This window comes from Chelon labrosus, assembly GCF_963514085.1.
Source record: "Chelon labrosus genome assembly, chromosome: 21".
NCBI lineage: Eukaryota > Metazoa > Chordata > Actinopteri > Mugiliformes > Mugilidae > Chelon > Chelon labrosus.
Genome location: NC_140354.1, coordinates 14,258,868 through 14,396,850, shown reverse-complemented (window position 1 = coordinate 14,396,850; position 137,983 = coordinate 14,258,868). Strand labels below are relative to the sequence as shown.

Here is a 137,983-nt window from a genome sequence, read left to right as displayed (position 1 = left end):
TGTCCAACCACACCTAAAAGTATCTGTTGGTGTTCCAAGTGGCTACAGTCAATGGTGGAGCAAGTGGTTTACTAGGAGGATGAAGGAAAATGTTTAATTTGTTAGACAGTGTCTTATAAAAGAAATGAAGGGTCTAATATACACATGGCCAGCTAGCAATGTTAGATTATCAGTTCTAAAAAGAACTTGGCCTCCTCCGAGTGTCATTCTCTCAAAGGTCCTTGGTTGCGCCATATACAAAGGTATGGCCGTACAGCATGGCCTCATTACTATCTACCTTGGTACATGTACAGGGTACAGGGTTACCCTACTTCCTGCACTGGCTCTTAACGTTGGCATTGAACATTAGTGGCGCTCTGAGATGCCGTCCACATAGAATATAATTCCTAGAGCCACTGGCCTGACGTAACCCAAGTTCCAATGGGAGGACTGCCATAAACATATTCATGGTCCTAAGGGGATAAATCTGTTTGATTTTAATGACCCTAGGACCTTTCACTGCTCTCTGGACGGACACTTTTAGTTCTAAGAATAGCTAAATAATCACTTGGTTGTGTATCATTTTGTGAGGAGTAGTGAACATTACAACACTTAGGGGCTTTAACTGAGGCCGTCAGAGATTCATTACCCTGAGCTCCTGGGGCATTTCCAAATCCTGTTTTTCCAAATTATGCCTTAAACCTCCGGTATCCCCATCATGCTGATGCGGCCGGCCGAGTGTGCACTATGAGGCGTAAAGGCCAAACCAAGACACTGATCTCTAGTTCATCTACTTGTCTGTCGCGCTCCCTACATGCTGCCCCCAAAATAGATGGATTTGTGCAGGGAGGAGTTGACAACCACTCTATTTAAAACCACACACTGTCAGAGTCAGTGTAATGTGAGCCTCCTTGGCTCTGTCTGTGGGACCAACACAGTATCCCACACCCTCCTCTAGGTCTCACCTCCACATGCATGAAGAGAGCGGTCGGAGGCAGGAACCTCAGATACATCTCCTAAACCAAACTGACTAAAATCAATAAATGCATGTGGTGTACTGTTATTTTTTTTTTACTAACCAGTGATACACTTTCATGGGTATGGGTTTACATTTTGGTCTGTCTTAGAGTTTGATAGTTGAGACCTAAGAAAGACCTTTACTGTGAATAAGCAGAAGGGACTTGCTTCCTGTAATTAAAGCTTTAAAAAGATCTTGGGGTACCAAGGGGGACAACATACCAATGTTGAAGTGTCATAGCAAAATGTAACGAGTAAACCTTTGTGAGGTATTAATGCAGGGCACCAAGAACAGCTGGGTACAATCATAAACGGTGTAATTAAATTTCATATTGAGTAGACCAGTCAGCTTCATAATTAGTCCTGGGATTTTGAGTCAGCTAAGACACAATGGCTGGGAGAAAGTGAAAGCTTGTGAGGTGTCCTGGACCTGCTCTAGACGTTTAGTCACTTATTCAAATAAAAGAGGTGCCGTTAAAGATTGCACAGCCAACGAATCCCAACCTGACACATTTGAAAAAGAGCAAACTTGTCTTGTCCAATTAGAGTTTACACCTTCACTAGTATCCGTCGCCATTCGTCGCTTTATATAGCACATCGCCTTCGACGCAGCAGTGCAGATTTTTTTTGATTAGCTTCATAACGAAGTTTGTAATGGGTTATAGACCAGAGGCAGCAAGAAACAGCTGAGTTGGAAAGAGCAAAGGACAGAATGAGAGAGGAGATCAGATCGAGATGAAGACTGCAAAGTGGCTGAAAGTGGAGATGAGTTCAGACATGCCTAAGACATTTCTTCTCTCTTAGTTTACCATGAGTCTGCCTGCACTGACCCACTTGACCCATTTAGTTGACTGTCACTACTTTTTTTACATTTTTTTTCTACCTCCCATACAGTAAAGAAAGACAATCTGTGACTTATCATCCTTTCGGTGTAATATTTGTTGCATATCTGTCTGGTTTGTCTTTAGGCAGATGCAGGCGTCCAATCCAAGAGAAGACCTGAACACGTGACCTCATTTAACTCTGATATATCTGGGTAAAATGAGAAAAAAAACAAAGAAAGGTTGCTATTTGAGGTGTTGGCCAGGGTGTTGTGAGGTAAAGAGATGACAGCGAGTGCTCTTCGTTGGCCCATTCATCAACAAGATCGGACATTCCCCAAGAGGATTCATTTTCCTCCCTGAATCTAAATCCAGTGCCAAATTCATCCCAAGCTCTTTCCATGTAAGGACTGTCTAAAGTGGGAAATCACTTTCCACTATACAGTTACCCAAGGGGAGTGGTGTGTGTTTGTGTGCACTCTCAAGCATGTGTGTGTGTGTGTGTGTGCACGAGAGGGAGGTAGAAGCTTAATTTAAAGCTCTAATGTAGTTCTGACCAAAAATAAAAGAACAACTCATAATGTTTTTTCTGAGTTTAATTAGTATCATGTCGACACTCCAGATATCGCCTGCAGGAAATAACCAAGTGCAAACACTCTCAAGTGTTTCGTGGTGATAGTTCTTGGCGTTAGCTCTCATCACCATTAATTTTCACAATCAGAAACCAATTTGAATGTAGTGTGACGAAGCTCCAAGCAGTGCAAGCGGTGACTTTTCTCCTCAGAGTATTACTACGCGTACACTGCCGAGAGCCTTCGGTAATGCCCGTGATGTCCCAGGGCAGTACGACATTAGCGGTTGCTCTGGCCTGCTTCTGCTACCCCCTTCAGGTCCTCAAGTAAATCCTTCTTGGCAACTCTTTGATGAGCTGTCCTCACCTTTTTTATATAAGCTGGTTTTCTCCCAAGATGTCTCCGTAGCTGACTTCGTTTAATTTTGGTTTGGTTTCATAGTGTTTGTTAAAGCCACTTGAAGTTCTAGGTTAGTACATTCCCGCATTCTCTTGGCAATCGTTGGCTCAAATAACCTCATAAATAAACTCATATGGACAATCTGAACTTCAACGTACCAAAGAATGCTGAGTAGGTATGGTCCGATTTGTTCATGGACCTCAGTCAGATGGTGAACACTGTGGAAGTTAGCTTATCTATAATTCTTTTAAATTTATTTTGCATTAATCCAAATACTTTTTACATTTTTTTCAGCAACTGTTCAATTTTGTTCCAGTTTTCCATTTTTATTTGCCAATCTTACTGCAGTGCTGTACAATAGTTATAGGAGTATGTAGATTTTTCTTAAAAAAATACACAACTTGTAGAATGTAAACCCCTCCTTTATTTCACAAGTTGTCATATTTACAGTTAGTACTATATTTACAATAATGTCGCTTTTTGTGTCACATTACAAGAGGATGTATCATGTTATATCATGTTGCTTGCACTCCATGACCCAAAAGTCATGGTCACTTGATGCAGACGTATAGTTTGTCACATGGAGCCATTTGGGAAGTCGCTCTTGGAAACGTCGGAAAAACAAATGATGCCACAGGAGACTGACATAGAGTTTGCCACTTGGATAACTTGTCTATCACTGATGAGTCGTTTCGTCTTTGTAATCCGACGATCCAACGATGGATTGCTGCGTTGGTGCATTAAAACGCAACACTACTACTAAAATAAAATTCCAGTTTCGGAAGAGCAAACTTTGCATGAAAGCAAATTTTGAGCTGTGAATTCTTTGTATTAATATTTCATCAGACCTGTTTGCATGATCTTTTCAGTTTTTTAAATGTCTCCAAAGCAACCGCCACAGGCTAACATTTGATTAGTGTGCAACTGACAGAGTTGATATTTTCAATCATGCTTCTCATTTTAGCAAAAGGTAAAGCAACAAAGACATCAGGATTTATTTTTTAAGTGAAAACTTTAGGCAAGGAAGAGGTGGAGACATTGCAGAAACTTTCTGGAAACGGTGGACAAGTGAATCTCTTCCAATCATGCAACCAGAATAAGGTATTACAGAGGAACTTGTGACTTTCCTAGAATGAATGTGTGCCATTGAATTCTCGTATGCCTGATCAAATATTAGACACTACATTTCGATATTGTGACACTTGGACATTTGGACAGGAGGAGCTGTGGATATCCAGCTCAGTCGCAGCCTCACAGAGCCACTGGCTTTGGTCTGAGTTACAACTACTTCTCTAGTCTTCTTCCTAAGCTGAATAGCAGTTAAATCTACACTGGCAAAACACTTACAATTGGGAAGACCTGTGCAATTTAATGGGATCTGTACTCAGTATCCATGAATACCATGAAAATTCAGTATGTAGTGGAGAGCCCTCAAACGTTGTAGCAGCGTCTGTACAGCAGCATTACGCACATGCGTCTTTGGTGTGAAATGGGTTTTTCAAACATTTACAGGGAGGAAATATCTCTGTTAAAACTTTAAAAAATATCTCAGCACAGAGTCTTTATTTTAAACATACAGCATCTGTATAGGCATAAAAAAGTTTTGACATTCAAAAAATAAAAACCGCATATAAAAATAGTTCTCCACCAGACCCACACCACTAACAATACAAACGCTACCATTACCTATGACAGCTTTTGACTTTTATTCCAATATATATATATTTATATGTAATATACAATATATATACAGTAGCCTATAGCTGCTAAATGCTCCACTTTTTTTTTTTTCTGGTAGTGTAGAGCAGATTTATCTTTTCTGCTGGGAGATGATAAAAAGCAGGTTATGGACCAGAGAACTGGAGCAAAACAGAAAACTGAAAGATGCTAAAATGGTCTTTGTGGATTTGTCACTACAAATGATGTCATGTTGACAGATAAACAGCATTTTATCTTGTATTGTGATGATGATGATTGTCTTTCATTGTCAGTTAAGTTGCATCTGGAGCTTAGACCTCAGAGTTTTAAAGACCCCACATAAATTGCAAATTTCAGACGTCAGCGCCTCCTAGTGGTGGGATCAAAAACTACACACAAAAAAAAACAGCTATGCACATGGACAACAAGCTACTTCTAAAGCAAAACAAAAATAACATGCACCACAAGTAAACAAACAAAATAAACAAACAATTGGAAATGATGAGCAGAATAGCTAGTAAGGTGCAAAAATGACAAAATGACCCTGAGGAAACTCTGTGTGTGTGATCCTGGAGTTAGAGTCAACTTGGAGACAACGGAGAAAGATCTACAACAGAAGAAAAAGTAATAGTTAAAGGTAAAAGATCATATCTTGGATTCTGGCACCCAAAACCACAATTACCAAAACCGTGATCGTCTGACTGCTCAAGTTCAATACGCCAATAAACTGCCAAAACACATTTCTATGGCTAGATGTTGAGTTACTTTACCTCTGAGGAACGGAGGGGGTCGGGTGGCTTTGATCAGGTTACTCTGAGACAGAGCTTCGGTCATCCAGGAGAGGGCACTGCAGCAGTACTCCATCTGGTGGAGAGAGAGAGAGATGACAGAGATGGATTTGTGCTGAGAGGGCTGACAGCTGACAGCTGCAGAGAAACCGGACACACCATGCACGGCCACAAACACATACAGAATATACCCATATCCCATGTATCCATGTACATGCAGCCACTGCATCGGCCGCTGAGTGTATTAATTTAAAAATAGGTGGGCTTTTCTAATTTTATTTGGATTTAACTTGCAACGTTTTATTAATAGAAGCAGTGACTTTGAGCTGCAACCTGGTAAATATTCACTGAGATGAGGAATCACCAGAAGCTTGTAATTAACATCCAAGTGTCCTATAAGATAATAGAAATACTGAATTAAGATGGAAAATGAATAAGAAGCTTCTCAACCACGCTCAGTCCTCTCATCAAAGATCTGATAGCAACATATTTCTGGCCTTATCAACAGTAGCAAGCGTTTCCGGCTTGTGATAGGTTTATGAATTTCTTTGTTCACAAGATCAGCGGCCTCGGATCACATTTCAGTCTTGGAGTTTAATACTCTGATCGAGTTTAACCCCATGGATGTGTTCTGGGATATGATATTTCATATGATGATGGATGCATATGAAATACTATATCCCAGATAGATTTGCAACCAAATTTCTGATATGTTTGCTACCGCATTTCTCAAAAAGGGTCCTGCCAATCCTCAGTCTTCTTTCTATTATCAATCAGTCTCTCTCACCTCTTGACATTCCTAAAAAAAAAAAAAACCTGCATACACTCAAAGCACCAACATTTCCCAAAGTGACTTCATCTATAAAATTCTTGTTTGTGAAGGTTCTCAGTCATTCAGCAGACTATATATATATCCATAAAACAAGCTTGAACAAGGGCAACTGGATTTGTGGAGCTCCTCGAGGAAGATCAGTCTTGTCTTTGGTGTTTTAATGGTTTCCTTCATAACTGTCTGACCAGCGCGTCAATGTTTTTATTACATCTCTTTTTTTTTTATTGGGGGAGACCCTCAGGAGGTGATCCTTGGACCTATTTTGATTTCATTATATACGTTACCTCTAGGACATCTGCTTAAGTCCTCCAGAGGTATCTCTTACCATTGCTATTCCAATGACACGCAGATTTGCTCCTCGGTTAAACCCAATAACCTCGCTGCTCATCCTAACGATCTGGCTTCTGGTACAAATTGGCCGTACACCAAAAATGTAATCCAATTAATTTTTTGACCCAATGGATGTTTTTGTTAAAAGGATTTGATTGTTTCACTACGGAAGTCGGACGCTGTATTGGCCCCGTTGGGAGTCCACCTCCAGGAATACTGGGATTATTTTTGACCTACGTTCAAATTTTGTATTCTATATCACTTCATATACTATCTCAGTCTTGTTTGTTTCAGTTAAGACATATCGCAAATGTCCAACCAGTTCAGTCAGACAAAATATGACACTTCCAGGTACATACTTTATCTCAGCCTTTTCTTTTCTCAGCTACTCTAACTTCTTCTTACTTGCATTACTCGGTCTTCTCTAGCACATCTCCAATTTGCCAAAAAGTCAAGCTGTTGGTTCCTCATCAACCAGATTCCTTCACCACTTCCAGTATAAGGATCAAAATCAACATATAAGGCCCCTGCATATAATGCCAAGTTGATGCAGTCGCCCTTTCTCATGATCTAATTGAAGCCTACAAAACTTTGGAACAACCTTCCCCATTATATTGTACACAGGTGTCTTTATGCATGTACACACTGTGTGTAACGTGTCCTTATACCTTGGTGAAGCACTTTGAAACCGTGTTATAAAATAAATCTGACTGGTACAACGACTCCAGGCTTTCTGGTTTCGAAATCATCGGCCTTGCATGCATGTGCATTAATGTACTGCTGACCTCTGTCTCTAGCCGCTGCAACCGGCGGTCGTGGTCACGGATCTCTGCCATCTGCTTTAGCACGCTGTCCACCCTGCAGAATATAACACGCACACATTTATACCATCAGCTCAGGCTGAGTTCAGCTCAGTTTAACGAGAGTTGGGGGCGGTCACAAAAGGTTTTTGTGTACCCTCCAGCCATTAATAAAATAAAATAAAATAATGGAAAAACATGCAAAACATATGCTTGTTACCTGGTATTATTATTTATTCATTTATTTCAGAGACTGGAGTCCGCCATTAATGTGCAAATACATCATGTTTGACAACCAAATAGACAATTTTATCTGTATCGAGAATGTGTGGTGTAAGTACCCTATGAAGTTTCTACAGTGTATAATCAAGAATGCATCTATTAAGTCACAAAGAAAGTCATGAATGCACGTGTCCTAACGTTGCATTATGGGTACTGTAGACTTTACAGCGTTACGAGGATATCGCACTTACAATGAATCGTGGTCGTAGGACATAAAGATGCAACCTTAGTGATTTAGAGGAGTGATTTCAGTTGTGGTCAGCAATTTTTTTTTTTTTGCCGAATCCAGTCGGGCACTGTGTACGGTGGTTCCATGGTGTAACGGTTAGCACTCTGGACTCTGAATCCAGCGATCCGAGTTCAAATCTCGGTGGAACCTACATGCTTTATGTTTAAGACTTTGTGTATGTGTTCCAATGTTCCCATGTGTAGTAAATTAATGCTGATTTATTGCCTGGTGTCAACGGTGATGGAACCCTATTTGCTTTTGTTAGTGTACCTTAATTCTACATCAAATGAATGCTTCAGAAAGAAATGTCTCTCTCTCTCTCTCTCTACATATATATATATATATTCTTTAGCGATATCAAAGGCAACCCACTTGACAGATGTGCGCTTCAGCCGTGCCGAGTCACTCTCCCTCTGCCGCTTATTCTGCGCTAAGAGCAGGTTCTCTTTTTGAATAGCCTCCCACGTGTTGAGTCGGCTGGCCTTCCTACCGCGCAGCTCCAGAGCTGTGGGCGAAAGAAGATCAGTCAATGGACAATGGCGAGGGCAAGAGGAAAGAGCGAACATGGACACGCGTGTTTTGTGGATATCCCTGGAGATCTTGTGGTGGCTGGACACTGGAGACTCTGAACTGGACCGGTCAGCGTGTAGCAAATTTCTGAGCGTCTTGCTCTTTCCCTAAACTTCAGAATACGACAGGATTGTTTCCTGTTTCCCTTATGGGTGTCCTTTTTGTGTGCTACCCTTTCTTCAGTGTGCACTTTATTGACAGGAATATGTGAAGGTAAGAAATGTGAGGTCTGAAGACACCTTGTGAAGGAAGCTAAGTTTAGCGGCAGTCAACAGTTTTATTTGGGCTCAAATTGAAGTGAGTATGGTTGAACATCACATTCAGCCTCTAACCCTAATCCTCTCCCAGGACGACCAATAGAGAGTGCCACCCCGAGCACCGAGGGAGGAAACGTGCCTAGGTTTTAGCCACGATGGTGTTGGTATTGTTACTTGAGTAGTTCACTGCATGGTTACACACAATCTAAGTGGTATACTTTACTATCTTTATCTGCTACTTTCTTCACTTGGGAGATTTAATTTGACAAACAGGACCCAAAAAAGTATTTGTATACCGTGACGGACTTACGTACATACGTTTTTTTTTGAATAAGGCCTCTCGTGGTCAGCTGGAAAAGGTTGGACTTGGCCTTAGCATCCACTTTCCCCTTGTGCATCAACAACTGAGCTTAAACCTACAAGCAGACCTTTACTTTGAAAGAGACAACAGCTCTCTCTTAGCAATAAATGCACCACACGACTTTGTATCAGCTGGCGCCTCAAGAACATTAACCAACCCCATCTCAGTCGAAGGGGAAAGCTTTCTTATCCAGTACAAGCGTTAAGAGCTAATTCCTTGTCTGACATCTCCTTTCACGCATATCTCAGAACGTTCTCTTTTGCTCCTCACCAAAGTGTTGGCTCTTGACAGAGGCGATGTGGCGGATGTATCTCTTGATAAAAAGGTTCAGGTGGGAGATGATGATGAAAGGTGGCGCCAGGCATGGCCTTGAGTGGTACTCCACGGTCAGGTTGTAGCGCTGAAACTTCCAGTAGGTGTCGCTGCGCTCTTGCACTTTGGAGAAAGTGTAGCTGTAGAGAGCAAATTGAAATCTCACTGTATTACGTATACGCAGCTTTCCTGCTCTTTCCGTGCGGTACACATGCAGATGTGTTGTATTTCTCCTGATTGAAAACTACCAAATAATACCTGAACATAGCAATGAGGAGGTTGACCAGTACTATGTTGGTGAAGAGCAGGTAGATGACGAGGAGGATGACGACCAGCCAGTTGGCGTAGGTGCTCATGCAGGGCTCTGCTCCGGCTTCAATTAGTTCAACGTTGTTTGTGCAGTTAATTTCCCCAACTTTATCAGCTACAAGGAAGACCAGAGAAGAAGTTCAACACAACATGTGTATAACCTTGAAGACTCCATCCAGGCTTCAGTCTTGTGATCATTTTGTGCGTTTGAGACTAATTAATTTCACAAGTTTGAATTTGGTAAAATAGAAACTGTGCCACTCACCATCCATTTCATTAATAGGTATTTGTCCAAAAATGTGCAGATACGGCCTGTAGAACACTCGACGGAAGATCCAGTTAGGACGGGGGTCGTACGAGTAGAGAAGAGCCTGGTTGGCCACGCCGTAGGCCATGAGCCACACAGCCAGGAAAAACAGGAAGAAGAAGACATCTTTCACCTGGGAGAAGCAAAGAAAGACCAGAGATGGATTATGTGACAGCGTGGTGTGAGGTCTGTTGTTTCTAAGCTAAAAACGCACTTGGACAGAGGTTCCATGGTGTAACGGTTAGCACTCTGGACTCTGAATCCAGCGATCTGAGTTCAAATCTTGGTGGGACCTGTGTGGTTGTCAATGCTTTATCTCCAGTTTGCAATCACGATGCTCCTGTAAAAACATTTAGCTTCATCTGGCCCTGAGTGTGATCCCTACTTTGTGTGGATGAAAGAAATCCCCTGTAGCAAGGAGCAAGGTTTTCTATGCATCTTTTCCAGCCTCGTAGTCTGAACGTGTTGATTCAGGCCAGTGCTAAAAAAACAGCAGGCTGAGGCAGACAAACCACCGTACAGTAAAGAAACACAACAGAGTACCGTAAAGAAAGGCTTGAAAGGATCTGAACTGATGTGATCCACAACAATACGCCTCCATCAAAGTCAAAGTTCCTTACCCTGTGCTTAAACTCTTTAAGAAACAGCTATTTGGTGTGTTTTTGATTTGCAGTTACCATTTTGCCGACAATGATGATCTTGGGCCCAAGCTGTTTGTGGATGGCGAAGATATGGATTAGACGTAGTGTGAAGACCATGAAGTCTATGGCCATCATGGCTCGGCCCAAATTATACGACCAGGGAAACATTCTGGAAAACACAAATACTCACATATTAACAAACATTTTAACATTACACCTCCTAGATGTGTTGCCATGGCACATTTTGAAGAAGAATCACCTGCAGCAAAGAGCCAGAATGAAGAGAGAAATGGCTGTTAGGTCACACTTGTTCCACACGTCTTGAATGTAGTTCCTCATCCTCTGCATCAAAAACGAACTGCCCACGAAGAAGGTCTGTCAACCAGAGAGAGAAGGACGAAAACACACTATTGAATTTGTTTAGTAAATATTCCTAGGGTCTGACGCTTGTGAGACCTTCAGCCTTCGGTTCCTCAAATGCCATACCTTTGTAAGGTGCAGCTTTTAAAGGAGGTAGCCCTAACTATTGTTCAAGACATTAGGTTTGTCTTACACAGAGACCTTCATATAGCTTGGATTTGAAGTCTGAGTGTTTGAGCATCTAACCCTGAACCCAAATTTGTTCCTAATGGGAGGTGAACACCTAATTTGGCAGCTTGGTTTGGGTGCAAGTGAGCAACATTGACTAAGATAGAGAGGTGCAAACCATCCAACCAACCAACCTGTCGAATCTCTTCGCAGACCAAGGTGAAGACCCAAAAGTAAAGCACAAGCTCCAGGGTGGCGGGGCCGTCGGGGGGCGGCGGCTTGAAGTCCACCAACAGGACGTAGGCAAACAGGCAAAGGAAGAGGAAGTACATCAGCACGTTGCCGAGGAATGAGGTGACGGGGGCAAACCAGAACTGTCTCCACCGGGAAAAAAAGAACGGCCTCTTGAAGGTGGATGGAATATGACCTGGAGAGGAGAGGAGTCGATTCAAGTCACGCAAAATGTCAAATGTTTTTTGAAAATTTCATCATGTTAAAACTTTCTGTTAACAGCACAGTGCAAACTTATGGTACACATGCGCCAGCAATCATATAGCGAACTATGACACATTTACTGTGTCATTGTTGGCGACAGAGGCCGTCCACCCATCAATCCATCCACCATTACTTTTTCTGCCCTTTATCCGAGACTTATTAGCAGTTATTCTAAAGGGTTCACCCCAGCAATGCAATCTTATGCTGTTATGAACTGGGAATTTTCCAGCAGAGACCAAAACTGCTCTTTGCACCAGGCTGTTTATCGCTGCAACAAGTTGAACATTTTAACAGGGAGGTCTACGAGGATGGATCGATTTTGGAGCCAGCCTCAAGTCGCCATTTGAGGAACTGTACCTGCAGCGGAACAATAATTCAAACCTACCGTCTATGTTTTCTTTTAGAGCCCTGAGCTCTTCTGCGTCTTCCTCACTGCAATCCCAAGGAAACAATTAGATTTATTAAAACAGATAAGAAAAACCAGCATGCAACAGTATCTGTTATATGTATCAGCATTTTTTTTTTACTTTTGTATTATATCAGCGAGGGAGAAAACAGTGGCGTCGTTCCCTTCCAAACTGTCAGTGTCTCTGTTGTGAAGGACCGCTACGGAATTCACCTCCTCCTCTTGTTCCCTGTAACGTGAACACACACAGATTTTAATTGACATTTTTGCAAAATGACCCCTGCCTCTCGCCCGATGACATCTGGGATAGGCTCCAGCAGACCCCCGCGACCCTTAACAGGAATAACCGGGTATAGAAAATGAATGAATGAATGAATTTTTGCAAAATGCAAACTGAAAGGGATTATGTTTTATTACTATCCAGCAGATTTTTGTGTCACAATGGGTGCTCATTAGGTGCAGCTAAGGCTCAAGTCACGGTACAGTTTCTTGTTGCGAATATTTTTATTAACACAAATGAAGTCCTTATGTTGCAACTAACTATTACAACTTTTCTTCTACGTACATTTTGAGGCTCTGTGCTTAATTAGTTCAAAATAAAATGGTTTGTGTACCCAGTGTGGCCCTGTTCCCAAGCTAAAATACACAATGATCGCAGCACTGACCTGAAGCTGATAAGGTCTGTGTAGATGAGTGGGGGCAGGAAGAAGGCGAGGACCAGTTTCCAAACCTCGGTGCTCCTCTCCATGTCGCCCCACCAGATCTGAGACAGCAGAGACTACAGCAGAGAGGAAAGGAACGTCACCGCAGCAGCTCAATACCAACATCACTGAGAACGTTTCTGCATCACAATCAGAGACTGCACCCTGTTGGTAGGATCTCTACCTGAACACCGTCATGGCTGAAGAACAGGCGGGCATCGGCCACGGTGGCCATCTGCAGACACGTGGCCCCGCCCCACACCACAGACTTCCTGATGAGGAGGGTGAAGGAGCGACTCTCGCTGTTCTGGTAACACTCACCGAATACATCTTAAAGCGCAGACAAAACAGAGCACAGAAAGTTAAAGGTGACAACAGAGAGACAGAAGGTGACAAGGGTCTCACCAGACACAAACTAGAGACCTTGAAGCTTGGGCTTTTATTTAACACAGCAACACAGCGTTGTTGTCTCCCTCTTCTGGCGGTATGATGTATGCCTACAGTCTACAGTGCCCTCTCTTCTGTCAGTACTCCACAACGAGAAACAATCACACCGATGTCCTCGTCCTTAGTTGCGTTCTTAGCTGTGGTCTGACTCACCTTGTGCCAGGTTCTCAAACGTCTGTGCCAGTTCCTTCATGGCCAGCTTGTTCTCCGTCTCACTCTCGAGCTTAGAAAGCTCCCTCAGCAACTTGCAGCCACCCAGAGCGCTCAGCACGGACTCTCCTGCCTGATAAGACAAACACAAGAGTCCAGTCAACTAACAGATTAGTTGCACGGGTGAAAAAGTACTTAAGTCGTCATTTAAACAAAGTAAATCAGCAAAGACATGGCCATTTATAAACAAGTCTTACCATCTCCCAGAAGTAAATAGCCATCTCACTGCGGTTCTGCAAGACAGCCCAGATGAAGAGGGAAGCCCAGGGTGAGAGGCAGCGCTGGCCTCGGTACATGCACTCGCCTAGCAGCATCCTGTTAACATGCTATGGGTAAAATAGGAGACAGAAGAGTCACAGATCATCTATATTGGTGCTAACGACAATCTATCAGTACATCGTCTAGTATCTGTTGATCTTATTGCTTTTGCATGGTACGCCTGAAGTTAAACTGTCCATCTGGGACCTTTAATTCTTCCTTGTCAAAACCTGGTGCTGTCTTACTCACATTTGTGTCAAGGACTTGTGTGTGTTATGCCCGTAACAGCTAATCTCACTGTAACCTTGAATCTCAAACCCAACGACCAACGTCTGGGGCTGAAGAATGAAAATCCAAAATCTGCAATTCCTCAAGTAAGCAGTTGAGGCTGGCCCCTAAAGCGAATCAATCTGTGTTGTGTGACAAACTTACAGCCTGGGACAAAAAATATCTTGTTCTCTATAACTGGAGTAAGATGGCCACTGGCAAGATGGCGACACTTGGTGCCACCACACTGAGCTTCAAAGCTATACACAATACAGGTAGTGGGCAACAAACATTTGGTGCTGCGCAAGCCACTGACGTTATTTATATGACTTTATTTCATATGTGAGTGACGGTGCACCTCATAGGCCGTTCAGTTCCCTGCTCACTCACCTTGATGGCTCTCCTGGTGCTGACGCTGTGGTCAAGGCCCAGAGGTCCATAGTAGAAAGGGTGACAGACATCGTGCAAAAGGTCCCATAACAGACGGGACACCTACGGCATTACAAGACACGTCATTAAAATAGCATACAGGGCAATAGTATATGTTTAAAGAAAAAGCATCATTATAGGAATAATTAAATGGTGTTAGTTCTATTATTTATTTCTAATCATATTGTGTGCTTTCATTATAGCAAAATACAGAGCCGCTTAAAGGTGTTTTCCACATTTCCGCATAAAAATGACTCAAAACATGAACAGATTTTCACACAAGTTCTGACAGTACACGAACAGAACCCAAACAAACAAATAAAACATCAATATCATTATTATTATTGTTTGTTTATTCAAGAAAATAATCATTTGTACATTTGTAAGGTGCAAAAGTAAGTGAACCCTTGCTTTCAGTATCTGGATTGAACCCCTTGTGCTGCAATGACAGCAACTAAGCGTATTCGGTAACTGCTGATCCGTCGGCTGCAGCGGTGTGGAGGAATTTTAGCCCATTCCTTGATACAGAACCGCTTCAGTTCTGGGATGTTGGTGGGTTTCCTCACATTAGCTGTTTCCTCAGGTCCTTCCTCAACATTTCTGTTGAATTAAAGGAGAACTCCGGCGCAAAATGAACCTGGGGTTAATAACACATGTGTACCGAGTTCGACCGTTCTCTGGTATTTGACCAGTTTTCTTGCAAACTGCTATTTAGCGTATAACGCTCGCCTTCGGGGCACACTTACACATAAAAAGAAATCGCTATTTCTATACCACTAACAAGGCTCACAATATCACCACACTTACACGGTAGCATAACTAGGGTCTCTACATGTAAACCGAAGCATTGAGAACTTTGCAAGTATACAGGCAGTTTATTAAAAAAGGAACTCAGTACCGTTGGCGTCTGGCTCGCATATCCAGGCAGGCGCCATCTTGGGGAAACTGAACTCTCTTTGTTCAGTGCTTCTATGCTCTCAGTGCTTTCTTCCGGCAACAGACAGTTCAGTTTCCCCAAGATGGCGCCCGCCTGGATATGTGAGCCAGACATGAACGGTACTGTGTTCCTTTTTTAATAAACTGCCTGTATACTTGCAAAGTTCTCAATGCTTCGGTTTACATGTAGAGACCCTAGTTACGCTACCGTGTAAGTGTGGTGATATTGTGAGCCTTGTTAGTGGTATAGAAATAGCGATTTCTTTTTATGTGTAAGTGTGCCCCGAAGGCTAGCGTTATACGTTAATTAGCGGTTTGCAAGAAAACTGGTCACATTTGACTAACAAAACAAATGCATGAAAACAAATACCAGAGAACGGTCGAACTCGGTACACATGTGTTATTAACCCCAGGTTCATTTTGCGCCGGACTTCTCCTTTAAGGTCAGGACTTGGACTTGGTCATAAAACAAAACAGGGCACTGAGCAATACCGCAGTCTCATTACACTGATTTGAAACACTTCCGAACAGATGGACTCCACCTCACAGATATATCGGAATATTTTCCCAAATAAACAAATACCAAAGCATTATATTTCCCGTTTCATTTGTTTGATTGGGTTCTCTTTGTCTACTTCCAGGACTTTTGTGGAAACCCGCTGATGTTTTGAGTTATTTTTATGCAGAAATGTAGAAGATTCAAAACGGCACTTTAACCAGCACTCTATGTTATAGTACATACAAAGTAGACAATAATACAAATACAGAAGGTACATCAAAAACTAAACTTTAGACTGATTCAGTTTCTGCAGATAGTTTCAAGTTCCGTCAATTTCCCTGCAGGCGCTTTTGGAAGTGGTTCACAGTGGATCTAGAAGAGGATCATTGTCCTGTCGTAGAAGTCTGTCTCTTTTGTGACTGACTGTGTGACATCTGCATTCACAGTTCATTCATATTTCCTAAAGCATGACCTTTTAACCTCGAAAATGTCCTTTTACCCTCAAACGCTTTTCTATATTTTCTCTCCTATGCTAGGATGTTACTTTAGTGGTTCATTGACACCATCAGCAGCACAACAAAACAACTTCCTGCCATTACTTTCCCCTACCTCCTCTTCCTCACCTCATACAGACTGAGTTCCATCGCTGACGCAGGTCCGGTCAGAGCACTCTGCGGACTCTTCAGAGGCACTGACACGGATCCGTCCATATTGGCCCGGGATCCGGCCAGGCCCTGCCTCTCACTGAGACGCCTCTGGAGAAGAACGTAGGCCAGTGAACTGTCTGACAGCGAGCGATACAAGCTTTCCAACCGTTGGTATGTCAGGTAGTCCAGAATATTCAGACCGTTCTCGCAGAAGAGGCGCACAAACTGGGGCTTGTCATTGATCAGCGCATCCGTCATGGAGTCCTCGAGGTCCTCGTACTGGAAACCAAGTTATTAGGTTTATGTTACGGAAGCGTGCACAAATTTTGTCATAGCGTCTTTTCAAGTCCAACTGACAAATCAAAAGGAACTGTTTTGTCTTGCTGTGTAAAGGATGTACAGACAGCTGATGAATCTCAAAATGTAGGAGCAGGATTCAGGAACAGAAGTGTACACGTAGATTTTGTTTGGATCCTAACCTTCCACTGTATGTCTCCGTTGAAGAGCTCAGTTTTGGCGATGTCCACCCGGTTCCAGGCCACGGCCAGTTTCAGCTCCTCCGTGTATTCGCTTGCGTCGCTGGACACACGTTTACTGGCTTAACACAGACACAGGGATGTTTAAATGTAAAGTTTGACAATGGGCAAAACAATCTATAAGTAAATGTCTTTGGGTTAACGGGACAAAACTGTTGTCATGAAGGCTGTGTTACAAGCTTTTAAGACCCTTAATCTGTCGACCCCAAGGGGCAACTGGGAGCCCAAGCCCTTAGCCCACATTATTTCCAACCTCTACCTGTCTCAGCCAAAGAACTCTTCCCCCTGACTGTATTTTCACCTACCAACTCCTCCTAGATAGGTTTTTCATCTTTCTGATGATCCTACTTGGGAAAAGTTGCTACGATAAAGTTGCTGCTTCACCTGCTCCTCTCAGGTTTTCACCTCTCAGGTCTGTTGTGTCTCCAGCTGTGATTTAGATATATTTACTGTAACTGTCTGCAAAACATTGCTGGAGCACTTGCAGTTCACAATTTTGTCATCAGTTGACCTTAGCTCTCTGATCAGAGTTTGTGGATCACTCTGGGTTTAAATCTAAAGCATCTGAAGTTGCGGCTCCTAAACTTTGGAACTACGTATTTTTGTGTTTTTTGTCTCTTTTTGCTTCTAAACCTTCAATTTACAGTACGTCTGCTGCCTTATTTTCTATAATAATGAATCATTTTGCTTACCTCTAACAAGGGCTTTGAGGAGAACTGTATCAAAGTCATCTGAACCCTCCTGTTCCCCGTGAAAGACGGTGATGAGCTCTCTGTTCTGATAAATACTCAAAGCCTGGATACACAGACGTGGTGAAGGGAAACAAAAAAAAAACACAGATTAGATAAGTGGACGGGATAGATTTCATCTTATATGTCTCCAATGCACAATAATAGGGTTATTAGAGCAACAAGTCTGCTTATGAGTCAAAATTGACATTTCCATGACACACCAAGCTTCGGACTGACTTGTAACTAATGTTTCTCATGTACTATATAATACACTTGTGTCTCAGTCCCAACTTTGGCGTCACCCATGCGAAGAGACACTCACGCTGTCCACCAGGCTCTCCAGATCAGCCGTGGCTTGAAAGTGCTTCTGGACCTTGTCGCGGATCTTGTCTCGGAGATCCGCGCTGAGACCCTCAGCCGTCTCCCCATCGGGTGCAGGAGACGTGGGACTGAGGGAAAAGTGGACGTCCGCCAGCTCACTGATAAAATCTGCAGCTGGACCTGAACCAGCGAGGACGAGCCAGGGCGTAGATTTCCTCAGAGAAGCATCTAATCTCTATGTACACAAAATAAATGACAGGACATGTATCGGATGTCTTGTATTTACTCACAGAGATCTTTTAAAGGAGCTTTGAATCGGAAAGTATACACATGGCAGACTTGAAATAGAGCAAAAAACCTTAGCAATCAAAAATACGGTATAAAATCCGGAATAAAGTGACCTCCAATGTGAAGGAAATCCTAATTTTGAGAGCCATTGACTATTTTATTAACATCATGATGAACCGTGAATACTAAGCCTCGTTGCTCAAGTATTTTAGTTTCTGTTCACGCCTTAAATGAACTGAAACCAATTGTGTCTTCCACGCTTGGTTGCAGATACGAGAAGGCGTGTGCATGCAGGACGAGACTTTATAGGACGAATTCCTCACCTCCAGCATACCGGCGTCCCCTGAGATAAGCATGCAAAGCACTGGGATTTCAATGCTGCCACTACCTGTTGTTGGACGAGATTAGAAGTTAGAAAACAGCTCTTTTATGGGAACGTCGTGTCAAAACAAACAACTTTGCAAAGAATAGCATTGAGCAGCTGATATTGTTTTGATATGCCCTGATTAGAAGCATTAGTCAGGGTAAGTTAAAAAAAAAACAGGATCACACAGCTTCACCTACAGCTTCACGGTCACAATCCAATTCTCTATAATACTACTGCATTATATGTCTCTGCATTTCTGCATAGTTGCTTCAACTAGTCAAGTTGCAGTTTACACCTACAGTATGTCGGTCCAGACTCATATAATATATGCAGTAAAGGCCTTGAAGGGTTTTTATAAAACACTATTGTACAATTTGTGTGAAGCTTTTGGATATTAACTAAGAAATCACTTTATTATCTGATCACATGAGACTGTGGGGTTATAGTGACCTTTGACCCCCGCTTTCTAATGATTTCATCCTTGAGTCAAACATCTGTGCCACATTTTAAAAAATTCTCTCCTTGACATATGAGATTTGCAAGAATGGGTTGGACAAATGGACGGAAAAAAGCGGACTACGGGCCACTGCTGGCACGGAGGCATATTATTAGTGCTAACACATCTAGCAGGAGAGTAGCTCCAATGCACCACACACTGCAGACACTTGGAAAATGGAGAACGCCTCCTCCTTTACTAATGTCCAATGCATTATGGTTTTGCATAACATCAAGTCATTTTAAAATAATGTTCCACCTCTGTGCTGGCATAGATAGTGCCTTCTGCTTTGCTGCAGAAGTGGGATTGCGACACAAATCAGGTATTTGATGTTAAGCCTGAACGGAACTTTGTTTGGTACCAACTGGATCTTCAGCTTTGGTTGGTTTTAGGGATTATGTAAGTTTTGTTTTCCATCAATTGCACTAAAAAATCGTCTCCTAATCGTTCCTAATAACAGGAGGAAGGCTTAAAGGGGAACTGGTCCTTATTTCTGGCATAAAATGCGATCGTTTACTCACCCATATAACTTTTGTGTAATTTGTATTCCTTTGGGAGATATTTAGATCTGCATATATCCATATAGTGGGAGTGAATGGGGCACCGAAACACAGCCTCTAAATAAGGCATTATCTGCCGTGAAACTTGTTCATTTCACCAATATTTTGTTATAATACGCTGGGGCTATTCCCCGTTGAGTCCAGAGACCTGTTATCATCATCCGGGGTCATGTAGGTCAGTCTACAGACCCAGGATGATGTCTTCTGACCTGGATGATGTCATCTCTGAGCACTGCACGAGACAAGCCCGCGGCGGTCGGCTTGTTTAACTGTTTTTTGCTACTGCTATGGTTCGTCCACAACCTTAGAATTGGAAAAGCATTCAGCCATGTTGTAAAAAATTAATATTGGTGAAATGAATGAGTTTCGCGGCAGATAATGTGTTATTTAGAGGCTGCGTTTCGGTGCCCCAGTCACTCCCACTACAGATTTACGCTGATCTAAATATCTCCCGAAGGACTACAAATTCCACAAAAGTTATATGGGTGAGTAAACGATTGTATTGTATGCCAGAAATAAGGTCCAGATTGTAAAAACAGTAGTTCCCCTTTAAAGAGATAATCTCACCCCAAATGCCAGTGCGCTGATGGGAAATGTAGTCCTCTAGACTAGCGCGGAAGGCCGTCTCTCCCCCCCGACGGCCAACACTCCCATCGTCCACCAGCAAGAAAGCCTGGCAGTTGTTGTCCAGGCAGCACGAGTCCCGTGACGTGTTCTGGACGTAGTAACGAGCCGGGAAACTCCCCTTCAAGCACACAACACACAAGGCTTGTAGAAACTCATGCAACACACCTCCTGCTATGGAACAGAGTACTACACGACGGGTACCTGGGCGTTGACCAGCTGCTGCTTGTTGTGCACGAGGCCCCAGGGAGCCAGTCCAATCGCAATCACTTTCTTCTGAGAGAGAGCTGGAGCTGCGGCCCCGTGGTCCCTCACAGCCTCGCCTACACAGCGGGCTACGCCTTCCCTCAGACCTCCTGTCAAGATCCAGGCCCCTGGGAAAGAGGACAGAGAAAAGTAGTGTCAGAATAGTATCTACATGCAAGGGAAAGTAAACACAGACTAAACATTCATTAGCTTCCTGCGACGGACATTATGCTAAGTGCATTTTCGATCTGGGGAGACCTGCTGACCAACATAACTGTCAGCAAATTTTGCAGTACTCTCTGCTCTGTAAGAGGCTGACTATCCTGGACAGCAAAATGCAAAAATGGAAGATGGTAGTAAGTGATTTCAGACTGACAGCATGTTTTTGTTGAAACTTGAGACGCAGACTTTATTACTTTGCTTGCTTTCCTTCAGAGTTTGTGGAAACGTATGGTCTGTTAACTTAAATATTGGAGGGGATGCCTCTGAGGAGTCAGCTGAAGCAGCTGACAAGACATTCTACAAACGTGACAGAGAACAGAAACTGCAGAGTCTCACCTGTGCTCTGTGCCGCTCTCACTAGCCCTTTTCTCAGGACGTCTCTGACCCACGTCTTGATCTTCTCGTGGCCTTCGCCCCCCACCACCGACACCACCAGATTGGGCGAGGGCAGGCCCCAGTGAGCGGTCATGAGGGTGTAGACGATCTGAGGAGGCGTGTCGCACGACAGCCGCAGAAACTGGACAGGACAGAGTGAAGTCTGTGAACTCCCACCTCAACAGGCTCAGTGAGGATGGACCTATTCACCAATCTAGTTCTTATCAGGCACAACATTATGACCACCTTCCTAATATTGTGTACATCTCCCTTGTGCCTCTAAAACAGTTGTGACTCATCAGAAAATGGACTTCTGAGGGGGTCCTGTGGTTATTGGGGGGGGCCTTTGGGTCCTATGGGTTGAGGGCAGGGGCCTCTGTGGATCATCCCACAGATACTTGATCAGTTTGGGATCTACTGAATTTGGAGGCCAGGTCAACACATTGTGCTGTTCTTCATGTTTTTTGACTTCTTCCTAAATAGTTTTTTTGTGTTTTCCTGTGTCAGGCTGCATCCTGGGGATGGCTGCTGCCATTAAGGAGAGTCGTTGCTAATGGGTGGGGGTGCCTTGTCTGGTCTAGGTGGGTGGTACATGTCTAAGTAACATCCACATGAATGCCAAGTCCAAAAGTTTCCCAACAGAACATTGTATTGTCACAAGATGGTCAATGTTATTAATTTCTCCTGTCAGTGGTCATAATGTCGTGGCTGATTGGTGTATATATGACAGTATGTGTTTGTATGTGCGTTCCGCAATCCCACTCACATGGCTGTGTCTGCGTCCGGCACCGGCAAACTCCAGCTCTCCAAAGGCGTCAGTGGGATACTCTGACGAGTGCTGCCTGCTGTCCCACTGGGTGACAATAGCTGATCCGAAGAAGTCCCCCGTCGCCACAGAGTCGTGCACGTCCCGCACACCACCACACTGACACAGCGCTCCATTACTGACAACACAAAGCAAGTAAACCCACACGTAGGACGTTTGCATCAATAATCCAATACGTTTCCGTACAGAGATGACAGAGGAGGAGAGATTACCTGAAAGAGTCTTCGACAAAAGTAGTACACACTCGCTTCTTAATTATTTTGGGTATCCAACTCTGTGGACGAGAAAAAACGTTGATGAGAACAGGGAAATAGGAAGAGTGCAGGTCACACTGACTGAAACTATTACCACATTTGCACCTGTTGCAAACGTGCAACCTGTATTTGGACAACCTGTTCAGATAATATCAGTTAATGCCAAGTGCAAATGCGCGCAGGTCAGGAATGTATCAACCAGAGCTCATTCAGACAAGATCAGGTTCTCATTCTGAGTGAACGTCAGCAAGTGGTAATGCAATTCATGCAGTTCTTGATCAAAGAGGTTTGTCTCTATAATATTGCAATGTCTTAATCTCACTATGTGAAGTGCTCTGAGAGAGCACACACAGCTTATTTGCATATTGAGACTCCCGGGCCAGGGATTGTGGGAGCAGAGTGGCGCAGCGGAAGCGTGCTGGGCCCATAACCCAGAGGTCGATGGATCGAAACCGTCCTCTGCTAATTGTAACATTTTGGGGAGGTGGCAGCCCACTGCTCCAAGTGCAAACACTACCGTATGAACAAATAGATGGGTCAAATGCAGAGAAAGAAATTTCCCCACGTGGGATCAAGTATTATTTTTTTTAACAGTGAAACGTGTGGAGTCTGCATGTTCTCCCTGTGTCTGCGTGGGTTCTCTCCAGGTACTCCGGCTTCCTCCCACCGCCCAAAGACATGCTGGTTAGGTTAATTGGTGATTCTAAATTGGCTGTAGGTGTGAGTGTGAATGGTTGTCTGTCTCTCTGTGTTAACCCTGCGATAGACTAGAGACCTGCGTAAGGTGTACCCCATTTCTTGCCCAGCGACAGCTGGGATAGGCTCCAGCACCCCCCGCGACCCTTCACCGCGGTTACAGAAAATTAATATATGAATGAATGAATGTTTTGAAGGCGATACCGACAACCTGAAAACTTGATGCCTTTGGCTACAGCTGTTGATAAGATAGAGAAAGACATACACCCCAAACATACACTAAATCAGGCGTGGCTTGCTGCAATCATTCCTTATGGTAATTAAAAGATTCCTTTGTAATGAGCTTCATATGGAAGTAATGGAGAACAGACCCTCTTCTTTGCAAAATTATGCTTTAAAATGATGAGAAGTTGACGTGAGGCTTCGGCAATGTGCAATTTCATCCGCTCATTATCTATTATCGCTTCTAGAGGGAGCCCATCCCTGCTGTCATTGAGCAAAAGGCGACAAAGACAGTCTGTCACAGGGGTAACGCAGAAAGACAGACAACCATTCACACTCACAACCACGGCAAATCAACCTAACAAGCATGTCTTTGGACTGTAGTCTCACATAATTATGTCCTTGTGTTGCCGCCGCTACACCACAGATCGGCAGATTGCAACAACAAAGGTTGTCAAACGTACAGCGAGTTTCATAGCTGGCTGTACAAAACTGTACAAATTTAACTTATACTGAAATACCAGGCAGCTGGTCTAGACATGATTTGCCTGTTTCTAGCCCCAAATTACATCCAGCTGAAATGGTGATGTCATTTTTTATTTTTTTTTCACAAAGGAATCCAGTGGTTTTCCATTGCCTCCAGTCTTATTTGGAAGGAATCTCAGCTAGTATGGAGACGGAAGAAAAGACACAGTCTTCTAATGTACATACATGCATGTGAATGGTTTTAGCATCACTGATTTAAAGCAGATGATCTGAATCTATCCTTGAGTGTCAAGTCTTATTTTCAGCAGTCCAGTTTCTGAAGCTGTGTGAGTTTCACGTGCAAATATCAAGGGAGGAATGTACTCGAATGTCACGAGATCGCACACACACAAGGATTAGTGAGATCAGCTGTTTGAAGGAAAAAAGGCCGAAATGAACCAAACTGTCGGAGCAGCAGAGGCAAGATGAAGGAAGAGAATGAGAAAAATGTGAGGTACGAGCAGGGAGTGTTTCAAGTTGCAGCATGATCGCTAGTTTGCAGTGTCACGCTCCCCAGAAGCCGTTGGTAAATAATGTGTTTACTCGTGCAGGTGTGTTGATGTGTTATGCAACCACCTCCACTGAGCTGGTTTACTGCTTTAAACCTTACATTTGTTGCTACAAGATGAAGCCGATTCATTGCAAAGATTATCTGAGTGGGGACTGGTTTAACCTGATGCATCTCCTTCCTTCATCTGGCCGAGGTTTGATTGGACTGACAAGCTCAACAACCACTCAACAACCACAATGACAAATACTCCAGCACTTCCCTACTACTACTACACAAGGTTCTTACCCAGTGATCATCAGTTTAATCTGTCATCTGCCACCAACCATATCCCATCTTCTGTGCAAAAACCAGAACGTAGTGTCTGCAAACCCAGATGACCGATCAGCCTTAAAGGTGAACTACTGTTTTTTACAACCTGGACCTTATTTCTGGCATAAAATACGGTCGTTTACTCACCCATATAACTTTTGTGTAATTCGTATTTCTTCAGGAGATATTTAGATCAGTGTATATCCATGTAGTGGGAGTGACTGGGGCACCGAAACGCAGCATCTAAATAACACATTATCTACCACAAAACTCGTTCATTTCACCAATATTTTGTTATTGTTCGCAAGTGCTATTCCCCGTTGAGTCCGGAGATAGCTGTTATCATCATCCGGGGTCTGTAGATTGACCTACAGACCCCAGATGATGCCTTCTGACCTGTCGTCGCACCCGCGATGGTCAGCTTGTTTACCTGTAATTTGCTACTGCTACAACCTGTAGATTGAAGTACAGACCCCGGATGATGATAACAGCTAACTCCGGACTCAACGGGGAATAGCACTAGCGTATCATAACAAAATATTGGTGAAATGAACGAGTTTTAGTATTTTGCTGCGTTATTTAGAGGCTGCGTTTCGGTGCCCCAGTCACTCCCACTACATGGATATATGTGGATCTAAATATCTCCCAAAGGAATACGAATTACACAAAAGTTATATGGGTGAGTAAAGGACCGTATTTTATGCCAGAAATAAGGTCCAGGTTGTAAAAAACAGTAGTTCCCCTTTAAAGTAGGAATGTTTCTGAATACAACAACTGTCATGGCTGAGAGCTACAGCACTAAATTTTCAACTAAATTGCCAACTCTCGCTGAGGGAGGTCTACCGAAACCTTTCCAACCCAACCCAAGAGACCATGGGCGCAAATAAAAGTTCTTCTTCTCACCTAATGAAATCCTCAAATCTCTGCATCCAAGTTTATAAGGGATTCATGCAAACTGTGCCCATGCATTTATGGAGCTGTTAGCGCTCTAGGGTTAGGGTTAGGTTCCTTGAATGTTGCCCAGACACTTACGTGGACGATGTTGGATCACCACCAAGACAGCCCGCTTTTTGGGCCATGTCCCAAAAGGTTAGCTTTGATATCAAGAGAGCAAATCAAGTTACGGCCTAGAACAGTCTTGGCACAGACTAAATCAATTATTATCTACTTTATAATTCAGCCAAAATTTTCTCAATCGCTTTTTGTGCAAAAACAAGTTGGGTAACTGTCAACTCTTGCCCCTTAATATCCGCAGTCTAACAGAATATACCCCTTTAATTAAGAGTAATGCTTTAGATTTCCTCTGCTCTGTTTTGTCTCCCCTCCTTGAAACCCATGCAGATATGATTTTGCTGTGCAGTTAATTCCCCAGCACTCCCTTTATACTCACCCCTTATACAACCATCTACCACAATAAAAGTCTCTATTTATCTACCCCTTTTTCCAAGTGTATGCTTGTGTTTTTGTTCTGAGAGACCAGCCACCCTTTTGTTTCCGTGCAGAATAAAATCAGCCTAGCTTTACTGTTTTGACATCAAGCCAGGTATTGTGTGTCTTCCATTGTGTCGTGCTCGATGCCTTCACCTAAGCCTGCCGGGGCATTTGCTTCCCAGGTAGGGTGTGTCCTGCTGTCAGACATCCAAGCAGACAACTTAAGCACCGGGACGACCTTTATTAGATGTCTGTTCACTGTCGTCGGTACGTTCTGTACTGGCTGCAGTTTTGCTTTTTGGTGACAAATTGTACTCGTGTTAGCTTACGCATTCAGCTGCATTGTTGAAGCTTGGAACTAGTCCTGAGTGACAACATCCCAAGACTCCCTTTAAATTACACCCTATAGCTACGTATGGAGAAAATGCATTGCAACTTGAAACTTGTTAACGGTTAGACCCCTCTTGCAGTGGCAGTGGGTTTGGCTGGTGCATGGGTTTAACTAGAGTATAACCAGATGTGGCAGATTAGGAGACACCACTCTATGGCTGCAGAGGCTCGCTGTGTCTTCGCTGTCATCTTTTTGCCCTTCTTAAATGAAATATCCCGTTGTTTTTTATAACTCTATCATCTTTCTCACATTCATGTTGCGGCCCCTGGAGTACATGGGAAGAAAACTGATGGTACATGGACGCGCATAGAACAAAGACGCACTGTCAAAGGATGACTTTCTCTCAGGCTACAGTAGGTCAGCTGCTTTTATATTCGGGGAGTCTAAGAAAGACTAACAGACAGAAATGACCAATAACATTGGCCATCTTGTGACAATTCAATGTTCTGCTGGGAAACTTCTGGACCTGGCATTCGTGTGGATGTTACTTAGACATGTAGCACCCACCTAGACCAGACCAGGCACCCCCACCAAATAGCAATGACACTCCTTGATGACAGCTGCCCTCCAAATTCACTACATCCCAAACTGATCAAGTATTTGTGGGATGATCCACAGAGGCCCCTCTCCTCAACCCATAGGACCCAAAACCCCCCCAACAACAACATGCTGTTGCCAGACACCACAGGACACCCTCATGTCCATTCTCTGATGAGTCAGAACTGTTTTGGAGGCGCAAGGGAGTCCTACACAATTTTAGGACGGTGGTCATAATGTTATGCCTGATTGGTGTATATACTATATATGTATCTGTCTTTTGTGTGTAAATACACATTATTTGTTTGCCTTTGTGTGTTATTGTATTACCCATGTTAGGAGGACTTAAATCTGTTGACCCAGTCACATTGTGGGGACTCAGAGTCTTTTTGGGGACATTAAAGGGGCCCATTACATAATTCATTAGATTTCATTCTAACAACTTGGTTTAAGGTAGGGTAAGCTCAGGTTTAGTTTAAGATTATCATGTCATAATGTTATGCCTGATCAGTGTATAATATATATTATGATGCTGACTTCCATCCAGTTCCATCCAGTGAAACATTGAACTGAGAACCAGCATGCACAAAATCAGGACGTCCCCTAAGTGGAATGCAACGTTAACACAACTGTGCTTCCTGTACTATGACAGGTGAAAAAGGTCTATTGTCTAAAGTGGCCTAACATGTCATAAAATCGTTACATAGACAGGAAGAAGCATTTTCTAGTCTGGATGTACGTTTCCTACATACCTTTTATGTCATTTTCAACTACGTACACAGCATTCATGTTTTGTCAGTTGCCTAGGAACACAACGTGATCTTGGTCGAGCTTGTTCCCGGGTGTAATATTCTGCTGATCGGCGTGAGAGAAGGCGTAACGAATGCCTATTCTTATAAAGCAGGTGGAGCTGATGAATGAGTGTACTGTTGCGCAGCGACAGAATTCGCAGAAGACTTAAATCCAAACAGGTGCATCGGTTCCAGGAAGCGATGGTGTTACACTACGCTTTGTTTCTACTGTATTTTTCAATTCCAGGAGTAATGACATGAGCTCAAAGCAATCCACTGAAACATCCACGCCTTTTGTTTTCTCTGAAATGCCACTGACAAAATCTAGTTAGTCCTCCAGAAGAGCAGGATTTAACTGGATTAATACAAAGAACACATAGCGAAGTTATCACCTCCAGCAAACTCCAAGAGACCTTCCTACTTGCCTGTATGTTTAATTTAACTTTAATCACAGTTTTTGACCGACTACCATTGAGTTGCTTCTAATATAACACTTAAAACTGTGGTTGGAGCTGTATACACAATGCCCCCCTACCTGAATGATAACTTGCTTTTCCATCCCTATCGTCAGATATAACTATTATGATCGTTTCCTGATTCAGTACCCCAGTCGGGACAGGGCAGGAAATAAACAGATGATCCTGTTGTCTGTTTATCTGGATGATTTGTTCTTGGCTCTTAGCTCAACCAGTTCCTGAGTTTTGCCTCCTTTGTTTTACATCATTTTAGAAATTAGTTTTTGTATAAAGATCGCCTTTACCGACACCTGTAGGGAAGTTGCTTTGTAATCAGTTTATGGAAGTTTTAATGTCCAGTGCTTTTCCCACCCACCCATCCATCTGCCCAGACCTCCTCCCTATGCTGAAATGCTAAATAACAGCGACATCTGTCTTCTTCTTCTGCTCCTGCTGTAATTACTACAACCACTGGGACAATTAAGTGGAATTATGGCTTGTAATAACAACCTAGAGGGTTGTTTTTTTATGTGAGGACTATGTGATTAGAGCGCAATGATCTCGGTTTTGTGTCCAATGTCACATCTGAGCAAGAAAACAAGGTTAGCAGCCGTGACTATGTCCAGTTACTTCTAACATCTTTTGCTCAAGTCTCTTCAAACTTGCCAGTGCTAGACAGATCAAAGACCGGGTTCAGACATCGTTTACAGCCCCCCTGCAGCGATGCACTCACAAGTGGCCAGCCTAAAGCACAGGTGTGAACAAACCCAGGGCGCACTGAGGTCGCATTTGAGAGATCCGATCTCTGACCACCCGACGTCTCCAGGCTGTCTGGGACACATTTGACCTCGTTCCTTTGTTAGTTTGAACACACAATAACCTCTTACCGGAAATGTTTCTGTCACTGCTTCCAAACAGCGCAGAGTTGAACTTGTGGTTTTCAGGGTTTGGGTTTAAACTGAGCTTTGTGCAAGAGTCTAAAATAACCAACAATGAGGCAGAGATAAATAAATACATAACAACTTCTTCTTTTAAGTTCTTAAAGCTGGGCAATTGCAATCCGACCACCCAGGGTGGATGTCAGTGCAAGGTCTGAATGGGGCCTTACTCTTTTCCGTAACTCTATTCTGTCACTGTATAAAACTTTTTTCACACCACATATTTTAACTAAAGCGTCCCAGTAAACAATAGGCACTTTTGGTATACAGGAACTATTCTTTGTGTGTAACAGCAGGAAGTATCCCTCCTTTTTCTGGTGCAGGTACTGAGAACAATCATAGTTGTTGAATTTCTGTTTAATCTCTGCTCTTTCTTTCTACTTACTTCAGGGGAAGTACTTCCCCACCGCAAGAGGAACCTTTAGTGACGTGAATGCATGTTGATGGTCAAGACCATAGACTGTGTAAAGATTTTTTTATTGTATAAGCAGTCTGTGGTGCAGACATGTATAGACTGATTGCGGTGCATGAATGCAGTTTACTGTTAAAACAACATGCAACAACATGAGGAGTTTGGGCTTTAGCCAATTTGCGACAGAAACATGTTGCAATAGTCTCCCTGTCACCAACTTGGCTATTACAGTAATTCATGGCTCCCATTAGAAATGTGAATGAAAATGTTCTTGAGGGTATGTAGTTTTCGTTGGAGCTCCCCGGCTGGTAGTACCGTTAGGGAGCTGTTTGGTAGGACAGCACCTTATCTGAGCGAGCCAGCATGCACAACACAAGGAACCGCACAGATAGCTCATGTAAATGGAATTCAGCCAGTTTGTGTTATTAAATACACATGTGCTTTTCATGCTATGACAAGTCAAACAGGTTCCCCATGCTTTTAACACACAGAACCAAGATGCTAATGCTAATCTATCGAATTCAGCTACAGGTGGGCAGTGAAGCCGGCCCGCATGACACTGAAGCGTGCCTGTTTTTGCTTCCTGTATAAAACTATTCAGTCACAATGGAGATGGAGAACATTCCAGGGAAATTTGAAGCTCACTCCGCCGCTGAAATGCCCTTGCTCCCTTTAATATCATGAAAAGTTTCAAAGCGTAGCCCAGCTGGGACCAATAATCGCTGCACTTATAGCAAACCCAGACGGAAGGCTTTGAAGGGCATTTCTGAGATATGCAGCACCGCCTTTTTTTTTTTTTTTTTTTAATATCTACTGACTTCCAATCACATATTCAGCATCAAACACACTCGGACATACTGTAGACATATTGACTTAACGCTCACCTGCTCAACTGACACATGATATTTGTTTGGCAAAGAGCCACAGACTCCAATACTCCTACACTATTACCTCACATTACTGTTAACAGATAGATGTGAATACAGCACGTCTATAAAACCGTGCAGCCCTCACATTCCTGTATACGATATACCTTGCACATACCTGTACATAACAACCTATGGACTCATTTATTGCGTACTTGGTCTCTATTGCTCTGCGGCCCCTTTGCCAAGGCAAGACAAGACACAGTCAAAGTGGAGATAGCAAGTTTTTTTATTTGCCTATGCCCGTACGTATTGTGTGTTCACGAAATTGTGTTTGAATAGTCCACAGGTTTAAAAAGGTCAGGGAGTATACTCTTTCATGTGGCTCATTTTGTACGTAATCTCTCGTCCAGTCTCTGTTTCCACAATAAAAAGGATATATTCGTGGCACAAATGTTCTCCCCAAACATCTAAACAGCTGTGAACAGCTTTAGAAACATTAGAAACATTAGAAAACACCCCAGAAAAAGTCGGACAGATTAAATCAAGAAAATGTTAGTTCTTTAGAGAAGGAGAAAGAGAAAGATGAAAGTTTGATATGTGGAATAATGTGGAGCAGCTGCTGATCGTGCAGTTACGTCTACATTTTTACTTAAGTGTGAGATCTAACTTTAGTCTGAGTTGAGAGATACTATCAGAAACTCCTGCAGTCAGCCGGGACCCCTGAGACTTCATACCAGCAGAGAGAGCCTGGAGCCCTATCCCTGCATGTCTCAACTGGAACAGCAGCATCTTCAGCACCCAAACTCCTTCTCTCTGTTGCTATCAAACCTAACCAGAGAGCTTCCCACGTCCTCACTGCTACACTTCTGCTGCTCTCACAGTTTTCGCACACATACCTGATCTTTCTCTTTCTTGCTCCCAGCTTTTCCCCCTCCGCCGCCGTTCCTCTCTCGCTCCAACTCATTCATCTTGCGTCCTTCGCATCCGCGTCGTGTGATCGCGGAGCTCCGGCTCCGGCTGTTTATCCCGCGGGTCCGCCCACAAACCCCCGGCGGGTGAAGCCAGCGCCTGCCCGCTGCCTCACACTAACCTTCGCAAGTGCGGGCTCCTCCGCGGCGAACTGCGCCTCTCCCTGGAAAGAGCGCAGGAGCGCAGGGCGCACAGACGGAGAGTCTGCGTCTTCAGGAAGTCACTCAACATCCTGTCTGATGTGGTCGCGATTGGAAAAATGTCAACACACACCCATCGGTTTACAGCAGGATACAGGAGTTTAAAATAAGCCTAAATCAGGTGACCTCACCTGTCCCGTTCAACCTGTAAGATGATAACACTCATTTCTGTCACATATTTAGTCTGATTTTAAGAATCACAACATCTCACCAGAAGCTACCAAAGTTAAACAGTCTAAGGATGAAATCAGTCCACAGACATGGTGCAGGTTCTGGTCTGCAAGGTGCGTTCAGATCCCTTCGCATTATAAACCTTCAGAATCAGGAAAATAATTATAGAAAACAATCTGCTGTCAAAGAGCAAGACATTCCCATCATACCCTGAGGTTGTTGTCCTGTGGGAATATCATTGCCTATAGGTTTAAATAGTTAAACCAAGACTTTGGACTGGGGAAGATGCTCATTGCTTCCGATGGTCCTTGAAGGGCAATTCTTGAACTGATAAGAAATTGCAAAGCGAACGTGGCGTCCTTTCTTGCGGGCTTGCCATTGGCATGCTGAAGGGGTGTCTCATTAGTCTTCTAAAAGGCTTTAAAACCGACACCTAGGGTTTAGAGTAAGTGGGATCTATCTGGACCCAAATTCCACTGACAGGCCTGTTTGCCGGAGAAGCTCCAGAGACTGAGAGATGGTGAATGCTGTGACACACACACCATCCTCTGGAGCTGGTTCCGTGATTGATTCCCGTGTTTACCCAACTGCCGCAATATTAGACGCCTAGAGCAAATGCTGCTGCGAGAAAGAGTATTTCTAGTTTGAAGCAGCTGCAAATTCCTTGGAAGAAGAAGGTTGCCAGGGCGGTGGGGGTCATACAGGAAGTTTCAGGGCTTTCTCTTAAGAGGCTGCGGCTCGTGGTCCGAGCAAGACCTTTATTTTTGAAGTAGTTTTCTTTACATCCTTAGCCTCGTCAGACTGACCATGTCGAAATCATCCAAGCCTCCAAGCTGCTACCTTAAAAGTGAGACAGACTCAGGCTTCTGTCTGTCAGAGGGGGAGCCATCGAGAAGGGGCGGGGGGGGGGGGGGAGCTTTTGTGAAAGAAAGTGCAGGGACTAAAACCAAGAGAAGTAAGATGAGCTGGTGACTTGTGGCAACTGCAAAAAGTGTTACCATCGGACATGCAGAGAGGAAAAGGAAGTGGTTGAAGTGATGAATTGTATCTATTAGTCTATCAGTTGTTACTCAGTAGCCCGGGCCTGTTTTTTATTGAAGAAAAGCAGAAAATAAGTAATTGTTCCTTTTGCAGAACAAACATGCGTTTCTCTATCCTTCTTTCTGCAGGATGTAGCATTTATTTCTCCGGATTTGTTTCCCTGCTACATGCTGCAGACTTTGGCTGCACTAAACCTGCGTTTAAAATCAATAAAGAAATGACAGCAATAAGCCATGGACGCTCTCCTTATACTACCATAGCCACTTTAAAAAACAAATATGATACAGAGATCCGGTGTCCGGGGATTACTGGGTATAAAACACGTCATGAGTTACAAGAGAGGATTCGTTAAACGCCGTGGACACAGGTAAGCACAAATACATTTTGCGTAATGGCCAGCTCATGGAATATCAAATATTTAAGGTCATCTAGACCTCATGTCATTTATGTCCCATCAAACGTGTGTCAACTCATGACACAGTTATAGAGAGAGAAACCCGACAATCCTGTGGAAAATCACCCGAACAGGAACAAATGTCCCCCGGAGGCTTTTATTTGCATTTTATTCCATAAACCGCTGTTCCTGCCTTGCCCTGTCTTGCCCTGTCCTTTTTCTTGCTCACACTGTGACACCCTGTTCCACAAAGCAGGATCAGCTGGTTAACCAGATCACTTTGAGGTACACCTTGTTTCGGGTTTATGAAAAGAACCTGCTCCCTTTTAATCAGCCGTGACGTGAATCACAACAGAGTGACTTCACTTCAATGCAGTGTAAATAGATGGAAATATGTTATATGGTAAATAGAACTAATGTTTATGGTGACAGCAGGCACATACAGTATGTTTAACATTAGGAAGTGTAAATAGAAAGGGGTTTACACGTAGATTAAGCAGTCCACAGCTGTCCACCAAACAGAGAGAGTCAGAGTTAGCTTCATCAGATAAGCTCCGTGCATGTAGAAGATTAAAGTGGAGAGTCTGGGCTTGGTTCAGGGTGATCCTCCCCTCGGGGATGCGTAACTCATTTCCTTCACACAAGGAAGTCAAATTAAAACACATTCTTTCCTCTGGGGAAGTGGAAGGTTAAGTTCACCGCTTAATACTAGAACCAAGGAAAACCACAAACTGGTATCAGCTTCAAAGTTTGAATGTGTCCCATATGAGCAGCAACAAAAACATCTGTAGAAGAAAAATCAGAGCTGCTCCAAGTTTAACATGCACATCTAAATTCTGCATAATAGCCTCTCCGAATACTCCGGCTTCCTCCCACCGTCCAAAGACATGCTCCTTAGGTTCATTGGTGATTCTGAACTGGCTGTAGGTGTGAGTGTGAATGGTTGTCTGTCTCTCTGTGTTAGCCCTGAGACAGACTGGCGACCTGTCCAGGATGTACCCTGCCTCTCGCCCGATAACAGCTGGTATAGGTTTCACAGGACAAGCGGCTACAGAAGATGAAGAAGAAGAGTGTTAAGGCAAAGCTTTCCTTATCTTCTCTGCAGCCATCCAGTATACCCAGGTATCCAGGATTCATTTACTCAGATCTTAACATTTCCGAATAGTTGCATTAAATTAATGTCCAGGCATGTGTCCTGTGAATCTGATCAGAGAGACATATTTCTGGCCACAAATCAATGTCCATTGATTGCCCGTTTTCTGGTCACTTTTAATTTAAGCAGATAACCAACAGTTTTATTACATGTTTTGCCCTTTCCACTACTAAAGGCAGCCATGTTGGTTTTCCTGTGGGAAACTGCCCGACTGACTTCTGATGGTGACCTTTGACCTCCTCTGATTAAATGCTGGGAGCAGTTTTCATCTGGTGCCAACCCACCAGGCAAGCACTGAAGTGTAGCCTTATGAGTTGAAATTCCACTTCCTGTCATTTTAATTTGACATGGCTTGTCTTATTTTGAAAAACCATTCTCTTATAGACCCTGTGTGTGTGTTGTCTTTGTGTGTGAGACAATGTCCGATTACAGAGACAGTACAGGAAACGGCGACCGGAAACCTCAGGAAACCTGCTTCCTGCTATTTGTGGTTGCCATAACCAAGGCTGGAGTTAAACGTCACATGTCAAGCCTGGGAGGCGGAGCTACAAAGTCAGCCCCTTCTTGTACCAATGTCTCTGAGGAGTAAACAAATAAAGAACCACTTCTATTTTCTGTCCCATCTGTGGAAAACTTTTAATAGGTTTAGAGTTGTCTTCAAACATTTTTCTTCAACCAGATAGAAATTACATCCCTTGGGTAGTCATAATGAGTAGTTTGCCAGATATCCCTTTCACGCAACGACTGATCCAAGTCTGAAATATACTGACATCAGCAGGTGTGCAAAACCCTTCTGGGTGATACCCTACCAGGCATTGCTGCAGCCATCTTTAGCTCCTGCTGGTGTCACCTTCAGTTTTCTCTTCAAGCCTGCTCAGTTGGAGTTAAGTTAAAGTAACTATGGCTTCCAAGAATTTCCCAGTTTTTAGCTCTGAGCATGTTCATGATGGATACAGATGTGTCTGGAATGTCTCGCTGCAGGAGGAAGTGATTTAAAAAATTTTCATGAACCGAGAATATAGGATGTTGAACAAAGACATTGTTCCATAGTTGCGCTGTCACGTCTTATCACTTATTTGCACACTGTAATTTGATCTTCATGTATCTATGGTTCACGAGTTGTTTTCATGTTGCTGTGTAGCAATGGACTTTTCTGTGTTGGTTTTCTGCCTAATAATGGCTCTCTTTGAGACAAGGACCTATAGTATGATACACCTATCAGGCATAACATTATGACCACCTTCCTAATATTGTGTAGGTCTCCCTTGTGCCTCCAAAACAGTTGTGACTCATCAGAGAATGGATATGGTTCTTCTGAGGGTGTCCTGTGGTGTCTGGCAACAGAATGTTGTTAGTGGGGGCCTTTGGGTCCTGTGTGTTGAGGGGAGGGGCCTCTGTGGATCATCCCACAGATACTTGATCAGTTTATTGAATTTGGAGGCCAAATCAACACCTTGCGTTGTTCTTCATGTTTTTTTTAGTTGTTCCTAAACTGTTTTTGTGTGTCAGGCTGCATCCTGCTGGGGATGGCATCAAGGAGTGCCATTGCTGTGGGGTGGGGGTGCCTGGTCTGGTCTAGGTGGGTGCTACATGTCTAAGTAGCATCCACATGAATGAACGCCAGGTCCAAAAGTTTCCCAGCAGAACATTCAATTGGTCAAGATGGTCAATGTTATTTACTTCTCCTGTCAGTGGTTATAATGTTGTGGCTGAACGTTATATATAAATACAGGCAAATCTTTTGTGATTCAGGATCTGTCCATCCATACGATTCCTGAAGAATGGTTTTGAAGCTCAGTGTGGTGGCTACAGCTGTCGCCATCTTGACACAGCCAAACCGAAACGCCAACACTGTCGGTGACACAGCCATCTGTGAAAAAGCGAAGAGGAAGCTATGGTTGAGCTACTGTTGTGGTTGACGAGATGTGAAAACTGCCAGTGACAACATATACAACACCTACACTGAACACAAAAAGCAGAGACGGAGAAAGAAGAAGACAGTAACACAGGAAAAAAAGCTCTAGGAGTGAGACAGATGTCTTTGGCCACCGTTTTTGGTAGACGTCAAAATTAGAAAAGGATGACCAGAAGAGGAAGAGTGCACCGTGCTGATAATTGCGGCGTTCTGCGTTCTCTCCAGTGGAGAAACTTTCAAGTTACAGGAAATATGATGAACTAAACCAAGAGTCTGCCACAAAGAAGCATGAATATTCCATAGTTCATCACTGGAACCACATTCAAGTCTTCTTCATCTATTTCACTCACGTCCATCCAATAAACGTCTTTGCACTAGTTAAGTCTTTGTTAGTGGAATATTTATGCTTTACTTCAGCTTATATTTCAAGCGAATCTTTACTTCTACCCTGCAGCATTTCGGAGGGGGCCAATTGTACTATTTGCACTCATCTGACAAGTGTAGGTACTCTCTGTGCTTTAAATGCTAACGGACTTTAGCCCAGTTCATTAATTAAAGAAGCTTAATGTGGCTAAATAATGACTAAATATTTCACAACCGATCGATTCAATGCTTCTCCCAGACCTCATATGTTAGTCAGGACATTGCACCCTCTCAGTTATTCCTTCCCTCTACCACCCTCTAGGGGCCTGTACGGGACCCTGGGGTGCAGAAGGGTGTGGAGGAAAGTTTGTTCTTCCGTAGGTAAGCCTCTGCAGGAATGTGAAGACTCAGTGTCTATGTGCGTGTGACCTCAAGATTCCTCTATCTCTGTGAAAGGAAACCTTGCAGAGAGACTGTGTTGGTACGTACAGTACTGTGAATGTGCCAAGCTGTAAAACACAACTGTTTCTGGACAAATGCCACGACACGCACAGAAGGGTCTCCTTGTTATTCCATCTCCTCTGAACATTCAGATATGTTTTCATAATGCCATGATCATCTGGATGTGGAATAGGGTTAGGGTTAGGGTTATCATCTCCGTATTTTAACAAATAGAATAAAGGTTTTACATGTTTGAATGCAAGTATCTGTTAGTGTTGAGGCTTTTCCGAAAGTCAGATAATCAGTTTCTATGCGGCGTGAGATGAGTTTCCTTTAACTTTTCCCTTAACTGCTACAGCAATCACTGTCTACCAAAAGTAGACAGTAATTTCTAAACAGGGAACTTGGCTAATGCTACCAGCTAGGTGGCTGTAATTAGAGATCTTCAATATCAATTTCTTAAATTAGTCACGTACGGGCCTGTACATTGCCAAACATTGAGGCCTACAGACACAAAGAAGGTCTCAACAAAGGTGTGCAGGATGCTCTCACGCACAACTGTTGATAATATAATAACGTATTGTGTGTCTGTGAAGGATCTCAGTCAACCAATGAAAAAACAAAAGCTGCAACAAAAGTAAGAAACTCAACAGGTCCATTTGTTTTTTAGCTGTTCCCTTTTTAACACAAATACACTAAAGAGTCTCTGGATTCCACTCACATTTTCAGAATAAACGTGTTAAATTAAATTATACTGAGCATTTTCCACAATTCGCTGACATTTTATGGACAAAATAGGTATTTAAGGGTTTGTTTTTGAACGAATCGTTGCATAAAATTGGCGGCTGCTGGAGGGATTTATCTTCAACAAACCTGCTCCAGATGCTTGCTCAATAGCTCTTAGCAGACACACCCACCTCTCTTCCACTCCCTTCAGTGATAACGCAGCCACTTCCTTGCAGGCCAGACTGCACAGCACTATTCGTGTCGACTGCCCAGAGTCCACGAATGCTGTCCTGCATTTTCCACCGCCGCCAAATCCACCTGACCACGCGTTCACAGCGAAGGTAAGTAATGAACTCAGATCTAATTATTATTGTTAAATCTAATCAGCCTGCTCTGCTTGTGATTGCCAGTCAAAGTGTTTTATATGGTTTTCATCTGGCTCACACAGCCACAGAAATGTATTATCCAAGTGAAAGCTTTCTGTCAAACCTAAAGGATGTTTGCTTCTCATCACTTTACTCTGCTCGTGTCTTTTTAAGGCGAAGTAATAACAACAACACCACTTAAAGAAATGCTTGGAATGTACTAATATCAGTATTCAAGCATCTCTTCAAGAGTCTTCAATGCTACTATCTTCTCCGCTTTAACGTAATAATGTAAAATTGCCTTCACTGTATTCAAAAATACTCCATACAGGGACAGATTATTGTTAGCAGGGAGAGAAACCACCAGACATAACAGTTAGAAAATGTTTGCACAGTGTGAGCCACACCTGATAAAGGTGTAGTTTAGCCCACGGTCATTGCTCACTTAGCTAACAAGGACTTACTTGAAGGTGCTGCAGAAGTTTGTGCAAATCTCAAGGTATACTTCAGAGTAAGTGATATAAAATAAATATATATGTCACATTTATACCGGATGTGTATTTTACATCACCAGCTGAAGCAATAGCACTGTCTCCAAACCAAATATGACAAACAAAGTGTATCCCTGCCTTTCTCCCTGATTACATCCTGGGACGTGCAGCAGCACATCTGCAGACCAGCCCTGACAACAGCCGCATTCCAGCTCCTGCTCAGACATGTCGCTCTACAGCTTTGGCCTGGAGCCGCTCTCCTGCCATGCATGGAACAAAGACAGAACCCGTAAGTGAAACAGCAACGCTACGTACAAACTGCATTACCATAATCCATATAGAGTAACACACACACACAGACAAATGCACTTCCCATGTTCTGTCTTATCAACTTACTGGTTCAGTGCAAGGTGAAACCAAACTTCCAATGCAACCTACTTGGGTACACGACCCCACCCAGGCTTGCCACCCCCCTAAATTTGAGGGAACCACTGGTGTAATTATTAATTACAGATGCAAGGGGAGAGAGAAGCTCTGCACTGCAGGTTTAATGTTGCCTTGGGAACCACTGGGGATCTAATTATCAATCCAGGAAATGGACTCAAAGAGCTTTAATGCATGTGTATGCCTGCACTCCAGTTGCAGGATGTCTGCTGCTGTTGGAGTATTCCACATTATCTGTGCATTATCACTGACTTGTTTTTCATGTCAGTATATTTTTAGTGAGTCTGGACGGATTGTCATTAGTTTTTCAGGTGTGCCAAGTTCACTGTAGCTTTAGCAAGAATGTCTGTGAAGGTTCTCAGTCATCCAGGTCATGGTATATCCAAAAAAGGTTCAATAAAAGGCAACTGGACTTGTAGAGTTTTTTGAGAAGACGTTTCACCACTCATCCGAGTAGCTTCTTCAGTTCAAGAGCAAGAATGACGCCAGGATCACAGCTTCCGTTTGCAATGTTTGTTTAGTATATTAGCATGCTAACATGAGCTAATTACTGCTAAACTCAAACACAGAGGCTGTGAGTAGGCCTATTCCGGCCATGCTAGTATGCAAATTGGCATGCCAAACTCGTACAAGTTCAGTTACTTTTGTTTTACATTCACCATGTCCTAACTGAGACTCTTCACAGACATATTAGCATGCTAACATGAGATAATTAGCGTTAAACTCACAGGCACAAACACAGAGGATGATAAAATTGTGAGTAGACCTATTCTGGCAATACTAGCATGCTAGCGTGCAAATTAGCATGCCAAACTCGTACAAGTTCAGTGTCCTTTGTTTTATATTCACCATATCCTGGACTGAGACTCTTCACAGGAATATTAGCATGCTAACATGAGCTAAATTACAGCCGAGTCTGATGAGTTTTTAATACTATGGTCAAACAGAAATCTTGGGGACCGTGCACCAGATTTCATAGTGACCCATCACATATCTGGACCAATAAACTGACCAGTACCTATTGGTGCCTTGTGCGCTGCTAGTGTTGCCAAGGAAAACGTGATTAATCATGTTATCATTTTAAACTGATGCTCCCTAGAGAATTAATCTTTACTCATATGTAATACAAAAATGATACTGATTCTAATCCTTTTACATGTTTTCACTGCTAACAGCTAATGTCCAAATTTCTAGGACACTTGAAACCTATTATTTTAATATCTTTTTCTTACATTAAAAGCACTGCAGCCTTAAAGCGACCACATGTTTCCTTGCAGAGATTGCTGTGAGTCCTAACAACAACGTGGCCAACATCTACGAGAAGAAGGGCAAAGAATGGGTCAAGATCCACGAGCTGACTGAGCACAGTGGACGAATCACAGGTACACAGGTGCTTCAGTGCAATGTGCAGCCAAACTGGTGTTGCCTGCTGCAGAATGATGAGCAAAAATCAGGAAGTATGGGTAGTGAGCGTGACTGATTAAAGTATTAAAAGCATTTACAGCCACCAGGTGAAGCCATATGACATACACATTCTTCTCCACTGAACCCTGTCACACTGACATGGGCGTTCAGTTATGTTTTGAAGCAATGTTCCTTTGACATGTGGAATGTGTTTGATGTCTTTTAATAGCAAAGGTGGAACATATTTCCTCATAAGAAGCGCTGGCTGTTCATCGCCTGCTGTTATAAACCTCATCCACAGGCATCGACTGGGCTCCGGAGTCCAACCGCATTGTGACGTGTGCCTCCGACCGCAACGCCTATGTGTGGACCCTGAAGGATGGAGTCTGGAAGCCGACGCTGGTCCTGGTGCGAATCAACCGTGCGGCCACCTGCGTGAAGTGGTCCCCGCTGGAGAACAAGTTCGCCCTGGGCAGCGGAGCCCGACTCATCTCTGTCTGCTACTTCGAGAAGGAGAATGACTGGTGAGAAACGCAACATCAGATCTCAGTTGCTCGAGTTGGGCACCTAAGACTAAATGAAGCCTGAGGATAGAGACGGAACAACAATGCTAAAGAACATAGTGAGCTTACATGAGCTAAGCATCTATAATTCATCAATACCATGACCTTTGCTACGTTCACATATGGAGCTTACCATTCCTCCTGTTAGGTGGCTGAGTAAGCACATCAAGAAACCCATGCGTTCCACTGTCCTGAGTCTGGCATGGCATCCCAACAACATCCTACTGGCTGCTGGGTCTGCAGACCTTCACTGCAGGTGAGACATCCTCCAAAACTATGAAGGATATGAAGTGAAGCTATGGTTAATTGTCAATTGTTGTCTTGTTGGCATGTGAACCCTATCGAATACATGCCAGTGCATTTTCTCACTCTTCCACTTGCACCACTGAGAGTTAAAACATAGACACAGACAGAAACAGAAAATGCCAATCAAGCAAAGCAGCGTTGTGTCCTGAAGCTTTCAAGCTGCAACAGATCTCTGCTTCTGCTTCTCAGGATTTTCTCGGCCTACATAAAGGACATCGAGGACAAGCCCGGACCCACTGCCTGGGGGGCCAAGATGCCTTTCGGGGAGGTGCTGCTGGAGCATAAGGACTGCGGTGGGTGGGTGCACAGCGTCTCCTTTTCCCCCAGCGGAGACCAGCTGGCTTGGGTGGCCCACAACAGCAGCATCACTGTGGCCGATGCCGCACAGGGGAAGGAGTGAGTACTGCCAATGAGCCACTTACATGACCAGCGTGACCAGTGTTGATGTTCAGCTAAAATGAATGAAGTATCCAGTTGAGTTATACACCAAGGCTTCTCATTTCTTTAAGTCGTGGCTACATGTTGACATTAAAATACCTCACTTCTTCAGGGTTACCCAGCTGACCACTGACCGCCTGCCTCTGCTGAGTGTCCTGTATGTCAACCCCACCGAGATTGTAGCTGCGGTAACTATTACCTTCTCTATGTAATTTAAGTCAAAAGCTGCAGGAATCAATATTGCAGTGGGTTAAATAACTATCCACAATGAGAAATGATCTCTGTCTTCTTTGAAAAGCGAGACCCCCTGAATGTGACAGTGTGACATCAAATTAAAGAACAGTAGTAGCATGGTGTTTGCACCATAAGTCGCTTTCTGAATGACAGTGGCTCCATGGAAGAAGACCCGCTTTTCAGTGACGCATGCTTTCATTTTGATGAAAGGACTGGACAAATGAAAGTGCATGAGAAAATTTTTTTGCAGCATCAGCTCTGCCTTTGCAGAAGAAAAACAAAAATGGAGCGTTCACAGAGAAGAGAGCAGAGGAGAATAAAACACTGGCAATTTCTGAAGTAGATCTGAAACTAACTACAAAGACCCCGAAACCAGAAAGAATTGGAGCAAGCGACCACCTGAAAAGTTTAGCAGTTTCATCAAGATGTACAGAAAGCCATTGCTTGCAATGATTGTCTCCAAAGATGTCACAAAATATTACTGTACGTTAAGGTCTCTTAGTGCCAGACACTTTTGTCACTTTCAACTTCTATCATAAAAAGTTTAAGGTTCAATATATTCCTCCATGTTTAAATACTCCTTTCAGACTGTCACAAACATACATACAGTAAGTCAGATCAGAATTAGAGTTGGACGCAGATCTGTTTTCGCATGGATCTTGTCCTCGACCCACGTTGCCCTTCAGGAACTGATGCCTGAAATCAGTTCTCACTAACTCGGCTTATTGCTCTACTTGTTGCAGCGTGTTTCATGAGGTGGTTGCATGAAGAAGTAAATCCTAATAGTCAGTTGCGTGGAGGTGCTCTACAGTGTTGACTGCACCCAGTTATACCATCTTATACTGGATATATCAAGGATAACTGGTTGCTGTACATGATCCAAAAAGGTTTTCTTGCACACAGGTTTGCACTTACACATTTGTACCTCACACTGACAAGCAGCTGTCAGTGCGTCCATCGTAGGTTGGCTGTGAACAAAGTGGAGCACCTAAAATCAGGGTATCTAATATCCTCTTGTGTGTTTACTTTGTTTATTTTCTCGTGTCGGTGTCAGGGTCATGACTGCTGCCCCTACCAGTACACGTATAAAGGTCCCGGAGCTCTGGAGTTCGTGAAGAAGCTGGACATCCCCAAGCAGACCTCCAAAGGCAGCATGTCGGCCATGCAGCACTTCCGCAACCTGGACAAGAAGGCCACCGACGACGACGACAACGAGCTGAACACCCTTCACCAGAACAGCATCACGTAAGGGACTCTGCTTTTCTTCTCTGCACCGCTCCCGTCTCTCTCATTTCCTGTGGTTTAACTGCGGTCGACCATCAAAATAAAAAAATTATAATCTTAAATTACACTTGAGGAGTACATAAAAAATGATCAAGTATTCATTGTAAATCACAGTTTACAACTAAATCCAACAGCGCCACCACATGGTCACTTTATGGTTCGACTCTTTACATCTAAACCATCTTGTTTAGAAGCAAAACTCTGGTTTTAATTTCCATTTAATTCACTTCAGTGCATGTTTTTATGTTACAGCTGTTCGCCTCTATAGCAACACATTAATACCCAACTACACTCCCCCAAGGAGCCACGTTTCAATCATTTGTCTGTACAACAATTCCTCCTCTGCTATCACGTGTTTTTATCTTTTCTTTTCATAGCTGTCACTCAATATCCAACAATCATTCACTTGAACCAGCTATGGCCGCTGAGGCATTGCTGATGTTTTTAAAATAAAAACCGGTTTTTGAAGAACTCCCGCTTTGTGTTGTGTTCTGCAGGCAGCTGTGCGTCGTGTCAGGGTCGAGGGAGAAAGTGGAAAAGTACAGCAGCGTGGGACTGGATGGAACCATGGTGATCTGGGATTTCAAGGTAGTGTCAGCAAAGAACATCAATTATTTATACTGTAATGTTGTCATGTTAAGTGGTTACCATTTAATGTGAGGTTATTTAGTGCGACTGAAGGTGCATCCTATTCAGATGAGCTTACAGGACACAGTTTATACCTTTTGAAAGCTGAATTTGAGTTGACTTTTGTCTTTTGACAGTGATTTGTCAATGCATTTTTACAGCCATGTAAACTATGCAGCTATGCTCCATATTATAGCATAGATCGACCTATATTTCATGTTTGATTCCAAGTTTTCATGCAGACAGTATTAGAATTAAATTAACCCAGTGTTGTGCAACCATCAGCTGTAATGCAACAAGGCACTAAACTGCTCATATGTGTCAGTACCAACCTCCGAGATCAATTGTTCTAACATGTTTGTGCTCTTACTTTGCAGCACTGAGTCCAGATGGGCAGTCAGCCCCTTGAGGTGTAAGAGGATCAAACCTGTCTGATCGACTCATTTGTGTTTTTGAGCGACTGGAAAAAGCACACGTGCTTTGTGATATTTGTCAAAAAAATAAATAAAAACAAGTATTTTAAAAGAAATAAACAGATCAGTCAACGTAAAAGCTGTGTATTCATTTTATTGACATTTTCACCCTCTTACACACTTCCTTCCTTTCTGCTTATGCTTGATATATGTTTATGCACAGGCAGTTAAGATGTTAATGTTATTATTTCTCATGCAATGCCACCAGGGAGGGGTCAGGTTGTGCTAAATTCATTTGGAAAAGCAAACCCAAATATAAGGGCAAAATTGTAGAGGAGTATGTTCAGCCTCAAGAAGAACGAAATGTCCAAATCAGATGGTTTGACCCATAATCCATGAGACTAGGGGACAAACTGGTATTACAAGAAGAGAAAGAAGACACCTTCCAGACGCTTTAATCCACAGAATAAATGGTGCTTAAAAGAACTTAATGTAAGTATAATAATTACAGTGTTCCTTCAATACTGTTTTAACATGTTAATCCTGTCTCAATATAGCAAATCCAAATCCCAACAAACAAAGAAAATGTATTACTGTATTATAGTACACTGGGTAAAAGCCTGTAGGCTATATAAACTGTTATATATCTGTCTACTGGACTGTGTGTGTGTGTGTGTGTCTTTTGTCAAAATCAATCCTGACCCTTGGAGTGTCAAACTCAAGTAGCCTATTTTTGTGTCACAAGGGTATTTCTTCACCTAAAATAACCTTTAATCCCAAATCCCGAGAAACACATTCAAAACTTCGTTCGAAAAATCAGACATTTAAAGTTGCCGAGTGTGTACGCCAATATTTGCTGTCGAATATGACAAAAAAACACCACTTTTGATATTAAGTGAATTGTATGGTGTATTCGGCATACATAGGCTTTTATCAAACTGCGATGAATTGTATTAAAGTTCAGAATTTGTTGGACTTCAAACCGATTTCACAGCACACACTACGGTTTATTTTGGTTCAATTCAAATTATTTAAAAAAAAAAAAAAAAAAACAACAACTGCTGGTTAAAGTACCGTATGTAATATATGTTATTTTTTTTTAACTTTTATTTATTTATTTATATTCTTGCTTTTTGCGGTGGGGAAGAATGCTGGTGTTATGAATGGACGGACACAAACACAGCCCCGTGGGCCAATAAGAAAACACTACTCTACCCTTGACCAATCATAATAGAGGAGAGCTAGACTCCGGGCCAATCGCAAGAGGCGTGGACGTGACGTGTCAGCCATCAGCTGTTCTTGTTTTGCTTCTTTTCTGCTCCTCTTTTCCTCCTGGACCCTCGACCTCTAAAACACCCGCATTTAAGCTGAATTCAAAGTCGTTTCCTGCGGTAGAAAGCCGCCGGCTCTGCCTTCGCCCTCTCACCTTGCGCGCACCGCTCTCCACACATTTCTTTCTCAAATTGGAGCCGTCTCCAGCCGAAATCGAGCGACGAGGCGGCGCCGATCCCAGGCCTCCAATCCAGGTCGGAGGGAGGGAAGGAGGTCGCTGGGAATCGGGATGGACTCCGAGGAGGGAGCGGGCGGCTGCGGCGGCGGCTCCGGCGGCTCCAGTGGAGGACCGGACGCACCGGACGGACCGGGGCTCCAGTTCTGCTGCGCCTCCTTCAACCAAGACTCCACGTAAGCAAACGAGCGAGCGGACAAAGAGCGGATGAGTCACATTCAGCTCGATTACTCCAAATTTGACAAACGTTTGCTAAAAAAAGATGATGCAACCAGTCACACTTCACCAGGTGGAAATAAATCACGTATTTAGGACAAAAAGAGCTCAGCTGATTTATAACAACATCCTACCTTACTTGTTGTGCAGCTAAAGGGCCACTCCACCATTTTTGCTCGGTAAACTTATCATGAATAGTCTGAAAAAACAATGTATTATACATTTTATGTAGCTGATCCTTCTGAAGATGCCTCTGTTTATTCATAGTAAAGGTTCAGTTAGGAATTACAGTTATTATTATTATCCAAATAAGATTCAAGATTCAAGTTGTGTTTATTATTACTTCCATGATATCTTAATAAAAACATACAGAGGTGTGAAATACTGTCCCTGCTACTCCTGCACCGCTCTACCTACCACACTACGACATATTATGACACAGGATACAAAAAGATGTTCTCGACAAAATCTACAAGTTGAACTTTTAACTTATCACTTCTATGATATCTTAATAAAAACATACAGAGGTGTGAAATACTGTATGCTGACAAGACAAACACAGTAGCTTAAAATAACCGCAACTGCTCCTGCACCGCTCTACCTACCACACGACGACATTTTACGAAACAGGACACAAAAAGATGATGTAAACAAAATCTACAAGTTGAACTTTTAACTTCTCACTTCTATGATATCTTAATAAAAACATACAGAGGTGTGAAATACTGTCCCACTGTAAGCTGACAAGACAAACACAGTAGCTTAAAATAACCGCAACTGCTCCTGCACTGCTCTACCTACCACACGACAACATATTACGACACAGGATACAAAAAGACGATCTAAACAAAATCTACAAGTTGAACCTTTTAACTAAACAGTGAACGTGCACTGCTACTGATAGATACAACTGTGCAGGTTAATTAAGTTGCATAGGGCGAAGGAGAAAATGCAGCCCTGTTCAGATCCAGAGGTGATTCTGTTAGGACCCCTCGGCAAAAAACATCCACACCGGATTTGTTTACAGACAACAGACGTGAACATCCGTCAAAGAAAGAGGAAGTGGAAATTATTCAAATAACCCTTAGGGAGATATCCTGCTGTCAGTCAAGCACCTTGCCTACAGACATAGTTTTAGATTCGTCAGTCCTATGTGGTCCCTCTACTGGCCTGGGGCCCCAATCCATCCTGAGTGATCTGATTGCAAGTGGCACTGAGGACACATTTAATCAGCTTGTGAGGAAATTTTGTGATCTGTGGCATCGGTGTTTATGAATTGAATAGAGTTCTGTAGCTCTGGAGAAGCTTACCAGCATTTGAGAAAGTAATCCCTGACGGTGAGACCCTCTGTCAGAGAGACGTCAAAAAGAAGTTAATGGTTGACAAATCTGCATCATGGAAAAGGAGCGATCCCGTATTTTGTAGCTCGGCCCCAAATGAGAATCCGATATAACACAGATTTTGTCCAGGCCTGCGTGATTCATTGAGTACAAATGATCTAATGTCGTGAAGACTCATTGTTTTTCAAGCTTGATCCAAACCAGGACCTGAAAATCACAATATTTTGGCCTCTGCTGCATCTGGATCTGGTCTCTTGACATACATATTTGTTATGGATCAGGTTAGGGTTGCTCTTGCCGGGAGCGTTGCCACTCTGCCCTAGATATCATAGCAACTCTGCTGGAGGTACACACCAGAACCGAAGGTGGATTGGTGGACATTTAAGGCACCGGCTCAGTCCCGGTCTTCTTCGGGAAATAGTTAGGGATCCCTGCAGCGTCATACGAGTGTAGAAAGTTGCACAGTCACAGGCAGATCACAGGCAGAACATTGTGAAAGAAGGTCTGGTGAAATATCTGTCTAAGTATGCGCCAAACTGCCCTCAGGTACAGCATTTACAGTATCTCCAGCAGGTGCGGCAGCAACAGTTTCCCAACTGCAGACAATTTTTTATGTTTTGCCTCCAGCATATAATGGCTTTGTGATGTCTCAAGCGACATACTTGGTCACACTTTGTATTTTTTGTGCAGGCTTCCTTCTGTTTTTTATTTTGAGAAACAGGATACGACAGGACAGGAATGTAGAAAGAATGAAGGCACAGGTGGCCATTAAGAAAATGACGGTTGTGAAAATGGAGCAATGTGTCAAACGGGTTAAACATTGTGTGTATATGTGTGTGTGTGTGTGTGTGGAATATTACTGAGTCTGCATGTACCACACGAGGCTAACTATGAGCAGGTTGACGCATGTCTTACCCCGAGGTTACGCTCAGTTGACATGCTAGTTGTCTGCATTTTTAAATCATGCAACAATAGAGAAATCACCAGTGTCTAGCTATGTTTCGCCGGTCACATATCTCTATCTTCTTCCTAGTGGTGATTCTAGGTTCACCTAGGTTCATACTAGTCCCATTATCAAGTGTCCAAATTAGTGAAATTTGTCATAGGGTACATGACAGGGGACTGTGTAGTGTTTTCAATGCACTCTATGGCCTTTATAGGTAGCCGTTGTCCTACCTTCTTATTTTTCTCATGGAGTCTTGTCCCGACGTTGCGCCCCAGCTTCGTCCCGCGTACTGAATAAACATCAGGCACTGTATGATGTTATTTCACAACATATCGTGCCATGTGAGGAAAACACCACATCGACCCAGGTGTCTTGTTATCTCATGTTTGAGGGAATAAAAAGGCAGAACAATTTTAGGTGAAATTTATTCATCAGTAACCTAATTTAAGTTATTTATCAACGTCATAGGCCGTTTCATTCTCTTGCTGCAGCTCCTAAAATGTGCTTTTCTTTACTGTCTGACTGTAAATGAATGCGTCTCACCCCACTCATCCAGTCAGGGAGGTACTGTAGAGGGCAGCAAACCCCAAGTCGAGTCCTGTTGGAGGTTTCTTCCTCCTCACTGACTATGTAGAAAACGTAGATAAATATATAGAGTAAAACACAGTAAATTTAATTTGGAGAAACTATATTTTCTGAAATGTCATAGTATAGTGTGTACTCAGCCTAAATGTGTAGTTCAAGGTCTCTATCTGGACTAAAAGGTGGCACTGACAGGCAGAAAGGGCAGAGCCTACCAAAGTCTGGAAATTGTTAAGCCCCAGAGGAGGCGTAGGGCCTTTGGCGGGCACACTCGCTGCTGGCAGAGCAAGGTTAAGAGCCATCCCAAAATCCTGCTATCGCAAGGAATGTGACTGGTGTTGAAGAAGAAAAGGCCAAGCGGGAGGGTGGGGATGCGGCAGCAGGGAACGTGAATTTGGTTGGAAGGTGCGCTGGAGAAAAACATCTCCATGATCAAGATGTGAAAGCCCATCGATTGGGGTCTGCATGCTACTTGGCATCACTGCCTAGAGGGAAGGCACAATGGAAGATGCAGATAGGACCTCCAGATGACGACAAGTGAGCTGTGGGTCAGGGTCTGATCAACTCTGACTGGGTCACTTGAGTAAAGGTGTATGATGCTGAAAGACCCGAAACACCCAATGACCTCAGGACCATCGGTGAACAGATGCACCAGTAGACGTGACACTAAAGCATTTTGATTCTGAGCGGCAGAGTAGATGCAGGCACTCGTTTGGTTCTGATTTTGCTAACAGCGTTAACTCCGACCTCCAGTCTCTGTCTTGCACTTCTGTTTTTGAGTTTACTGTAGATTCAGGGAAAAAAATAACTGGCTTTCTTGGTTTCCCAAAATAAAAGTTCCACTTGACATTTTCTGCCTTCTGAATGCCTGCTCCTCTTACACCTTTTAGTACGCTCCTTTTAACTGCACTGACATAAGTCTGAGAGGCTTCCCAGGAGTCACACAGGATGTAACACCTTTAACCAGTTTGTGGTGTTGAAAGCTCCAAGATTGTTTGCTCAAATTTCCCCACTAGGTGGCTCCCTTTAGACAGGACTAGAGAAGACAATGTTCACAAATGTGGAATTTAATGCCCTCGAGTCAAAGTTTAACGTCACATTGTTCCTGTGTTTCCAGCTCGAGTGCATAGATTAATTGCTTCTCTGCTAAATGAAACACTGAAAGTTGAAGATGCATTCCTCTTGTGTGTGTGTGTTGCAGGTCACTGGCTTTGGGAACAAAGACCGGCTACAAGCTGTTCTCTTTGACCATGGTGGAAAAACTGGACTGCATCCATGAGAGCGGTCAGTATGGAGCCACAAACCGACCGGTGTAACACGGTTCATTCAACACTGGCACCGTTTCATTGAGATTCATTCATTCATCCATTTGTCAGCTATTAAATGATGACACCAGTAACACCCGAAGGATGGTCAGGTCCCTCGTGGATCATTGACTTTTATTCATTTCAGTTTACGTCACAGACATTAGCGTAACCCTCTGTTTTTATGTAAACTGAACCGTAATTCTAGCTCATCTGTCCTCAGACTGGCATGTAAGCCACGCCACGTCTCCTCAGATTTCCCCTTTTAAAGGAAAAGCTGGGAGATGTGGGTTAAATTTAATCTCAGTGTATAATCTTTTGGTCAAACTCTGGTTAACCTGTCATTAAAGTTAAACTGCTTCAATGGCAGTTTTTTTCTCCTCTTAAATGGAAGACGATGACAAGATCACAAGATTGTTCTCATTCACTTCACCTGTCAGTGCCTTTAATGTGGCTGTAGCGTGGTGTACATACACCAAACAGCCATAACATTATGACCACTGACCATCTTGTGACAATTCAGTGTTCTGCCGGGAAACTTTTGGACCTGGCATTCATTGGTGTGGATGTTACTTAGTCATGTACCACCCACCTAGACCAGACCAGGCACCCCCACCCCATAGCAATGACACTCCTTGATGGCCAACTCAAAAAACATGAAGAACAGCACAAGGTGTTGACCTGGCCTCCAAATTCACCACATCCCAAATCTGTACACCTCTAGTGCAAAATCGTTTTGGAACGACTGTTGAAAAAAGTGTTGGTTGTCCAGATTCCTATGATTCATTGTGCTTCAAGAACATGTTTTGTCTTCAAGTCCATTAGTCTTGCCCGTCTAATGTCTCAGAGTGTGACGGAGTTTATTTATTGACCTCCGTGTTCTCGCCCATTGCAGACACTCCAGATGTCTACATCGTGGAGCGCCTCTTCTCCAGCAGTCTGGTAGTCGTGGTGAGCACCGCCATGCCGCAGCGCATGAACATCTACCACTTCAAGAAGGGCACGGAAATCTGCAACTACAGTTACCCGAACGACATCCTCGCTGTCAAGCTCAACAGACAGGTGAGCGAGGGCCGACTCGCACCGACAGCCCTTCTACGTGCTTTTCTGTTGTTGTAAGGTCGACCGGTCACACGAGATCCCAGGGTTGCCAAGAGTCATGGATTTGGCATGTGTCACGTGCATTCAGGATTAGGCCTTAAAGCCTCTTTGTCATGAAAAGATATGACCTCAGTTAAACCTAGTGTGATCACTGGTCCATATTAAGGACTATTGAAGACATCCACATGTGCGTCTCTCCTGTCTGATCACCAGTCTCAGCAAGCTGGGTAACTTCCTCTGGTATTGGGTTTAGGACTTTCTCTCTGACCAACAAATCCGAGTTGGTTTGCGTTGGACTTGACAGCGACAGCTCTCACCCCGGTCACAGACACTAATGCTGCTTTTAGTTTTGACCTACATTTTCAAAGCTCAGAGTTTAAAACGATTTGTTACTGCCACGTCTGTAAAGCTGAATGAACGGAAAGAAACTAAACAAATGAGCCAAAAACACTAGATCCAAGAATTCCCATAACACGGCCCAGCTGCTTCTTAAATATCCATGTCCTCCTCGTGGTTTGTTTACCACAAAAGTCGTCTCCGAGCCTAAATCTGAGATATTAAGGACGTCATCTGGGGTTGTTTCCTTCCTCCGGCTTCATCTGGAAATGTTGCATTCGCTGTCTCTTGGACAGCTAATGTCCGTCAGTTTGTCTCTTGCGTCATTCGAGACATGCTGAGACAACAAAAATAAACCCGAGCCCCTTTGATGTCCGCTTTACTCGCGGGGCACGCACACGCTGACTCACAGTCTTACACGCAAATAGGTAGCAGACGACTTACGCGGCTTATTTCCAACAAAGGAAATGTTTCAGTTTGAGTTCCCACTGTCTGGGAACATGTAAACAGCTGTGCGCAGTGACATCAGAAGCAGATGTTTCCATGTGGGGTTCAGTAAAGCAGAGGTCACGATATTACAAATAGCATTTCAAATGTTCAGTATACAAAGCTGATTGGTTTAATTGATTAGCAAACAAAAGGAGCAGTACAACATCATGCAGCTTTTCATAATCTTTGTGTGCTTGAGTTTAGTCGTGCAGGAACCTGAGAAGAAATAACATGAAATTAAAATGTCTGGGACATAAGAAGTAAATAACAGCATCCCCCTGAGAACCTCTGTATATTTTCCATCAAGGTTGTATAAAGTTGCGTGTCTGTGTGTCTGGTTAAAGGCGATGCAATGCTTCAAAAAACACTTAGGAGGGAGGTCACGGTGGGCAGGAAGAGGCATGCAATATCCCCTGCACGACTGCATTTACGTAAAATCTGCCAATGCAAAACCGTCCGACGCATAGAGACGTGGGCAGGTTTATTGGTGTTTTACGCAAAACCAAAAAAAACAAGAAGAAAATCACATTTTAATTCCCAAATTAGTGCTTTGGTTTCTCTAATGTAAGTGGTGTCGGGCATTTGCAAATATGTGTGGGTTTGCAGGGGTCTCTAGCATTGTCGTCAATGCTAACGCCGCTCACTCTTTTTATGTCTTGACTTTGGCTGAACTAGCGTAAAGGTTTTGAGATGCTGCAGCGCTCTCTCATGACTCACATCTGTGGTTTGAAGGTGAGGAGTTCATGTACTTTGCCACAACAAAGAATCTGTGAGCTGTCTCCGTCTTGACACAACAGGTAGGCTGTTGACAGAAACGCGATCTTAGAAATATGATCCACGCCAGAATTAACTGGACAATAGCGCTTGACGCCTGTGAACACAATGTGTGAAACTGCAGCTTTCCATGAACCGATCCTTTTACATTTTACCCAACGCTTTCTCGTAACGAGCGGGATTTCCCTGATGTGAACTTAACGGGGTGTAATGACCCGGGGGCTGTTGTGTCTTGCAGAGACTGGTGGTGTGCCTTGAAGAGTCCATTTATATTCACAACATTAAGGACATGAAGCTGCTCAAGACTCTGCTCAACACTCCGTCCAACCCCTCAGGTGAGATGTAACACAGACGGACAGAGAGAGGGGGGGAAATGCACTACTAGGAAGTGGTTCGAGTACACATTGCCTCTGGCGCGACAGGATTCTTCCAGTTCATTACAGTGTTGATGTTGGCCATCATTCTTGCCGAGCTAGTTGAGGAGAAAAAAATCTGACGGGGAAAAAAACAAGAGTAGCGTGACGTTAAACAGATCCCCACGTCACATTGTTTAAATTAGATTCATAAAATTAATTCCTCTACTCTTCAAGACTTACATAAGATGCGAAGCTCCAATACAATGTAGAGCCAAGTCGAAATTAAACAAAAGACTGGAAGACCATCCTGTTTCGTCAAGAGCTGACAGGACAGAACACATTTAGATGAAAGATGTCAGTTCCTCTTTCCTCCTGCCAAACCTAAACTGTGTGTCTTCCTTGCAGGTCTCTGTGCTCTTTCTATCAACCATTCCAACTCCTACTTGGCATACCCCGGCAGTGCCACCATTGGAGAGATCATAGTGTACGATGCCAACAGTTTGGTGAGAAACACGTCATCACAGATCATCTTAAATATCATGCTACCGTCTGTTGTCCTTGTCTGTGAAGGTTCCCAGTCATCCAGGTCATGGTATATCCAAAAAAGGTTTAAAAAGGCAACTGGACTTGTAGAGTAGAGGTCTTCAACAGGGGGTCCATGACCCCTAGGGCGTCTGCGGAGGTACTGCAGGGGGGTCGCGACAGTTTTGGCTGATTAGACAATGTTTTTTATATTCCCCCCTGCAATTTTTTCCACATATTTAAATGTCTTTAAATACACATACACATAAGTAGGGGGTCCCCGCTCCATCTCTCCATCAGTTTGGGGGTCCTTGGCCTGGAAAACGTTGAAGACCCCTGTTGTAGAGTGTTTTGAGTTTAAAAAGACACCTGGACTTTTTTGAGAAGACGTTTCGCCACTCATCCGAGTAGCTTCTTCAGTTCTAGGGGACTCAAACTTCCCACCAGTCAAAAAACTCTACAAGTCCAGTTGCCTTTTTAAATATTTTTTGGATATCTGTTGTCCTTGGTGATATAGAATGGAAACAGCTGATTGTTTATTCAAAAAACAAAAACAAAGCTCAACCAAAGGCAACCGGACCTGTTGAATTTCTGGTTGTAGTTCCCATCCACTGACATGTAGGAAGTGTGACTTATGACCTATACAGCAGAAAGCCACCAGGGGGAGCTCCACATGCTTTGCCTTCACTTTCAAGGAGCTGTCATGGGTGTGCACATTTTTTTACAGTTCTGTGTTTGGGACTTTAGGGTGGATGGCCAAAACGTATTCAAGAAACTCAAAAAGTCCTCATGTAGCCTTTGTTTTGGCTTTGTTTAGTTGTTTTATATACAATGACCTGGCTGATGAAGAACCTTCACAGACAGCTGATTATGTTGCATTTAAATATTTGTTAAACATGTGTACACTGTAAGGTAATTTGTGTTACTGCAGTTCTTGCCCGTTGATGCGGAACAACAATAAATAACAGTATCATCTGCATAGAATAGCACAATGCATATATTAGATAGATAGAGAGATACTTAATCTACACAATATTAGATAGAAAGTGGTGATCAACTCGATCCAAAACACATTGTGTGTGCACTTTTATGTTGAAAGACGCTCACCTGAACCCGAACTTAGTGCCAGAACGCGGTTGGCTCAGAAGACGGCAGTGATACTCTTTTCCCTGAAACTCTTTTCTGTGAAACTGCTCGTTTTGAGGTCATCCTGTCCTCCCTCGCTGTTCTTATAAGTGTTTGTCTGACACTCTGGTAACACTTGGAGATGTTTTTCCTGTGACCCGAAGCCTTTTGTGCAGCGTACAAGAAGTGATCCTGACTAAGGTCTCATGATGTCCTAAAATATACAGCACACACAGCAAGGTCGATGTTGGGTGAACTCACAGTGTGTGTTGTAGCCCGTGTAGAAACTAGTACATAGTATTCAAGGTCTGACGAATGTAAAAATATAACTGTGCAGTTGTGAAATGTCATGACACAGGATGCTAAAAAACATCAATCTTTCATATTGACTCAGTTCTGGAAAGGACAGTGTGTGTTGTTTGCTCACAGGCTCCTACTGCCTCTGCACTCGTTGGTGAAACTGCATAATGTTTTCAACTTTGCAAATGTTACTACCTCGGGTTTCTTTTTACCTGGAACCACGTCAGCTGGCTTTAGTCACACGTTGGCTTTTCTTGTGAACTCAGTCAGACAAAGGACACCTCTCTTCACTCTGTGATGCTTCACATGGCACAGAGAGTTTGGCCCAACTGAACCCAACAGCTTTTTTTTTGTTATTTGTTGTGACTTAATTTTGTGCCTCCTTCGACTAGCCAGGTTTCTTCGTTTACTGTATGCAGTGAAGACTTTCAAGGTTTAAGGTTACAGTTCCGGGTTCGAATCCATGGGTCGACTGGGCCTTTCTGTGTGGAGTTTGCATGTTCTCCCTGTGTCTGCGTGGGTTCTCTCCGGGTACTCCAGCTTCCTCCCACTGTCCAAAGACATGCTCCTTAGGTTCATTGGTGATTCTGAATTGGCCGTAGGTGTGAATGTGTGTGTGAATGGTTGTCTGTCTCTCTGTGTTAGCCCTGTGATAGACTGGAGACCTGTCCAGGGTGTACCCCACCTCTCGCCCAATGACAGCTGGGATGGGCTCCAGCCCTTCCTTGACCCCTCACAGGACAAGCTGTTACAGAAGATGAATGAATGAATGAACTGGTGTTACAGTTAATTGGCCGTTGACCTTTCTGTTGTCAGAATTGGATTTCTGGTCTCCTTGGATGTCATATCTTTAAACAACAACTTCATCTTTGAGTTCTAGTGGATCTTTGTTGAAGAAATTTCTTTAAGATGTTCCTGTGACAACACATTCACAAGGGTATGAGGTCACAGAGACTTTTGATCATCTACCTCCAAAATCCAAACGTGAAATGCCAAAATGCAAAGACCCCTTCAAGGCCCTTGGTAAACTTGTCCTTTGAACTTTGAAAAGGAAATTCAAATCAATTTATCCTTGGGTCCATGTGGACATTTGTGCCAAATTTGAGCGAAATCCCTCAAGTCGATTCCGAGATATTATATTCACAAAAATGGGTCAGTAGTGACGAACAGTACAGTACATAACACACATTCTTAACAACTCCCGTCACTCAGATATTTGTATTCAAGCCTTAAGACTCCAATTAACATTGTAGAATAAAACTCCTCGTTTCATTTCAGAACACAGTGACAATGATCCCAGCTCATGACAGTCCTCTGGCAGCTCTTACCTTCAACGCCTCGGCCACCAAACTTGCCAGTGCCTCGGAGAGGGTAAGAAAGTCCCAGTAAAGTCCTCCAGCCTTATCAAGACATGTTCACTTATACATGAATATATAGTCAAACAAGTGCCAGGGTGGAAGTTTTGACTTACCTTCCAGTGCCACTACAGGTTCTTACACATGAAGACTGTCGCTATACTATATGAATCACACCACTTGTCTCCATCTTGTCTTTGCAGGGTACTGTCATCCGGGTCTTCTCCATTCCTGAGGGCCAGCGTCTGTTTGAATTTCGCCGAGGCATGAAGAGGTCAGAGGTTCTCACGCAACATTTAAAATGTCTATGGAGCCATACTTGCAGCACTCCATTGCAGACACCTTAGCGTACATTCTGCTTGGAGACTTTATTACGTCGTGACTAATGTTCAAAGTTAAATGTCCACTTTAAGGTATTGATTGTTCATGTCTGTTTGTCTGCAGGTATGTCAGTATAAGCTCTTTATCCTTCAGCCCCGATGGCCAGTTCCTCTGCGCTTCCAGCAATACAGAGACAGTGCATATCTTTAAACTGGAACAGTTGGGACCAAGGTATACGCACACACAAACATAGTCAGATCGTTTGCGGTGGGTGTTTACCAAAACATAATTAAATTGTGGCTACATGAAGAATACAGGCTTAAACTTTAGACTCTGCAGCTTTAATTTGAGGGTATTCACCTCCAAACTGGATGAAGGTTGTAGGAATTAAACGTTTTTGATGGACAGCCCCTTACTTGCAGGGGCTCAAAGGTAATTGGACAGGTAAACCCAGTCACAACTAAAATGTCCATATTTAATACCAGATATCTTCGCAGGCAATGACTGCCTGAAGTCTGGAACCCATGGACATCCCCATATTTGAATAGAATGTGTTTCGGTAGCTGTTTTAAGTTGTTGTTTGTTGGTCTGTCTCCCTTTGGTTGTGTCTTTAGCAAGTAAAACGCATGTTTGATGTAGTAGGGAGCAGGTGGTTGACTCAACCACTGCCGAATATTCTACTTCTTTACCTTCCAAAACTCTGTTTAATTACTTTCACGCCCTTGAAAATATGACCCTGTACATAAAAATATTTGTAATTCCTGCACCTTTCCTTTAATTTGAATGTGAGTACACTCAAATACACTTTAAGTCCATATTCATTATATAACTGTAACTTCAATATGATTTGATAAAATAGCAAAAATCCATACGGACCTAATTGTACATACTTGTTCTAAACGATGCGTCTTACTCTGCGTGCAGTGGCGTGGACGAGGCTGCCACCTGGACAGCCTACGTGGGGAAGATGTTCTCAGCGGCCAGCAGCTACCTCCCTGCTCAGGTGTCTGGCATGATGAGCCAGGACCGAGCCTTCGCCACCGTTCACCTCTCGTCTGGCCAGAAGAACGTCTGCACACTCGCTATGTGAGCTTCTCTTCCTTTACCAATCAAGGCCAGAAACCTTTGTATTACACTTGTGTTCTTGAAGGGTATCCTCGTTGTGTTTTTAGGCCTCGAGAGACGGTCCTCACCTTCTTGTAAGGAGTTGTTGTCCTCTTATGGATCCCTTTGTTCCTTCTGGTTAATTAATTTTTATTAGCAGCTTCGCATATTAGCATATTAGCTGCTGTAGCTATAACCATGACGCCACCGTCAGGTTTCTGACGAGCGGTTTTGAAGCTCAGTATCTGTGGCTGTGGTCATCGCCATCTTGTCAGTGCCTGATTTCACTCCTGGGTAATTAAAAAAATCCTCTGTATAATTGCCATTCTTTTGCAACTGGATGTTAGCTTTATTAAGTTGACAATTTAAATGTGCGGGTTAATGGCGATTGACTCGCATTTGGAAACATCCTCAAGTGGCCATGTATGGAACTGCAGTTTTTTAAAACTTGCACCGTGATCTCATTTTTCAACTCTGGGGGTTGTCGCTTGTACAAATGTTCAATTATTGATGCCACACAGCAAAAACAAAATCATGATTTGGATCCCAAGTCACATATACATATAAGTAACATACCAGTTGCTAGCTGTTAGTCGGAGGGAAAATGCTAATCAAATCTGGGTGTGAGCGTTGAACCATGAACAAAAAAGGTTGATCACAGACTGATATTGGGTGTTTGTATATTAACTGATTTGTTTCACAGACTGGTGACCCTTCTCTAGATCTATAAAATGCTACCAGACTCCTTAAACCATTTGAGTATTAGACGTGTGCTGACACTTTCACGACTGTTTTTTCTTATTCCACATTCCTGATCCAGCAATCCAACTATTTTTAGCATGACAAAGTGTGAATGAATGAGTTCCTTGTTCTTGTCACTGTCAGCTTAGACCAAAGGGAACGACTGTGATTGTTCCAAAGCAGCAGAAATGGAAACTCGGTTTGATGTTTCAGGATCCAGAAGCTTCCGCGGCTGCTGGTGGCCACGGCCGACGGCCAGTTGTTCATCTACGACGTGGATCCTCTGGATGGAGGCGAGTGCGCGTTGGCTCATAAACACAGGTGAGGCTACGGCTGATTTCACATGAGTTAAATGGATTAAAGTTTTAGTTGTGTCTTGGAAAGGCTAAGCTCCTTGTGGCTCCACAGTAATAAAAACCAGTGCGATTGCTTCTTACACTTAAACTTAAATTCCAATGTACCAGAACCATCTTTATATGATTACCAGGAACCAAGAAGAGACGGAAATCACCAACTAGGTAATTAAAAGACCACCCAGTATCCCTACTAATGAGGATCTTAATGAGGATCATGTTTAAAAGGGTACTATATTGCATTTGTTCCATCTGTAGAGGTCTTGTGGCAGCCATTGAAACCCAAATTACTTATTATATTACTTGCGGGTGGCAGCTTGCATGCTCTAGAGAGGATTAGGAAATGTTCTAAAGCTTACATATGTGCTTGGTTGCAAATATTCACCGTCTTTGAAAAGCTCCTAACAAGCTGAAATTAAAGCATAAAGCTGATGAAGTCCTTCTCCTGCTAACTCTCAGCCTCTTTCTCTTCCTCCCTTAGACTCTTTGGCGTTGACGATAACCAGACTGAAGCAACAGAGCCAGAAGGGTCAGAGGTCACAGAGCCAGCACAGTCTTGTCCGTCATACGCCGAAACTGCTGCCTTACCAGCCTCCGGTCCCGTCACTGTGACCCTCACTGGTTAGTAGTCGCAGACGGAAACATTGTATGACCAAGAGCACTTCTTTGTTGGCTCTATCCGACACTGGTTCAGGACATACGTACTTACATATATACTTATACAGTACTATATATAGTAGCATATTGCAGATAATTCAGCTGAAAATACCTGGTAGATATTCTTGCCTTAACATACTGTATGCTAGAAGACAAGAACACTTCTTATACGTACACCAATATGAAAGAACCCAGTTAAATTTGTTAAATTTAAGAACTTTCTTTTCTTTATGAATCTCTGTTGAGATGTTCGCTGAAATCAAATCTGTTTTTTCTGTTGATAAAATTTTTTGCCAATCAAATCTGACCACCTTCCTTCCAGTTTAAGACATAGTGTGTACACTATATCCAAACCAGTAAAGCCTGCTTGCTCTTCCAGTGAGGGTCTTTGTTTTTTCAAAAGTGTATGTCCTACTAATTTGTTTATGTTTGACTTCTCTGTTAAAGTTCTGCAGATTAATCAGCGGTGTTTGCATGAAGTTAAAGATAAGGCTGCTCTAAGGGTTCGCCCGTTTCCTCTGCGTGTTTCTTTACCCAGGCTACTCTGAAGACGGCGGGGCAAAGAAGGGCGAGGTCATCCCAGAGCACGAGTTTGCCGCTGGCCCCGTGTGTCTGGATGATGAGAACGAGTTTCCCCCTGTGAGCATCCAGAAGTGCTAAATGTCAGCTGTACCACAACATCTGTAGCTTCCAGGCTTGACTAATCATTACGACAGACTATATTTTAAGAGTTTAAGGTTATTAAAATGACCCCCTCGCTTCCTGCAGTATCAAATACTAGCAGTTCTTTACAGCAGGCCCACCTGACTTCTAACTACAGCAGTCTAATCCAACAGTTCTTCAATAAAACCTACCCTCACCTGTTTCAGTGAGGTGAAGATTCATCATTATGACCATTTTGGAGGTTGTAGGTTAATGCTGCTGTTTAATTATTATACTTTTGTATATCGTCATTGATTAAAATAGCGTGCACACCATATTATAAGGGCTTTGCAGCAAAAACAGCCATATTATTTGTAAAACTGACCATCACAGATTTGCACAAATATTTCAAAATGCAGTAACCGTGGACATTCACCCCCACTTGTGCTAATTCAGTCTTAAAGGCCACAACGGTAATCTCACTAGGTCAGATCTTTTCTTACGCGTAAAGATAAGATTTTGTACTGTAATCAATTGGTGGAAAATCCAAGCAGGAAATATCACAGTTTCTACAATTAAGTTAGATGTGTTCAGTCACAGCTTCAGCTTAGCAACTTGTCAAGTTCAGCTTGAGTGTATGAACATGAATATATTTTTAAGGATCTTGTTTTTGTGTTTGCATGTGTGACTACAACGTTGATGCAGATACGACATGAAGGCTCCAGGAGCAGTAACTTATCAAAGTCAGCTTCATTGTCAACTCTGACATGTGTGTGACACATACACAGGATTTAAATGTCTTTCTTCCTAGGCCTACAGTGCAACAACTTAAACATAGAACTTCTTAGACTGTGCTTAATTTCCAAGAGTTTCCAGCCCCGAGACTTTCAGTGGTCCACCACCACTGTCATATGCTTAGTGACCAAAGACAACTCTGAGATTTCTGATTAAGAGCAGAAAAACTCCTCCTGACCTTTGAACTCTGTGGCATCTTCATGAATGGCTGGATGTCAACACAGACTCTGGCATATCCCATTGAAGGGTGGCTTGACATTTGAACTGACGATTGTGGATTCATTCAGATTCCCAAAATTAACTTCATGAACAAGAATATACACTACATTCATGACAAAAACTCACTCATGTTAACGCAATTAAACAAACCATTCAATGAATGAAGCTACTAAGACACAAACCATATGTTAATATTACAGAATGACAGTAGATACTAGCCTTGTAACAATAATACAATTGTACTTTTATTTTCCTTTATCACGCTCCTGTTGTATACACCGGATCTTAATCTTATTTCAAAATAAAAGCCCCTTAAATTGAAAAAGGAAGTCAAAATAAGCTTTAAACTGATAAAAATGCAATAAATGTTGCATATTTACTGCGCTTTATTCCTGTAAATAATCATTAATGGTCAGTAAAGATGCATACCTCAGTGATACTGCCCCCTAGTGTTGTGGTGGTGCAACATCGACTAGGAAAGTTAAAGCTAAGGTATAAATCGAAGCCTCCACTGCTGTGGCCTGCGTTATAAGCAACCAGAAATCTAATCTAACTCTTATTTGTTAGCTGTAAACAGGAAAACAAACAACACTTAAGTCTGAAAGGGGGTTTGGCTGGAACATTTTTTGTCTTGTTGGATCTTGTGGCCGTTTTAACCTCTCCCTCAGGTTCTTTGTGTAACTTTGTGTTTCCATATAAGCAGAGAGTGCGTAGTGTGGAAAGATCAGATTTCATGCGTGCCATGCATTCAAGGAAAATTCTGGTGTAACTCAGCCTCGAAAATTGAACTTTACGCTTGCCACCTCCATTATTGAGATTCAAGAAATTAAGATATAATCAAAAATGAAATCGTCTTGCTATGCTTTTCACATTGTACGCAAGTCCTTTTAGCACCTTGACTGAAGTAAACTCAGAAATTAGCACAAAGGAGCTAATCCTATAGACTTAACCAAAGACATTTTCAATTTATTGTTTCACGTACTCACCCATATAACTTTGGTGTCATTTGGAGTCTTTCGGATGATATTTAGATCTGTGTATATCCATATAGTGGGAGTGACTGGGGCACCGAAACGTAGCCCCTAAATAACACATTATCTGCCGCAAATCTCGTTCATTTCACCAATATTTTGTTATGAGTTTCTGCAATTAAGTTAAATGTGTTCAGTCACAGACACAACTTGTCAAGTTCAGCTTGAGTGTATGAACATGAATATATTTTTAAGGATCTTATTTTTGTGTTTGCACGCCAACGTTGTATCTTTTTCAGATACGAGTCAATTTGTGCTTCTGTGTTCAAGGCCACAGCCACAGCAGAGGTTATTCTAGGCTATAATTTAGCTGCCGTGCGCCTATGCTAAAATGCTACTGGGGAATACCACTAGCGTATCATAACAAAATATTGGTGAAATGAACAAGTTTCGCAGCAGATAATGCATAATTTAGAGTCTACGTTTCGGTGCCCCAGTCACTCCCACTATATGGATATACATGAATCTAAATATCGTCCGAACGACTCCAAATGACACCAAAGTAATATGGGTGAGTAAACGATCGTATTTTATGCCAGAAATAAGGTCCAGGTTGTCAAAAAACTGTAATTCCCCTTTAAGGTTTCTCCACAAGATGAACTGGAATTTTCCTTCAATGAGCCTCGTTTTTTACAAATCCTGTAGACAAGAAAAACTAACCGTCTGTTCATGTGTTTTGGTAGATTAATTGGTGCCGCGACGGGACTGGAGGCGGCCAGGGAAGGCGCTCGTGAGTGGGTAGAAGGACAGATGGACAAACAGACAGAAAAAAGGCACCAGGAAGTGAGATGAACAGAAAATTATAGAAGAAATAGAAGAAGAAAAATAAAATAAAAAAATCAGGGTGCCATTTTTTCGTTAACGGTAGAGAGAAAGTAACTTCCATTAACGTTCAAGCTGACGTGGGAAACAAAACTCTGACCAAGAAGTAGATATTCTGTAGTCATTTCCGAGAGAACAGTCTGTTCCTCAAAAGACTGATGTGTTAAATGTACAGTACACTTCTGATTCTGCCATTGCACCAATAGTAGCTGTCAACTTCCTCTACGCTTACCTTTGAGTTCCTGACCACAAACGCTGTGAACTGAAGGAAGTTTAGAGAAAGGTGCTGTTGGCTACTTAAAAAATAAATAAATAAATAAATAAAAAAGAAATCAGGGAGGAGTGTTTTCTGAAAACATATGGTGCATGCTGTATCAGAAATATAACCACAGATTTCATAGCATTAATACTTGACAAATATTTTATTATTATGTTGCATTATTGTAGCAACGTTTTTATGTTTTATTTTTATTTTTTCCCTCCTCATTAATAATATCTACGTTTACAAATTGTTTTTATCCTGTGTTGCATTTTACTGCGTTGACATGTATTCAGTGTTTCTGTGCACGGCTCCAGGAGACATTTCAGAGGGTGGATATGTACTGTATGTTCGTTTGTGCCTGATGTCATTTGTAAAAGAGCAAAGTTGTTGTTTTTGCTTGACGCACAAGACCAAAACGAGTGAAAGAAACAAACAGACAAAATAATAAAAAATAAACATGTGGAGTGGAGTAATAATGAACCTATGCAAAGCAAAGAATTTGTCTGTTTTTTTTTTTGTTTCACATATTTTATTTATTTTTTTCAATTTATAATTAGATTCCTATGAGTTAATGATGTGGCCAATTTCCACAATCGAGAAATTATAAATTAATTAATTAATTAATATAAAATAAATAAAATAATACATATAGGCTTTTTCACGAAAAAAAAAAACGTTTAGTTTTCTTTGACTTCTGTTGTTTAGTTAATGTATTAATTCCAATGTTCAGTATATTAGTTGCCCATTTAATTTAATTATTTGTTTGTACATTTCCTGTCTTTTCTTATTACCTATTACACATTATTGCCAAATATGCAATTCGGCTTCATTATGCGCCAATCAGCCGCAACATTAAAACCACTGAGAGGAGAAGGGAATAACATTGACCATCTTGTGACGCTGCAACAAGATCACAAGATTGTCGTTATTCACTTCACACGAAAAACAGCACGAGGTGTTGACCTGGCCTCCAAATTCACTAGATCCCAAACTGATCGAGTATCTGTGGGATGATCCACAGAGGCCCCTCCCCTTAAAGCCCCGCACTAACAACATCCTGTTGCCAGGCAGGACACCCTCAGAAGGCCCATGTCCATTTTCTGATGAGTCAGAGTTGTTTTGAAGGCACAAGGAAGACCTACACAATATTAGGAAGGTGGTCATAATGTTATGCCTGATAACATCCAAGCAAAGGTACCCTTCAAGTTAACATGTGAAACGGGATTAAGCCGTGCCTCAGAAATACACCCGCCAAATGTGAGGTACGACAGATGAACAGCTGTCGAGGAAAGTGAAGAAAAGCCCACACCATTGGATTTAAAGGGTATTACCGCCAACGTTCAATTACCGTAATACCCTGCTTAGACGGTAACACTCTCTTACCGTAAAACCTGAAAGAAAGGGGACAAAAAGTTTTTGTTTCCCCCTCTATTTCAGCACCTGTGTGTACACCAAGGCCAGATTTGTTCTCACTCCAGGCCCTACTGCTTTGGCTCTTAAACTGTTTGCGATACGTTGCTACAAGATTAAGGTCTCTTATCCCTTCATCAGTACTTAAGCACTCTAAAGTCCAACAGACTTTTATGACTTACATGTCCTCAACTGCACAGCATTACCTCATAAAGCATCCTTAGACAAGTTATGCAACCATCCCCGAGAAGACCACAGTGTGCACCAAATATCAGGTTATTGTTGAACGGCGAGTCGTCTGGTGACGTATTTCCGTAATCAGCACGGCCTTGAGAACGATTAACAAGTCTGGCCTCAGGAGAATCCGTTGTAAACAGGCATAACCTTACACCCAGAGGGACGACAAGCGGTTGAGACGAAACAAATGACCCTGGGGGGCAAGAGAAGACGAGAAGCAGTAGCAGACAAACACACTGGCAGTTAAATGTGAAAGGAATGGAGCCCAGGTCTTTGTGGAAAAGTGAAAGAAATTAGTTTATTGTGAATTAGAAGGTTTTTCTTTATTTTTTCTTTTTGTGCACATCACTACAGAGAGTCCCTATGACTTTTCACGGCTTATCTTTAAGTTTCTTCTACTGGAATTACGCAAGTGTCTACAATTGGACTCCTCAGGCCATGATGGACTTTGGATTTGTGTTATGTGATTTGCAAATGAGCATCATCCTGCGCCGCCAGGTGACAAACTTTATGATTCAGTCTCCTCTGGCCATCAGGAGAAAAAACTGTATTTCATGAAATAATAGTAAAATAAAACAGATTCACTTCAGTAGATCAGGAGAGATGCTGCAACCAAATATATTGCTGCATTAATTTAATTTATTTTCTCTGCCGTCTTTTAGCGGACTAATGGAGATGCATGTCTGTCTCTCTGCTTCCAGCATGGTCCTTAACCATTTATAGATCATAAGGAAACACTTTCTGTTTCTGCATTAAAAAAAAATCATTGTGCATTCACCACATATTGTGCAGCAAGACTGGACACTAACATTTTAAGACAGTCCGTTTCCTTTTAAATGCATCTGCTCTTACAGGTTTGTTGTTCTGTATATACATACATGCATTTTTTTGGAAGGGGGGTTAGGTTTTGAGGTGGTATCTGGGGTGTTCCTATCAGATTTAAGGGCTGGACCTTCGACTTCGGCACACCCCTGCATCACACTAGAAAAGTATTTCAGGTCAGGGTCCTTCAGAACATTCGACTTAAGGGCAGAGGATCGGTCACACACAGGTGAGCCATTTACAAACTATACCTAACTAAATACTGGCTAAATTAAAACTGGACTTGGCACATTTATATTTTGATGCATTTAGGTCAAAATTAATTTCAAGAACATATTAAATAGTTTTAAAAAGAAACCATTTGGAACAATTTTTGTTTAATGCACCCTTTAATAATATTATCATTAAAATATGGAGGTGAACTGTTGCCAGCTATATTCTTCTCCAAAGGAAAGTGAAATGGGAGTCGTAGGCTGATAATCAATATTTCATGCATTAGATTAGTTGACTTAATGGTTTGTTTTGCTGTAATCAGTGCAAATCAAAGCACTGCACAGGAAGTATTACAGTTGTATTTCCATGCACTTAATGGTTGAACTGCTGGCTTAAACAAATAGGACATTTGGTCAAAAAATATCTTCAGTAACTTCAAATTTGATGTTTTAAAAAAGAAAGAATGGATGGGGAAAGAAACATGAGAAAAGGAAAAGGGACATTTACAGGAAAACAAGACAACCAAACAAGTTGGAGCATGTTGTCTTTTCATTGTTCTTCTTCTAATTTGCCACATTTTCACGACATGACTGATTTCCGTGTATTTGTGTAGCCAACACACACACACACACACACACACCTCCACGCAGACACTGCAGGGTGGGTGGACCTGGATGCTCAGTCTCGACTGGAATAAACCTGTTCATCCCGGCCGGCGCGACTCAGCGCACCAGGACGCGCTGCTGTTGCGTTCGTGTCCACTCAGAAAAATACAGGAAGAAAGCGTGTTCGTGTTTTCAAGCTAGCTCTGTGTGTAGGGCACTGTTGATATCTGTGTGAAATTCACGGTACAATTTACATCAAAGAAGAATAGATGAGTGTTTTGCTGAACTCTCTCTCAAAAATACAAAAAAACAAAATGAGCTCTGTAATATTTCCTAAACATTTAAGTGTACATCGCAATTTTCGTTGTGTCGTGCTGAAATTGTTCTAAAATTCAAACTAAAACGCCCCACACACACAGTCCAGTCTTCATATATTTATTTGTGATAAATAATTATTTAGTAGTGGCATCCACGACATACCAATCCCCGACTTTTTCTTTAGATAAATTATTTTTCCGCAGGCGCAGAAACGCAACGCTCACAACGGCTCCGTGCCGGCTGCAGCAGCACGCGGCACAGTGTTTATGTGTGCGCATGTGTCTAGGAAGCCCTGCGCGTTCACAACGCACCCAACTGGCGCGCCCGCGTTTGAATACCGGCTTGAGCCGGTAAAGAGCTGCCAAACCAGACAGGAAATAATTCAAAGAAGAGAAAAGGCACAACGAAATTACTCCAAAGAAATATATCTTTTTTAATTTTTTATTTTTTTTCCTAATTTGTTTTTGGAGGAGCGAGAGTGTTAAATATTGAAATTGTACATATAAACGCTTTATATATTTTTTTGTTTGTTAATTATTGATCCGATCAGCTTTGATCGTTAGACAGCCTTGCTGGTTTAAATATATTAAAATGACGGCGACTTAGAAAAGACGATTTATTTATTTTTTCACCAAACGGCTGTTTTTTTTTTTTTTTTTCTCCTTCACCACTCAACTGCCGGTAAGTAAGACGTCAACTTGGCAACTCCAGCCGTGGGACGCTGTGTAGATGCTGGGGGACGGCGGTGGCGGCTGTAGCTCGTCCGTTTATTTATTTATTTTTTATTTATTTTATTAGATATTTCACTTATTTTGTTTGGCTAATAAGAGCTAAATTGATATCGTGTTATGTCTTTATTTGGCTACACACAACAACGGCAGCAAGTGTAGGCAGATCGCGTGTTGCGCTAAAGTAGGTATCCCTTAGAGGAAGTGTGTCCCGTCGGTCAACGTTTATTTGATGTGTTGGACTAGTGACCTACTTTTCTTCAGGGATACCTGTTTGGTCGGTAAAAAAGAAACAACGGCATTCATTTATGCGCCATTAGCCGCGTTTACACAGCCTCAAGGTGGGTGACAGCGAAGCGCACTAACGTCCGTCGAGGGACACATTTCTGTCAGGTATACATATTTTGTCAGGGCACCGGCCGTTACTGTTGCCCGCCTGCTTTAGTGGGTGAGAAACCCCAGGGATGCGGCACACTGACATCATCCCTCCTCCTCTGCAGTGCGGATAACGCATGGCTGACGGGAAGTTTGAGGTCCGGTACTAGTGTATTATTCTGAAATACTTCAGAAAAAATGAGCCAATACTATAAGAAAAAAAAATAAAAAATGAATAAAATTTATTCAGTCATGTATTAACTTGTTTTAAAAGTGTCAATATGTGGAAGAAGTATATATTTTCTTTACGTAAACGAGAGTAATACAACAGAAAAACAGAAAAATACAGTTCTTACTTGAGTAAAACTATTGGAAAACATACTGAAAGTAACCGTAATTCAAGCAGACAGGTCAGAAATGCCCCCTGACTGTGTAAAGTAGATAATACAGTCATATAATACACAAATAAATACAAATATCTGTTTATTCTGCTTTTTTTTTAAAAAAAATAAATAAATAAATCCTGTTTCACATGGCAGCAAATCAGTATATTTAGATGTGGTCAAGTTGATCTGTTGGAAGCTGAAACCCGGGTGAAACCGAGCATCAGAATGAGGAAGAAAGGGTTTGAAAAACAGAAAATATCCAGTTCTCTGGGTGAAAATGCCTCGTTGATGTCAGAGGAGAAAGGTCAGAGTGGTTCAAGCTGATAGAGAGGCCACAGTAAGTCAAATACCCCACTTGTCACAGCCGAGGTGTGCAGATAAATCGTCTCTTCTTCTTTTCAAACACATGAAACCTTGAAGAAGATTCAGCAGAAGACCACACCGAGTGCGACTCCTGCCTCGTCACTAGGCTGCAGTTCATTTGGATGAGAGAGCCAGGATGAAACACCAAGAACAACGTGGACGCATTGGATCCATCTCGTCTTGTCTCAGTGTTTCTGGCTTGTGTTGTAACGATGTAGTGTAGGGGACATTGTCTTGGCCCCTTAGGACCAACTAGTAAGTAGCTACTTCCAGCAGAATAAGACACCGTGCCACTGAGATAAAATCATCTCAAACCGGTTTCTTTAGCGTGACAGTTATCTCACTGTACTCGAAACGGCCTCCACAGTCACCAGATCCCGTCTGAGGAGATGTGGTGAAACAGGAGAATGGCGTTTTTTTGGACGTGCAGCCGCCGACTAATCTGCATGTCAGCGCTGGACCAAAAAACAAAAGCCGAGCACGTCTCCTCCGGTAAAAACATCAAGTAAAACTCGTTGAACTAGATCACTTGCCTTCTTTCGGTGCAGACTTTCATTTGACTGCTGAACTCGAGAAACGCCACCACAGTAAACATGAATTATTAACCCCCCCACGACTGCGCTCTCTCCGGCGTGTTACATCATAATCGCTCGCTCCTGGAGACGCCACCACCTGAGAGACACCGAGGGCAGGGACAGCGCCGCGTTCGCCGTCACCAAGGAAGAACCTCAGACACGGCATCTTCTTATCGTCGACTGGCGGCTTTGATTGCTCCTCAATCAACTTTTAACGCCGCAATAAACCACTAAACATGGAAACATAAACTTGTCAGCCGGCTCATTAGGTACGCTAGTGAAAATACTGAATCCTCCTTCACACTTCATGATGTTCAGCGTGAGAAAAGTGGGTAATTCAGCTTTATGGTCATTTAGGAGGATGTATTTAGCCTCGCACACTGACACGTAGAAACATGTGTCGGTGTAACTTAGTACAGTTATGTGACAGCCACAGCCGAGGGGGATAACTTGGGACTCCTGTTTATTGGGGAAAATTCACTAACAAGACCACGCCTCTTGATATTCAGAGAAGTTTAGTCGACCAGGTTAAAGAGAAGGGTTGGATAGATCGAACGAGGGGTCGAGGGGTCGAGGGGAAGGAGAAGAGCGACAGATGATGATGATCCTTGGACGACTGGACGTAGGAACCCAGGGTGGGGGGATATCTCTGGAGGCGTCGGTTCCTGCAAAGAGATTGTAAAGGAGAAGAGAGAACAGAGAGGGGGTCGGGGTGGAAGGGGTTTGAGAACTGAGAGGTTAGGTGCGCCTACATAGGCAGGTGCGGGGGGTAATTGGGTGTTTGAGGCGTGGTCCTGTCCCTGTGAACCTCAGTTATTTAACTTCATAAATGTTATAAAACACATGTAGCTCTGCTCTAAAATTACAAATTGCTTTTTTCTAGAACCGCACGACATAAAGCAGGTGTATTATTCAGAACAGTAGGTGCTGTGGCAGCCTGAGGTGAAGGAGGGGTAACCAGTCTAAATTAGACAAGGGTTTGAGGCGCTGTGTTTGTTTACACGCAGGTGTGTGTCACCGCAGGTTGGTACGTTTAGCTGACATCTCTGGTCTTGCCTCAGCTGTGTCTTCTCAAGCCACACCCTTCGGTGATGAAAGGTCAACGGTGTCTCACATTCTGGTATTGTTATCTCGGCCGTCGCCGCCGCCGTCGTCGTGGCAGTGTTGGTTTTCCTTTCTCAGAGTCGCACTTAATCAAATAAATCCTAGAGGGATACGTCAGTGAGTCATATCTGTATCAGGAGCCTTGACCGCACCTTCGTCGTTTACCATCTACATGGAACACTACAGGAGGAGGAGGAGGAGGAGGAGGAGGAGGACCCTTAGCAAAAAGTAGTATACTTGAAGTTCATTTTATTAAGTATACTTGAGTATAAGTATAGCAAGTATACTACAGACCATGTACTTGTAGTGTACTAGAAAGTATACTAATTTAATACTTCTTCCGGCTAAATTGGAACGTTTTAAGTATATGAAAGTATACTTTAAGTTTACTTATAAAAGTATACTTTAAGTATCTAAAGTAACTAAAATGTAGACTAGAAGTATATAATTAGTACACTAGTAGTATATAGATGAGTGTACTAGAAAGTATACTAATTTAATACTTCTAAATTGGAACATTTTAAGTATACTTTCATAAACTAAAATGTGGACTAGAAGTATACCAAGTACACTAGTAATATAGATGAGAGTACTTGTGGTATACTTGAAAGTGTACTTTTGTAAACTTAAAAATTCCAATTTAAATTAGTATACTTTCTAGTACACTACAAGTACATGGTCTGTAGTATACTTCCTATACATATACTTATACTCAAGCATACTTAATAAAATGAACTTCAAGTATACTACCTCAATTTTAGTATAAAATAAGTGTGCTTGTAGTACACTTGAATAAACTTATTTTTGCTAAGGGGAGGCATATGTTTCCCGTTTTCACTGCTCAGTCAGCTGTCCTCTATGAGCACGTTATGAGGAACAACATCTAGGCGTGTGGAAACAGACTGCAAAATGACCTAAACAGCAGACGCTGTCCTGAAACATTGTTTAAAGTTTGTGCTCGGTAAACGAGTGAAGTCTCATTGTCGTGTCACACCCAACGCGTCAGCATCAGCGGGGCCTCCTGGTTCCAGATGTTCTCCAGTTGAGCAACAAGAACACACACCCAGCCGTACACATGGGGATAAAGAAAAGTTGATTCATCCGACCTGATAGACGCTCTCGTGTCTATTGTAGGCGCGCACCGCTTAGCGTTTCACTCCTTTTCCTGCCTCGGGTCAACTTTTTATAGACGCTGACCCCCGTAAACCAGGAAGACCTCGCAAAAACAGTCTTGTAGATGCTCTGACTCAGTCGTCACGCTGCCAAAATTACCTCCAATCCTTCTACTTGTTCATTTTTCCTGCTTCTGACGCGTCAACTTTGCAGAAAAACGTTCACTTTTGTGCCTAATATCACCCAACTGGTTCCACGAGAAAGAGATATTCAGCATCTTTCACTCAACCAGTGATTACGACCAGGTAGTCATGATATTATGGCTGATTGGTGTACGTCGCTGGCAGATACCGTTGAAGAGTCAGTTCCTCTTTTTTGACATAAAGAGAAAGACACTCTGTACCACAGTCGGTGCGTCTCAGAGGCTACTCCCCTCAGACCAGATACAGTTCCTTATCTGGGGTGTGTTTCCAGTAAAGCCTCCCCTTTGAGGAAGTTGACAAAATATTAAAAAGGACACATGTGTGTTGAAATACAAGTCAAGTGTGTAATATAATAACAGATCACCTCCAGAGGTCTTGTAGCTAATGTTTTATAGGAACAAAGAATGAAAAGTGTGATCAGTGAACATTGTTTATGATCAAGCATCAACAGGAAGTGGTTTTCAGTAAAGCACGCTTCCTTAAACAGGCTTGTCCTCGTTGTGGACATCTTCCGCCCCCTAGTGGTCCAACGTCCTCTCTGCTTCTCCCTCCAGGTAGCCTGCTCCTGCTGCAGCCATGAAGGTCCCCGTCGTCCAGCGTTGTCTGGGTCCAAACGTTTACTCAGAGGTGCCTGACGGCGGCTGGGGCTGGGCCGTGGCCTTGGCCTTTTTCCTGGTTGAGGTGTGCACCTACGGGTCCCTCAAGAGCCTCGGCGTCTTCCTCCAGGATCTGATGGAGGAGTTCGGGGAGAGCAACAGCCGCGTGTCGTGGGTCATTTCCATCTGCGTCTTCATCTTCACCTTCACCGGTCAGTCGCTCAGACACGGGTTTCACCGTTGGCTTAGTGATGGCACAATTAAACTATTGTATGTACTCGTTTTGTTTTAACTATACCTTCTCTAATCAACATCTGTTCAGAAAGCTCTTGGCTCAGTTCACATCATCAATAAATTCAGATATCTGTGTTCCTGACTGGTCGGGATTAGAACTTGCTGTTCAAAAGACCTTTATCTATTTCTGCTCGTTTGTTTCAGCTTGCTTTCTTCTTCTTCTTCTGCTTCTTTTGGGATTTTGTTTGGCAGTTTTGACGCTACAGGGCTACAGCTCCTGATCAGTTTGAGAAAAACATTGTCAGGGTCCAGAAACTGTATCTTTGGCTACTTCAAGAATCACTTGTACCACAGAAGACTGAGCTGAACTGATTTGTAATCAAGCGGCTGTTTCTGTCCTCTACCCTCAGCTCCTCTGTCCACGATGCTGAGCAACCGCTTCGGTTACCGTCCAGTGGTCATGATCGGAGGCTTCCTCATTAGCCTGGGAACCATCACCTCCGCCTTCACCAACTCCATCAATGAGATGTACGTCACCATTGGCCTTGTCTCAGGTATAAACTCATGACCATAAACATCTCTATCTGTCTACATCTCTATCTATCTATCTACATCTCTATCTATCTATCTGTCTACATCTCTATCTATCTATCTATCTATCTATCTATCTATCTATCTATCATCTATCTTTCTATCTATCTATCTATCTATCTATCTATCTATCTATCTATCTATCTATCATCTATCTTTCTATCTATCTATCTATCTATCTATCTATCTCTCTCTCTCTCTCTCTCTCTCTCTCTCTCTATCTCTCTATCTATCTACATCTCTATCTCTCTATCTATCTATCTATCTACATCTCTCTCTCTCTCTCTCTCTCTCTCTCTCTCTCTCTCTCTCTATCTATCTATCTATCTATCTATCTATTCACATCTCTATCTATCTATCTACATCTCTATCTATCTATCTCTCTATCTCTCTATCTATCTATCTATCTATCTACATCTCTATCTATCTATCTCTCTCTCTATCTATCTATCTATCTATTTATCTATCTCTCTCTCTATCTATCTATCTACATCTCTATCTATCTATCTACATCTCTATCTATTTATCTCTCTCTCTCTCTATCTCTCTCTCTATCTATCTATCTACATCTCTATCTATTTATCTCTCTCTCTCTCTATCTATCTATCTATCTATCTACATCTCTATCTATTTATCTCTCTCTCTCTCTATCTCTCTCTCTATCTATCTATCTACATCTCTATCTATTTATCTATCTCTCTCTCTATCTATCTATCTACATCTCTATCTCTCTATCTATCTATCTATCTATCTATCTACATATCTATTTATCTATCTATCTACATCTCTACATCTCTATCTCTCTATCTATCTATCTATCTATCTATCTACATATCTATTTATCTATCTATCTACATCTCTACATCTCTATCTCTCTATCTCTCTATCTATCTATCTATCTATCTACATCTCTACATATCTATCTCTCTATCTCTCTATCTATCTATCTATCTATCTACATCTCTACATATCTATCTCTCTATCTCTCTATCTCTCTATCTATCTATCTACATCTCTACATATCTATCTCTCTATCTCTCTATCTCTCTATCTATCTATCTATCTATCTACATCTCTACATATCTATCTCTCTATCTCTCTATCTCTCTATCTATCTATCTATCTATCTATCTACATCTCTACATATCTATCTCTCTATCTCTCTATCTCTCTATCTATCTATCTATCTATCTACATCTCTATCTCTCTATCTATCTATCTATCTATCTACATATCTATTTATCTATCTATCTACATCTCTACATCTCTATCTCTCTATCTATCTATCTATCTACATATCTATTTATCTATCTATCTACATCTCTACATCTCTATCTCTCTATCTATCTATCTATCTATCTACATATCTATTTATCTATCTATCTACATCTCTACATCTCTATCTATCTATCTATCTATCTATCTATCTACATATCTATTTATCTATCTATCTACATCTCTACATCTCTATCTCTCTATCTCTCTATCTATCTATCTATCTATCTACATCTCTACATATCTATCTCTCTATCTCTCTATCTCTCTATCTATCTATCTACATCTCTACATATCTATCTCTCTATCTCTCTATCTCTCTATCTATCTATCTATCTATCTACATCTCTACATATCTATCTCTCTATCTCTCTATCTCTCTATCTATCTATCTATCTATCTACATCTCTACATATCTATCTCTCTATCTCTCTATCTCTCTATCTATCTATCTATCTATCTACATCTCTATCTCTCTATCTATCTATCTATCTATCTATCTATCTACATATCTATTTATCTATCTATCTACATCTCTACATCTCTATCTCTCTATCTATCTATCTATCTACATATCTATTTATCTATCTATCTACATCTCTACATCTCTATCTCTCTATCTCTCTATCTATCTATCTATCTATCTACATCTCTACATATCTATCTCTCTATCTCTCTATCTATCTATCTATCTATCTACATCTCTACATATCTATCTCTCTATCTCTCTATCTCTCTATCTATCTACATCTCTACATATCTATCTCTCTATCTCTCTATCTCTCTATCTCTCTATCTACATCTCTACATATCTATCTCTCTATCTCTCTATCTCTCTATCTATCTATCTATCTATCTATCTACATCTCTATCTATCTATCTCTCTATCTATCTCTCTATCTCTCTCTCTCTCTATCTATCTCTCTGTCTGGTTGTGCATCATGTTGTTGAACCATTTACAGAGTGCCTACTTTGCTCCAGCAGATGTCGTGTGTCTTGTGTAATGAGTGAACTAAAGGGACTCCTAGCAGTGTCAGCATCAAAATCTGTTTCTCCCACAACTGTCCAATGAGCAGCATGAAGCCAGGTCTACTCCACCATCTAAACAGTCGAGGAACGACTGACAGAACAAAGCTGAGCAGAAAAGAAAACGAAACATTTCCACTAAAAAACACTAAATAAAACCCAACAGTTGGGTTTCGTCACATTAACTTGTTTTTCTCTTGGACAGAAAGCACTGCTAGCTCTCCCGCCGTCATTACCATATCTGCCTGTGAAACGGACCACAGCTAACTTGGCAACCCCTTCTCCTCTCTCCCCTTGTCTCTCCTCTTTTTTTTTTTTCTCTTTTTTGTTTTTGTCTTTACAAGCCTCTTGTCTTCCAGCAGCAGCCTCAAATCTGAATCACCTCACGGGGAGCGTGACACAGGAGTGACCTGACACCTTGACTCTTTGACCTACCCCTCCTCCTCCTCCTCCTCCTCCTAGCCGTGCAGTGTTCCTACCATGCGGGACAGTGGCTGTCATGCCCCCTTTTCTCTTCTCCTTTTGTTTACAGGCTTCGGCTACTGCCTCACCTTCCTCCCCACCGTCACCCTCCTGGCCCAGTACTTCTCCAGACGGCGAGCCCTCGTCACCTCCGTCGCCTCCTCGGGAGAATCGTTCGCCATGTTTGCTTTCGCTCCGGGTGAGTGGTCGGTCACGGTTCGGCCTCGACCCGCGATCATTACTCGTCGTCGCTGCCGATCAGCCTCTGGCAGCTTCTTGTGTGTTTAAGCTTTAAAACTAATAACCGTCCTCTCCGTCCTCTCCACAGCCTTCACTGTGCTGAAGGGACACATCGGTTGGCGCTACTGTCTCGTTATTCTCGGCGTCATTCAGGCGTCCGTGATCGTCTGCGGCCTCCTCCTCCGTCCGATCGTCGTCAACCCAGAGCCTCCGAAGAAAGACGACGAGTCGGACAAAGACTCTCTGTCCCTGAAAAAGCTGCAGATGGCTTACGAGCTGGAGAACGAACAAACCAGAACCTCCATCAGTTCGGGGGTGTCCCGAGGTTCGGAGGACTCCGGCGTCACCTCCCTGTCCTCCTCAGATGTAGACCTGAGGACGGCTGGAGCCAGGGTCAAGGCTCTGGAGGAGCTGGACAAAGAGGGTCAAGAGAAGTCCACGCCTCCCACCCCGGTCAAAGAGAAGGACGGGACGGAGGGAGCCGAGGTAGAGGCGGGTCCTCTCCAGCCCGCCGGCCCCAAGCTCCTGGACTTCTCCGTGCTTAAAGACTGCGCCTTCATCTGGTACTCGCTCTTCGGCCTGTTCGCCACGCTGGGCTTCTTCGCCCCGCAGCTCTACATCATCGAACTGAGCAAGAGCCGAGGCGTGGGGCCCGACATGGCGTCCTACATGCTCTCCGTCATGGCCGTGGCCGAGATCTGCGGCCGCTTGTCCATCGGCGTGGTGCTGAACAGGGTCCGCTGCAGGAAGACGCTGGTGCTGCTGGCGTGCGTGGTCCTGCTGTGCCTGGTCCTGGTGGCCTTCACCGTCGTGTGGGAGTTCTGGGGTTTGGTGGTCTGCTGCGCCCTCTACGGCTACTTCATGGGCACCGTGGGCTCCACGCACATCCCCATGCTGGCCGAGGACGACGTGGTGGGGATCCAGAAGATGCCGTCCTGCGTAGGGGTGTACGTCTTCATCCAGAGCTTTGCTGGACTGGCCGGACCACCGCTAGGAGGTACAAGACCTGCTGCTGTTTCTGATTTATCTCTTAAGCTCTCTATAGATCCTAACAGCTGTCTCCATCTTCCTTTCCAGGTGTGTTGGTGGACCACACTCAGAACTACGGCGCTGCTTTCTACTCCAGCGCTGTCGGCATGGGGCTCAGCGCCGTCTGCCTGGCTCTGGTCGGCCCGGCCAAGTCCGGCATGTGTCAGAGACGGAGAGGACACCAAGAGAGAGAGCAGAACCCAGAGGAGACGGAGAAGATGTCTCAGGACAGCGGCCAGCTGGACTTTTTGGACGTGGACTTGGCAATGGAGGACAGTCCCGTCAGACACGGCAAGGATCAGGACGACACCTCCGTTATATGAGCCCGACGACGACGACACGACAACGGACAAGGACGCCGACAAGGCAGAATCCAGGCGCTGGGAGAGGCTGCTGCTGCTGCTGGACCCAGATCTCAGGTGTCACTCTCTCACTTTCTGACAAGCTTGAAATTCACTTTTTTTCCCCACGAAGGAAACCGTCTCTCTCTCTGCTCCTCTGAGACCAAAGACACTGCAGTGTTACACACACCCAGCCATTTAACGACGCCACAGTTTAAGGCGAATCCTCTCATATATATATATATATATCATAAGAGAGCCAAAGACGTGACATCGTGTTGTCTTAAGTTTCACTCATCGCCTCCTTTACGAAAAACACTCGCTATCAGAGACCTGTTTAAAGTTGAACAATCACAACAGCTCCCTTCAAAGAAAGACATCAGACCCTCACACTCATCGAAACAAAACGCAGCGCCGAACGTTGAGAAAAGACTCCTGGAACAGAACCCCTTCATATATTCAGTGTGTCTTCAGACTCAGATCCTCACTGTTTGTCCGTGCCGTCATTCCTACTGAACACATCGTGCCGACGGACCCGTGCTTGACACCTACCTGCCCGTTCTTCTTCTGAAACGTCTGAAAACGCACATTTTGTGGCTTTAAAGCGCAAAGTAGAGGCTAGAGAATGCTACACTGCTGCTGCTGCTGTTTGTTTATCTGTTTGTATAACTCATGTACAGTTTTAAACACTAACAACCCTGCAGCAGCAGCACCTCTGTGATGAACCAAGGAGGCAGCAGGTCAGTGTGTCTCTCAGCACAAAGCCTCAGCTCCACCACTCTGCACTGCTGTGGACCACCACGGGACCGTCTTCATACCCGTCTGTCACGATGCCACACAAACTGAAAAAAAGCAATGATTTATACAACTTGATTTACACGTGTCAATGCAAACGCCGCTCCTTAAATGCAGCACACGTAGAACAAGACATGGTCATGTACTGTATGTATGTATGTAGAGGACAGACATGAACATTAGAGTCTAATGTGAAAGCGCCTCCACAACCTCGACTTGAATCTAGTTCACAAACTTTTTTTCCTAAATCACTGTATTACCTTTATTTAAACGTTCGTTTATAACGATGATGTAATGAATTTTTTTATTTTTTGAATCGAGTGCCAGGCGGGTTCCTGCCTGTTAGGTTCTGTACCACTTTTTTTTTTTTTTTTAAATAAAAGCTCTGAACTGATCTCTTGTCTGTGTCTTAGTGTGTGTGTGTGTGTTTGTGTGCGTTTAGCCAGCTATGGTAGTGTACACTCCCTGGCGCTGTGGATAAGACTCGTTCCAGCGCATCCCACAGATACTTGATCAGTTTGGGATCTAGTGAATTTGGAGGCCAGGTCAACACCTTGTGCTGCTGTACATCATGGAGTGTCATTGCTATGGGGTGGGGGTCCCTGGTCTGGTCTGGTCTAGGTGGGGGGCTACATGTCTAAGGTCCGAACATTTCCCAGCAGAACGTTGAATTGTCACAAGATGAGAGTCAACGTTGTTTACTTCTCCTGTCAGTGGTCATAATGTTGTGGCCGATCGGGAGTAAAATCAGTAAAATTCACAGACAGAAGCGATTTATTTTTTATTTTTTTAAAAAACAGCTGGATTTATTGAGGAGAGTAGAAGGTTAAGACAGCATAACTTAGACTGTACACTGAAAGCTCGTCTGTCTGTCTGAAGACACCAAACATTCAGAGGAGGAGGAGAAATGTTTTCTGGGACGCTAGAGTGGCATCAGACTGAAATTGAGGAGCTTGGGGGAGGAGGAGGCACTAAACATCTGTATATTTGGCATATCATGTGTAGGTTCACTTCCTGATGTGATTACAGGCTAAGGTTACATATAAGACACTGGCATCAAGAGAATCGATCTTTGTAACCGGCTGTGGAGCGGCGCTGTTGCATAGTTGGAGCTACGTAAGGTGGCACACGACGTGTTCACAGCCAAACAGAAAATACTTGACTCATGTAGTTAACTGACTGATGAGAGAAGGACAGGTGAGAGATTTAAGGCAGAGATCTGGTTTTAGTTGGACGCTTCAGGCCTCTCTGTGTGTGTGTGTGTGTGTGCAGCGCCTCTCTTTGCCCACCAGGGTGCGCCAACACCCCAAGTTTCGACTCACAATTAACAAAAAATTAGAACAGAAACAAGCTCTTACGTACGACTTAGTTGCTGCTGATTCGACGGGTGATTAATACATCTAAGGTAGAATCAGAGGAATGGTGCAGAATTACATGTTTGAAATATGTGCTACTCAGGCTCAAGTGTGCAAACGGAGGAGGAGGAGGGCGCAAGGTTTTCTCAACAGCTTCATCATTTTTAAGTGCACATAAATATGGAGTAAATGTATTTTCATACTTCAAGCCAACAGGACTAATTCTCGTGCACGTTTAGCAGAACTGAGCTCACCTGTACACAGATTTTTTTTGCTAACAAATTAGTTTTGTCGGGTTTCTGAGTGCGTCCGAAGCACAAACTGCCCACAGACGGAGCGGCGGAGGGCTTCTTCTGCAGCTGCTCGCGACCGCTTATTTTATTTAAATTCTGACAAAAAAAACAACAAAACTTCCCGCTCAAACTCAGCGGTTGGATTCGCGAACAGCTGCCTGCAGAGCGATCTTAATTTCAAATGACGGCGAACGAACTGGGACAGAGGCTCCATTAAAGAGGCCCAGAAGGCGCCCCCCACCCGACGTCGGTCGCTCACACACACGCGCTCCTGTTCCCGCGCGACAATGTGACGCCCTGTGCTCCGATACTCAGGACCGAGTTTGTTCAGCATTGATAAAGGCTGTTTGAGGGGCGCGCGCGGGCGGGTGGGGGCCCTGACTTCATGGTGCGCGTGTGTGCGACAACGGGCCGTCGTCTGGGCCTCGAAGTGATGACAAAACAGTCTGAGCGAGGACAAAGGGACCTCTGCTGGGGCTTGGCTTTAGGGTGTGTGTGTGTGCGAGCCGGACAGGACAGGACAGGACGTCTGTGTGTGACAGAGACGCAAACACAAGAGGCTGCTTCATCCGGAGACAAGACCGGCTGCTGGAGGATCATCCTGACTGGCACTGGAGCGGTCGGGTTCAGCTTCCTCTTTTTCTTTTTAAAAAACAAAAAAGTTGGACTGCTCAATGCCAACACACGTGGGATGAGTGACACCCGCCTCCTTGTCGGTTTGGCAGAGGGGGCAGAGGATCTGAGTCGTCTCCAGGGAAGATACTTATTGAAATCTGGACACAGGCGAATGATTTTTACCCCCCATTCGTTTTTTTTTTTACACAAAAAGAAAATCATCTAACATGTGGAAATAGAAATAAACCATGTAAGTCTGTTAGAGGCGGCGACTGATTGTGTCGTTTCTGGTCGAGTAAATGACGTTCTTTAAAACATTAAAGTCATTAAAAGCCACTACAGTTTGCAGATAATCATCTTTTTATGGACTTTAGCTTGAAATCTGGGCAGAATGGAGACAAATTTAGTTATTACAGTATGAATGCAGTAAAGTTTTGTGATCAGACAACCGAGCGTCTAAAGAGACACCAGCAACAACAACAAAAAAACAAAAACAAAACAAAAAAAAAAGGCTTTGTAGGGCGTACACAAGAGAAACAACTGTACTGATTGAAACAGAGGAGGAGATTCATCCAGGGAGTGTGTGTGTGTTGATAAATGATAAATATTCAGTCTTGTAAACCTTTAAAAGTCGTCCAGGTTGATCCGCCGACCTCCAAACCACGTCCCGGTTCTCGTTGCCGGGTCAGCAGATCAACCCGCCACGCCAACAAACAAACCAGACCAATCACCCGCACGGTAACTCTCTAAAAAAAAGACGACTAAATAAAAATAAACACTCTGCAGGCCCGTCGGTTTCTTTCTACGCAAACAAACCCCCCCCCCCGCGATCGTTTTGTGTCTCGGCGGCGGCGGCTAGTGTTGGCATCGAACGGCGGAGCTAGTCAACTCAAGGCGGAGTCGCAATAACGAAATCCAGGGACACGGAAGTGACGCTCGCGGACATAAATACGGTACAGGTCTGCGTGAAGGTTACGTCGTCTGTTAGTAACAAGCGTTGTGGGCGTGGTGTGAGGAGATGCGTTAGAATAATACCTTCGACGTCATTAGAAGAGGAGTTAAGAGGACAATGTGATCTGTACATTAACTTTATACAACGACGAGAGAGAGAGAGAGGGAGGGGCCAGCGGACGCCAACTGCTGAGATGCATCACTAACAGACGGGGGCGGCTTTATCCCTTTTAAATTAGGGTGAGTGGAAGAGAGAGAGGGGGGGAGGGAGGGGGGGCGGACAGGTACCTTTTAGAAAGTAGAATGATTCGAGAGCAGGAAAAAAAAATAAAAAATCAGAAAACACGCAGGAAGAGATGATGTTCCCATCTTCTGACCATTTTCAACCTGGACCACGTCGTGCATCATCACGTTTTGGTGACGTTTTTTTTTTTTTTTTAAACAAAGGTGACTTGACCTTTTGAACCGCGATTGAAACTTTCCAATGAGGAAACTGTGGTTCACGTAGACTCAACACTCATTTCACGGTTCTTCCATTTGGGGGGACAGCGTTTGTGTCTTTAGGCTACGACGTGGAGCGTCACGTGCTCACGTCCGACTCATTCGGTGCCACTGGGAACGTCCCGGAGCTCCGCTAACATCTTGGAATAACGGGCGACAATTAAAAGCTAATGAAGCTACTTGGAGAAGAGACGAAACCTTTCCAAGGAACTCTTCAAGTCCAGTTGCCCTTGTTTCAGCTTCTTCTGGATAAACTTTTATCTGTTACGATATTAACACCTGATCTGTGTGCGTTGCGTCGTCTGGACATTCGTAAAAAACAAATGCCGAAGCGTACGGAGAAAGTGGCAGTTTAACAACGTCGCACTCTGGCTGTAACTTCACCGTTGCTTTGTTTAATTGTTTTATTTCCAAAGCTCTTGTTTACGAGACCTTTTAGGAGCTGAGGTGGACTACGTTTGACCAATCAACCTGCAGAAGGGAAAGTAGCAGCAAACCAAACCTAACGCCATTAAAAACAGTTGTCAAAGAACAATGGCTGCTCTCGGTAGCGGCGGCGCTTCCTCCAACACTTACAGGAAACATGAAAACGTTCCTCACATCGGCTCTCTAGGGTCGACTTCTGCCTTCTATGCTTCAGTCTGGAAGTCACAGTTATTAGTTAACACTTCTGAGGCACAGTCTAAAGATTCAAAGGTAAAAAAAAAAAAAATAAATAACAGCAAGACTTAAGATCTTAAGCTTTAAAGGCAAAAGTCCAGACGTAACAATGGAGGCGGCGTCTCTTGGTCTTTTCTGCCCCGATGATGTAAACTACGCTCCAGGTTGAAAATGGATTCTGCTTTTAAAACGCGTTAAAAGGAGTCTTCTCTGCTGCTGACATGACACACCCAGAGAGAAGCTCCCATCGGTCCGTGGCGTGAGGAGGGCGTTAGAGTTCTGGTCGGCTCCAATTCACAAGAAAAGCGGTTCACGGTGCGCGCCCTGAGAAAACCCTGCGCCTTGGCTTCGCCGTCGGTGCCGCAAGGCGTTTTAATTTAACAAGTGGTCCGTGCGTTTGTGCTCTCTCATCAGCACCCTTCCTCCCCCCCGAAAACAAAAACAAAAAACACTTTAAATTAACCGTAACACAGTCCATCAGCAGTCACAAATCAGCAAAGTGTAAACCCCTATAAAATATAAGTTAAGGAAAAATGCATAGATACATACAGTATATTCATATATTAGAAAAAGAGACAAAATGATTAGAAAACTAGAATTAAGTGGACTTTCGGAACAATAATTCCTATCTGTGTACGTTCGCCTTGTGCCACTGCTCTCAGGGGAAGTCGCCGCCGCCCACCCCGGGCCAGGCGACGCCGCCACCACCACCACCAGGCGTCGGTGGAGAGCAGGTGTCAAACAAAAAGGCAAAACTATGTAAGTTCTGCGAAAGGAAGGCAACACCTGGCAACAGTCACTGAGCCGCTGATACTGCCGGCGTCTGAAGGCGGCTTTTAACGGCAACAGTGGTCGGAGCAGCATAGAAACGAAGGACAGTGTGTGTGTGGCTGTGAATGTAGGGGGTGGTCGGTCCACTGCAGTGTGTGGATGGGGGTGGTGACAAAGAGAGAGAGAGAGGGGGGAGTTAGAGGTCATTTACAGTGGGTTTAATGGCCAGAGGGCGACTGGCACCGTCAGCCGAAGGTGGCTGTTGTAAGTCACAGTGAACGAGCTCAGTAAGGCAGAGAGCAAGCATGTGGGGAATGGCGGTAGTAGTGGTGGCTTTAATACACAGTCTAAAGTTCAAAGGTGAGGAGCAGGTCAAAGTCAAGGAGGGAGGGGGTGAAAGCGAGGACGCGGAGCCCGCTTCCCCTTGCAGGCCGGAGTTAGGAAAAAAAAAGGCACCGTGTGGGGGGCACCAGCTTTCCACCCGCCGCCTCCACCCGTTCCCTCCCGTCTCCCTCCTCCTCGGCCCGAGTTTCCCCCTCACTGCAGCATGAGCTGCTTGAGGTTGTCGTGCAGGATGGTGTCCTTGACGTCGCGGAACACCAGCCGGATGTTCTCAGTGTTGATGGCCGTGGTGAAGTGGTGGTAGAGCGGCTTCTGCTGCTGGTCGCGGCGCTTCTTGCGGAAGCACTCCACCAGGAAGCGCTGGACGTCCGCCAGGCTCGAGGGGGCGCCCGTGAACTCGGGGAAGTAGTCTTTGATGGACACCAGCTTCACCTTCTCCTCCAGCAGGTCCGTCTTGTTGAGGAAGAGGATGATGGAGACGTTGCTGAACACCCGGTTGTTGACGATGGTCTCGAAGATGTTGAGGGACTCGCTCAGCCGGTTGGTCTGCCGGTCCTCCATCAGCACCTGGAGGTGTTACAGACACGTGTCGCGGTCAAACGCTGGTAGCATTGAAACATTCACATTTTTGCTAATTATTATCCGACTGACTTCCTTTTCTACAGCTGACAAGTTCAGTCATGTGATATAGTGTCAACTTTGACGCTACCAACCACCAACAAAACAGAAGAGGAAGAAGACGATTATCATTTGTGGTTCATGAACGCTCATACACTCTTTCCACCGTCCTTTTACTACGAGGCTTCACTCTGTCACCAAGCGCAGCTAAAAGAGGAATTGTTGGTTTACAAACCGTTGACAAGGGAATACCTGTCAATAGCAAACCTCTGAAACCCTGCAGCGTGTCCCTCTCTCCTGTCAAACACTCTGCGGTTTTTCCCCCGACTAACTCACCTGGTCGTATTCGGAGGAGGAGACGAGGAAGAGGATGGAAGTGACCGAGTCGAAGCACTCGAACCAGCGCCGCCTCTCCGAGCGCTGGCCGCCCACGTCCACCATCTTGAAGGGCACGTTTTTGATCTCGAAGTCGTACTCGTGGATGCCCTTGGTGGGCTTTCTGGCCAGAAGGATGTCCTGCTGACTGGGGACATAGTCCTGCGAGTAGATTGTTGCGCGTTAGCGAGGCGAGACATGAATCAAAACTTGAATATTCAGCATTTTTACTGATATATTAATGTCTTTGTTCATGGGAAATACCTAGTTTTCATAATACACAGCTATAAGAGGAACTAATCATTGATTCTACCGATGAAAAATCGCTCTCCACCACCCACACACCGATACTACACCATACCGGGTCACATAGAAAGAGAGAAGAGCCAAGGAGTGAACTTCTCCCTCAGCCGCCTCTTGTTTCCTTTATTGCGACTCAACAAAACACTTTCTCATGTAACACTACTAATGTCTTAAGTCACAATGTGCACTGACGTCATCCTCTATACAGCTGGGTTTTCATCACATCCTCTAAGCAAAGTGCTGAGAAGCTTTAACAAAAAAAAAAAAACCAGAGCAACACACACTGCTGCTTTGGGGACATCCCTGTTCAACACTCTGCATTCCTGGAATACCAGAGCACATAAACAAATGTCGGGCTTGCGGGAGAGCGTGTCTTTGTCCAGAGGTACTTCTTAAGGCACGTTGCACATTTGTGATCAGACGTGTTTATTCTTGATTCGTAGAGCCGCGGTCGAAAGAGGAGAGAAACCCCAATTTGCCAAAGAGAGGGGGAAATGTGACATTGCAGAAGAGCACATTTCAAAACGGCACAAACGGCTAAAAATAAAGCTAAAGAGACGAGCTCAGTTGGTTTGATTAGAAAGAACTGTCCCCTTATCTGAAACTAAAGGACTCCACACACCGGTGTTTCACACCCTGGACGACAGGGAGCTTTGGCAGTCAAGCCAAGTCAAATAAAACAAGTGAATCCTCAGCTATTTGGGTGTAAACGTAATACAGTTGTGCGTGACAGTGTCGGTGCGTAACGGCTGCACCAGATCCAAATTCATAGCATTCCTCGCTGAATCACTGCTGGCGAAAACCACACAAGCCCGTGCCCGCTTGTGTGTGTGTGTGTGTGTGTGTGTGTGTGTGTCCTCTCACAGGAACACATCCTGCAGACACAAATAAAGGATGTTTTGCCAGAGATCCCTAATTTTCCTTCCCAAAAACACACTCCCGCAGGACTTCCAGTAAACAACCTCGTCTATTTGTGCAGCTTTTAATGCACAAATTGAGATGTTTGTCAGCTGGGCGTCTGGGTAAATAGATCACGGCGACGCGGCAACGTGGCAACCTGGCAACAGTGAACCACCAACTTAGCATCTAGGTCGTTCTGAGACTATTTTCTATTTGGTTGTTTCACTTTTTTTAGTTATTTTGGACATTATTTTGCCTTAAAGGACCAAATACAGATCTCTAGTAGCAAACTGGTCAATATCCTACTACAATATGCTGTGATTTCAGCGTTGACCAGAAGAAAATAAAGGTAATTCATTTAAGTTTACTTGTATATACAATTCGCTCGCCTTTAACGGCCATTTTATTCAATTTATTCCGTTCTTTACAGACGCTAATAATAGAATAAACAGCTCAGACTCTTGTTACAGTAAGGAGTCAGCTTTAAATATATTTTATGACAAATGGAGGAAGGTATATATTATAACAGATACTGTGTAGCTGCGGCTTACTTTGACTCACTTCTGTGTTAAGACTCACTTCCTGATCTATTGTGGAAAATCCCTGTTCTTCGCACACTGACGCAGACTTGCGTTACCGTGGGACATACGTGACTTTGTGTGTTCTGTCCGCATGAGACAAGACTTTGAAAATAGTTTATTAGAACTGATTTAACTCAAAACTGCTGTAATTTTCTTGCGTCAGTGCCCTCTCTGATTATATGGGTGACAAACGAATCTCCGCGTTCAACTCGAATGACAAGCTGTGCGCCAATCGATCTAGATTTGTACTTTATATGCAAACAACACGTAGACTTCATCATTTGGGGCTCAGCAGAGTTCTGTTCAGAAAAAGCCGCTGCATCTAAACGACGTCCCCTTTTTTCGCGTCTGCTCCGACGTGTCGACGCGATACAAACCGTGGGACGTAATCAGCTTAACGTTAACTTCACCCTGTGGTTATTTTACACAAGCTTGCACATGGGTGACATTACACCTCCGACGCTGGCGGTGGTATTCATGTAAAATACATGAATGAAAATCAAATTTCCAGTCAAAAGGTGAATCAAGATTGCGGTTGGCATTGGGGAAATGCAGTGACTTAACACCACATGGCGACTTTGCATAGATCAACACGAACATATGACTAATTGACCACATATCTTTTTGTAACGGAAACACACACACACACGCCCTTCTGTTTAATTATTCAATCTCGTAACGCCTGTTAAAATTAATTATTATTTCACTTAGTATACCGCTACAGGATTATAGTATTTTATTTTCAAATAGGCTCTCTATTTATTTATTTGTTCGTAACGATCACTCTAAACAGTGGTCAGGTGTCGCGTCAGGATTTGTCTCAGGTGCTGGGACGGGCTTGTCTTTTGTCGTTTGACAGACAGCTGAGTTTGTCCTCCCACAGTTCACCAGCTTAAACAAACGTGACACATTTCCCAACGCTACTTTCACAGTTAAACAGATGTCGGTCACATGTTTCTCTCAGCTACGAAACATCACCTGTGTCTGTTACTCTAGGACGTACTATGTAATCAGAAACTTGAACAGGTTATTTTTTTCCACATTAAATTACCACAGAGATTAAGTCTGGAATATTTATTCACAACGACTTCTTCTATTTTCAGTTATTTCCCTTATTTTTTTTAGAAAAGGCACAGATTGGCTAATAGGAATCTGTGTGGGAAATGACACACGGCGAACACAAAAAAACGTCTGCTCAGGTTCCGCTTCACTGCCGCTGCCCTTTTTTTTTTTGTCTGTCACCTGACCACATATTATCTGTTTCTAAATGACTTAATCAAGCACACAGCAATCTGTTATGTATCACTTCCTGACTTCTCCAGAATTTGTGTGAAGTCTTCAACACGTCTGGGACGTTTGGGGCTAAATTTATAAAAAAAAAAAAAAAAACAACCGCAAAACCAAATGTGTCTTCAATACTATTCTCAGTAACAAGGTTTTTGGAATGTCCCCAAGCTTCACCTTCGGTATTTGTCTCAGTAGGCAGAGGAACAATGAGCGCACACACTAGAACAAACCAGTGCAGCGACCGAGGACAGGAAGGCAACGGGTTTTCACTTCTCTTTTTTTCAACAAGCGAGCCCGGGGTCGCTATCACACCCCATCTGCTCCATCGGCCGCCCTGACGATGCGCGCGTGTTCGTGTCGCGGTGGGAGCTTCTGATGATGTGGGGGCGGGACTTACCGACTGTCCGAGCTTATCCAAATTGTCCAGGAAATACTTTACTGACTCCCCCTGAGAGAGAGACAAACGAGAGACGAGTTCAGTCTAAAATGAGACATATCTGAGGAGCCAATCAACGCGACGTGGAACTGAGTTACATTTAGGGTTAAGGACTGAGAATCATTAAGAAATTTATATTTTTCAGTTCGACTAATTAATCACAAAATGAAGAGAGAACAGGAGGTGTCTCTTTTCATTATATTTGTTTTTAAATTAACCTTAAATTTCAGAAAACAGCTTATTACTGTGTTAAGGATTTCTTTGCACGCGGCAGAGTTTGGTTTACTCACCAGCTGGAACTCCCTGCGGCGATCGTACGCGTTCTGGATGCCCTGGTCGGCCCACAGGGCTCGGATGGACGGCAGGTAGTGCTGAAAAACCTTAGTTTCCACCATGCCGTGACCGTGGGCCATTGCCGAACGGGTGTCGAACGCCATCATGGTGTCCCCGTGGCTCTGGTTGGCCGGGTCGCCCCATGGGATGTGCAGCTTCTCTCGAGCGTCCACCAACACTCGAATACCTGAAGGAGAACGGAGGAAAAAAAAGCATGACATGAAGAAAGAGTTGTTTGCCTTTTTAGAGCTATTATTAGCATCGGATTCATTTGTATTTTTCTTTATTTTATCACGAACAGCAGCAAACTATTTGCAACTTTCCACAAGACTGCACTGTAGGGGACCGGGCTTGCTGAGGACTTTCCAAAATTAGTGTTTGCATCTTTCGTTTTAAACTCATCACACCGCCGGTGACCCAGCGTGCTCACGATCTCGTTCATTTACAGCTGCTAAGAGTTCTCACCACATTTGAATATGTTTCTTGTTCTTGCCGATCACGCGACACACCGGTGCACATGATGTTAAAAGGAGGACGAGACGAGACGGCAAGCCCTGAGGCGAACCGGTGGAGTTGTCTGGAGAAAAACACTGCGACTTTTCAGTTAAAAGGTCCATTATCGAACAAATCCAGTTAGGATGGGATTCAAAGAGGCCTCGCTGTGAGGCAGGAACAGCCGGCTGGTGTTGAACGCAGAGAGTTAAATCGATAAATAAAGAGTCTGACACGAGGCCTGGGGCTCTCTGGATGCTGATACAGGATGAGTTACAGTATCCTCCACTGCTCCACCAGACACATAACCTGTGTTAAAGCCTGTTTTCTTGATGAGCTTCTCAAAGGATCATTTCATTTTAGTTATATTTTGACTTCATGTGGACACAAAGCTTCTTTTCACCCCATCAGGCTTGTTTTTTGATGATGTTTTCACTGTTTTATCACCCTTTGCACAGGAGGTGTCCATAAAGTGGTCTATGAAACATGAGGCGTTCGGGATCCTGATGCCGTTGTACTCTAGCCTAGAATCTAGACGCGCCCCTAGCCCCTAGGGGCAGTCTAGTTACTCTCCGTTGACTTGAGATTTTGAAAAATCCAAGATGGACCGGGCCAATCACGAGTCGGTGGGCGGGCTTAACATGACGACGACCACAGAGAGCCGTGAATTACGCGTGAATTCCCCGTCCTGCTAGAACTACCGGAGCGACGGCTGCTGCTAGAGAACAACTTTCTTTCGAATCGGCTTCGGCCGCCGCTCTGAAAGACTTGAAGTGAAGCTTTTCCAGAGAATGTCTAATAGGAATAATAATAATAATAATAATAATAGGAATCCGTAGACGGGCTCTGGCTTTTCTCTGAGAAAGGAACTCTCTTTTCCGTCGCTCTGACTACGTCACCTTTCTTCGTTGCTCTGATTGGTTGTAGCGCTATCCTATAGAGAGCCGAAGTCCCGCCCCTTCTACTTCCGGGTCATGGGACCTATCTTTCGAAAAAATATGAACGGCAGTCTATGGAGAGATCATAATTATTTTTTGGTCCCGTTCGAATTGTGGCATGAATTTCACATATGATGTGTGTGAATTTAAAAGATAATTTTTCACGTCAAGAGATAAATTATTTGACGTAAATAAGCTGAACAACGTTAGGTTTTGTATGAGATCGCTTAGTGAACTACATCTCTCGTCTGAGAACTATGGCTGTCTCCTTGTTGAGCTTTACCGTCTTCTTCCAGGACGAAGGCAGAAGCATCAAACGAGGTGAAAATCATTATAAATCGGGTCATGTTGAGAGCTGTAGTCACACGAAGGGAGTTTTGGTCGGTTCTGTACGCGCCAGCATGCGGGACTTGTAGTTCGTTTAATTACGTATTTTCCATAGCGTTTTACTGAACTATCTTGCGACAAACTGTGACATTCTTGACATGTAAAATCATTTTTTATTCTGAAAAACAACATATGTATAATCCAAGGCACAAGTCGATCGGGACCAGAAAATAATTTATCTTTCGCCATAGACTGCCGTTCATATTTTTTCGAAAGATAGGTCCCATGGAGGCAATCGGAAGGGGCGGGACTTCGGCTCTCTATGTGCTCCGTGAATTACGCGAGTTCCCCATCCTGCTAGAACTACCAGAGCGATGGCTGCCGCTAGCGAACAACTTTCTTTCGAATCGGCTTCGGCCGCCGCTCTGAAAGACTTGAAGTGAAGCTTTTCTCTGAGAAAGGAACTCTCTTTTCCGTCGCTCTGACTACGCCACCTTTCTTCGTTGCTCTGATTGGTTGTAGCGCTATCCTATTGCGTGGAGAGGGAGTTTGAAAGACAACCGTTTATCCCACCCCTCCGGTTGAGCCCTGTCTACGGACCCTACGTTTAATGTGGGTCTGGCTCGTCAGGGCTACTCACTAGCTATAAACTTCACACTGAACTAAAGCAGCTGTGCACGTGTTTGCAGGTTAAGACAAATCGTCCGCGACAAGCCGTTACTTATTCCGACTAACGTTTGACTAATGAGTTTGACCCCGAGCAGAAACGAGCAGCCATCCTCCAAAACGCTCAGTTTACATTTCTGCTCCATGAACTCTAGTTCACTCGTTCAAAGCTGAAACAAGCCAGCTCTGACGATGTTCGCCGTCTCTCGGCTTTCACCAACATGCGGGTTAATCCAGCTGTATGCAGGGTGGGTGTGTGTGTGTTTGTGTGTGTGTGAGAAAGCTGACAGCTCAAGGATGTGTGTGTGTCGAGCCCCGTCTGCATATCTCCAGTTCCTGTGACAAGTATTCAACCTTCGCGCTTTGAACTGGAAGCAACACCAGCGCGCAAACACCTTTTGTCTCTCACAGTTGATGAGAGACAACAGGATGCCAGACTGAACCGTGCAACAATTACACAACTATTTAAAGCCACAAACATTACACGGGCTTCGCATTTAAAGAAGGAAAAGGACTGAAGATCCTTCCAAAAACGATCATCCAGGAGAATCACCACCTCTCTGAGAGCGCTTCAACGTAAACTGAACACCGTAGCTGTCATTAGGGGAATTAATCATAGCGTCGCTGTTATATTAGAGCGCTTAATTTTAACCGGTAGATGTCGTGAAGTGTTAAACGCCGTATGAAGCTTCCTCTTTATTCAGTTTAATACTCAATATGTAGACGTACATACACCGAAGCAAACGATGTCCTTCAACACAGAGGTTTATAGATCAGCGCTGCGTGCTCTTTGTGGGTTGACCTACATTTCATTTTTAATCAATGAGTGACGCTGTGTGTCCCTCGTCCATTTCTGTCCACGCTACTGCTGCTGCTGCTTTCCGCCCACACATCAATGCAGTGCCTTTTTTTTTTTATTATGCCTTAATATCTAGTTTCTACATTATTATTACCTGGTCTTAAAATGTCGCGTGCATCTTGTTAACGCTGATGGTGTCAGTGAGCCAGAAATCGATGCTCAAAACTTTAATCAATAGAAAACGGGGGGGCTCAGGTTTCACGTCCTACTTCATTGAACTTCGTGTCATTAGTCCAATGAATTGTTTCGTTAAAAGCTAAACAGCCTCGAAAGGACACAGATGTGTGTTGCTGTAGTCTTGATTGCTCAGAGAGCTGCAGACAAACATGTTTAATTTTTACCGCGTGCAAATATTGACAGACATTGGAAAAAATCACAAGTCTTTCCTCCAGTTTTCCACAATTACGTGTTGAAATGCCTGTAACACTGTTAACGTCTACAGGTTTTCAGTATATTTTTATGTGAACGGCGACCGCTCGTCAAACCCAGCAACACTAACTTCGGACGTCAGGACTCGATAAAGGCTAGGAGCTCTACGGTTGGTTTGTAGACGAATAATAAGTCAATCATTGTGGTCTGCGCACACTTAAGCCGAGTGCATCTGCCCGAAAATGATGAGCTCCGGGTCACGACTGCCCTATTTTCAGGGCTTTTTGAACAGAAAGGGTTTTTATTTTGACCCAAAGCCCGACCCCAACCCAACTGCACGTTGTAATGCTGAAAACATTTCTCCAACACACTCAATCTACACGACCTTTGTCCTGCGCTGACTTCATCCGACTTGAGGAAGCAACTTTCAGTCGTCTTGTAATGACACAATAGTTGACTCATAACGATATTATTAAAGCTGTGTTTTCAAGATAATGGCATTAAAAGAAAAATAACAACTACCAACACTGTTGTACGTCAGTTCTGTAACTTTACTGTTTAAGTTTATTGTTAAAGTTTACTTTAATGACATGCGTCAGGTCTATTCTCTATCAGATTACACTGAACAAGGTCAGCTCTGGGGCAGATACTGATAGAGAGGATACGACTGGTGTATCTCTAACAAACAAAAGTGTCTATTTGCGTATTTCAGAATTAAAAACATCTATTCTTCAACCAAAATAACTGGATTTTGGAAGTTTAAAGTCCTGGCAACACAGTTATATGTGGTATTATTGGTCCGTGTGACGCTTATCAGTTCAATTTTCTAAACACAAACGGATATTTTGGAAAAACAGAAAAATGGATTCAAAAATATCCAATTTTTCATTTTTTTCCGTTTTGACAAATTAAAAAATTTGGATCTTTAAACTGCTTTTCCAATTTTCTGTTTTTATTCAGAGGAACAGAAATTTAGAAATTTGCAAAATTGCGTCTGGGCTCCAACTACTCAATTATTATTCTCTATCTCCTTGCCCCCCCCCTGTTCAGTCCAAAGTTCGTCTGTAAGAAGTTTTGCACTCGCCCGCAAGTATAACCTACATTCTCAACAAGATTTCGGATTATATTCTCGTAGTTATCCAGCGTCGACGACATGACTGCCCCGAGTCTTCTTGAATGCCCGCCTAAACACACCCAGACACACCCACGCGATAACTAGCCAGTCGCCAACCAATTCTCACAACCGGTCATAGAACTACGTGGAACGAGGGAGAGAGTATCGTTGCGGTATTGAATAATTGGAGCCCAGACGCAATTTTTTTACACAATTTTGTAATTTTCTAAATTTCTGATCCTCTGAATGAAAACGGAAAATTGGAAAAACAGTTTAAAAATCCAATTTTTTAATTTGTCAAATGAAAAATTGGATATTTGAATCCATTTTTCTGTTTTTCCAAATGTCCGTTTGTGTTTAGATTATCTGTTTCATCTGGATATTGCGTTGGGTCAGAAGATCCAGACCACGACAGCAGTACGGACGTGGTCTTCTTAAAACTAACCCGTCAGTCTTGTTCTGTATTAGTTAAGACTTGTATTGGCACATCCTCAGCCACAGCTGTGCTTTAATATTATAATCAGGGCTACTACCTATTTTTACACATGTTAATTATGAACTCTGGACTCTGACTTGGCACTCACTGTATTGTATTTTGTTTTTTTTTATCCGTAATCTGATGTCACTGCTATTCTTACTGTATTTAAATGCACAATATGTGATTGATAATTCATCATTTGTATGTTCTGATTTTTAACTGGACCCCAAGGAAGACTAGTCCGCCGCTTCTGCGTCAACTAAAGGGGAGCCGCAACTAAACAATAAACAATAAACTAGTTGCCAGTGGGTTTTTATTAATTTTTCTTTCCAGCGTCCCTGCGTCCTGCGTCTCACTTACCCCTGCAAAGTCTACTACGGTTGCAAATTCTGTAAAAAGCTAAACGGCGGCTCTCGAATTCACAATATTTTGAAATGAATGATCTTTACGGTATATTTAGACGATGGGACGAGTTTTTTTTGTCCCCAATCTTTCAGTATCAATACGGGGAACAATCTGATCTTAAATAAGCAAAATTTCCTCCCCTGGAGTTTCATAAAGGCTTTCATCTTACTTCTAATAGATAACATGTGCAGGCAGGAGCGTGGTTTTGATTTACGGCAGAGCTAAAATAAATAAGCTGAAGCCTAATACTGATCCGATTATTTAAAAAAAATGCCTGGATCAGCCCCGATACCAATCTGCCAACACCGATAGTGACATCCCTAATATTTAGAAAAGTAGACTGAGGAGCTAAAACTAATTTTAGGGTTAAAAAAAAGGGCTAACACTAAAACTAACATTAAAAAGAGAGAAGGGATCCGTACACGCTCTGAACATATTGTGCACACAGGCTATTACAAACCAAAGAAGGGACCTTATTTATCGTGACACAATCTGTGTGTCAGTGGTGCATCGGAGAAGAGAAAATAAAAAAAATCTCGCGGCTCCTCCCACCTAAAGGATTTAACGGTTATGCTGAAATGACAGTAACAGTTTCCTCTCACATTAACCACGTCCAGAGTCAGATACTTTCCCCCGACGAGTGAAACTGAGCAAATCTTTCCAGCATGACACTTCCCTGTTTTGCACGACACTGACACGAGTTTACATGTAACCCCACGGCCCGCCCACCCACCACCCACCCCCACCCCACTTCAGCCTCTCCTCACGCACAATCAACATGACATCACGACGGCGTTCGGTGTAACACGTAGGGGTTTTTCACGTCTGGTTTGTTGTGGGTTATCCGGACTGACGTAATGGGGGGGGGGGGGGGGGTGTCACCTGGAGATCTGTGGCAGTTCAGCTGCTTTGTGTTGCTTTCATGCGAGCTGGGGAAATTATTTTAAATGTGACTTATTAGCTCATGGTTTCATGACGGCGGTTACCGAATTTAGTGACAGGTTACGTCTATCTGGATAACAGCTTTCCCCAAAGGGAATCGGGTTTCTACAATTCCTGGCGCTAAATTGTAAAAACCAAACAAATACAAACATTTTCATACGTCTTTTTATACTGTTTTTTATTTATTTTTTTATTGGGGACGGCTTTAATCTCATTGTACGTGTGTATAGTGACAATAAATTCATTCTACTCTATTCTAAAGCCTCAGGAAGAGGAAACAACAGCTTTATTCATTACAGAACAACCTGCACTTGACAAATACTTTGGAAGAAGGTGGCTTGGATTATACAGACGGCCGATCTGATATCAAAAGCAGCAGCAAGGCAGCCGCGCTGAAAACGTCTGGTGGAGTAAATTAGGGTCGCCCCCCTGATAATGCCCCAGTAACGGTCACAAATCTGCCCACGAAGGGGGTTTGCTTTCTCGCAATCGTACAGCCATCACTTTACTTTCTGTCTGCTGCTCTATTTCTAGACTCGAAGCGATGTGAAGCGTAAAGGAGCAACTGCGCTTCAAGGGTCGTCGCCGCTGCTGCTAGCTATCGCCCCGTCTGATCGCGAAAGGTGTTTATTTCTGCTCTTGTCTTTCGGTAGAAGACAGAGTGTGTGTGTGTGTTTGTGTGTGTGTGTGTGGTTAATAACTAAATGACAAGAGACACATTCACAGGATTTGATGACACACTTTTAGCGTCAGGCGGTTAGCGATGATTCAATTTCACCAACTGACACACGACTAGAAATAAATCCGAACGCTAAACACGTAACACTCGTGTTACACGCTTATGGTGTTGAAAATAGTTTAATATGCTATTTAACGTTTAAACGCTCGGCGATGCACAATGCTTTGGGAGTTACGAACGTTAAAACCTCTTCTAATCGTACACGAGAAGTACTTAAAACTGAGACACTAAGTTTAAGAGACACCAAAACACATATTTACATTTAAATTTACTTTTAACCACGGCTGAAGTCACAGCATCGCGAGTGCGTCAGATGATGTTGTTGTTGTTGTTGTAAAATCTGGACTGTGAGGAGCAGCAGATGGAAAGAAGTGATCGCCAATTAGCACCGTATTCAGTCACTACTTCACACTTGATCTATTGTGTAACGACAGAAACAAAATCACCTGAGAACGGCTTCACTGGGAATTTGAAATGCTGCCTCCTTTAGAAGCTTTTACATGTGTACGTACGTACGAGTAAAGTTGGGCAAAGGCTAACCCACAGCAGAACCCACAACTTTTGCTCTGAATGCAAGTGAAACAGGTTTAACCTTAGATTGTAAAAACCAAACTAATCCGTCAAAGAGATAGTAGGAACGGGAGGAACGTAAACAAAAAGAGGCAGAGGACGTCCACAGACGACAGCGCTGGTAGAGGAACGCTCTCCGGGAGGTAAAGTAGAGAGGAAACCAGGAGTGTTAGAAGCTAAAAAAATATTCTACAGTGGTGGATTAAGTTGCATGATCTCCACGTGGCTGAACCGCATTTCACTCACTGAGGTAAACGGTTAAATCCTTAATGTCAATTTGGTTTTATTTATTAAACCCCTTGAATCAAAGCACACCTGTCCCACACGAGTACACTTCTGCTGTTCAGCTTCAGCACCACCTTGTCACAAAAGCAAGCGGCAACTCAGACACAGACACAGACGCGGTCAGGATGATTCGCTGAAATTCAAACCCGAGCATCAGAATAGGGAAGAAATGTGATCTGAGGGACTTCGAACGCGGCGGCATGATTGTTGACGATGCCAGATGGCCTGGGTCCGAGAGTGTTTCACAAAAAGTGCTGATCTGCCGGGATTTTCACACGCAAGCATCTCCAGGGGTAAACAGATAACGGTCGCTGGCAGACATAGAAAAATGACTGGTCTTTTCACCAGCTGTCAGTTATTACGTTTGGTTATTTCCTGCGCCGGTACCCACACTTGTCAGCCATGCCGTTTTTCACATTTTTGATATGTGACGAATCACCTTTTACAAGAATTTAAGAAGTCTGGACTTAACAAAGACTAGGAACCCTCTGCTTGGCGGCCTGCAGACCAGAATAAACTCAAAAACTGATAACTTTTAGACGTCAGCTGGCTCTAATGTCTCTTTTTTTTGCAACCCACTGGTACTCAAAGCGGTTTACAGTCACAGAGGCGCATCTACCCAGCAAACACACAAACACACACACACACACATTAACGCACCAGTGCCAAGCACCGGGGGAGCAACTGGGAGTTCAGTGTCTTGCTCAAGGACACTGCCGGGGATCGAACAGGGTACACGCTCTGGTTTATTGACAGCCTGCTCTTGAACCCCAATCACTAAAGGGTCTTTAAACTTTAAAACGGTCTTTAACATGTTTGTCATTTTAGCCCTGTCCACTGACTAAGATAGGGTTGTCAAAATAACACTAACACAATACAATTAAGTAGTATTACAAAAAAAAAACAACAACACAGCATTCAAAATGAAAACAAAGCAGGATCTGTTACTTTAAACTGAAGCTGAATACCTTAATAACTTAATCTAGCTAAGATTTAGTGCTTTTTTAATTCAATGCATTCAATAGTGTACCTAAAGAACTGGCAGGTGAGTGTTTGTGCACACTGGCAGGGATGCTGTTGCCTCATTTAGCGCTTACATTCAGTTATTAGTGGATGTTTCGGTGCTTAACAGCAGCCATGAGGAACACTCGGACAATGTCAAACCTTTGTGTACGTTACGTGTGTGACTGAGCATTTTTATAAAAGGGACCGAGACCATTATATACTGTGCGAGAAGCCCTGAATAAACGCAAACGGCCACCGACACGCTGGAAAAGTCACCTTGCTCGTCTTGTGTCCGACCGGACAAACACAGACAGCATGGGCGTTTCTTGGTTGCTTCACCCGCTAACAGAACTAGCTCAGTGGAACGCTGAGAAGTGCTTCCAACGGCTGAACCGTTGAGCTAGCATGGCTAACAACTTCCCACTCAAACGGTACACCCCGATAAAAAAAAAAAACAGGCGACTACACAAGCCAGCTTCAGCCTATTAAACACAGCGGGCTCTCGGCGTGGCCTTACCTTTAATAACGTTACTATAAATCGTGCCTCTGAATTCTCCTTTGGCCTTCTGATCGAAGTCCTGTCCATGGATAATGCGCATCTGCTTGAGGAAAGTGGACTTGCCGCTCTCGCCCGCTCCGAGCAACAGGATCTTCACCAGCCGCTTAACGTACGTCTTGTCCCGGTTTATGCACTTGTCTATCTCCTTGGACTTCCGCAGCTGCTCTACCTCGCCGCTCGTGAGGAGACAGTTGGGAAAACATACAGATAAAAGGGAGCGGGACGGCAGGAAATCCGCCATCTTTGAAACAACTTCATCGATGCAGACAGCGAGGAACGAGGAGGGCTGAGCTCGCTGGTCCGATTGCTGCGTTTAGGTGCCGTGGGAATTATATGTAACGTCCACCTCCGCTTTCACTTGCGTCATTCAGCTCTTTTAAAATCCAGCCTCCCAACGTGTCCAAAATTTACCACAAATAAATAAATAAATAAAAATAAAACATATACATAAAGTCTCAAATGTACATAACTTGTCTGTCACATTCAGGCGTATTTTACATGGTTGAAAATAAATATTAATTTATTCATTGATTTTACAATTTTACAATTACCGTGAATGTATCGTGGCGGACGCTCTCCAGCGTTTAGTATTTGGGCGGGTCTCACAGGAGCATCTTCTCTCTCAGCACATTTCATGCACAAATATTAACATATTGCAAATTTTTCTTTTGTGTGGAGGTAAATAGACAGATGTTTTTTTAACTGCATATCTGATGTTTGCTTTTGGTATTGGATAAAGTTGTTGACATGCAGTGACATGTCTGAGAAATATAGAAATATTACCTAGCAAATCAAACTATTGTAGCATGTGCCAACTTATTTAGTGAGCTGTATGATCTTTTGTGTTATATTACATTATACTTAGCAAAACCCAACTGCATAAGCGTGCATGCCTCTTTTACAGTTGGGTATAAGATCATGTGAAACAGTTAATCCGAGATGACTTCGATTAAATCCCAGTTGGTTCCACAGAATTTTTCTGCCTCCATGGAAGACAGTCACCAGAAAGCGGAATATAATATGTCACAGTGGCGTTATCAAGAACATGACGTCCCTTTTAAAATTGATGAGGGAAAACTGTTTACAGGCCAACAACAACATTAAAGGAGCTGCAGCTCTTTTTGGCCGGTACTAGCTGCTCCCTCTATGTGACAGCTATCTCCCTGTATACTTCATCTGTCTGGGCCGTGGGCCAGGATGGCAAGAGGCAAGCTTTTACGGATGAAAAAAACACACATGGAAGCCCAGATAAACTTCAGCCAAGACTGAACTTCTTGCCCATAATTGTAAAATGTATGTTTGGCTCAAAAACACCAATAACACTACATCCACGGTGATGGATGGCGGTCCTAGTTTGGAGCTGCTTTTCTACAGCTGGGACTGAGGCTTTAGTGAAGGTGGAGGGAATCAGAATTAGCTCAGCTGATATAGCTCACTTTTCTCGTAGAACAATAATAATAATTTAATATGTAATTTAGTCACAACACTAAACAATAACTTCTGTGTCTGGGATTGCTGGGGTGTGACAGACAAAGTTCCCTCAGCTGATTGGTGGATAAATCTGTCCTTCCCTTCATCCACACAGAGGAGGGGTGCGCTCGTGTCCACTGTAAGCACACGCTTGCCTGTCGGGAGCTACACCTATTGTAACTGGAATATATTTCACACTAGGATTTTGCTTTATTTTTTTTACATCTGATTTGGTCTTCATCCGTCTGCAAACATGACTGTCAGAACTCTCCGTGCCAACCGGGCACAACAGTTCCGGCCTCGAATTCACTGCCTCAAAAAGGTGAGTGGATTGTATTATTATCATCCTTTCCTGTCAGTATATGCTGATTCTATCATATTTAAAGTTGATATTTGGAAGTGTGTAAACACTGCAGATATACTAATTGATATTCTAGTTCAGTTTAGCCTCTGGATGTTTAGTTTGCAGTTCATTAACAGTCAGGTTTCTCTTACTCAGTCATTTCAAATTATAAAAAAAAAGGAGAGGAGAGTTTCCTGTATAGGATCTGATTATGTGCATGTAGATCTGTATGGAGATCTAGCCATGATTTGTTTTTCAGCAATAGAGCAGAAGCCTGTTAAAGGAAATCTGTAATGCCACCTTAAAGCCAATTAGCTTTGCCGCTCTGCACTCAGATGTCAGCGCAGTTGAAAGCACCAAGACGCATAACCTGAGTTTACCTGGACCTGAATGTCCTGATAGGAGAATAAAACAAAAGCAGAAGGAAAATAACGGTCGATTATTTTCAAAGTTAAAAAATAATAGAGATAATTGTGTGCTGAACTTGTAAATGCATTATGTGTGCCTTCTAACTATAACTATATGGACACTGTATGCATATTTAAATGCTAAGTGCTTATAAATTTTATCTATTTTATCTCTTTTATCTTATTTATTTTTGTGCAGCATATCAATGTCACTATCAAGGCGGTGAGGCAAAGTCAGTTCTTTCACTGCACAGAAGTACAGTGAGCTTGCTTAATTTAGTTGAAACGTGCAAAAAAAAAAGAAGAGGAAGAAGAAGAACACCAATCTGCTTGCATCTGTGCGGCAAATACAGACATGTGCCTCTAATAAAGCTATACTGCAAGCTTTTAATACATAAATGAGCAGCTGTACATTCAAGCCCCTTGACAGACGTGCTTATATAAAGCTGATTAAACTAATCAGTGCCAGGTAAAGTTGCACATATTTCGTAGTGAACCAGAGATTTAAGTCTGGAGTGTGTAGAGACATTATCACCGGATTATTGGTACCAATGCATCATACATTAACCAACGATGACTGTTTACTAGAGCTGTAGGAGCAAAGATAGAGCATGGGCGGACTATAACGAAAATAACAAAGTTACTAATGTAACCAAGGTTCTATGATTCATTTTTTTTCTGAGTTGGAGAGCACTCTAAGCAGGGAAGTGAATCAGTGGCTGTATATGTCATAAGTACGCTGTGTCAACAGTGTTTCTGTAATTGGTCCATGTGCCAGAAGCTTGTCTCTGTCACAGACTAATATTAACCTCGGTTACATACTCATCGTGTGCCACGACAGTCTTTCGGGGGTGGAATATGTATGAGTCATTTCATGAATTGAAATTTCCCTTCTAGGATCAGTTAATTTTTTTGCATGCGGTGGTTAAAAGAAAAAAAAATTACATTACAAAACATCACTAACAATCAAGTGATATAAGAAGAAATTAAATAACTATATTTTAACATGGTGGATAGGTGCGTGAATATATTGAATATCTAATCAAATCAAATGTTTTGGGTTGATATGAACAAATGCTGATGGCTTTCCTTCTACTTCCAGCTGGAGGCCATTGTTGTGGAGATGCAGGACCCAAAAAGTGGAGTTAAAGGCTCAGAGCAGAAACTTAACGTCACTACCATACCACATGTCATCGCCGGTGAGACTGAAGCACACAAACAAACAAACATGTTCAATTTGATACCAGCGGAGAGGTTCCTTGATTTTTGAGGCTCAAGTGTCAGTTTGACACATGATAAAGTACAAATAAGCATCTTTTATCTGCTCATGACATCGATTATGGTGCAACAAAATCAGAGCGGGTTTAACGTTAAGATTGCATTGTATTACCACCCAACTACAGGTCCCCCCATGTCATCTCTATATCAAAAGTTGCTCTGATCAGATCCTCCTGAGGAATTAGAAAAACCTTCTCAAAATGGCATTGTGAATTCAAAATGGCTGACTTCCCATGAGCATTAGTGTACTGCAGTTGGATTGTGTTGTATTTATAAAGCCTTGAATTGTTAAGGACCTGCTACTCACTTGTTTACTGAACAATCTGTCTAATCTGCTTCTCACGTCTTACTGTGGTGCCGCCCAGAATGACAACCAAAGGTGCATTAAACCTATGTACGTGAATTCATTTGTGTTATCTAAAGCACAGGCGGTGTGAAGACAGTGGCAGGCTGCGCTGGTGCCTAAGCTGCTAACAGTGGCTAAATAAAGCAACCCGCAATTGGATAAGATTTGAACTCTGCCTTGGGAGCCACAGTGGCTTTTTAATCTGGTGTAAGAGCAAGTAAGGGAGGAGGTCAGTTGGGTCAAGACCTCCATGTGAACTGATTATACTGAGAGCACCTCCAGTTTACAAAGGGATTAGTTAGAAGGTAGTTATTAATATGTGTTGTCATGTCTCCTGGTTGCTGCTGCCTGTAATTTTGTCCTCCGCGGCGTGACGTCACAATAACCACTGATGGAGACGCATGACTCGTCCGTTACCCAGGGAAGACATTAAAATAATACTTTTGATCATAAAAACATATTTTCACATCTTAATACAGTATGATGAATCATTTCTTGTTTCTATAAGATGCCAGTTTTTAGCCTTGAGCTTATTATATCACTTTTCAGCTGAAGAACGTCTCATTTGAGTCAGCATGGTCATTTTCATTTTGAAAGTGTGCTTCTGATTGATTTGAATACTTACTTGACACAAAATTGTAAGGAACGTTTTAAGGTACTTCGAGGAAATACTTACATATTTTCAGAGTAAAAGTACTGCAGTGAATCTGTCACTACAGTACCATCAAGCCGGGACATCAATTCAATAAAGTTCTATGTGTTTTCCTTGAGGTGAAATTACAAAGACATGGACTAAACGTCTTAGTAACTGTGCACCATTCATTCTCATTGTGTATTCAGCTTTAAAAAGCAACAGGCTACATTCTTTTATAATGGTTGCTGGGAATATGAAGCAACAGACCGACACTTTGCTATGTAGTGACATGACGGATGTATTGGCACGTCAACCAATCCTATGAGTTAGTTTCGCCAGTAATTTTCCAAACAAATGACGAAATCCAACAACAACTTCGATCTGGTCATGTTGTTTCTTGCAGACTTCATAAACGCAGACAACCCCGTGGGATATGTTGCTCCATTAGGTTTTTGCCCTTATTAAAGTAAGGGTTTTAGAGACTTTAATAAAATTAGAATTAGAATTTAAGGGACAGCACTAACTCCTTTCTTATCGTAAAGGTTGGCCAGGTGTACCGTATGCTAAAGAAGATGATAATAGAAACACAGGAGCACTTTTTATTAGCATTTAGAGAATTCAACCAGATATGGCCATGGCTTAGTCCTTGCAAAAACACAGTTCGACTACAACGTTCCTGCAGTAGAGGAGGTTAAAGGAACCTTGGTTGGTCCTAGAGCCCTAGATCTGCTTAGGGTTAGGGTTAGGGTTAGGGTTGGGGTTAGTGCAGCCAAGGTCATATTCCACCTACACACGGCTTTCTGCCAAACAACACATATTTTTAATACTTTAGTCTACACATTTCACAAATTATCTTAACTTCTATGTTGAAACAAGAGACAAAATGCAAAAAAACCCTGTATGTAGTACAATGAAAACGTGTGGGATACTCTCTAAACATCAAAGAAAGCTGAGAAAAGTGAGTAAACTAACTAACTAACTAACTATAAAAGTAGAATAAATAAGCTCTAAACTCTATAAAAACAACTACTGTATATAATTCATTTAGGCTGATTTTCTTCTTGGTTGGATATTGGTTCAATATCTTTTCTGTGGTTCACAGGTAGCGACGTAATTGCATGGATTGTCAACAAGATGAAGATCACTACAGAAGGTACAATCTGCCACAGAAATCACGCCCTTGCTACTAAAACATGTCATCTCTACACGTGGCTCTAACACGTGTAGAGATCAGAATAATGTTTTCTGACTCATCTGATACGATAACTCTTCCTCCGCTTCCTGTTGTTCGTGTTTCAGAGGCCGAGGCCTTTGGCACCATGCTGGTGGCTTACGGTTACATCTACCCCCTGCAGAACCACAAGAAGCTGGTCATGTGTAACGACACCACCCTCTACCGCTTCCAGGTAACAGTAAACCTTTGCTTGTTATGTAGCTGAAATCAGGATTTATCTTCTGCTAAAGTTCTCTATTTACTATACGAATGCCCTGATTTATTTCTGATTGGATCACTGCTGGAAATATCTTGGCTATTATTTCAAGTCATTTTCTCCTTTAAACTTGAGCGCATCTTGTGTTGGGACCAGTAGCACCCATCTTTGAATTTGACTTTCGGTTCTTGTATCCTGTTCAGACAAGTTATCACTGGTACTAGACATGTAGTAAATGTTGTGACTCCGTATCATGAACATTCAGATAAAAAGTCCGTGAAGATTCTCAGTGATCAAGGTCATGATATTATCTCTACATGTCCAGTTGCCTCTCTGTAATGTTTTTGGACATATTCAAACTAGCTAGGCTTGTCATTATCAACTTCATACAAAATAGACGATACATCTTTTGGGACAGTCCATTATCTTTGAAGGGGTGTTTTGATTAAATGTCTGTGAAGGTTTTCAGACATTGAGGTCATGGTGTATTCAAAACAAACAAGGCTGAAACCAAGGCAACTGAACTTGCTGGGTCCAGCTCTAAAGGACTGGTGGAAAGTTCTGGTTTTATTAGGAGCATCTGTATGTGGTGCACACCTGAAACTCACGTGACTATTGTCTGTATCAACCACATATTCACCTGTAATTGTAGGAATCTGATCTAGTCCTGTTTTCCTTCCGTGTTAAATGACACTCTAACGACCCAGTAATGGACAGAGACCCCAGTCTTAAGGTGTGAACCGCAGTACACCTACACCGGAAGGACAAGAGACACTCTTTTGAGAACAATAGCGAGCACATTTTTTTCTAGAGAAGACAGATGGTGGCCCTAGTCATGTGAGGTTCAAGTGTCCACCACCCACAGATGTTTCAAATAAAAACCTAAACTCCCGACTGATCTGTAAGAACTGAAGAAGATACTTGGATTTAATTTTGAAGAACGAAACATGGCACCATTTTTTTTAAAAGAACACAACTTTTGCTCAACGTTGCTAACCGTTTCAAATTTCAACCTTTTCAGACCCCGTACTTCTGGCCAACCGAGAAATGGGTTGCAGACGACACTGATTATGGTGGGTACAATATTTTACTGTGAAACCTGTTGTACCTTCACTGACTCATGTAACCATGGTTTCCAATGGGTTTTTCTTCGGTGTGTGATTGCAGCCATTTACTTGGCAAAGAGGAACATCCGCAAGAAAGGCATGTTGGAGCCCTATGAACAGGTACAACAATGCTCGTGTTGTTTAGTGTGCATGTGTAGCAAAGTCATTTTGGACAGTATTCAAATTTCGACAGTGATTGTGTGTTGATGTCTCCGTCTTTGTGTTTTAAACAGGCACATTACAACCATCTCCATGAATGGCTCAACCACAAGTGGGACTTTATTGTGATGCAGGCCACTGAACAATACAAGTAGGTGGAACTAATACAGCTTTTAAAAGGTTGATGTTGGGGTAGCTGGTTACCTCAAGGGTTGGGACCAAGTCAATAGTCAGTTGTTGGCCAGTGTTGGGTTGTTGGTGAGTGTTTGTGACCCTAGTTTTTGGGACTACGTCAGGCACTGCTGGCAATAGTTGGACCTCTGTCAGCTGCCGTTCAGCTTTTTCCGTCAGCAGCAGAACGAGTCAATGAGAGCGTTCACTCACTGACTGGCTGATCAACTTCCCAAATCAGTGCTCCAGAAGAGAAACGGAAGTAGCCGAATGTAAGCAAGTCAAGAGGGCCTCACGTAGAAAGCTGTTCTCATTTTGTGTCCTCATCTCATCTGAACATTCAAATTCACACAGGAATTCTCTCACATCAGGAGAGATCAGATCTATATGAACTGCTGGCTGCAGCATTTGCGGTGCGTTCATGTGCAACTTTTTGATCCAGACAGAGGTGACGTCATAGTCGGCCTTCGTTGCCGGTGGTTCGGAATGTCCTGGCCTTAAGAGACGTCACAAGCAGTCAGTTCTTGTCTGTATATGTCTGCATGTCCGTTTGTGAATGATTAAAAGCAAACATATATTTAAATCTGAAAGCGCCATTAAATCCGGTGATGCAGATAATAAACTGCTTGGTCAGCGTCCTTTGTATTTTCTCATGGTCCTCCGGAAGCCTTCCTTACTTGGAGCATGATCGGTTCAGCTGACCAGCGCGGACGCAATCAGCACTTTCATAGGCAGTTTTATGTTTTGAAAGATTTGTTCCTCTTAACTTATCGACCACTTCCCATTTTCTTTTTTGCATGTGTGTGTGTCAGAGCTGGTAAGGAGAGGAAGAAGCCTGATCGTGTCGTGTTTGACTGCCAGGAGAGGGCTTATTGGATTGTGAACAAGCCTCCGGTCAGTGTGTGTGACTCTCTATGTGGTTCTACATACGTCTTTAGAACTGCCTCTAGTGAAACCAATCAAACAGAAATATTATATATTATATATTATATGAGCCAATGAGTAAGTGCCAAATTAGAGTCCCTCAGTTCGGTTCAGATCTGAACAACAACTCCCATTTAAACCAAGCGGCGCTGTATAATATTTGTGATTGTAATATACTGTACACATGTACTTACTGTACATTTATCACGTAATTACGAATCTAGCGTCACACTCACAGCGCTATGGACTCTGCTCCAGAGCGGCTTATTGATCCCAACGTAGAGGAGGTAACAGGTCAGTACACACACACACACACACACACGCATATGCACACACACACACACACACAGATTTAAATCAGCTGGTCTTTTAAGAAACTTACTGGAGCTTACCATGTACAGAAGCACTTTGGGGCTGATCTTTGTCAACACATCCACTTAGAGGCAAGACTCTCTCTTGGGCCGTTTCAAACAGCAGAGAACTGGATCGGTTCATGTTCATTCAACAGTTCACCCTGTAAATAAAGCATTTCAATCATCATTTCAATCCACCTTTTCTCCATTTTTCTTGTTTTTTGTCCAGAGTTTACTAGATGCCCATTTAAAGTGATTTCCATTTGGATCCAATGAGTATTTGGTTCTTAGGAACCAGTGTTTTAGGTTCTGAACAAACCTATTTTGAGTTAAAATGCCCTGAACTTTATTTGAGAATGGGAACAAAACCTGTTCTTCTTTGTTTGTTGAAAGGCCCTATCAGTCTAACCCTTTCCTTTCCTTTGACACACATCCATTACTTTGTAAAGCATGTAATACAAATAATTAAGCAAGTCTATACATTTTTTTAGTCGCTGTTTAAGAAACACTGCCTAGCAAACATTTTTTTAGTCAAAGCCCTATAAATAATGTGTATAAATCAGTATTTAATATTATAAAATAAATATATTCAACCTAAGGGTATAGCACTCAATACATCAATCAAATCAATCTATTTTTAAGAATTTTTTTAAGGAAAGCAAATTCTCCAGTACTGTTTGGCCTCTGAAATGTGCTCATGGGATGCCTTTCCTTCTCTTTAATAACTCTGTAGTCGGCCAGGACCTTAATTCCTCGAGGGACTTTGGCATTCTGGCCACAGTCCTGAGGCTTTAACACAGTGTCTTGAATATTTTGAGGATGGCTTTTTATTCATTACATTCTTTCTTTTCCTTTCTTTTCCTTCTCTCAAACAGATCTTTTTACTTTGATGAAGATGAGAAACTAAAGGAAATATCCAGTATATTAATGTGTACAAACACAGTGGGGTCCAAAAGACTAAGACGTCACATCTGTCACATTTTTTATGCTTTTTAAACATGGCCCTGCCTTAAGTAAACAAGCTGTCTTAACTAAGTGAGAGAGTCAGAAGTCGAATAGTTATTGTGAGCAAAGAGGAGCTTTTCTAATCATGGATGGAGGTGCATTAATCTAAATCAGTTGTATCCAAAGGCAGGTTGTGAACATAGCATCGAAGAGGACCACACAGGGACTGTCATATGATAATTACATCAAGCTTCGTTCACTGAAAGATAGAAAAGTATCTTCATCACAAAATGATACTCAAATCTGCAAAGGTCCTGCCAGAAGCTGACGGTGTACTGTACAATTGTCTCAGTGCATCTAAACCATGAGAACCAGGGATAAACTAGGCCAAACATACGGAGCGAGTGGGCTAAGATATACCAGCAATTCACTGTGGATGATAGAAAAAGGGTCAAACCTAGTGGATGTTCATGGGGGGAAACTTTGAAGCCACTCAAGACAAGAAGCTCTTCAGACCATGCTGGAATAACGTAGATTATCAAGTTTGAACAAGGTGTGCATGCAGCTTGAATGCCCTCGCAAGTGAATGAAAAAAAGATAAATAAATGTTGAACTGAGTTTTAAAAACATGCAAAAGACTGTATCTTGACTGGTGGTGTCAGACTTTTGGACCCTATGGTGAATTTTTGGTGTTGTGGTGTGGTATGTGGAAATTTAGTTCCCTTCAGGAAATTAAGCAACTTGAACGCCTTGCAGTTTTTAGTATTATTATTATTATTAGTCTAATATCTGTCATGAACTGAACTGGCAAAAAATTTAATCCGCATATACGGAACAATTATGTATTATATTTGGCACTAAAAATTGCAAGTAATCCTGGTCCCTGGACGTCCTGTTTAGCTTTTTGTTTTGTTTTTTAAAGATATTTTCCACCTGTTTGTGCTTCAGCAGTGCAATAGCTTTAGAATATTTGTTTCTGTATTGTTTTATATTTGATTTGCTTTTCACAGTCATATGGGTTAAATTCACTTGAGTGATTGTTTAAACGATTTTTATCTTCTTGTCTCTCAGAAAATCACCTTTGACCAGTATAGACGCATGGTAAGTCACAAAAAACATGTAATAAAACTTATAATTAAACTTACATTCATTACTTTTTTTGGATGACACAGTTGATGAGTTGAAGCTGTGGTGTTTTAAAACTGTATGCGGAAGAATTTGCAGATAGTCTTAGGTTTTTACCGTACACACACACACACACACACACACACACACAGATGTAATATTACAAATACAAATTACACTTTGTGTTCCTGTTTTTCTCCAGAACATCTTCTACCAACAAGCCATCATGAGGTCAAAAGTCAAGTCTAGCGTGTCTATCGGAGCGTAAGTTCCTCTGGTACTTCATGTTTGTCTTATTCATTGTTTACAACTCATGGAAAATGTCCAGCCTCAAATTACGAATGTTGAACTTGGACATTTCCGACCTCTGAGGCTGATCAAAGTTGGAACCTCCTGAAGGGGGACTTTATTTATTTAGTTCCTGGAAATTGTTTCCAAAGTGGAGGACGGTAGAAACAAAAGCAGAAACCATTGATGACTAGTTCATTTATGTCGGTGAGTTCCCTTTGTGGTTAAAGTCTAATAATAGTTCTGTTTCTGCAGACTGGTCAAGTACGTCACAACCTACAAAAACCACGACCCATTCCTGGCTCCCTGTCTACCTAGCAACCCCTGGCTAACAGACCATGATGCATACTGGACTCTCAACATGAGAAGGTGAAGGCTGCCACATTTCTACTTGTATTCGTACTTTGATCATGCTGACTTGTTATTGAATATTGTTTGCACAGATGTATGCAAACTCAAACCAGCAATGAATGAATGTAAAATACTGAGGACATACAGTTTACATGCTAGCGTTAGCTAAGCAACAGTTTTGATGGGTCTTCCTGTGGAGGGTCGGCATGAACCAGACTCTACCCCAAACTAAGACTAATTTTAACCAAGTTACCACAATTCTGCAAGTAAAAAATGGCCACATCATTTTAAAACACAATTGCTATGGTGTAGCTTCAGGTTAGCTTACCTCAAGTAACGTGAGGTGGGACAACGAGCTTCAAACTACGAGCAGGAGAGCTGCTAGCACCTCGAAAATGACTTAGCCTAGCTTGGTAGCCTTAGTTTGGATCAAGCTAGGTGGGCATGTTTAAACAACCAGGCCCTATCAGAGTGGAGGCGGAGTCAAGGACAGCCAAGATGGCGGCCACCATCCCCGTCCACTTTGAGCTTCAAACCTGCTCTTCAGAAATCCAGTGGGTGATGTCATGGTGGGTTTATCCATCTTCCAGATACAGTCAGCTTGTGTAGTGGCTTAGAGACATTTTTCATTTTCCACCATGACGGTTAAAAACAAAACTCTTTTGTGTCGTTGCTCCTGCAGGCGCTTTTGTTGACACTATTGTTCATGTTTATGTTACGTATCCCATAAGGGCTTATCCAGGTTTAAATGTGCAAACACTAACACAGAATAACTCAAAAACACGCCCATAACCGTGCTGTAAGAGCTTCTTGGAAATGTTTTACCTCCCATCTGGAAGGCTTCTTCAGTTCTTCCTGATCGGCGGGAGTCCCGGATGTTAAACCTCCTGTAAGAGAGACCTCAAAGAGAAGTTTTATACCGTACAATCGGACCTGTGGAATATTTCTAGCACCTGTTTTTCAAAGAGTTTATGTCTGTAAATGTGAAACACGGATACCTAAAAGCCACAGTCACTTATGAGCGGTGAGAGTCTTAATTGGCGAGTGTCTCTGTGACTGTGTGTTTGTGCTCAGAGTTGATGTTCCCACCAAGATGCGAGTGGAGCGCTGGTCCTTCAGCTTGTTCGAGCTGCTGAGCGACCTGCGAGGCCGAGACGACTTCAAGATCTTCCTCAAGAAGGAGTTCAGCGGTACGTCACCAGACTTTAAAAACATTTCATGTCGGAACACGCGTGTCCAAGATGAAGAGCCAACTCAGCGGTAGAGCTGAGGCGGGTGCTGCTCCGTGAAAAGTTGAATGAATGAAAGGCGTGTATTTCAGTTCTTATTTACAGAAAACAATGTACGAGGTTTAAAAATGAGATCTCAAGTTGTGGTGTCGGCATGTGACACAAAAATCAAATGGTTTTTCCAAGAAAATATCTGAAGTTCGCCTTTTGCAAGTTTATCTTGTTCATCGTGGTAATTTTCAAGGTGTCAAGCTAACAATTGCTAATCAACAAAATACAGTTTACTCTAATGGGAATGTCATTAGTTCTCCATGTTCGGCAATAACAAAAGTATTGGACACGTGAATGATTGATGAAGAATGGCCCTAGAAGTCAATTTTGTAATATTTTACACTTAAAAAACATTAAATTCCGTAATTAATAGAAGAAAAGTCAGTGTATACTTAGTCATTAGTATTTGTCGTCTACTCTGATTTCATGTGCTCGTGCGAACGCCAGGTGAGAACTTGGCTTTCTGGGAAGCAGCTGAGGAACTGAAATGGGGCACGGCGTCCTCCATGTCGGCAAAGGCTGAGACCATCTTCAAGTAAGATGAATAAACTGCTGTATTCAACAACTTATGTGTGTTTGCTATGGATTTCTTCAGCGCTCTGCAAGTTTTTATACCGCCCATCGCCACTTCGATCAGTGAACAAGAGAGCAAAAGCCTCAGTGTGCACGAGTTGTCTCTGAAGTATTATATTTCCTAACCGTCAGTAAACCACACTCCACTTCTCACCGACTTCCCAGCCATGTGATATCACGTTGATATGAGCGTCTGTGTTTTCAGGACCTTCCTGGCCCCTGGCGCCCCCCGTTGGATCAACATCGATGGCAGGACAATGGGTCTGACGGTGAAAGGCTTGGAGCATCCTCACCGCTACGTGCTGGAGGCGGCTCAGACGCACGTCTTCATGCTCATGAAAAAGGTGTGTTTCCCTCTACCCTGTCCATCTGTTGGGTTGTTGGCATCTAAAATTCCCATCATTTGTGAGCTGACGATCTTTCCATCATCGGTACAGGACACTTTCTTCCGTTACCTCAAGTCACCCGTGTACAAAGACATACAGAAGAAGGCGCTGAACCCTGAGGCTCATAACTTCAGGTTAGTACGGATAACGTCTGACATGTTTCACTGTCGGCTACCTGTTGAGGTTAAAATGTTGATGCAGGAGATAAAAACACTGCAGGGTTTTTTCTTGCTTGTTTGCTTGGATCAAGGCCACTTACCAAAAGTGTCAGACTGTAATTTACACAAGATAGTTCTGATCTGACTTGTTCTCCTGTTGTTGCTTGGTAACGCCTAGCCAAACAGGAAGAGGTTTGCAAGGCTCGACTTGTAGTTTTCTGTTTCTCAGAATTTTTGCTCTTAGAAGCTCTTCCTACTTAAGAGATAATCTGGACTTCCAGAATAAATCGCTGGGGACGAATAAATGTTGACGATTCATGTTTAGTATTTGTATTGTCACGCTTGTCGTCTCCCCCCATGATCATGACATTTCTAACCCGTAGTGAGGTATCACCACATCTAAAGACATCACAACCTTAGAGAAATGACAGCAGCTTTATGAAAGATCAGACAGGAGGCGTGGGTGGAAAAATGCTGCAAGATAAAACATAAAACAGACAAAACAACCAAAAAAGAGTAAAGAATAACATGCGATTATCTGGGGGACAATGCAATTTGAAATATCCGTGATCGAAAAGCATATTTGAACCGTAAAAGGCTGCTTCACACAAATTAGAACGACACAAGTCAGATTTCCTTTGTCTGACCCCGCTCCCAGTTAAAAGCTACCCAGGAGAAATCTTGACTTTATCTCATTTCTGTTTCCTAGTCCGGCCCAGCTGGAGCAAAACGCCCAGAACCGGAGCCCGGGCATCCATCCCATCGTCCTCTGGCAGCAAGAGGAGGAGGAAAAGGTCAAGGCCGCCGCCGCCTCCGCGCCGGTTGATGTCAAGGCCATGATGAGCAAAATAGACAGGAAGAAGTAGAGATATGCAGCGACCGTGTGTTGCTGCTTGAGTGCGTGTGTGTGTGTGTGTGTGCAGGCGTTGTGCATGTTGAATCATTTAAACAAAGTATGAACACAGGAGACATCCATCAGTTAGGGTGTATACTTCATGCTGATAAACGTTTTAGCAAATGTGAGATATCCTGACTTTGTCGTGCAAGGAAGACTTAATGGATCTACAGGGTTTAGAGGCCCCGTGGAGTAAACAGGTCCTTAGGCCAGAGCCTCATCTTCCAGTGGGTGTTAATGATTTATTTTTTTGTCAAATGAACGAAAAAACGACCACAAAAGCAACCAGAGACACAAAATTACTGCTACAGTAAAGTGTGATCGCTGATTTTCTTCCATGTCTGGGGCTCGTTGTCTAATCTGTACATAGATTTTCGCAGAATTAGGTTGTAAATATATGAGAAGTCAGTAGAAATGTGTTCTGTATAATCCATTTTAATGTGTATTTCAAAATCAGACTCTTCTTTAGTCTTTGAGATGTTTTCAGATTATTATTTCACTGTCACGATTAGCTGCTTGGTCCAGAGCAGTCAGCTGAGCATGTGTACTGCACTGTGTAGTTAATATTGCACGTATATATACATATATATTAAAAAAATCATTATTGTGTACATTACAAATATTGGAGCGATTGTTGCTGCAGCATCCTTGGAAATCTAGATACTGGTCCAAACTGAATAAAGATGGAGAAACAACAATCTTTAGATCATGCATGCTTCTTTGATGCACTTGATGGGTGTAGCTGTAGCTGTTCTGTTATAGTAATGAGAAGGCAGAACCTCTATAGACTTGTATAACTCACACCAGAACAATTTAGATGTTCTTTAAAGCCCAGACTCAGGAAACTTGATGGATACTAGATGGGACCAGGTCTTAGAATCCCTAGTGTTTCATGGTACTTACCTTGTGTAGGCTGTAGAAGTCATCTGTGGGATGACTTTGTTATCCAGTGGTAGGAAAGAAGCAGAGCCAGGGACAATTGCTGCTATCTCCCCCCTTTTTCTTTTTTTTAAAATTTCCATGAGGGAGGAGAGGAGGATTATAGGAGGGATAATAGTCCATCACAGGAGACATGCAGAGACCGGGTCTTTCCACCAGTACAACACGGTAGCTGAGGCAGGTCCACCGCAGCCTGATCAGACCTGTGCGTGTATGTGTGTGTGTCGCAAGGGGACCTTATGGTCTGGTTTAGTTCAGCCACAGACCACAGAGTGCTTCTTTCAGCGAGTTACATGTTGCACGGTACACTTCCTGCAGCCGCCCTGTGGTAGAACCACCTGGAAAAAAAATGCTAAACTTCTATAAAAGCATGCGCTTGCTAATGATGACTACATCACATATCCCTCATTCATCTTAAAAGAAAAAAAAAAAAAGGTGTTGGATGCCTTTTAAAATAGGACAAACAAATGGATAAATGCTAATACTGGCTAATGTACGGCAATGTCCCGGTTTAGCATCCTAGATTAGCATGCTAGCAAGCCAACACCTCCACAGTGGAGGTTGAACGTCACTGGTTTTGCAGATGTTGGATCATAAACCAAAGTATGGCACACATTAAACAGCATGATAGCTGAGATTATACTCTCTTCTCTAAGGATATGATCAGCCAAAACATTAAAACCACTAACACGAGACGTGAATACCATCGACCATATTGTGACAATACAACGTCCTGCTGGGAAACTTTTGGACCTGGCATTGATGTGGGTGTTACTTAGACATGTAGCACCCACCTAGACCAGACCAGACACCCCCACCCCATAGCAATGACGCTCCTGGATGGCAGCAGCAATCCCCAGCAGGATGCAGTCTGACAAAGACACAAAAAAGGTTTAGGAATAACTCAAAAAGGTGTTGACCTGGCCTCCAACCTAGTCTAGACCTGGCCTAGATCCCTAACTGATCAAGTATCTGTGGGATGATCCACAGAGGCCCCTCCCCTCAACCCATAGGACCCAAAGGCCCCCACTAACAACATCCTGTTGCCAAGCACCACAGGACACCCTCAAAAGACCCATGTCCATTCTCTGATGAGTCACAACTGTTTTGGAGGCACAAGGGAGACCTACACAATATTAGGTCATAATGTTATGCCTGATCACCGTATAGACACAGAGCATGGTAGCTAGAGAGGCTTAACCAGGATAGGAACTTAATCTATCTTCAGTGATTACAACAGTTACACTACCTATACACTATTTCTATTTTCAGATCATATTAAATCACACATGAGGCGTTTTCCCAAAAGACAAAATTATATTTACTGTACATAGTGTTTTTTTTAGTTTTTTTTTTTACAAAGTATCTGAAAAGGCAAATAAAAAGTCATAAAGGGGTTATTTCGCCATGCCAGAGAGCCAGCTGAGCTTGAATAAGGAAGGAGCTGCTGCTGCCGTGTCCTCGTCCTGGTCGGCGAGCTGTCGGAAGAGGCTGCCCGGTCGGAAGCTGTCGTCACTGGCTACTGTGGAGGGTTGAGGAGCCTGGTGGAAGAAGAAAACGCGGTCAACGCGGCGGCTAGGCGACGAGGAGGTCGTCCACTGAGCCTGGCGGAGTTGAGAGTCGGTAGGTGGAGTCTTCCGCGTTAGCCAGGGAGCAGACTGTATGATATAAGTGCTGCGACACACCAAACCACGATCAAAGAACTACGTGATCACAAAGGCCGACTGCGCCTGTGTCTGGACCATAGACTGTATAAAGATGGACGGCTCTTCAAAAGTGAAGCCAAAGCAAGTAGAGCTCCCCCTGGTGGCTGGCTGCAGTATAGGTCATAAGCTCCACCCCCTCCATGTTAGTGGGCGGGACTTGTGCCAAACTAAAACTCTAAAATGCACGTCAAATATATTTTTTTTCAAGGAAGGTTTCTGTCATTTTAGGTAGTTAATATAATGTTGTTGCATTTTCAAGTGTCAATTTTCTAGATAAGTTTTAGTTTAGTTATTTGACGCTATAGAAAAAGGATGTGACATAATGGCAACCACCATAAACCGTGAGAGTTGTAAGAAAAAACAAAACAAAACGAAAACTCACAAGATGGCGCCGCCCGTATCCCCGGGAAAAAAAGCGTCAGTTTAGCCAGTGCAAGGAAGTGGGAATGCATTGTCCATATTTATATACAGTCTATGGTCTGGACCAAAAAAAGTTGCACCTGAACACACCACAAAGATTACAGCCAATGGCCAGATGGGACGCATGTTGCGTTCCTCCACAAATCTTCATACCAGCAGGTAGCAATCAACTATAGTCAACATAAAAATGGGGAAACCAGAAAAGCTAGGGCTAGCTAGGAAGTTAGGAAGAGTTTTAAACCGATTCCAAATGGCCATGTTGTTGAGAAAATATTTGCAGAGTCCACTCAAACAGGTGAGATTGACACTGATTGACACTGATTCACTGCTGCTCTGCGTGAAGTTCTTCATTAGTCTGATCCTAAGCCGCTTCACAAGGCCGAACAGAGAGCGGGAAATTAGTGAGAAGAGATCACTTCGACTAGTGATGCTCGGATTGGTTGAATAAATCCATGCATAAATTATCAAACGCACAAAGCCAGCCTGATCCACAGTGCTCAGAGTAGATTTAACGGTGCAATCCGCGCATCACTAACCCAAATATTGCTCAGTTACTAATCAATCATCGTCAAAAATCAATTATCAAAGCACGCTCACACTGCAAATGCACCAAAGGTAAACCGAGGCACTACTAACAAGCCAACACACACACACACACACACACACACACACACACACATATGTAAACCCACACTGGTGAACTTGCCTGGGGTTCTCGCATTCAGAAATGCTGGGAAAGGCAGAGGGCACAACATTTAGCAAAAACCAAACAGTGACAAAGAGAAATCAAGACATAAAAGCAGGAAAACAAATCAAACTAAAACATATGGTACACACAGGAAGTCAAGTCGGGGCAGATTCATCTCACTGTGTCACTTACCAGCTGGTGAGGGGCTTCAGATACCCTGGAGGAGGACTTTGATTTCCGCGTGTTGGACATGCTGAGAGGCAGCAACCCGAACCTGTTGAGGACAGAGCAGCCGCTGTGATTTCTGTTTTTCTACATCCTCTTGAGTATGTACAGTTTGTGCAACGTTACGGTTCAAAAGGAGATATTGAACGACATATTACTACACTGCATTGTCATGACAGAACCTAACCCTAACCCTGCTGGAACCCAAACCGACTAACCCTAAAGAACCGTCTGGGAGGTCGTCCTTGGCAACAGTTCGGAAAAAGGTCAGGAGCATTCAAAGAAATATAGAGCTATCACTGCTCTAAAAGCTAGGTACACTGATCAAGCATAACATTATGACCACCTTCCTAATATTGTGTAGGTATCCCTTGTGCCTCCAAAACAGTTGTGACCCATCAGAGAAGGGATATGGGCCTTCTGAGGGTGTCCTGTGGTGTCTGGTAACAGGGTGTTGTTAGTGGGGGGTGCTTTGGGTCCTATGGGTTGAAGGGAGGGGCCTCTGTGGATCAGGCTTGTTCCAATGCATCCGACAGATACTTGTTCAGTTTGGGATCTAGTGACGTTGGAGGCCAGGTCAACACCTTGTGCGTGTTGTTTTTGAGGCGGCATCCTGCTGGGGATTGCTGCTGCCATCAAGGAGTGTCATTGCTATGGGGTGGGGGTGCCTGATCTGCTCTAGGTGGGTTCTACATGTCTAAATAACATCCACACGAATGAATGCCAGGTCCAAAAGCTTCCCAGCAGAACATTGTATTGTCACAAGATGGTCAATGTTATTTACTTCTCCTGTTAGTGGTTTTAATGTTGCGGCTGATCGGTGTACGTCATCAACCCTAAAACACACCTATAGCTGTCAGCAAATGAACCCAGGACGCTGACTGGTATGAACCTTTGTGGATTAGCCTCAAGTGTCAAAGCTTGAAGCCTGTTAAGATGGATTTTCATGCGATCTTCTGCTCATCTTCACAAATACAATCAATCAAAGACCAGGTTTGTAAGGTTCAGAAGATTAGCTTGCTCGTCACCACAGCATTAGCTCCCCTGTTCGCAAACCCATTCCAAACCAAGCACTTCCTTTTCATGTAAGTGATTGCATTTCCTAAAGACCGGTCCAGAGGGCAGACGACAGGCAGAGTGCAACACATCGATTTTTGAAAAGAGGTTGTTTAATCCCTCATCTCTTCTTCCACCTCCGGTAAACGTCTCCTCTAGCGAATTGCCATGTTGCTTCTCACAGTTTGCAGAAGCCAGCGGCTCTCTCAGTACTAGCGACACCGGTTCACGTGCGAAGCCTCGCTTGTTATTTGAACAGAAAACCAACCGGTCTCGTTCGTACAGCGTGTAACTTGGATCATTTGTTGACCCTTGACAAATATTTGACAGAAGACAAACTGACAGAATGGTAAGTACCGGGACTTAGATCCGGCTGGTAACCAAAATACTAAAAGCAAAAACAAAACAAGTGAAACCCAGAAACAGTTTCTGTTTCGGGCTACGTGGATTTGTACTTTCAGTCATTGTTAAAAGTCTTAGTTTCGGTCATCGTCGCGTCATTGCAAGAGATGAAAGCAGTTATCAGTTATACTATCAACGCTCCCGGAACTTTCTTAAACCTGTCGACGACAACACAGAGATACTGAGTGTAACACTAACGATGCTTCTCATTAAAAGTCCTCCAACAGGTCAAGCAACTACGTCGTATCCAAACATCTATGCTGACTATGTTTTATTTACTATGACTCCCTCATTCCCCAAGGGAAATCTTTGTCAGCATCAGAGATGGCGGCTCTCAGCTCTGTTGTCTCGTTCAGATTCTGGCATTAACGTTCGTCCTAGGTGATCTGATGACAAGTGTTTGAGTGCGCGTATTCGCAACTGTCATTAAAACACATGTTGAATGAACTTAGCTTGGGATCAGATCTCAGTTTCGCGCTCCGTAAACAAATAGTCGCTGTCTGAAAACACATGAAACTACTGTCGTTTCAGAACCATGAACGGCGCCGTTTGTTGCGCGTGCGCCCCAAAAAGGTGATATGACACAAACTGTACGGTTTTCCGAGCTATGAAGTCTCTATTACTGACACACACAGGAACATATGGTGGTAGTTATGGTGGAATTCACTCATATTTAATACATTTATGTTTTAATTTCACCTCGTTTCAGGTTATTTCTTAGTTGCGGTTAGGGATAAAAGGCCTCCCTCTGAATTACCGGAGGATGCCGGTCCATCAACGTGGCCAAGACACATGTTGTGTTCATACTACTAGAAGAATTGCGATCACAAGTGGTTCACATCTGTCCTGGCCACATGTGATCAGATCTGCTGTTTACACCAGGTCTAGACTGTGAATCCCATGTCATATCGATCTCCTTCTCTGTGCTTTGCTTTTTGAACTTTCTCCGCAGTCTGACCGTCACCTTCGCTGACCTCCTCAAACCAACTCCACAGCACCATGCAGTGGAGTAAAAAAGCAACAGATTTCACTGTCCAAGTCCTTGCCATTTATACTTACACATACCATTTATTCCCCAAACCATACGTATCTACTTCTGAACAAGAAATACTTTGGGCGCTGGAGGATAATTAGAATATGTCCTCTGTTCTTTCTTACTGTCACTTACTCATCAACACAAATGTGAGTTTTAGTCATGACTAAGAAGCTGCCAGAGAACATTATTCATCTTCACTGGTTTTAAAGACAGAAAATTAAAACTGCAAGCCGGCCCTCTAACCTGATCTGGCTGCTGGCCAGTGGAAGGATGTTGTAAGGCTCCTGGGAGTTCACACTGCTGCTCCTCGTGGTAAACTGCTTCTCCGAGCCCGTCAGCAGCCCCAGCAGCACCTGAAACGCAAAGGTGTCAGCTCATTAACGGAGACGGCTTTCGCACAGGTCGCGTGATGAAGACACGGCGATGACGCGCTTCCCCGTCAATCAAGATAAAGTGCGTTCCATGCGTGTGTCGTCTTGACTGCGCGTCTGGACGTACCGAGGTTCTCTGAGACAGGCGGTTGAGGTTGGCGTTTAACGGAGGGGTGAAGACGTCCAGGTCGAACGGGTCGATGAAGCTCTCCAGCCAATCGCAAACTTCGTGGAATCTGGGGGAGGGTGAAAATAAAGAAATCTGTCGTACAACAAATCAAACATACGTTCTTTTTTTGGACTACTACTACTACTGTCTGTGAATTGTTCAGCTTCACTGCAAGTCTTTCTGCGCTCCAGCATTCATAGCCTATTACTCAGCTCAGCCTCTTGGAATCAGATCAGAGGTGATATCTTGTGTTTCCCAATAATTTCAGCATGCACCTGCAGAAACCTACAACTCCCAGCATGCACATACTTTCAGTCTGTCTGCAGTCTACATTTTTTTCCTACATACTTTTCATACTATGTAGATTTTATCTTAAAGCCTTAGAGAGAAACGGTACTACCAACAATTTCAAGGTAGTCCAGCTTTGCCAAAGTCGCACCGAAATTTCTGCATACCTGGGGTCTTGGTGGGATCGGGAACTCTTGCCCTCCTCTGGTCTGCTGCTCAGCGTGGTGTTGAGGTAGCGAAGGTCAAACAGCAACTGCAAGGCTCTGTTCTGAGTCATGGGGAAAACACCCTCCTGGAGGATGAAGAGGGGAAAACAAAACAAAGCAGAGAAATAAAAAAAAAAACCTTACAGTGATTCTAAGCAATTCCTTTCCCTTATCTTATCTCTTCCTTCCTGGTCTTTGCCAGTGTTTCTTTTCCATCTTTGTCTCGCTTCTGTTTCCTCTCTCCTTTTACTCACTTTTAAGCCTGCGTCGGTTACCTTGCTGTGGTTTTGCTGCGTGAGCCCGTGGAAGTGGTTGAGGGCCTGAGCCAGACACGTCTGCAGCAGCTCCTGCAATGTGGGCCGGGGCAGCGCGTGACCCCCTACCCTGTTCACCTCGACGCACAGCTGGAACAGCAACAGCTGCACAAACCAAGACGGCTGCAGAAAAAAAAAAAAAAAGTGCAACCTCAGACCCCAGAAATCAGAAACATCTGTCCTTTCTGTCTGCGTTGAGAGAGGCTAACCTGGACTGGAAGACGGATTTTGGACGTGACGCTGCTCCCCGACTCTGCCTCTTCTTGGATCTCCAGATCCTCCCAGTTTGTCGCTGTCGTTAGGATGTCGCCGGCGGACTTGGCGTGCAGCCCTGCGCTGAACTTATCCAGCAGCACCTGTCACAACAGATAAAGCTGTTTTTAAGAGATATGTGGCCAGCACTTATGACTAACATGCTAGAAAGGTTCATCATTCTGTTTTTCTTCACAGATATACGTCTAACGGTGTCTTACTTTGGAGATGGCGGAGCTCCAGATGCGGTAGGCCTCCATGCTGCAGCCGAGAAGCTCCTCCTTAAGCCCCGCCCACTTGGCCTGGGCGGGACTGACCTCCGCGGCGGCCCTGGCTTTGCCCAGCTTCTTTCCCTGCCTCGGGGTTCCTTTGGCCACGCTCTCGGATGCGGACTGTTTTCCCAGGATGCAGTTCTTCAGGTTGGGGCAGAGTTCGCCCATAGACTGACACAACCTGGCCATGAACAGGACTGAATTGAGGCGGACGGGGCTGGAGTCTGGGGAGGCCGCGGGTAATTCCGAGCGAACGGAGGAGAGGATGTGGCGAACGCAGGCCAGGCAGCCTTCGCGCAACGCCTCCTCCACCGCCGGGGTGTCTGTGAAGCGGTTAAATGAGGATGCTGACGAGACGTCGACGGGTCCAGAGGAGGAGACCGTCACGGAAATGGAGTCAGATCCTGCAAAGGAAAGAATGGAAATTATTAACATACATAAAAATAAATGTTTATACCTTAGACTGTATATAAAGATGGACAGAGGAACAGCTCCTCTAAAGTGAAGCCAAAGCAAGTAGAGCTCCCCCTGGTGGCTGGCTGCAGTATAGGTCATAAGCTCCACCCCTTCCATGTTAGTGGGCGGGACTTAGGCCAAACTAAAACACTAAAGTACACGTCAAATAATCTTTTTTCAAGGATGGTGTTTGTCATTTTAGGTAGTTAATATAATGCTGATGCATGTTCAAGTGCGTCACCAAAGTTGTTAGGAGACAGTTCTACTGGCTTCAGCAGACCACCATATACTGGTCCTTAAAATGTCCCCTACCTGTGTCCTGGGAGGGAAGGTAGTGCTGGAGGTCGTCCAGCCTGTCCTTCAGCTTTACGTCTAAGGAAGAGCAGAAGTTCTGAACACAAGGTGTGAGAGCCTGGGTCTTCATGGCCAGGCCACTCCTCTGCTGACCCCGCTGAGCCACGCTGACCCAGCCCGCATCGCTCAGCAGGTCCCCGGGGGACTCGGACCACAAGAAGGACGCCACGTCTACCTCGTACTGGGCCCCGCGGCCGCCGCCAGCGTTGGTGGCTGAAGCAGAACTGACGGCCTGGTCTTCCAGATCCCTCACGGCTGAGGTGAGAAGCTGCACAGAGCTCGCTGAGATGGCTTCGGTTTCGTCTTTGGTGATAGCCTTGGGGAATAGAAGCGAAGAAGGAATCATTGGTATATTTTCCATAGCTATGGTTTAATATTAATGTTAGAAGAGCACCAACCTGCAGGCGGAGAAGGAATAGCTGCTGCAGGAAGTCATCCCAGACAGCTAGGGGGCGCTCCAGCAGTCGCTCACAAACGGTGCCCCAGTGCTGACTGATGGATTCTGTGGACAGAAGGTCCCACACGGCATCTCTGATGGCCGCCAGCCCCTTTAGGCTCTTGACATAGACCAGAAGGCCGCCAACGCCACGGCAGATGTCCTCTTTACAGCTGAGGAGAGAGAAGACACCGGCCAGGCACGGATTAGATGATAGATTTAGGGCTTAACTGCAAAGTTTAAGTTTAAAAACTTGGAAGGGGCTGAAACGGATGCAAAATTACTTGCACCAGTCTTTTCTACTTTACGATAATTAAAATGATTTGGACATTTAGGCCCCTTTAGTCAAAGTAGCTTAGTTAGCATGGTAACTGTTCATGGACTGAACTGCATCTTGTGTATGTGAAGCATCATCTTCTGAACACAACTAAGATCAGGGATGCAGATTATGAAGTTCACAGACAGCTGTAGTCTTCGATAATTTTGGCAATGCATGAGTTGTATCATAAATCACTCGGTGCCCACACATATTAGCCAATTCGCTATTAGCATCCTCTGGCCGATGCAGCAGGAGGTCTGCGCCCGGAGCTCAATGACTTCTTATCATCTTCCTCCCATAAAATGCACTCGGTTCAATACAATAAAACTGTCAACGATGCAGAATTATGTAAGAAAATAACAGAAATTCTGGTTATGACAGCAACAGAATTTGTCAGCGGCTCATTACAACACCCTGTTACTGGAAGGCTTGAGAGGGGAAACATCTGCACAGGAAGTATCGAGTTTCAGAATGAAGCTGAGGCGTTTGTTGTTGCGCTGACCGAATTAGTTAAGTGCAAATTAAACTGAATGTCAGAGCTGCAACAAGTCAATTAGTGGGCAGGCGTAAAATGCACCGGCGAGGGTTGTGTAGCGAGCTCTAATGCGCAAAAAGCTGCGATCAAATTTCAGATATGAGGGTTTTCATTCTCTCTACGCTGCACAAACGAATTCTTTGAACTTTTATGTAGGAATCGGCAAAGTATCCGTGTGAGGGGTGTCCTTACGTGTTGATCCACTGCTGCAGGGTGTCCCGCAGGTGCTCTCTCTGTATTGGCTGAGCCAGGGTGCGAAGGGCGGGCTGAAACTCAGTGACCGACGGGGGCAGGTGCCTGAACCAGCTGCCTGTGCTCGTCTCATCCTGCAGCACCTTTTTGCCCTTAGCTGAGGAGGGAGACGAGAAAGGTGGACGTAAACAGACTGGCCTCGTCCATGAAAGAACGTTATCTCGACTTCCGGGATGTCAGAGATGCTCACCTGCACTGGTTGTGGAGGTGACGTTCTCCAGGATTGAGAAGAGCATGCCGCAGCTCAGAGCCCCCTCCCCTGACCTGGGGCTTCCCTCTGGGGGCAGATAGAAGACGGCGTAGGCCTGGAACAGCGTGGTGACCAGCAGCTCCACCAGGCTGCACACCTGAGCCTTGATCCCTGCACCTGGAGACATATTTTCTGTGTTTAGAGATTTCCAAAAATAATAAACCCTGCAAACAATGCTTCCTGCTCTGCTTTACACGTAGTAATAGATACCATGCTGCGGTTGGTTCAGCAGCTGATGGATGGAAGCTTTCCTGGCCAGTAGGAAGTCAGCCAGGGCCTGACGCGGTGAGCTGTCCTCAAGCAGCATGGTGGACACCAGGGCCTCGGCGATGGCCTGATCCGACACTGCCCGGCCTCGCAGCAGAGACCTGCTGTCCAGCAGAATGGTTGACCTGCAGGAAGACGTCCATCAGTTCATAATTCTTTTAGAGGCCTTAAGAGTTTCAGAAAAAAAAAACAAAAAAAAAAACATCCCCCCCCTACCTGAAGTGTCCCGTGGTGGCGACCTGCCGGACCAGGATGGGGAAGCGTGCAAGAACGGGGCTGTAGTGGGCCCCCGTGGCGGCCTCCAGGTGCAGCAGTTTGTGCAGGTAGCAGCACAGAAGGTAGAGCTGGGTGGCTTGGAGGTACTGGGACGCCTCCATGGCGCTCCAGATGCGCTCCGGGATCTCCAGGAGGAGCTTGATCTGGGAGGCCATGGTGTAGAACTTCTCCTGCCACTGCCTCTGACCCTACAACACAGGCACACGGATACAGATACACAAGGATACTTTAAATTTGACAGAGATAAGCAACGATATGAGGATAATAATGCTGCACATAAATTGTGGTGCATGTATGGAGCAAGTGTTTTCTTTCCAAAGTCATCCAGCACCAGCATGTCATTTAAATAAAGTTTCACATTTCAGCTCTGGCTCTCTGCCGCCCTCTAGCGTGTGTTGTGGTTCCAGGGGCGTGAGAGTACACGCTAATCCATCCACAAAAGTTAGGGTTACAGTGTCAGGGATGCTCTGAGCTACAATATTTTCATGCCGAATTCATCTCTGTTTTGTTTTGGGTCATAAAAGTTGCAAAGTGATGGTATAGCTGTGGTGCGTATTTAAATATTTACAGCATAACATTGAATTGCCACATTTTTAAATGGCGTTTAATGTTGCTAAGGTGACGCAGGCGTAACGCTAGGTTAGCAGTTCACCTCCTGTCTGCAGCCGCTCACGCCGGCTCTGCTCTGTTTGAGGCTGTGGCAGTACTGCTGCATGTCCTGGATGGACTGGACGACACTCTCCGAGCACTGCCTCATCTCTCCGATGGTGTCGGCGGCGTCGATCAGGTCCCGGTACCGCTCCCCGACCATCTGCCTCAGCTCCTCCTTCTTCTGCTCGATCTCCCCGCGGACTTTGCGTTCGATCCGGCGGATCTCCTCGGTGTTGTAGCGCTCGAAGAGAACCGCCGGGTCCTTGATCTCCGAGACCCGGAGGGACAGCGCAGGGTCCTCGGCCATGGTACCTCCAGAACAACTTCAACCGATGCAGGAACTCCAACCCGGAAGTCACCGGTGAAGCGAACTTCCGGTTTCCACGTATGCAAAACGCGATGGAAACGGAATATGATGCGCTGATTGGTCATGAAAGCTGTCAATCAAAAAAACACTTCCGTATGCGAAATAAAATAAAATAAAACGAATTAAAATAAAGTAATTAATTAATTTTCTTAACCGTTCGTACTCTGGAGGGTCTCGGGGGATAAAATAAAATAAAATAAAATAAAATAAAATAAAATAAAATAAAATATTTTCTTGTTCCAGTTGGACAAACACTATTAGACTAATTTGCATATCGCTTAGTTTTTACGAGTTACATCGTTTATTTTACTTATTAAAGTATTATTGAAAGTCTTGACTAACCCGACAATCACAATTGATCACTTTTTTTTTCCTTTTCAGAAAATGAAACGTTGTAAAAAGCTCACAGATGTTGCCTCAATCATATCTAATAATATATATTATACATTTGGTTTGTTTACTGCAAGTCTCATGCATCTTTCTACGTTTATTTCGTAAAATGAAACCGTTAAATACGTGTGCGTCAGTGTTTAACAGGTGCGTCAGGTAAGAACCTTCGTACCCGGAACTAAAAACCACAAAAACAATAAACGAGTCCATTGAGAGGAAGGCACCTGCGTTTCACCTGCCGAACGACAAAATAGAAACAGGTACAGTTTATAAGGAGTACTTATAATAATGTTGAAATGTTATTAGCTTTGTTTCAATTTTATGTTTAAACGTTGAAAACCTAATAATACTACGGTGTGATAGTTTAATGATGGTGCCTAGTTACCAGTCAACAGTTGGCAAGTGCGTAGATTTTATGCGGAAATAATACACAAATAAATAAAAAGGTGTATTTTCATTATTGCTTTTTGTTAGTATTTCACATGTAGAAAGTATTTGTGAAATGTTAAGGTTGTACCGTGTGCCAGGTTGGCATTGGGAATTTGTGGGGAGGGATTTTTCCTTAAAGTTTGGGATGGTAGGGACTATTTCTTCAGGGGAAAGTAGTTCCAGTGAAAACTGCACACACCCTGAGGTGCCTGCTACACACTGCCCTCTGTGGATGTGGACTGTCCACATTAACTGTGGCTCTGTTGCTGTAAAAATAAGAGGTTGTTGAATTGAAATAACCAGTTGCTGTATCTATTTTATTTCATTTTATTTGTGTAACTATTATTTTGTGTGTTTGCTTGAAGTTTAATCTTTCCCTGCAAATAAAAATGTACGGACGGCGCTGGTGGTTTGTCCCCAGTGATTTAATTGTAGAAACTGTGCATCTGCAGCAGCTGTGTTTGCTGCGCAGAGAAGTATGTAGGTCAGATGATTTAAAGTAATGTGCTACATGTGTGAATCACACACACGCTGCATTTGTTTCAAGGGTTATAAGAGCTGAGTTCAGGCGTGCTGTGATTTGGTTGCACCATTTCCTTGTTATTTCACAACCAGCTGAGGACATAAAAGGTCGGGAGTTAAATGCAGCGTGCAACATCAAAACCACTGACAGGAGAAGTGAATATCATCGACCGTCTTGTGACAGTTCAGTGTTCTGCTGGGAAACTTTTGGACCTGGCATTCATTCATGTGGATGTTACTTAGACATGTAGCACCCACCTAGACCAGACCAGGCACCCTGTCCCCATAGCAACGACACTCCTTGACACTCCATAGCAGGACAATGCAGCCTGCCAAACAGCAAAAACTGCTTCGGTGAAGAACAGCACAAGGTGTTGACCTGGCCAACATATTCGCTAGATCCCAAACTGATCAAGTATCTGTGGGATGATCCACAGAGGCCCCTCCCCTCAACCCATAGGACCCCCACATTCTTTTGCCAGACACCACAGGACACCCTCAGAAGGCCCATGTCCAGTCTCCCACGAATAACAACTCTTTTGGAGTGTGTGATTGCACTGCAATGACCACGGAGCTAGTTGAGCTATAACGTGTCATCATCTGTGTGTTTTTCTGAGAGCAGACTGAACGATGGCGGACGGGAACCTCGGGCAGGAACTTGAGGATCAGTTCAACGATGTGCTTTCCAGACTGGAGTCCAAGCAGTTCTTCCAGTCTGACTGGGACACTGCTTCTTTTGCCATTTTCTTCATTTTCATCGGTGAGTGGATTTTGTAACATTTAAGTGTCAGCGTTGATATTTAATAAGCTTTTTGTAAAGGTTTTTTTTTTTAATGTAAACATGGCTACTGTGTTTCTCAGGTATGGTTCTCCTGCTGGTCATCCTGGTCCTGATCCGCTGCTGCTGCTGCTGCTGCTGTGACGAGAAGGTAAAAACATACAGGAGACGCATTCAAGAGACAAAGGCGTCAATCAAGGGGTCACCGCACCGAGGCATCAGCGTTAACTTTTCTTAAGTGTCCTTAAATTTGACTTTTTAACCAATATTACCATCACACACAGTGACTGGTAACAGTAGTGTGATTTAAAGCATATTCAACATGTTTAAAGTAATAAAACAATAATTTAAACATGGAATAATTTAATAAATTTCATAAAAATGTCCCAAAACATTCAGATCACTGCAGACTTTCATCGTGCTTAGCCTCGATTGATTGCATCTTGAGATTATCTGAAACCGAGTGGTGGTTACTAAAGATAACTCCATGTACTCTGATAACAAAGGCATTGTCATTTATTTATTCATTTATTTATTATTTTTAGCCTCGGCGACGGAAGGTCGGCATAGACAACATGGCCCTGGAGCCCTGAGAGCCGAAACTGACCGGAGGTGGAGGCAGCGGAGCCTCGTAGTCCCACTCCCCGTGCCAAAACAGAAGCTTTGATTCACCACGTTGACTGCAAACAAAACATTTCTATTTGCACACACACACAACAATTGTTGTTCAGAAACTCTTTGCTATGGAAATCTAACACGTGATCCTGCTGACTGTCTCTTACTATGCTGGGTTTATTGCTAGGATACCGCAGTGATCAGCTGTGTTGTTAAGCCTCTGTAGATTTGACTTCTTTTCTAATCTGTTTGCTGGAAGGATGAAAACATTTTAATTTGAAGGTTTTACTTAAAAATAAAAGATTTATAGTTTGGTAATGTATTCTTTGTTTCATTCATTTAACTGTTTTGAGTTAGAATTAATAGAACTGACACTTACACCGATCAGCCACAACATTAAAACCGCTGACAGGAGACGTAAATAACATTGACCATCTTGTGACAATACAATGTTCTGCTGGGAAACTTTTGAACTTGGCGTTCATTCGTGTGGATGTCACTTAGACATGTAGCACCCACCTAGACCAGACGAGGCACCCCCACCCCATAGCAATGACACTCCTTGATGGCAGCAGGATGCAGCCTGACACAAAAACAGTTTAGGAACAACTCAAAAAACATGAAGAACAGCACAAGGTGTTGACCTGGCCTCCTAATTCACTAGATCCCAAACTGATTAAGTATCTGTGAGATGTTCCACAGAGGCCCCTCCCCTCAACCCATAGGACCCAAAGGCCCTCAGAAGGCCCATGTCCATTCTTGTCATCACTTCCATCGTCTCATGGTGTCAGAACTACTTCAATCTCAACGTAACAGCTCTTGTCAAGTGGCGGAGTCAGTCATCCACTGATTGCAAGGTTGGAGGTTCAATCCCCAGGCCACTGAAGGCCGGACTTGGGCAACACTGGTATTGGCTTTGAGTATCTCTCCTTAGAGACTTCTTATTATCTCAGCTTTTCCTAGTTGCGTAAAAAGTAAACAGAACCAGAAAAACAAAATCTAGTTTAAAGGCAGCCCCGCAGTAAAGTTCAGCAGAGAGAGTCCAACGAGGCCGGGGGCTGTTGTTTAGAGTAGCTTTATTGCACGGATAAATCATTTCCACATTTTATACGAGAGGCAGCTTTTCAAAATTGGTTAACACTTACTGGAATAAAGTCACTTGTTCGTGATTGGACTAGTGTTTGGTTCACAGGGAGCCGACGACACGTGAGACGAAATAAATATGAACACGGAGCGGACGAACACTTGAAACGGAGATTACATCAACAGATGTGACAAATAGCTTATCGTTCAGACTTATCAGGGAATGTTTCATTTTCACCAAACGAAGGGTTAAAAAAAAAAAAGAAAAGTGTGCCAGCTCCAGTGCCTGACAAATTCACGTCATATCACAAGTTATTATAAGAATGAGAACATACAGTAGTGTCTGCGTACACCAAACAATTCACATTAATGCCTGGATTATTCTGCTAAGTTTGGACTCGTCAATAAAAGAATATGTCAGCAACATGTCACGTATTTAGGACACTGGAGCAGGGACACAAACAAAATGATACTGTACCGTCACCAAGTCTGTTTCTGGTTAAAGATCACAGTGGGGAACGTTCTTCTTTATACCACTGCCTCCCCTCACAGCTGAAGTTTCTAATTCCCTTTTGCATTTCCTTCGCAGTGCTGCTGGGTTCCTAGCGTTCTGTGCAACACCCATTGCATGTGGATTTACAGTAACCTGAACATTTCCAGTTTCAAAAAGGTTTTCCAGTTACAAATTTGAGAGATCCAAATCCAAATTAATGATTATTTTTAAACTGTTTGGATTGGATTGATGTTTTTTTCCCCCTCTTTTTGGACAATTAGCTTGGGAACGTTTGAAAAAAGCAATTAAACTTGGATGCAAACAACTAAAAAACTCATCAACGCAATCTTATCTACGTGTGTAGAAGATAGAATAAGAGGTTCAGATGGAGTTCAGAGCGGAACGTCAACTCTCAGCAACACGTTTTGTATTTTTGGCTCAGATATACACGTGCTGCTTAAACGTGTTTGCACCCATCAGAATCTTCTGCAACTCTGCATTAAAGAGTTCAGAGCTCAGAGCTGTGGCATAAGCAAGGATGCTGCAGAATACATGGACGAGTTTGGACGATTTGGGGCCAGATTTGCAGAACTCCGTGATCTTAAGAGCGAATGTCCCGGGCCAGTGTCCGTGATTCTGGCAGCCCTCTTTACACCCAGTGGGTGGCTCAACTCCTCACTGCAGGGGAAACTAGTCCCTACTAAGAATGACCTTCAGTTGGACAGCCTCCCTTTCATCCTTCGACACTGAGCAACTTTTCATCTGGTCTCTTTTGGAACCAACTTGCTGACCTTTATTATGCATAATGTTGCATGAAAATATGTGACTTCTGCAGCCAGTGAATCCCTGATCCTTGGTCTAACCATAATTAGAAGAAGTAGGACTGCATGGTGAGATAATGCAAAAGGTGAACAAAGCGTGAAGCTGCTGTGAGGGAACACAAAGTATTTCAGAAAGCCCACTGTGATGACGTAGTGCAGCTTAGTCCTCCCACCCTGAGTGCACCGTCGACTTTAAAACCAGATAAATACTCAGAAAGTACTAAAGTGTTTTAACGTAACAACAACAAAAAGAATAAATCAAAAACAATCACATTCATTCGTTGAGAAGTTCAAGTCAGGTACTGTACTGCCAAATGCCATACACACACACACGTCAGTCAGCGGGGCTAACACAACTGAGAATGGCAAATGTCGAAATCTGTCGGGGTCTGACTGGCTTCTTCGGTTAATCATGCAACACTTCAGACTGAATGGCTGCATGACGAATATATATATATACAAAAATAAAAACCTTCCCAGGATGTCCCTTACACTTGAGTGGTTAGTTTGGGTCTGACCGGTCTCCGGAGGATGGAGGTGGATTAGAAAGGTCTGTAGTTCCAGAAACTGGAGAAGACCGATATCTGCGGAGGACGGGAGACACACAAGCTCAGTTAGAGAGCCACACAACAGTTTTGTATCGTAACAGGCATGTCAACTCATGGTTGATTGACTTATATAAAACATGTTCTTTCACACTTATATTTTGATCCAATCCAGTGAGTAACTGAAGCTAACAATGTTAGTTCACTTCATGTTTACAATTATTTTTTTCAAATAATGTTTGGACCATAGACTGTCTATAAAGATGGACGGAGGAACATCTCCTCAAAAGTGAAGCCAAAGCAAGTAGAGCTCCCCCTGGTGGCTGCCTGTAGTATAGGTCATAAGCTCCACCCCCTCTATTGTTAGTGGATAGAACTAGGGTCAAACTAAAACGCTAAAATACATGTGAAATAATTTTTTCCAAGGATGGTTTCTGTCATTTTATGTAGTTAATATAATGTTGCTGTATGTTCAAGTGTCAGTTTTTTGGATAAGTTTCATTTTAGTTAGTTATTTGAAGCTATAGAAACAGGAAGTGACATAACGGCAACTACCAGTTGCCATGCCAAATGCTCCATAAAGTGATCCTGTTGGGACTATGAGAGTTGTAAAAAAAAAAAAATTTAAAAACACGTACAGCATATAATCCAATATTTCCTTGTAACCGGTGGAGGTAGAGGAGAGCGTAGTATTAATTAAAAGGAAAACGCGAGTGAGTCTGGAGGAGGTGCGTATCACGGCTCCTCGTGGCTCCACTCTGGGACCGCACTGCTCAGACTCTGGCTCTAAAGTCACAAGATGGCGTCACCCGTTTCCCCGGGAAAATAGCGTCAGTTTGGCCAATGCAAGGAAGTGACGACACGTAGTCCATATTTATATACAGTCTATGCTTTTTGTTTTGACTATTTTGGTTAACTTCTAAAATATAACAAAACCTTAGTTTAAAATATTTAAATATACCTCTAGGAAGGTTTAAAATCGATTTAAAATTCAGCAAGTAGCACCCACCTTATCCTTGAGCTGCTGGCAGAGCTGCAGGGAGATGGTGAAGAACACCAGAGTGTCGTTGAGCCACGGCACCACACACTCCACCTTGTGGACATGGCTCACCTCAAACCGGTTACTGTTGAGCTCGCTGTGGACGCCAGTTTTTAACAGAATAAAAGGTTAAACAGACCTCTTCGGGAAAGCCAAGGAGGTATTTCTTCAGACAGAAACAATGACTTACAACATTGCTCCAGGGTTGTGCAACACCGAGCTTCCAGCTGGCTTGAAATTCTGTTCGGATCAGAGAGAAAAACATTGAAGCACGTGACCCCCGCTTGTAGCCGTAGCGCTGCATGGTGTTACATGTTCTAACCTTAGTGGTGTTGGGAGGCAGGACGTGCAGCTGATAAACAGTCAGACACAGTTTGCTTAAGTTGATGTAGAAGTTCACCATCACGTCCCCAGGCATGGGAGGGGTGAACATTTTCTGTGCACGGAAAGATGAACAAGAGAAAGAAAAGAATGTGGAACAGCAGAATCTGACATTTTGCCTTCAGGTGTTTGACATATTTGCTTTCCAACTGTAAAAAAAAAAAAGTATATAGACGCCAGAACATCACATCCTTGGCTGACGACACATTCAGGGGTCATAAAATTTGAATATAACCTAAGAGCATCAGTTATGTAAAATGTAATTATAACATAATAACTGCAGTAGTAACATTTTCTCTTGACTGAAACTACAAAATAAAGATCCTATCAGAAAAATCAAAAGGTGTCCATATACTATTGCCAGTGTGTGTGTCTGTGTGTGTTATGTGTGCCGTCCTGTACCATCAAACCACTGGTGGCCAGCTCTGGTAGTGTCATGGAGGCCGGGGTGGTGAGGCGGTTTCGTGCTCGCGTCAGCTGGAGCATCACCGCATCCATGAGCTACAGCGGCAACAGAAAAATATTAGATTAATGTCATAGTTAAGAAAAAAATTTAAAAAAAAGTCTCAGTGGCATTCGGATCCGTGCTGACCTTGTTAACCTCGGCTCCCGTCTTGAAGTGGTAGCTGTCGTCACGGCTGCTCAGGAGCTGCAAGGCCTGGTTCACATGGTTCCTGGCATCCTGGATCTATGAGGGATGAATAAATAAAAAGAAACATTTTATGTTTAAAGGTTATGAACCGAAGGTATACCTATAAAATATTTATTGGTGCCGTTCATTCTTACTTTGGCCTCGTAACTAGGCATCCAAGTTAAATTTTGACAAAGGTCTCAGCTGATGTAAACCCAGCCGGGAAGACAGAACAGGAAATGGACGCGGAAACTTTTCATCTTTTTTTTTTTAAAAACTTGGCTAAGAACTGTCGTAGTTCATGCTGCCATAGCTGTCACCCTGTCAAATACAGGATCTATGTGCGATTAGAAATTAAATAAAAATTCTGAAATGAGAATTTTTTAAAACTGGATGTCAATCCCAGTCACCGTTTGGCAAATCCATAATAATTTAAATAATTTAGTGGAGTTGAGTGGACTCCTGCAAGGGTTTTTTTTTCTATTTAATCAACTGAAAAATAAAAATAAAAATAAAAATAAATAAAATTAAATAAAATAAAAAATATAAAATAAAATAAAATAATATAAATAATAAATAAATAAAAAATACATCAAATTAAATAAAATAAAAAATTATAAAATAAAATAAAATAAAACATATCTCTCTGGTACTTTTGGCATAGTTCAACCTAGAGTGACCTAATTTATAAGGCATAGCTACATGGAAGAAGAATGAATGTCATCATTAGGTCTGAAGGGGTTTTGAAAGTAACAATAAGACAATCAACAGCTACACTTCTCGTTCTCCATCTCTCTAGTAGCCTTGAACACCGACGTACGGTACCTGCTGCAGTTTCCACTGCTTGTCTTCTCTGAACTGAAAGTGCAACACTTGGCTGCTCTTCGCCACCTTCAGGTTTATGTCCTGTCGACGAAAGCGGAAACAAATTCAGCCCGGAGCCAATGTTTAATCTTCCCATAAATAAATCCTCGATATTGACATTACAAACTCACCGCCTGAGTCAGAGCCTCTCCCTGGAGAGTCAGCACCCCCTTCACTTGATCCATGCTGCAAAAACAACACATGATATGGGAGTTTCAACATCACCTCAGGAGCACAGAGGACAGATTATAGTAAAGGGGCAAACACCTGATATGAACTCTGTAGGATTTCAACATGAAGAAAATGACCGACACATTCAGACCAACTATCAGTGAGCAGCCACTTGACTTCCCCCACAGGAAGACAAGGTTATGTAAGAGACGGGGGCAACTTATCAGGCTCATGATGACTATTTGTAACAGTGCAGCGACCACAAAGAGATGCATTTTAAAGTATTACGTTGAGCTGCCGAGGATGAAGTTTTCCTGTTTGAGCTGACTCTCCAGACCTGGTGTTGGCATTGAGAAACGTCTGGAGGCCTCCTGTTGACAACAGCAGAGCAAAATGTCACTTAACATAAATACTCACTTCACTGCATTGTATGATTATGCATGCACGCTACGTACTATTAACAATACTATTAACAAAGGTACACATGTTCAACTGCTCTTTAACACAATCACGTAATTTCTTCTTTAAATCCTCTCTCATGTTGACTTTTACAACAGAAGACATACGTTTGCACAAGCTGTGACAAGTAAACCGATGTACGGTACATATGTAAACGTCACCCTGCTCCAAGTACAGGACATCTCAGCGTTTACCTTAAGGACATCCTGGAGCTGCTTTAGAACAGCATGCACCTCTTCTTTGAGCAGCCAGTTGAACTCCTCCTCCTATAAAACAGACCAAATAAAGATTTAACTCCTACATGATTACTAATGCAAACAAAAACAAATCTGATGAGCTGAATTCCCTGTCCGTACATACAATAAAGTCTGATCTTATATAAGGTAAAAGGTAGGATTAACAAACACATAAAAATATCTGCAGGTTTTTTTTATAGATGTTTACACTGTGTGCTGTAACTGCCTTAAAGCGAGCATTGTTCCAACATTTTTGTGGGAGCCTTAGAGCCTCCATCAGCTTTTTTCTCCAGCTGTGGTCACAGCAGCTAAATGCAAAATATTTTCCAGGGAAGTGCATGTTTTCTTTTTTTTTTGTTTTTTTGTTTTTGTGCATTCATGGTTTCCCAAGAGTGGAAATTTGTTATACAGTGCTAACTCCAAGTTTTGTGGGGATAATTCTTTCAAGATCCTACACAGTAACACAGATACACTTTTCTGCACTGTCTCACTTGAAATTTATAAGTAATCTAACCTTTCAGTCACATGCTGACCTGCTGTTTGTACTTTGAACCTCACATATTTCTACAGGTACACAGTACTTAACAAATGACTTTTTTACAGATCAGCATTTCCTAAATAAACAGAATGAAATGAATAACTGCATGAACAAATTCAGACATAACAGTCTTCATTATAGTTTGTTCCTCCTCCAGAATATACTATGTTGCTGAAATCATTTTAGTAAACTGTACATTGTGATGTTTCCCAGTTTCTATTTTATTTCATAGAGCCACTTTTCATGACAGTCTGTATCTGTCTATCTACACGAACAAGGCACACCCAGATATTCTAACTGTTGCTTCTTTGTGAGGACACCCAACCACACAACAGTGTAAAGGCAGACTGGAGGAGGACTTTTTGAAATAAGACTGGTCAGTTAAACTCTGTCACAGTGAAAAAGAAAGATCCTGAAACAACATTTTAAAATAACAAACACCTTTAAAATATGTATGTACGAAGAATGTGTGTTACACGCTAAAATACACCATCTGAAGAAGAAGAAGAATGTATGGTATAGTTCATATTTAACTGGGGTTTCTAGCCTGGAAGCCAGCATAAAAACAAGACTTTTCTCAAACGCTTTTATTTTCTTCATAATCCTAGTGTTAACCTCAAGAGTAACAACTTTTCTTCTTAAGTCTAACTTTAACTCCAGAATTCTGACTTTTCTTCATATTTCCAACTTTAATTCCAGAATTCTGACTATTCCTCAGAAGTCTGACTGTAATTCCAGAATTCTGACTTTTATTCATATTTTCAACTTTAATTCCAGAATTCTGACTATTCTTCATAAGTCTTACTGTTCTTCAACAGTCTGACTTTAATTCCAGAATTCTGACTATTCTTCAAAAGTCTAACTGTTCTTCACAAGTCTGACTGTAATTCCAGAATTCTGACTATTCTTCATAAGTCTGACTGTTCTTCACAAGTCTGACTTTAATTCCAGAATTCTGACTATTCTTCATAAGTCTGACTTTAATTCCAGAATTCTGACTTTTCTTCATAAGTCTGACTTTAACTCCAAATTTGGACTTTTCTGCACATGTATGTTTTAATTCTGATATTGAAGTCAGAATCAAGAATAGTTCGAATTTCGAGGGCAAGTAAGATTTTTTTAAAACGTCAGAATTTTCTTTTAGAAAGCAAAAGTCCAAATTATGAGTAAAAGTCAGAATTCTGATTTTAATCTCAGAATTTAGAAAGAAAAGTCAGAACCCTATTTTCTGAGTGACCACTGTCACCTTTCGTAGATGTTTTACGTTTGTGTAAATGTATTTAAAATGCCCAAACAAACTGATAATGATTGACAGTGGTCAGTTTTTTTAGACCACTCTCACTCTCTAATGCTCGGTTCGTGTCCGGTCATCACGGGCCCACTGACTGTAAACAAACATCACTGCAGTGACAGCAACAGCGCGAGCCCTGGCTACTGCACCTGCGCTGTAGCGTGCGGACCCTTCAGTCCCTCTGGCTAACCGTAGCTAACATTTTAGCAACCTCCACACTGATTCCCCCATTATATTTACTACACACATCAGCATGTGATGTGTACAGCGAAGGGCCGGTCAGCAAACCCGCTAGCGCCAGAGCCGAGCACCGCTGTGTTTCCCTCTCTCTAGCGGTGGTGCAGTAGACAGATACGGAGGCTGAACATCTTACCAGCACGGCTCTCTCCACCTGACTGGCCGCTGACATCTTGGGCAGCTCAGACAGAGACCTCTGTGGGTTCAGCATTTTGTGCAGTCAACAGAAACAAACCCTCGGCGAGCACCTTTTAAAGACAATGTCCTCTGCTTTGGATGAAGGTGTATCACTCCCCACTAGTTTAGCAGAAGATCTGTTGCCTTCACGGCTGTCGGAAATAATGAGAGCGCCTGAACGGACGACTGAACACAGCCGTAAACACAAATTGAATAAAATGGTAGAAGTAGGTAAGAGACGATGTTGACATGTCCTAATTAAAGGACTGTCCTCGCTGAATAATAATAATACATGTTTAGGGGTTTATATAATTTATTCTTGAATTATAACCCAGATTATGCTGTACATACAATTTATATACAAGTATAGTCTTAATTCTGGGACCATGCACAGTCTGCCGTCTTAACAAAATATCTGCAAAACAAATATATTTATGCTGACTGGTGTGTTTAGCTTTTAATTTCTACCAAATCGCTACAAGAAAACGGCGTTGTGATATTTACGAGAGCGACTTGAATGCAACATTAGGCTGGTCACACGTTCACTATTAAAGAAGACCCGCCCACTTATCCCATACTGGGGAATTAAACTTCCGCCTGGCGTCACACAAACATATGGCAGAGGGCTCACAAAAACATTAT

The 137,983-nt window shown here is 43.2% G+C and overlaps 9 protein-coding genes across 12 annotated transcripts; 5 read left to right on the top strand and 4 right to left on the bottom strand.

The window, feature by feature from the left end:
* Window positions 1-4,338: 4,338 nt before the first annotated feature.
* On the bottom strand, window positions 4,339-31,561 carry trpm4a (transient receptor potential cation channel, subfamily M, member 4a). The gene is made up of 28 exons (XM_084569933.1): window positions 31,157-31,561; window positions 22,132-22,193; window positions 21,860-22,037; window positions 21,055-21,235; window positions 20,455-20,624; window positions 20,194-20,371; window positions 18,527-18,591; window positions 17,917-18,150; window positions 17,556-17,658; window positions 16,807-16,925; window positions 16,304-16,606; window positions 14,207-14,308; window positions 13,489-13,617; window positions 13,235-13,364; window positions 12,819-12,964; window positions 12,599-12,711; window positions 12,055-12,162; window positions 11,913-11,959; window positions 11,227-11,459; window positions 10,764-10,879; window positions 10,541-10,673; window positions 9,822-9,996; window positions 9,506-9,671; window positions 9,206-9,387; window positions 8,120-8,252; window positions 7,222-7,294; window positions 5,257-5,350; window positions 4,339-5,093 (listed from the first exon to the last, which is right to left on the bottom strand). The coding sequence occupies exons 1-28, from the start codon at window positions 31,226-31,228 to the stop codon at window positions 5,068-5,070; spliced, it is 3,771 nt and encodes a 1,256-aa protein (XP_084426059.1). The 5' UTR covers window positions 31,229-31,561; the 3' UTR covers window positions 4,339-5,067.
* A 6,258-nt stretch (window positions 31,562-37,819) lies between these two features.
* Window positions 37,820-44,341, top strand: LOC311507252 (actin-related protein 2/3 complex subunit 1A-A). The gene is made up of 10 exons (XM_084571526.1): window positions 37,820-37,974; window positions 38,660-38,778; window positions 40,211-40,315; window positions 40,639-40,861; window positions 41,049-41,156; window positions 41,396-41,602; window positions 41,757-41,832; window positions 42,933-43,123; window positions 43,660-43,750; window positions 44,167-44,341. Exons 2-10 carry the CDS (start codon window positions 38,715-38,717, stop codon window positions 44,170-44,172), a joined length of 1,071 nt encoding a protein of 356 aa, XP_084427652.1. The 5' UTR covers window positions 37,820-37,974; window positions 38,660-38,714; the 3' UTR covers window positions 44,173-44,341.
* A 1,228-nt stretch (window positions 44,342-45,569) lies between these two features.
* Window positions 45,570-63,886, top strand: wipi1 (WD repeat domain, phosphoinositide interacting 1). Of its 2 annotated transcripts, XM_084571364.1 has the most exons (14): window positions 45,570-45,885; window positions 49,995-50,077; window positions 50,993-51,159; window positions 53,036-53,132; window positions 53,559-53,656; window positions 56,379-56,471; window positions 56,659-56,729; window positions 56,900-57,007; window positions 57,701-57,862; window positions 58,835-58,942; window positions 59,456-59,595; window positions 60,170-60,270; window positions 60,979-61,042; window positions 63,002-63,053. In XM_084571364.1, the coding sequence occupies exons 1-14, from the start codon at window positions 45,764-45,766 to the stop codon at window positions 63,004-63,006; spliced, it is 1,419 nt and encodes a 472-aa protein (XP_084427490.1). In that variant the 5' UTR covers window positions 45,570-45,763; the 3' UTR covers window positions 63,007-63,053. The 2 variants fall into 2 exon arrangements, with proteins under 2 accessions (XP_084427490.1, XP_084427491.1); XM_084571365.1 differs by lacking the exon at window positions 60,979-61,042 and having other exon boundaries at window positions 63,002-63,886.
* Window positions 63,887-66,971: 3,085 nt separating this feature from the next.
* Window positions 66,972-78,831, top strand: slc16a6b (solute carrier family 16 member 6b). The gene is made up of 6 exons (XM_084570090.1): window positions 66,972-67,688; window positions 72,409-72,662; window positions 73,095-73,238; window positions 76,109-76,237; window positions 76,367-77,275; window positions 77,356-78,831. Exons 2-6 carry the CDS (start codon window positions 72,431-72,433, stop codon window positions 77,628-77,630), a joined length of 1,689 nt encoding a protein of 562 aa, XP_084426216.1. The 5' UTR covers window positions 66,972-67,688; window positions 72,409-72,430; the 3' UTR covers window positions 77,631-78,831.
* A 2,217-nt stretch (window positions 78,832-81,048) lies between these two features.
* On the bottom strand, window positions 81,049-98,784 carry gna13b (guanine nucleotide binding protein (G protein), alpha 13b). The gene is made up of 5 exons (XM_084569932.1): window positions 98,471-98,784; window positions 88,722-88,951; window positions 88,393-88,443; window positions 84,886-85,086; window positions 81,049-84,498 (listed from the first exon to the last, which is right to left on the bottom strand). Exons 1-5 carry the CDS (start codon window positions 98,751-98,753, stop codon window positions 84,127-84,129), a joined length of 1,137 nt encoding a protein of 378 aa, XP_084426058.1. The 5' UTR covers window positions 98,754-98,784; the 3' UTR covers window positions 81,049-84,126.
* A 1,451-nt stretch (window positions 98,785-100,235) lies between these two features.
* On the top strand, window positions 100,236-113,120 carry rgs9a (regulator of G protein signaling 9a; the record flags this gene model as incomplete). The annotated part of the gene is made up of 17 exons (XM_084571363.1): window positions 100,236-100,304; window positions 101,835-101,931; window positions 104,093-104,143; window positions 104,290-104,396; window positions 105,442-105,493; window positions 105,588-105,646; window positions 105,760-105,836; window positions 106,669-106,750; window positions 107,005-107,067; window positions 109,150-109,179; window positions 109,406-109,467; window positions 109,747-109,860; window positions 110,917-111,032; window positions 111,570-111,657; window positions 111,901-112,039; window positions 112,133-112,215; window positions 112,949-113,120. The coding sequence occupies 17 exons, from the start codon at window positions 100,236-100,238 to the stop codon at window positions 113,103-113,105; spliced, it is 1,446 nt and encodes a 481-aa protein (XP_084427489.1). The 3' UTR covers window positions 113,106-113,120.
* Window positions 113,121-115,218: 2,098 nt separating this feature from the next.
* On the bottom strand, window positions 115,219-125,668 carry cog1 (component of oligomeric golgi complex 1). Of its 3 annotated transcripts, XM_084571362.1 has the most exons (16): window positions 125,276-125,667; window positions 124,564-124,811; window positions 124,291-124,472; window positions 124,021-124,197; window positions 123,771-123,927; window positions 122,687-122,897; window positions 122,247-122,604; window positions 121,428-121,882; window positions 121,164-121,310; window positions 120,895-121,077; window positions 120,602-120,726; window positions 120,105-120,213; window positions 119,850-119,959; window positions 117,080-117,161; window positions 116,906-116,929; window positions 115,501-115,614 (listed from the first exon to the last, which is right to left on the bottom strand). In XM_084571362.1, exons 1-15 carry the CDS (start codon window positions 125,579-125,581, stop codon window positions 116,921-116,923), a joined length of 2,859 nt encoding a protein of 952 aa, XP_084427488.1. In that variant the 5' UTR covers window positions 125,582-125,667; the 3' UTR covers window positions 115,501-115,614; window positions 116,906-116,920. The 3 variants fall into 3 exon arrangements, with proteins under 3 accessions (XP_084427486.1, XP_084427487.1, XP_084427488.1); XM_084571360.1 differs by lacking the exon at window positions 116,906-116,929 and having other exon boundaries at window positions 115,219-115,614; window positions 125,276-125,668; XM_084571361.1 differs by lacking the exon at window positions 116,906-116,929 and having other exon boundaries at window positions 115,336-115,614; window positions 120,916-121,077; window positions 125,276-125,666.
* Window positions 125,669-126,077: 409 nt separating this feature from the next.
* Window positions 126,078-128,691, top strand: smim22 (small integral membrane protein 22). The gene is made up of 4 exons (XM_084571580.1): window positions 126,078-126,291; window positions 127,605-127,742; window positions 127,844-127,911; window positions 128,306-128,691. The coding sequence occupies exons 2-4, from the start codon at window positions 127,613-127,615 to the stop codon at window positions 128,351-128,353; spliced, it is 246 nt and encodes an 81-aa protein (XP_084427706.1). The 5' UTR covers window positions 126,078-126,291; window positions 127,605-127,612; the 3' UTR covers window positions 128,354-128,691.
* A 630-nt stretch (window positions 128,692-129,321) lies between these two features.
* Window positions 129,322-137,453, bottom strand: rogdi (rogdi atypical leucine zipper). Its single transcript, XM_084571445.1, has 11 exons — window positions 137,301-137,453; window positions 135,057-135,128; window positions 134,692-134,774; window positions 134,364-134,418; window positions 134,194-134,274; window positions 133,330-133,425; window positions 133,140-133,238; window positions 132,679-132,792; window positions 132,547-132,596; window positions 132,327-132,453; window positions 129,322-131,356 (listed from the first exon to the last, which is right to left on the bottom strand). Exons 1-11 carry the CDS (start codon window positions 137,373-137,375, stop codon window positions 131,315-131,317), a joined length of 894 nt encoding a protein of 297 aa, XP_084427571.1. The 5' UTR covers window positions 137,376-137,453; the 3' UTR covers window positions 129,322-131,314.
* Between the last annotated feature and the right edge of the window lie 530 nt (window positions 137,454-137,983).

Bases quoted from the DNA above. Each gene is read 5' to 3' on its own strand.
- trpm4a (XM_084569933.1), bottom strand. From the start codon at position 31,228: ATGAATGAGTTGGAGCGAGAGAGGAACGGCGGCGGAGGGGGAAAAGCT. The intron at 12,163-12,598 runs GTCAGTGCTGCG...TTCACGTTACAG, and splicing joins ACAGACCTTATCAGCTTCAG to GGAACAAGAGGAGGAGGTGA. The intron at 9,672-9,821 runs GTGAGTGGCACA...TCTTCCTTGTAG, and splicing joins ACCTATTAATGAAATGGATG to CTGATAAAGTTGGGGAAATT.
- LOC311507252 (XM_084571526.1), top strand. From the start codon at position 38,715: ATGTCGCTCTACAGCTTTGGCCTGGAGCCGCTCTCCTGCCATGCATGG. The intron at 41,157-41,395 runs GTGAGACATCCT...TCTGCTTCTCAG, and splicing joins TCTGCAGACCTTCACTGCAG to GATTTTCTCGGCCTACATAA. The intron at 43,124-43,659 runs GTAAGGGACTCT...TGTGTTCTGCAG, and splicing joins CTTCACCAGAACAGCATCAC to GCAGCTGTGCGTCGTGTCAG.
- wipi1 (XM_084571364.1), top strand. From the start codon at position 45,764: ATGGACTCCGAGGAGGGAGCGGGCGGCTGCGGCGGCGGCTCCGGCGGC. The intron at 53,657-56,378 runs GTGAGAAACACG...GTTTCATTTCAG, and splicing joins TGTACGATGCCAACAGTTTG to AACACAGTGACAATGATCCC. The intron at 60,271-60,978 runs GTGAGCATCCAG...ACGTTGATGCAG, and splicing joins ATGAGAACGAGTTTCCCCCT to ATACGACATGAAGGCTCCAG.
- slc16a6b (XM_084570090.1), top strand. From the start codon at position 72,431: ATGAAGGTCCCCGTCGTCCAGCGTTGTCTGGGTCCAAACGTTTACTCA. The intron at 72,663-73,094 runs GTCAGTCGCTCA...CTCTACCCTCAG, and splicing joins CTTCATCTTCACCTTCACCG to CTCCTCTGTCCACGATGCTG. The intron at 77,276-77,355 runs GTACAAGACCTG...CTTCCTTTCCAG, and splicing joins GGCCGGACCACCGCTAGGAG to GTGTGTTGGTGGACCACACT.
- gna13b (XM_084569932.1), bottom strand. From the start codon at position 98,753: ATGGCGGATTTCCTGCCGTCCCGCTCCCTTTTATCTGTATGTTTTCCC. The intron at 88,444-88,721 runs GTGAGTAAACCA...TCTCTCTCTCAG, and splicing joins GCCGCAGGGAGTTCCAGCTG to GGGGAGTCAGTAAAGTATTT. The intron at 84,499-84,885 runs GTGAGTTAGTCG...TAACACCTCCAG, and splicing joins CCTCCTCCGAATACGACCAG to GTGCTGATGGAGGACCGGCA.
- cog1 (XM_084571360.1), bottom strand. From the start codon at position 125,581: ATGGCCGAGGACCCTGCGCTGTCCCTCCGGGTCTCGGAGATCAAGGAC. The intron at 124,473-124,563 runs GTAGGGGGGGGA...GTCTTCCTGCAG, and splicing joins GCCACCACGGGACACTTCAG to GTCAACCATTCTGCTGGACA. The intron at 121,078-121,163 runs GTTAGCCTCTCT...TTTTTTCTGCAG, and splicing joins AAATCCGTCTTCCAGTCCAG to CCGTCTTGGTTTGTGCAGCT.
- smim22 (XM_084571580.1), top strand. From the start codon at position 127,613: ATGGCGGACGGGAACCTCGGGCAGGAACTTGAGGATCAGTTCAACGAT. The intron at 127,743-127,843 runs GTGAGTGGATTT...TGTGTTTCTCAG, and splicing joins CATTTTCTTCATTTTCATCG to GTATGGTTCTCCTGCTGGTC. The intron at 127,912-128,305 runs GTAAAAACATAC...TATTATTTTTAG, and splicing joins GCTGCTGCTGTGACGAGAAG to CCTCGGCGACGGAAGGTCGG.
- rogdi (XM_084571445.1), bottom strand. From the start codon at position 137,375: ATGCTGAACCCACAGAGGTCTCTGTCTGAGCTGCCCAAGATGTCAGCG. The intron at 133,239-133,329 runs GTCAGCACGGAT...TTGCCGCTGTAG, and splicing joins CGGGAGCCGAGGTTAACAAG to CTCATGGATGCGGTGATGCT. The intron at 132,597-132,678 runs GTTAGAACATGT...TGATCCGAACAG, and splicing joins TGCCTCCCAACACCACTAAG to AATTTCAAGCCAGCTGGAAG.